The sequence below is a fragment of the Cornus florida genome, unplaced genomic scaffold, assembly GCF_030987335.1.
Source record: "Cornus florida cultivar Cherokee Brave unplaced genomic scaffold, ASM3098733v1 CherokeeBrave_3.0.0_Hap2_Chr10, whole genome shotgun sequence".
In the NCBI taxonomy this organism is placed as follows: domain Eukaryota; kingdom Viridiplantae; phylum Streptophyta; class Magnoliopsida; order Cornales; family Cornaceae; genus Cornus; species Cornus florida.
Window position 1 is genome coordinate 106072633 of NW_026775580.1, and position 144179 is coordinate 106216811.

Sequence of the window (144179 nt, forward strand, 5' to 3'; positions counted from 1 at the left end):
TAAGAAATAAGCAATAACAATTTATCTTACAATCAACAAATCATTAGCCAAACCATGTGAATCAGATTTTATATAACAACAATTAATAAGTATATGTAAGGATTACACTATTAAACTATGAAAGATAAAAGTTAAAATGTCCAGTATTAGCAGATTAGGGTTTTAGCAGAATAGTTTGAGAGATAGAAGGAGAGAGATAAAGTTAAATTAGGGTTTGATTTTGCATCTTTTTGGGTTGACCCAATAAGTATTCAATTTTTTTAATTTTCTATTTTATGAACACTTGTCACATTACTTTTGCGCCACATCATAGATAAGCATCAACTTCCTACTCACTAGTGAGTAAACAAGTATTGTCCTTTTTTAATTTAATATTAAATATCAAGGTCAAATTCGACATTTCACAGTCCAATTAATGGGTCGGATACGGATATTGGAGCAATGTGACCACTTTTTAAAGTGTAGGAGATTTTTTGAAACAGATTGGGAGTTTATGATCAAAATTTGAAGGTAGTACAATTTTTTTGAAATTAGCCCTATTTATTTTCTAAAAGTAGATGCATTTTTTAGACAAAACATTTTGATTGAACCATGTGAAACAATATAATCAATAAAACTAGGGAAAAAAAATATACTAACTAATAACTAATAATAATACTAATAAAATGAACAATGAGAGAAAAGTCAATAAATTAGTGAAATTACATCATACATTCTTCCAATACATAATGAAAACTCAATCAAAAAAAAAAAAAAAAAAAAAAAGCATGTAAATAATCATTTATAAATTTAAATCAATATACGAAGAATTATCAAAATGTAGAGTGTATATATATAGATTTTAAAAAAAAGTGAATTTAAATATATATGCATACATATAATGTACATAAAAAACAAAAAAGCTTACACTTTAGGAGAGTACAAATATAGATATAGATATAAATTCGGAGGAGAAAAGAAAAAATCTCGATAGATAGGAAACTATACTACAAGGTACAAATTTAGGCTGGCCGCCCCTCTCATGATGCCAAATTCTTGTTGGAAGAAGTCTGCAAGTTGACCACGGTCTAATACAATGGGTTGGGCTTGGTAATTATTATCTGGCCAACTCTGGGGTTGATTGGTCACTGGATGCCCCCCAAAGAGCACCAGAGGTGGGTTTGAGTCTGCAAGAGATATTTTGTGTCTTTCCCATAGATTTTTAACAAACTTACTCAGCAGGTTCGGCCTTTTTCATTAAAACTTGTACATCCCTTTCACCCAGCTGACCTATTTTTCGGCTTGGGCTGGGCTGTGTTGCTTTTTTTTCATTGACAAGAAACAGACACCACGCATGCACCCATTTTGACCCATTGAAATAATAAATAAAATTTGGATTAATGTTATTTGAAATAGTCAATTTAAATACAGTGAAATAGTCAATTTAAACACCAAAAAAATTTCCTAGATGTTGACCTGTTTGGGCATAATTAATGATCCAGTCCAATTTTGTAGCTTGTTTGGATTATAGTATTTTTGAATGGGCTAGAGAAAAAAAAAAAAAAAAAATCTTCATTGGTGAAATGCAGAGTACATGTGCACTATAGAGTATTTTAGTTCATTGGACTAACCACTAACGTTGAAGTTCTTCGTAAGGCCCGCTTAATTGGTTTTGTTCAAGTCCATTAACAAACAAAATTTAATTAGTGGCAACCATTCACCATTGGTGCATAATAGAACATATGATCTTGACACCTTTCCAAATCAAGTTGATATACATTGAAACAATGTTTGAAAGTATCGAATTGGGGTATTGAGATTGAAATCGGAAGAAATTTGATTTAAAATTTGAGCAATTTTAATTTCAATGCCTCTTCAATGCTCATAAGATAAAATTATAAAAGGTAGGAAGTTTGTTTTCTTTTCCTTATACTTGTTAAAAAATTCTACTAACACACATGGTGACCTTGTGATAATATTATAAGGCAGCAAATTACAAATCATCCAATCTTAAATATGAAATAAAAATGATTTAAATATGAATTTATGAAAAACTGTCTTGAACCATATTGAATTTGTGTAGAAATACTGTATAAATTGAACAGATAAATATTTTTTTAATTTCTTTTGTGCAAAGGTTAAACATGATTAAATCCAAATTTAATTCAACATGCGGTCAAATATTAGTCTATTAGAATTTATATTGGACCACATCCATGAATTATGTAATCTGCAAAAAATTTCCCTCACTTTCATGATTTTGGTTTTTTCTTTTTTTTAAAAAAATAAATTTAATTAAAGGCCCAAAAGGTCTTCTAAAAACATACTTGGTCCACTCACAACCCACATTAATCAAAGTGGGGACGTAGTGCCCTTGTCCGGTAAGTGTTTCGCACAAATTTCTCTATTTCTTAGCTGCAACGCGTTCAGAAACTCCATTTTCTCTCTCTATAGTCTATCCACAATAAGAGGGTATCTTTTGTTATCTTCCTTCTTTTTCTTTTTCTTTGTTTTTTTATTCCATTTTTTTCTTGTTTTTTTGGGAAGGTTTCTGGAAAATCTCAGCTCCTCCCCGTAGAAGTACAGATTTACATTTAAATTCATCACTCATCAAATTTCCCGGCCAAAATCAGCTACCTTTTATACAGAAACATAATACACACACATATATAAACTGTTAAATCATATAATATTTGGGCTTCCTGCTTAATACTCCACAATGTCTCAACTTGCAAAAGTTCGTTTCGTTCTTTGCCCAAATTGCAAAAAAGTTCTACCAGAGCATACCAATCACTCGGTTTATAAGTGTGGTGGATGTGATACTCTTCTTCAATGTACGCTTCGTTCCTTCTCTCCATATTTCACTCCTTTTTTCTCTCATACTTGCCGTTTGTTTCGCGAGAAAATATACTAAAATTGGAAATGATCACACAATGGTTTGATTTGATTTGTTTATCATATCCTAAATACTGAAAGAAACAATTTAAAATTTGTAGTTTCTTCTTATTTCCGGCATTTTCCTAGTAACCAAACAATGATGAAGATGCTTTAGTAATCTCTTTCCAAATATATATGGGCGGAGTTTTCATTTATTTATTTTTATTTTTCTGATTTACAGCAAAGAAAGGAGTTGCTGAGGCAGAAACATCACCAGACAAGTCTGATGAAGGAAAGATTGGAGGGGTTACAGCAAGTAAAAGAGTTACTGATTTATTTTTATTTTTCATTAGCTACAAAATTCGTTTGGTTGGTTGCCCAAAATGCCGAAACCTTCTACCAGAGCCTACCAACTACTCTGTTTTTAAGTGTGGTGGATGTGGTGCTGTTCTTCGAGGTAAGGTTCGCTGGCTCTCTCTGTATTTCACTCCCTTTTTCTCTCATACTTTGCGTTTGGTTCCCAAGAAAATATACGAAAAAGGAAATGGGAATCATCACAATATGGTTTTTGGTTCGTGTGTATGTTTTATGTTATAGGTTGACTTGTTTACTGGATCCTTTATACTGAAAAAAACAATTTCAAATTTATAGTTTCGGTTTATTTCCTACATTTTCGTAGTAACCAAACAAAGATGAAGATGCTGTCGGTTCTTTAGTAAATCCCTTTCCAAATATTTATGAGTGTAGCTTTTATTTTTCTAAATTACAGCAAAGAAAAGAGTTGCCGGGGCAGAAACATCCTCACACAAGTTTGATGAGGGAAAGATTGGAGGGATTTCAGAGAAATTTCTCAAAAAATCAGGAAAAATTAAATTTTCAGAGAAAGGAATGGTGAATTCGAGTGATGGGTCTGAACATGATGTCAAGTCAAATGGTAGTTGTTCAAGTAGAGCCGAAAATGGGGAGGTGGTTTTGAGTGATAGAGTTGAGGAATATAAAAATGGTTTGAATTTAGGGGAATTCACCAAAATGGGAAAAGAAGTAGACGAATTAAAACCCCCAAATTGGAATGTAAATGGGTTTCAAAGATTAGTTGGAACTTCTGATCCGAGGATTAGGGTGAGAGATGAGATGGAGGGGTTGTGGAGGAACCCAAGAATGGTGTTGGATTTTGATGGGGTGAGATATTCAACTTCAAAGTATACACAAGAGGGAGAGGGTCCATCTAGTTACCAATTTGGGGGCTCCAGCTCCAGTTCTGCTTATGGAGGAGAGCCAGTGAATGAAACGGATGGGATTCAAAAGGTCGTACAAGATCGAGCCGAGCTTCTTCTAAGGAAGTTGGATGAGCTTAAGGATCAATTCAGTGGATGTTGTGATGTGAATGACAAGCGTAAAGGAAAGCTTCCATTTGAACATTATATAGATGATGATATGGATCCATTTGAATCGTACTCACATAATATAAACCTTCACTTGCCTTCTTCTTCTTGTTTCCATTGCTACACCAAACGTCCACCCCCTGCTTTCTACAATAAGATGTACCCTGGCATTCCAAACAATCCAATGTTGTACCATCACGAAAATTCTAGACTCACCAATCCTCATAATCCACAATCCTCCTACACAAGATGGCCCAGAGAGCTTAACTCTGAAGTGAGTGGCTTTGTTCCAAGGGTGGTGCTGGCTACTGGTGCTCGCCATTGCCGCCCTATAGCTGCTGGTGCTCCTTTTATCACATGTTACAATTGTCTTGGATTGCTGCAACTGCCTGATCAAGTTTTGTTTGTGGAGAAGAATAAAATGAAAATACGATGTGGAGAATGCTCTACAGTCATCCTTTTTGCTCTAGTCAACAAGAAAGCTGAAGTCAACAAGAAACTACTTGTTTCTTTGAATGCAGAAACAAAGAGAAGTCCCACAACAAAAGTTGATGGTAGCACTGATGTGGCTGTGAATGAAGGTACTTCAAATTACCATGGCCATCTGAACCGTGCTACAATGAATTTTCTCTCTAATTCTCGGCATGGTTTTCAGTCGGGAATGGATAAAGAATCAACTTCTTCACCGTCAACAGATCATTGTTCGAGCTCAAACAAGACTGCGGACATGAGGAGCCTTCACTCTACATCTCCCTGTACTTTTGAGGATGAAGCTAGCACTGACAGCCCCATTGCTACAATAGACGGGAGCACTTCCTCGGAGCATGGACTGACTTTGACGTCTGCGTTTTGTTTATGAACATGACAAGCTTATTTCTATATTAAAAATGATACATATTCTGATTCTCTCTGAGTATCACTAACTACTCTGTTTTATATTGTCGAAGCTTAGTTGGAGAGTCTTTCACTCAGCTTTGTGCTCTCATATATAACATATTCTACTCTCTTATTTTATTTATTTATTATTATATTTTTTTCTGTAGTGATAGATATCCCAAGCTTGGATTAATCCACTGTATTCAACAAGCTCTATGCTATGTGGAAGAAGTAACAGATGTCTCTATTTTCTATATGTGATATTGCTAAAAGAATGGACTTGACTTGGGTTGGGTTGGGTTGGGCTGGGCTGCTTTATTTTCAGGGTGTGCAGGTGAAATCACCTGTCTATGGACTAACCTCTTTAACGCTGGAATTTTTGTAAGGCCCACTCAGTTGGTTTTGTTAAAAGTCTATTAACAAACGAAACTCTAATAATTCTCTCCAAAGTCCAATGTGATAGTAGTTTCTTTTTAAATGTGTTGTTAACATTTAACTAAATTTAATTACTTGAAATATTCGCTATAGGTGCATACTATATTCAAGGGTTTTTTTTATTTATTTTTTTTTTTTGCGGTAAGGAAAATTAAAGGTAGGAAAATTGATGTTTATATATAAATTGTATACTAATATAAAATGTATAAAAGGTAGGAAGTTTATTTTCTTTTGCTTATATTTATTAGTAAAATAATATACCAACACATAGTGACAATATTAGAAGTAGACAATATTAAAAGTAGCAAAATTACAAATCATGAAAGACACCAGCAGTAAGAGTTGAAATAAGTTGGTTCTGATATGACGTGTTGTTTTTGTACGTGAGATTTGTATATAATGAATTGTGACAGAATAACATACTAGTATTTCTTTAGTTCCCTCACCTGTATGTACATGGCATCAAAATGTTGCAGGAGTTAAAATTGACTCATCCCCCTTTCAGACCAAAAAAAAATGACTTTCTTTGAGGCTGACTTCTTCGTGAGGTTGACCTTGAAATTGCTGTTTAGGTGATCAGATTTTTATTTTTATTTATTTATTTATTGCCTAATTAATGAGATTCCATTACCATTGAATAATCATTATTATCGATACAAATTCAAGAAAAACAATAATTTTTTTTTTTTTTTGCCTAATTAATGAGATTCCACTACCATTGAATAATCATTATTATCAATATAAGTTCAAGAAAAACAATAATTTTTTTTTTTTTTTTTGTCTAATTAATGAGATTCCACTACCATTAAATAATCATTATTATCAATACAATTCAAAAAAACAATGATTTTTTTTTTTCCGCCTAATTAATAAGATTCCACTACCATTGAATAATCATTATTATCAATATAAGTTCAAGAAAAACAATGATTTTTTCTTTTTTTTTTTGAGATTCCACTACATTGAATAATCATTATTATCAATACAAGTTCAAGAAAAATAATGATATATATATATATAATGAGATTCCACTACCATTGAATAATTATTATTATCAATACAAGTTCAAGAAAAATAATGATTTTTTTTTTCTCTATTTCGGATCCTTAACCCGCACACAGGTGACATTGTAACTGTATATATAGTTAGTGGCTTGAAGAAGAGGAAAAAACAAAATTTTCTTTTTTTAGTCATTGAGACTTTTCATAAGCTGACTTTGCACTATATGTATATATAAAATACCCAGTAGCTCATATTATATCAAGCTTTTATACTTGTACTCTTCTAATTGGCATAAGTCAATTTCTTGTGCACAAATTCTTTGTAGCCCACCGAAATGCGTAATGTAATTGACATCTTAACAATCAAAGTTGATCTGCTATTTGTTTGAAGTAGTCATGGTATGAATAGACAGACGGTTTGATTTCTTCTCCAATCCCCCTTTTTTTTTTCTCTTCTTTTTTCTTAAAGTTTTACAATTAGAGGGCATATCTCTTCTCCATGTTTTGATGCGAAATTTAATTCAAAGTCCATTTTTTTCCAATTTAACTTTCACGATTTCAATTTTTATTTTTGCACAAAACTCCCTGTTACTATTTCAAAAGTATGTAGACGCCCTTGGTTACCAAAAAAGAAAATAAAAAATGAAGAGAGACATTTTATACCTGAAATCTCTCTAACATTCTTTTCTATCGATCAAAATGACCATGAATCAAATTTTTTTTATCCACAAATCCAAATTGTAATGTAGATGAGTTATTCATTTCTTGTATCATATATATATATATATAAAACCCTATAAAGTTCTTTTACCAATTACAATCAATGTTTTTCAAATCTTCACTCGTCGGGAGATAAAAAGATAAATTAGATGTATGTTAACCACACTTTAACGTGTTGGAGTTTGTCATAACCTTTAACAATTGAAAGAGTTAGTTGAATCGCAAGGAGTTATTTGCAAAAATTAGTAAAGTTGGAAGGAATTTTAAATTTTCTACCGGTTAACCATAAATCAGACTAGGATCGGTTATGAAAACTGGTCTGTTTTAAAAAACACCATATGAGATTGTGCAATTTATAATTTATCATGTATTTATTCATACCTGTCTTCGCCCCAATTAAGATTTCACATTCTTAGTAAAAAGTAATAAATTATGAATATTAGTAAATACAAAAAAAGATTTAGACCACGTTTGGTGTGAGTGAATGGAATCAAATGAAGTGAGAATGGAATACTTTTGTTTTCATTCTTTAGTTTGGTAAGTAACTTTAAAGTTGGAATAATAATTCTTCGCTATTCTCCGAAAATGGGGATTCCCATTAATTCATTCCATTTTCCAACTAAAAGAATGACCATTCCATTCCCACTTAAAAAAAAAAATTAAATAAATAAATAAATAAAAAAAACATTTAATTAAACATCAGCTACACACACATATATATATATATATGTTTTACAAAAATATGATTTTTTTTGTGTAATCAAATATGAGAACGAGATCATTCTATTTTCACTTTATTTCATTCATTGATTCATTCTATTTTCACTTTATTTCATTCAATCACAACAAATTAGTCCTTAATGTTGTAATTTTGTATATGAAAAAAAAAAATATATATATATATATAGGCAAGAAAGAGGAGGAGGGACAGGTAATAACAGGCTGGGCAATGGTAACAATGTGATGAACAGTCGGCAGAATAAATGTTAGTAGAGTGAGATAGAAAAGATAGGGAATAGGAATTGCCTCCTCGCAAACAGTGGAAGTGTACAACAACAAGAAGAGTAGGTGAATTTTGTCGTGCACTCTTGTTCTAGAAATGCTTGTCCCGTTGAATGGGCTGATGATGGACTGGCATTTGGCATTGGTGGACCTGGTGATGTGTGTGTGACTGTGTGAGAGAGAGAGTAGTAGTAGTTGTACGGGTATATATGTTATATATACGAAGGACCCACCTGGTTGGTTTGGGGTTGAGAATTGCTATTTATCCAATCATACATGTTAAAAGTCAAGAACCCCTCACAAAAAGAAGAATTGTCAGTATGACTTGACATTTCTCGCTTCTCTCTCACTTTCACTTCTTTCCACAACGGCCAAAACAGTGCTTTTCTTTTGGACGAGAATCACTGCATGTGATGCAAGGACCTAAGATATGGAGATCCATGGAAACACTGGTAAATTCCACAATTACATCAACAAACACTCTTTCATGAAATGGCCATATATATATATGTATGGGGATGCTTGATAGTTGATATATATAAATAGCGTATGCCTTAGCTTTAAGCTTAATTTGTTAAATTCATTTCTTGTACTTGTTTTGTTACTTTAATAAATTGTTAACGTGAGGTATTTATTCATACTAAATTATTTCTATGTGATGCCATCTTTTTGTATAGTAAAATTTTTGTAATTCGTTAATATAGTTATAGTTTTTTGACCGATTCACAGAAAATTGTGTATTTTTGTTTGTATGTTTCTTTTTGAAGTAAAACTCAGACTATGTCCGAAATTATGACTTTAAAAAATTACTCGCACACAAGAAGAATCGAATTTAAAACTTAAAACTTAATGAAGTTTCAACATCTAAACATTTTCCATTAGGCCAACCCCCAAGTTATTTTTGCCTATATGTTTGATCAATTTTCTATTAATTTTCCTAATATATTACCAACTGCCTTTGATTTTTGAAGTTAGAGACACTTTGCAATAAATTTTCTTTAATTTTAGTTTCAAAAACCTAATGGTTTTCAAACATTATTTTAATTTTATTCTTGAATTTATTTTTTTTCTTTGCTTCTAGGATGGGGAGAATATTATTAATTATATGTTGGCTAGCCAACCTAGAATAGATTCAATTTGATGACTTTTACCTATCATGTAGTGTTTTGGGGGCCGTTCTAAGTAATGTTTTTTAATTATTGATGTTTAATTACATTTACTTGTAAAGACGGAATTTATAGAATAGTTACTTATAAGTGCTTTAATTACTTTGCATTTAATTAGTAGATAAAGCAGGCCAAATGGCAAATTTACAAATATTGGTTCAAAAATTAATTTATACTTACTTTAATCAAAAGGAGTCGTTGGACTGTTTTAATTTATCATTTGCTTGTCTAAAAATGAACTATATGTATTATTATAAATCAGAAGAAGAAAAAGACAGGACCAATAAAAATCAAAATAATAGAAAGAAAAGAAGTGTTTTTCCTTTTACTTTTTCTTTTCTCTTTTGCTTTTTTCCTTCTGGCTTCTGCAAAGTGTGAAAGTTCAGAAACTCGGATTTTCTCAGAAAACTCTCTCTCTCTCTCTCTGTCTCTCTCTCTCCACAAATAGTGTTTTTTTGTTTTCTATTTTTCAGTATTTTATCAGAAAACTCGGAGGGTCTATGTTTCTTCCATAGATTTCAGAGGGGAATGTATTAGCTCCTCTCCATCAAAGCCCTTCTTTTATTTACATCTCAAAACATTCCTCATCAAATTTCCACCCAAAATCAGCTCCTTCTCATACCAAAACATATATATATATATATATAAATGATATAATATTTGGGTTTCTTCAGGCTTGCTTGATAGTTCTCTACAATGTCTGAAACTGCAAAAGTTCGTTTGGTTCGTTGCCCAAAGTGCGAAAACCTTCTACCAGAGCTTACCAATTACTCTGTTTATCAGTGTGGTGGATGTGGTGCTGTTCTTCGAGGTATGTTTCGTTCGCCCTCTCCGTATTTCACTCCCTTTTTCTCTCATACTTCCCGTTTGGTTCCCGAGAAACTATAGGAAAAAGAGGTAAAATGGGAATTATCACAATATGGTTTTTGATTCGTGTCTATGTTGTATGTTATACGATGATTTGTTGTTATTTTAGCTTGTTTATTGGACTTATCAAAAAAAATTTGAACTTGTTTATTGGATCCTTTATACTGAAAATAACAATTTAAAATTTGTATTTTCTTGTTATTTCCTGCATTTTCCTAGTAACCAAACGAAGATGAAGATGCCAATTTTCTTTAGTAATACTTTTCCAATATTTATGAGTGGACTTTTATTTATTTTAAATTACAGCAAATAAAAGAGTTGCCGAGGCAGAAACATCCTCAGACAAATCTGATGACGGAAAGATTGGAGGGGTTTCAGAGAAAATCTCCAAAAATCCAGAAAATTTCAATTATTCAGAGAAAGGAATGGTGAATTTTAGTGATGGGTCGGAGCATGATGCTAAGTCAAATGGTAGTTCTTCAAGTAGAGCCGAAAATAGGGAGGTTTTGAGTGATAGGGTTGAGAAATATAGAAATGGTTCCAAGATTAAAGCTGATACTTGGGTTGTTGAGAATGATATTGAGACGAATGAGAATTTTGAGAATGATATTGAGACGAATGAGAATTTAGATGATTTCAATCATTCGAAAATGGGAAGAGAAGTTGAGGACTTAAAACCCCCAAAGAGCAATGCAAATGGGTTTCAAAGATCAGTTAGAACTTCTGATCGGAGGATTAGGGAGAGAGATGAGATGGAGGGGTTCTGGAGGAACCCAAGAATGGATTATGAAGGTGTGAGATATTCAACTTCAAAGTATTCACAAGAGGGTCCATCTAATTACCAATTGGGCTCCGGTTATGGTTATGGAGAGCCAGTGAAGAACCGGAATGAAATGGATGGGAATAATAAGGTTGAGTATCTTGAACAAGATCGAGCTGAGCTTCTAAGGAAGTTGGATGAGCTTAAGGATCAACTTAGTCGATCTTGTGACGTGAATGACAAACCTAAAGAAAAGATTCCCCTTGATCGAAGAATGGTTCACCAGGATCCTTATGGTGCTTCTGAGGCTTGGTTTCCTGATGGCTCTTTGGGGGCAAATCGGGCTTCGATGCAATACCCCATACCTGACAGACATGTTGCAAGACGGACTCGTCATATCAGTAATTATCCTGAGCCATCTCCTTTTACAAATACGCATGAAATGGCCATGCATAGCTTTTATCCTCCTATGCATACTTCAAGTCAAGTTCAAGGAATGGATCCTGTTAGGTCCCAAATGCTGAGGAGAGCTCCGCACCAACCATCCATTCCACTCCAACAACATCCATCTCATCCATACTATTCTGGACATTACATGGATAATGATATGGATCCATTTGAACCATACCCACATAACATAAACCTTCACTTGCCTTCTTGTTCTTGTTTCCATTGCTACAACAAACGTCCACAAGTTCCAGCACCCATCCCACCCCCTGCTTTCTACAATAAAATGTACCCCGACATTCCAAACAATCCCATGTTCTACCATCACGAAAATCCTAATGTATTTGGTCCACGTGATTATAATCCTAGAACTACCAATCCTCAGATGCATTCTCATAATCCACAGTCCCACACAAGATGGCCCAGTGACCTTAACTCTGAAGTGGGTGGCTTTGTTCGTCGCCGCACTCCAAGGGTGGTGCTGGCTACTGGTGCACGCCATTGCTGCCCTATAGCTGGTGGTGCTCCATTTATCACATGTAACAATTGTTTTGAATTGCTGCAACTGCCTAAAAAAGTTTTGTTTGTGGAGAAGAATCAAAAGAAAATACGATGTGGAGCATGCTCTACAGTCATCCTTTTTGCTGTAGTCAACAAGAAACTTATTGTTTCTATTAATGCAGAAACAAAGAGAAGTCCAACAAAGGTTGATGATAGCACTGATGTGGCAGTGAATGGAGGTACTTCAAATTACCATGGCCATGTGAACCGTCCTAGCATGAATTTTTCCTCTGATGACTATGATAATTCCGGGTATGATTTTCAGTCAATGGATAGAGAACCAACATCACTGTCAACAGGCCAGGGTTTGAGCTCAAACAAGACAGTGGACATGAGGAGCCTTCACTCTACATCTCCCTGTACTTCTGAGGATGAGGCTAGCCCTGACAGCCTGATTGCTACAAGAGACAGGAGCAATTCTGCTGAGCTGCCCATGAAAGCCTATTTGTCTCCACCTCTGTCAGGTTCACCACTTCAGGATCATTTTGATTACTCTTCTAAGTATCGGGCAGTGGACCGAATTGGGAAGGGAAGCGTAAGTGGACGCTCTGAACGAGAGAAGATTATGCCAAAAAAGGTTGCCTCACGCCAAAATTCTGTGAAAGAGTCATCACTGGCAACTGAGATGGAGGTATCATTTAATGAGTACTCTAATACTGGGGTGTCCCAAGATTCAGGGGATGGAAGCAGAGAAGATCAACTGAGAGTAAACAAAGGGGCTGAATCATTCTTTGCTGGCATTATTAAGAAGAGTTTTAGAGACTTTTCGAGATCTAATCGAACTGTTGATATTAGCAAGTCGAACGTTACAATTAATGGGCATCCTATCCCAGACCGGTTGGTTAAGAAGGCTGAAAAGCTGGCGGGTTCAATTCATCCTGGACAATACTGGTAAGCAAATGTGCTCATCCACACGGATACAGCAAATGCATTGATTTTCTTTCTAAGCATGCATGCTTTAGATTCTCTCATACATACTGCATATCCATTTGTGCTGATTCATGGGTGAAAAAATATGCATGCATTGCAAAGAGGTAAAGTTTTGCATAACCGTATTGTTACCGGTACCTCAAAAGAAGTGAAGATCAAGGTTTTCTTGTGTGATGGGTACCATATTCAATCTGGGAAAAATGGGTTAACTTTGCACTAAAAATAGTAATTAATGACTTGCTATTCCTAATGATAGATGTTGTAATGGATTTGTTCATTAAGCAATTCCACCCGTAACAGATTCCATTTGGTTCTATGCTGCTTCAATCTTATTTGGATTTATATTATGCATGAGTGAGTTTATCTCCATGTTCACGATCCTTCATGATATTCCCCAAACCAAATCCCTTATATAATAATGCAAAAAGTGCCGCTTGGTGCAAATATCTGATGACAATGTAAACTAGGTTTTTGCTTTTGTTTCTAAAAACACTTGGTCAAATGATTGTATGATGACATTAACGTTATGATCATATAATTGGAATCACTTGGATTATTGAATTAGATTCAATTTGGATGATTGGATCCGATGTTCGGATCTGATCCAAATTCGTTCACATCACAGGGTTATTTATGAACTCTTAGGCATGGTCCGCATGGAAAGCTGATGGTTCCATTAAGAATTATATTCTTTGTGTAGCAGTTGTACTTCCCTCTGAGCTTTACATTCATTTTCTCTTACTTAAAATGTCTAATAGCTTCTTCTTTCTCTCCTTGCCTTTTCCAGGTATGATTCTCGAGCTGGATTCTGGGGTGTGATGGGTGGGCCTTGTATCGGCATTGTTCCTGTAAGATAGACTATTCTGATAAAACAAATTAGTCCATCTGTCTTTGGGGATGGAAATACCAATTTAATCAAAGTAATGTAACTATTTCTATTATATTCCATTTCATTTTTGACGAGTAAGAAGAAATGTCATTGTCTTGCAGCCGTTTATTGAAGAATTTAATTATCCAATGCCGGAGAATTGTGCCGGTGGAGATACTGCTGTTTTTGTGAATGGAAGGGAGCTTCACCAAAAGGATTTGCAGTTGCTTGGTAGTAGAGGGCTCCCAACTGCCAGAGATAGATCTTACATTATTGAGATTTCTGGGAGAGTATTGGATGAGGCCTCTGGTGAAGAGCTTGATAGCCTTGGAAAGCTTGCCCCAACGTAAGCCTCAACTTTCCGATGGATGATCTCCTTAGTACTTTTGAAGTTTTAATTGCTTGACTTATTAGACTGCTGCTATCAGCTGCATTACTAAGGTTAACAATCTGGCCCATTTATTTTAGTTTAATATTACAGGACATGTTCAGACCTCCAGAGTGCATGGAGGGTTCTCTGGGTTCAGATGGAAGACATGGCTTGGGTATATCTTTGGTTGTGAATTAGGAAATAGAATTAGATACTAGGGTCAAGGTTGAATGAGATGTGGAGCAGTAAAAGTAAGGTTGGCACTAGCCTAGATAGTAGGATGGCTTGAACATACTAACTCCAGTAAAAGAAAAGTTGATTCAGGTTTGAAATAGTAGGTTGAATGATTCTCTTACCACAGAAATTGATTCAGTGCTTCATAATTGAGTTGTGAAGAATTCATGTAATCAAAACACTGATTCTTCATGATAGGGCCTAGAAACTACACGTTTGGTTTGCCAAAAGTTAGAAAATGCTATGAAACGGATTAAAGTATTTAATTTGATAATTTGCTAGGAAACAACATATGCATAAATCGAATGTGTCGGAAATGCAAATGTTGAGATGGATGTGCCGTAAGACAAGAAATGATAGAATTAGAAATGAACACATTCGTGAGATGGTTCAAGTAGCACATAAAATACGAGAAAATCGATTAAGATGATTTGGACATGTGGACAGAAGACATTTAAGTGCGCCACTTATGATGATTGACATGACCCACATTGAGGGTTATGCTAGGAGAAGGGGAAGACCAAAGTTGACGTGGGTAGAGTTAGGCTTCTGACAATTCAACCTCCTACCATTCTGATAAGTGATAGATGTCTTCAATACTATTCATCACTGTTCATGGGGATGGAATATAATCCTATACCATGGGGTTCTGGGGGTAATATTCGTGGTAAGTTTTTTTTTTTTTTTTGGATAGAAATGCTTGTTTGCCCTTTTTTTTCCTTTGGCTGTTGTTGTGCTTTCCTAAATTTTCTTTTTGCAATACATCTTTATACTGGTGAACTCTTTTCATCTCTTCCTTGCATAACCATGTGTATATTGTTGTGTTTGTTAGACTATTTGTTTGATATGTTCAGTTTTATGTTTTAGCTTAAGAGGTTCAGTACATCACCAACTTGCTTCTTTTACGGATACCTTCTTCCCTACTTTTATTTGGGTGTTCTCTGTGGAAATGTGATGGCTTTTGGTGGTTCCAGTTGATTTCAATTATATAAATTACTAAGCAACTTTATGGCAGTTGCTTCTACATATGGAAATTTAACATTTCTGACATTATCACACATGATATCAAAACACACTTGACATCAAGTCAAAGCATTACTGACTTGTGAACTTTGTACAGAGTTGAAAGAGTAAAGCATGGGTTTGGCATGAAAGTTCCAAGACCAGCTGCTACTAGCTAATGAACTTGTAGGGACCAGAAGCTCTCCACCATTTCATCTGAAGCACGAAGTATCTCTAAGCCGTGCCCTCCAGAGTTCAAAAACATCCTCATGACAGATTTATAGAAAGAAAATCTGGTGATACAGAACTTTTCTTGATCAATGATGACAAATGATATTGGATGGTTGGTATGTCTTTGATGTCTCAAGCTTTTTCTTTATATGTTTGGTTGTCAAAATGCACATTCAAAGTGAATCTGTGCTATATTATACATTTGTTGTATATGTGACTGGATCTGACCTTTAGCTTTTTGTATAATTTGTGGTTTTCTTCTTATTAGTAGATGGGCTTTGTTTCTTTATTGATCCAAAATATGGTTTAAAGGATCATATGGTTGTCTTGGTCTATTGATGAAGTAATATTTTGATTGTTCATCTCTTGTTATGTAAAAAGCTTTCTTATTTTCCATATTCTTTATCAATTTTCAATTATAGAAGATTGGATGTCAAACATAAGAATCAGGGGTTACATGACTATAACGTAGTACTTGCGTAGACTGGACAAACGTTTAGTGATGATATTTTTCTGGACGAAGTTAATCTATAGTCAAAATCGGCCCCCCTTCTCTTTTTGGCCGTCAAACGCGCACCTCACTGCACACACTTTGTCTCTTTTAAAGACTCGAGTTTTCACCATTTACTTTGAAAAATATAAGAGATGTTATTGGATCACAAGATGCCAAAATCAGTCGTTTGAGTGCTCAAATAAGATTTATTTGAATTGAGTTTGAGTTTGAGTTTGAATTTAAGTTGATTTTTTATTTTATTTTATTTTATATTTTTTTTGGAGCTTTTGCAAGGTTGGTACAATGCGTGAACAATCAGAACAGTAACTATTATATGTTTTTTCATAAATCATTACCGTTTAAATTTATATTTAACTTTTTATTAATAAAGGGTCATGGATTAACTGTTTTATGTTACCCAATTGACTTTTCATAAATTGAATTGGAAACATAAATTTCATGTCCTGTCCTATTGTGATTAACCACCGTTATTAAGGCGATTGATAGCCGTTTCACATCTCTAAAGCTATATGAGCAACCATTTTTTCACGTTCTTTGGTTTTTATGGTTTCTGTGACAACAACAAATGAAAGCAATGAATTTTTTTGATTTCAGCCACAGCAATCGTGTTGTTGTGAAATTTTCTATGCGTTTTCTCTTGATGGGTCTTGCATTTCCTCTCATTTTCTCGAGTGCCATACAGTTTTCATCTGCTGTGGGCACTCGGAGAAAAATTCTTTTGGACCAAACGTTATCACCTGCTATGTCTCCTACACCTGCTATGTCTCCTTCAGGTCATTTTTTGGTGAAGCAGCACCAAACATCAAGTTCAGTAATTTTTCTTTGCACTTTTCTCTTTTTTTAAAAGGCCATGCACGAGAATATTCAAATCAAAATGGTTTTTTTTTTTTTTTTTTTTCCTTTTCTAAAACCATTAAACAATGTTCAGAAATGATGAACCAAACTGTTTCCTTTCCTTTTATAATTTTAAGAAAAGTAGAAAATTGTTATAAAACAACTGAAGCAAACAAGTTCATTAATTTTTAAATTTTTTTTTCCTTTTGGCCTTGAAAAAAATAAAGAAAAAAAATATATAAGGGACTAACCCTTTTTTTTTTTTTTCCTGTAATATTTCTACTGTGTGTGTGTGTGTGTTGGTAGGGGTAATATTGATTTGTTTCACAATGTTGTTGCAGGTAAATGTGATCTTTTTAAGGGGGATTGGGTTGTAGACCCTTCAGGCCCAGTTTACACCTACGTGAGCTGCCAATGGATCGAGAGTCATACTAATTGTATGAAAAATGGGCGGCCTGATACTGGGTATCTTCACTGGAGGTGGGCTCCACAAGGCTGTGATTTACCCAAGTTTGATCCATACGGATTCCTTGGTCTGATGAGGAACAAATCATGGGCCTTCATTGGTGATTCCATTATGGGTAATCAAGTACCCTCTTTGCTTTGCCTTCTCTCACAGGTGGAAAATCCAGTTATGGTCTACCATGACAAGCCATACCACAGCAGGACATGGAATTTTCCATGTCACAACTTCACTGTTGCAGAAATTTGGGCCCCTTACCTTGCAAAATCGGCTATTTTTGAAGACGACAATGGAGTTTCATCAGATTATAACCAGCTTCATCTCGATGAACTCGATCCAGCATGGACCGAACAGTACAACAAATTCGATTATGCAGTCATTTCTGGTGGAACCTGGTTCTTCAAAGGTGTAATCTACTACAAAAACAACACCATTATTGGCTGCCATAACTGCCCTGGGAAGAACATTACAGAATTAGGGTTCGACAGTGCATATCGTAAAATACTACAGCTAGCTTTCAACTTCATCACAAGTTCAGAGCACAAAGCCTATGTGTTCTTCAGAACCATCGCACCTGATCACTACGAGGGTGGAGAGTGGAACAAGGGGGGCTATTGCAACAGAACAGAACCATTCAAAGAAGGTGGAGTTAAGATGAATGACCTAGATATGATAATGCATAATATAGAGAGAGAAGAATTTGATAGCGCAAATGCCTTGAGATCGAAAAATGGGATGACTCTGAAACTGTTGGACACAACCCACCTTTCTTTACTGAGACCTGATGGACACCCAGGATTTTACAGACTTTTCCATCCATTTGCCAAGACCAGATATCCTAAATTTCAGATTGATTGCTTGCATTGGTGCCTACCTGGACCAATGGACACTTGGAATGATTTGATGATGGAAATTTTAGTAAATGGTTGACAATTAAAAGATAACCAGAACCAATATTTTGTTTGCCTTAATTGTAGGTGTTTCGGAAATTTTGGTTTACCATATAGTTCTAATGAATTAGACATAATATTCTTGTACTTGACTCGAGTCGTGTTATGGACTTGACCTAGCAAAGTTAAGATTTGGCTTTAAATTATTAATTTGAGTAAATCTCAGGGGGATGTCAGTGGACTTTATCCTTATTTGGAACATGTTTATCTTTTTCCTTGAAATTATATGGCTCAGTATCCCACATGGCCGAAAGACAGGGAAGAAATAGAAGAAGCTAGTTCATGTCAAATAACAAAAATGCTGGGAATATAACTTTATGGGATTGTTCACTGGGATGAAAGAAAAAATATAAGGGTAAAAAATAACTGCGAACCTGTTTCAATGCTAGCCAATCAAGTGATAAGACAAAACTTGTTGCAGAACAAAAACCCAGTAGCGAGAACTTCTACCGTCAACAATCCACCTGTCACAACTTTAACAGTTCTATCTAAAAAAATGTTCAATGAACCAAACACATTTGACACCTAAACACAAACAACATGTCAAACTAATATCTTGCATAAAAATACAGCAACCATGGTCATTGAAATATGCAGAGAAAATATGATATGCCAGTTACTCAACTGGCATTGCTGAACAAATTTAGAATATCAATTTATTGAACCAAATAATTATACTGCATATAACATCTTAAAACATAGATCTGCAAATGACAATCATAAAAGCTGAAAAGGCTTAAACCACATTCAAAATGCGTACATCATGCTTCCCTTGTCTACTTTGTTGAAGGTGGCGTAGTTTGCTTTTGTGGCCCTGGTGGTTTAAGGAAAGGATCCTGCATATGAAAATTGCGTGCATGTCCTATTAGACTGACAGAATGATTTACCAAGACATAAAAGAAATAGATAGAATGGAGAAGTGGATGCTATAGTTCTTTTTCACAATGCCACCATGCTGATGAAATATCCAATTAACTTTGTATGCTAACACTTTATTTGATTCTAAAAAAAGAACGGCGGGAAAAAAAAAAATTCTTAATGAAGAAAGCTGTATTTACTCAAATTTCTTGTCCTTTCTAGTATTGTTTCATAAACCAACAGCAACTAAAATGATAACTTGTAAATAATAAAGGGGGAAAAAACATTGGTCCTCATGACTGATAAATTGTGTTTTATCCTTATTTCTTAATAAAAAACCCCTAAAGATTAGTTCCCTAATTGTTCAGTGCCTGTTCCCTCAACATTAATTCTTTGTTCTTTCTGGTGTGCATCTTTTCATTTGGAAATATCAAATAGAAGAGATGATTATTCAGCATACTCCTTAACGGGGAACAACACTGGGTAATGATAAAAAGGAATACTAGTTAGTCTTTTCCTTCCTACCTTTTATGAAAATCGCTATGTAGCTTCCTTCCATAACCAAACAGACTTCTAAAAATTCCATCTTCCCTTCCCTTCCCTTCCCCCACTCCCATAAAAATATTTTCTTCTCGGTCCTCTTTACTTCTCCCAAGCCAAATGAAGTGTAATATATTCCTTAGTTTCATTCAATCTATTTCAGTTCAGGTGCCCACAAATGCCACTATACTGAAAGATACTTTAGGGGGGAAAATGAACCTCTTTGCTCGGGCAATTAAAAAGTTGAAGAGACACATTATATGGTTCAGTACCCCGCATGGCCGGCATTTAACACCATAAAGTTGAACAATCAACCCAACAAACAAATTGCATATGTTTAGTTTAAAAATTCGTAAAAAAAAAAAAAAAAAATCCACAAGCATGTACAAAACCATCAAACTGCATGGTGACAGGCACAAACAAAAGTCCACAGGCAAAATCCTTAAAATTCTGATGCTATCAACTTATTTTAGATACTTAGAATTGTCATATCCTTTTAAAAGAGTTCAAACTACGAGGGTCCATTTGGCTAAGAACAATTGTGATATCCATTTAAATATGTTCAAATTAAGATTCTTAAGCTAAGACAAAAATATCTTAATCAATCATCCATTTATAGCACTAAATTTTTGGACGGCTATAAATATTCAAAAACATCTGTGATGACACAACCCATTTGATAATTTTCGTTAACTCCAAAAGCTAAGCTTACAATTCATTACTGACTCAGAACTAATGCGCCCAAGCCAATATTAGCTAAAATAAATAAATAAAAAATCATATACCCAACATCAGATACACCTAATTACATAAATCTATTTACTTACTTTCAAGCTAAAACCCCAATATATACACACACATATAGATTGAATGAACAAATTTCATAAATTTAAAGAAAAACTAATTTTCTCAAAAGGCTCTACCAATTATAAAAGATCAATTATTTAGAGAAATACATAAACTGATTTCAAAAGATAAAATTGGATTAGACAAAAACTATAACATACAAATAGTTTGATGTAAAATCGAAATCTAGGGTTTTGATTAAAGAAGTTAACGTACGTTCTGGACGAAGATGTAGTTGGCGACAACTACAGTTGCCACAATAGCGCCCAGAATTGAAACTGGGCCGGTTAACAGACTCCATTTTCTGTGAATCATCTTCTCCTTTCTTCCTCCTCGTTCCTCGTTCCTCTGCCCCTCTCTCTCTCCCTCTCTCTTCGCTCCTAATCCGTCGCGTTTCCCCTGTTCTGATTACAAAACAAGGGAAATGAACCCCGACTGGGCTAGATTTTTATTGGGCTTATTTGATCCAGCCCAAGTTTAATGTCAGTGAGGTGGGTCTCACACTGGATATTTTTTAAGTCTAGTTTTCGGACCAAGGCATTATTGTTGTTACCTCATGCCCCATGTCACATAAACATGATCTGTGGCCGAAGACTGTAATCGTATTTATTTATATATTTTAGTTTACAATACTTTTTAAAGTAGAAATTTAAGGATTTAAGTGGTGGGTATGAATAAAAAGTAAAGTTATTAATATATATATTCGTTTGACTTTGTTATATATATATATATATATGGGCGACCAAAGATAGATCACAAGAAACTTGTTAAAGATCGATGACTGGTGGTTACATATATACTGCCAAACTAGCAGGAAAATAAAGGCATTCAAGTATTATCCGTTTGAGTGAGAACACAAGGCTGAGATACATATATCCTTGGATATATGAGAATCAATATATGCAATGGATGAGAAGATGAAGGTGTGTGTAACATAATTTACCCTTAATAAACTTTCAAAATAATAAACTTTCAAATAATAAACTTTCAAATTTCAAGAAAAATCAACATAATTTACCCTTAATTTTATATATCTAACAAAGAATACAAGACAGTTTCATTTTTAGTGCCAGACACCTAAAGATTTACATCTTACTTTCAAATTTTTTGGGGAGCCCTAAAAAAAGAATTATATAGAACTATATATATTATAGAAACTTAACCGTCCAAACCGATATGTTAACACTCAATCCCAATTAAAAAAACTAAGTAAAGACTCAAAATTAGTATGATAATATAAAAAAATTTGTCTTCTTTTTATTACAAATATAAGAGCTAGCATTCAACCGAGGTAATTAAGAATTATAATTCTTGGCCAGACGGAAAATAACCCCACAATACTCTGACGTTATTACTTTCTTAGTTGAATTAGTGGGATGCCCTGGGTTTTCGCAAGAAACAGAAGACCAAGTATATTATTTTATTATATTATCTTTTTGGGCCTTCCAATCACACTGTATCTTATCCCATTTTATCTTATCAGATTCAAATCAAATCTTGTTTAATAGTACATTTGGAATTACTTTTCAACCCCTTAAAAATACTTATTTTAAAAATTGGGTTTAGATGTTATTGATACTATTAATAACACCTTTAATCTTTTATCAAATTTAGTTTAGTAAATATTTTGGATGTTAAATCTTGATATATATTCTAGAATTTGAATCAAATCTTGTCTTGGAAAAAAAAAATCTAATTTTGTCTAATAGCATGTTTGGGATTACTTTACAACCACTTAAAAACATTTTTATTTCAAAGACTACAATACTTAGGTTTACTGGTTATAATGTACACTATCTTGACCTCTGATGGACGCGTTTTTTTTTAATTAACAAATCTATACATCCACTTACCAAATCATAGATAATTTAAAAAGACTTCTTGATTAAAAAGATCTCACCATTTTTTATTTGATAATTTAAAAGGACTTGTTGATTGATGGTTATCAAATTCTGTTTAGATATGTGGTAACCATTAAAAGTATCTTTAATGGTTACCAAATTTAACTCAATAAAACTTTTGGATGAAACTAAAATTCTTAACTTATAAAATTTCTTTTTGAATAGAGATTTCATATTTTTGGCATCTGTTTTTCAATAGATAATTTTATTTCTTTTTATACTTTATAAAGATAATTTCACCCTTTTTTTATTATTTATTTATGAAGGGGGGGTGTTATTATCAAATATAAAAACATCCTCTATTAAAAACATTATTGTAAAATTAGTAATATATGTTCCGGTGTCTAATTAATATTAGCTTCCTAAATTAATTGTGTTCATATATCCATATGCTGCAGTACAAATCTACTTCTGATGCTGCAGTGGCAGGAGTGAAGAGCATTGTAAGCTCTTGCTTAAGCTCAGGGACGGTGAAGAGAATCATCTATACGGCCTCCGTGGTGGCCGCATCACCATTGAAAGACGACGGAACCGGCTTCAAAGACTCCATGGACGAATCATGTTGGACTCCTCTAAATCTTTCGTTTGCTCAACACCATGATATGACGGCAGTATGTGTTACTTTTTGTTCTATCATTGTCACAATGAATAATGATAAATAGTTCGAAAATTAAATCTATCCGACTTTTATTCTTATTTATATATATGTGTGTGTGAATAGAGAATGACATCATATTGACAAAAAAAAATTATTGTATTGTTTTATATTGCAGGGATACGCGCAATCAAAGACAATGGCAGAGAAAGAAGTGTAGAGTTACAATGGTAGTAGCAGTAGTCTAGAGGTGGTGAGTCTTGTTTGTGGTCTTGTAGGAGGGGACACACTCTCTTCAATGGCTGAAAGCAATGGTGTGCTTATATCACAAGTCACAAGAAACAAGAGACAGTACCAAATTCTCAGATTTCTAGAGGAACTGCGGGGAAAAGTTCCGATTGTGCACATCGACGATGTTATGGAGGCCCACATCTTCTGCATGGAAAATTCATCCATCAATGGCAGATTCCTATGTGCCAGAGCATACCTAAGTTCAGCAGAGATCGCGAGCTATTGCCGGAGATATTACCCGGACATGGACATAGCTGAAGAGTAAGAAACTGAACTATCGATATATGTCCCTTTGTTCCATTATGAAATGCTAGTGATGATGGTAGGAATATTTACACGCATTTTTAAGAATAGTAGATGACACATATTAATAATGGTCTCTTTGGCTCATTTAGGGTTTGCATATTTTCTAATGTGGAAATTAAATTGACTTATTTTTCAGGTTTATTGAAAATATGATTAGAGGAACTTGTTGGGGTTCGACAAAGCTGAAGGAAATGGGGTTTGAGTATAAATAAGATATCAAGACCATAATAGATGACTGTCTCAAGTGTGCCCGGAAGATGGGTGACCTTATTTAATTTCTCTATGCTATGTTTGTTTATGTAAAATATTTTTTTGTGTTTGATTGTTGTAAAATATTTACAAAAAAAAAAATAAAAAAAATAAAAAAAAAAAATAAAATAAAACTAAATAAAATTTTCATCAATTTTTAGCTATTTTACACGTCCCTGATAGATTCAATCTTAACCTCGATCTAAACCTTTACCAAAAACTAAAAAATAATATATATATATATATATATATATATATATATATATATATATATTAGTCCAAACAAATGGATCTCTACTCTCTTACATTTTCCTAAATTCTTTCCTCTTCAGGATTGTCTTTTCTAGCCATTGGGGGTTATTGCTATATATCCTTCAAGGCATGTCCGTTTCCCTCTTGGGCCACTTTTAATTTTGGGCCACCCGTTTGGGCTTTGTACATTTTCCTTCTCTGCAACACAAATTTACCTTCGTTAACGAAACAAAAAAAAAAAAAAAAAAAAAACACAAATTTACCGTATGGTAAAAAAAAGAAAAGCAACCATAACTAATGGTGGTACCTAACATATATATATATATGTATATATATGTATTACAAAAGAATAAAAAAACAAATGTCACTATTGTAAGATTTCAAGCATACGGATCCAACTAATTTTCTAGAAAGAGTGATCAACCAAATTAAAGTTGATAAATTTGATAGACTGAATAAAAAAATTATTAGTTGGACAGGGAAAAATATATATATTATTATTAATAGCTTTGAGCTTAGCGATGTTGGACAGTTTTGACAAAAAAAATTTGGGGGTCATTTAATAGTTTTTAGTAAATAGGTTTGTTGTATATTTAACATGGCAATAAAGAAGTAAATTCTACACGAATATTAGTAATAAAAAATATAAAAAAAAACTTGATCCCTAAGAAACCTACAAACTTAAAGAAATTAATTCCATAAAGAAACTAAAAACATAAGGGAAACTAATTTTATAAAGAAACTAAAAACATGAGGCAATTAATATTATAAGTATATTAAAAATATAAAGAAACTACTTACTATTAGACATATTCTAAAAATTACGGAATAATAAAATAATAATTAACTACATCAAGAAGTTTTTAGTAAATAGGTTTGTTGTATATTTAACATGGCAATAAAGAAGTAAATTCTACACGCATGGTAATAAAAAAAAATAAAAATATAAAAAAAACTTGATCCCTAAGAAACCTACAAACTTAAAGAAATTAATTCCATAAAGAAACTAAAAACATAAGGGAAACTAATTTTATAAAGAAACTAAAAACATGAGGCAATTAATATTATAAAGATATTAAAAATATAAAGAAACTACTTAGTATTAGACATATTCTAAAAATTACGGAATAATAAAATAATAATTAACTACATCAAGAAGGTTAGTATTTGTCGGAAAGGAAGTTGAAGGTTTTCATAAAGCAAAACAAAAACCATGTTTATGAAAAATGTGCATTGCATACATGCATCATGTTTCACTCAAACATGAGCCTCTGCACTCTTCTTGCGGACCTTGTCTTCTTCCTTCATAGTGAAGTCATTTTTTTATGTTAAAAATATTGTAAATCTCGTCTTGAGTCTTCTCTGTAATCATATCTCTTACTATTGGACATGTCAGATCTAACAAGTTTTAAAATTTCAAATATTTTGTAGCCAAGATGAGATTGAAGAGGGTGTAATGATCAACTTTGATGAAGTCTGCATCAAAAGTTTTGAAGGCATTGCCGGAATTCCTCTCTTCAGACTTGGGGGTTTTGACGTGCTTCTTGCAATACTCGATAATCTTGGATAATATATTGCTAGTTACCTTCGGCAGATGAATGATGGAATTGACACAATTGTCTTCGATCATGTGCTTGATGATTTGTGACTCTAACGCTACAGCCTCTTCCACCTTGAAGGTCCCATTATCTGAACTTCTAAATACGAATGTCTTTGAAGTTGACATGGTTGTGTCCTTGGGACCTTGTCTTCTCCTTCTGGAGTGAAGTCATTATTTATGTTAAGAGTACTCTAGCAAATCTCCTCTTGAGTCTTCCCTTTGATCATGTGCCTGATGGTTTATTACGACCTCTTTTATTTTGAAGGTCTCACTATCTGAGCTTCAGCGGACCTTGTTTTTTTTTTTTCCGGAGTGAAGTCATTCTTAAAAATCTTGTGAATGTCTTTCTTTTAATCATATTCGCCACTATTGGACATATTATATCTAACAAGATAGCTTTTAATTTTCAAATAATTTGTAGCCAATATGAGATTGAAGGGGATGAAATGATTAACTCTAACGACGTCTATGTCAAAAGTTTTGAGAATATCGTCCGAATTATTGTTTTCGGACTTGGGGGTCTCAACTTACTTTTTGCAATACTTGATGATCTTGCCGGTTACGTTCGGTAGGGGAATGATGGATGTGCTTGATGGTCTGCGACTTCAACGTCGCAGTCTCTTTCACCTGAAGGTCTCACCATCCTAACTTCTCAACACAATTGTCTTTGAAATTAACATGGTTGTGTCTCTCAAAGTTTAAAGAGAAAATTACATAAAATTGATATAAATCAATAAGAAAACCAACATGTATTTATAATAATAATAATTAAAAAAAAACCTATAACTAACACAATAAGAAAACTTAATAATATAAGGAAACCTTTTAAAAGTAAGTCTCAATTCTCTAAAAGTTGCCAAAATATAAATATTTGTATACCTGAAAAATTTAGGTCGTTCTCTCTCTCTCTCTCTGTCACTTTGGATGGTTTCATGAATCAAACTGGCTAACTTAGAAATGATATTTGCAAAATTTTGATTCGTTCGAACCATCTGACTAAAACTAAACCAAAATACTAATATTCGTTTATACTTTGCGAATTTGGTTTTAGCGATCTTGTTAAATGGAGAGAATTAACTATCAAACACCCAATTTTGGTCCGTTTGGGCTTTGGTACATTTTTCATTCTCTGCAATATTACCTTCTCGTAAAATAAATAAAGAAAGAAAGAAAAGAAAAGCTTTCCTAAATTTTCGCACTAATTATATTGTTTAATGCAACTTTATTAGAATTGCCTTGGAGATTGATGAACCTGCTAGAGAATACACAAGTTTAGTTGCCAAAATCCTGATGAGGTCCTACAATTTCATTTGTAACATTAAATTCTGACGTGTTAATGACCATAACTAATGGTGGTAAAATATATTACAAAAAATACAAATAATGTCACTACTGTAAATCTATATTTTAGTTATTATTTGTTCAAGCATAAGTATCCAAATAATCTTCTAAAAAGAGTGATTAATCAAATTAAAATTGATAAAATTTGGTAGACTGAATAAGTGGAAACATCTTACAATACAGAACAGCTCAATTATATGTCCTAAAACACTTCAATTTTCTTCAGCTGAGCGAAATATCGATCTTTCTGAAAATCTAAGGAAGTGAAAAAAAAGGAAAACATAAACTACATTAATACAGTAACTACACATTATCTCCAAAAATCAACTACTCAGCAAGGAAAATTCTCCTAGCCAGCAATTCAGCAATTCAATGTTGGCTGGGATCGACAAGTTGCAGTCCACTAATCCGGTAGCACACAAATCGCTTTTCCATTTTTTTTTTTTTGGGGGGGGGGGGGGGGGTGGGTTGGTAGGGGAGGATGGGGGTGTTTGGATGTGAAGTTAAGTGAAGAATTCAGAAGTGTCAAATGGGAAATTGGGATCAAAAGCGACTTGATCAAGTGAGAAATCCAAATCCCCAATTGGGGAATTGGTGACTGAAGTTGGAGCTGAAATTATCTCAGTAAGATCAGAATCTGAACTTTGCAAATTATAGCCCATTCCAAAGTCACTCATGTGGCATGGCAAAAGGGAGAAAAAGTTAGACTCGGATGTTGCTGGTGATATAAAATTTGGGGAATAGGTACCCATGAAATCATTTGCCTTCATAGCCTCTCCAAATATATTGGTTTCCAGGTCTTCGGATTCAATTGGTGTGGAAGGAAAGGAAAAGGAAAGAAATGTATCTTCCCCTCTGCTCAACTCCTCATTTTTCACTTTAAGGCATGATCCAGAGTTCAAGATCATCTCTTGTGATTGTTCCTGCTTTTCTTGATGCAGTAGTTGCAGAGAGTGATGTTGGCTTGGTTTCCGCCCTTCTCTTTTGGATGTTGCCAATGCCTGATTCAAATGGGAGGACTGGATACAAGTGTGTCTTCCTCGATACGATATTTCAAAGACCGATGCGTCCTGATCCGATCGCTGAACTTGCTTCGTTGCCAAACAGCCTTGTGCATTACGATGAGTGCACCGGTAATATGCTCTGCAATACCAAAATTTCTTGTTAAAAGAAAGAAGTGTGCATGTTAATGATGTTACATCTTGTTAAATTTTAAACCAGTACGCATAAAAAATTATGTACGCTACATTTTTTTTGTCCCCAATCTGTAAAGATATATATCAACCAATATTGATATGAGCCTCCCCTTGAGAGACAATAAAAAAGTTCGGCTGGAAATGGTATTTTTTGGTCCAACTTTTGTAGCTACATGGAAGATAGAATTTTGGGACCACAGCTTGGCATTCAATGTCAAAAGGTGACTTGTTGTGGCTCTTTCAATAGGAGGGACCAAACAGTTGATTTGAAATCTCTGTGATTGGAACCATATGATCAAGTGGCTAGGACATTAACTCAAACACTTCATGTCAGTGGTTCCATCTGAACCCACTATTCTGGTGCAAGTGGCCTTACAATTGCTTCTAGATAAGTTATGAGTACAATGTTTTTATGACTAAATTAATCCCATATTTAAAGATAGATAGGTGAAAAACCATGGAAAGTCAAAAGAGATAAGCTATTGACATCTTCTCAACCTCGGAGAAATATGAATTGCTATGATCAGCAAACTGGTGCCAAAAACCAACTTTTTTGAATTTAATTTTTATAGGTTTGTGTGTCATGTATTAGTTTTAAAACACTTCTTACGAAAACAACAACAACAACAAAGCCAACGAGGCCTAAAGCTCATGTACCCTAATAACTAACAAGCTACGAGTATATGCCTGTTTTTTTTTTGCCTCTACACACATGTAAATCATCAAGACATGAATTTCTCACCTTGGAAAATTAGCTCCCAAGATTTCCTTCTGACCATATTTTCTCCAACTATAACCATCATCAAGAGAGCCTTCAAGTGCTGCCCCGGAGCAAACGCGAACTTGATCAGTCCATTGAGGCAATGTCTTCCTGCAAATTCAGAAATACCCAAAACAAATTTAGACCAAATTCAGTCCAAAATTGGCTTAATATCACACACACACAAAGAAGCAATGGAATGATTTAAAAGCCAAAATTCACCTCTTTTTAGAGACGTGTTTGTGATATTGATCTGCAGGGTCAGAGGCCTGACTTGTTGGACTAGCACAGGCAAAAGAATTTGGGGACTCTAACATGCCCAATGCAAGCCGAGGGTCACCCAATTTGAGGAGTGAAATAGCTTTGTCATAGGATGATATTATTTGGTCAACTAGAAGCTCGCAGGTGTCACGTGACCTGCAAGGAGGGTCGAGCTGGTTCTTGAGCTGGTTCACGAGCTCCTTCCCTTGGGTTAGCTCTGTGATCAGACTCTTCTGCTCACAATCCCTCACCATTTCCATTACAAATTAAGCTGAGCCACAAATATCACAAAAATCTCTTCAACAACAGCGATTTCGCTAGGTGAGGAGGTTAGGACAACTAGTTGGGAAAATCTAGACCGCAGATCATATAAATTAGACGTTCAGGGTTAGTAGTAGATATAGCAATGTGCCAATAGTTGGAGGCAAAGGAAGTAGTCGAAAAGGATACAACAGAGCATGAAAATGAACCAGAAGAAGAAACAAACATGAAATCAAATTGGGGCAGTGTTGAACAAATTCAATCGACTCAAATGCCAAATGGGTTACTGAGATCAGTAGCTCAAACAATGTAATTTGATGAAGAAAGATAGAATTGGATGGTGAAACTAATCAAAAACACCAAATTTTGAGTTGGGTTGATATGGGTATTTGCTAACACAGAGAGAGAGAGAGAGAGAGAGAGAGAGAGAGAGAGAGAGGGGCCTTGCTTAGTGAAGAAGTTGAGAAGGAAGAGATGGAGATATAAAGGGGCAAAAAGATGATAGCATTTTTTTGACTGGAGAAAAAGATAAAAAAAGGTAATTGTTTTTTTCTCAAATGGTCATGGGAATTAATGGATAGATATAGGTGGAAAAAGAAAATCCAATTGCTGACCGCTTCAATGGCCCAAGTCTCTCTCTCTCTCTCCCCCCCTCTTATCTCTCTTTTTTTAATATAATTATGTACGATACTAACGACTAATGAGTGAACCACAGAATTTTCCATGAAATTAAGAAAGGGGGGTTGGGTAGTCAGAGACGAAGGGTGAGAGGAATAGACCAAGAATTTTCAAAGCTCCTTCCGCGTTGCTACTCCACCAGTCCAATCTAGAGAGAGAAAGTTAGGAGAGAGAGAAAGTTATGACGTTAACAGGTAAGTGTCATGTGCAACCCTTTGCTTACGCTGCCGATTAAATGATATGTACTCGAAAGTTCATTTGTCAGGCACAACACATAAAGACATATAGAGAGCCACAGAGCCACTTCTCTTTTTCTCTTCAAACTTCAAAGTTCAACATAATAACAAAAAGCCACTCTGACATTAACCATTTTTATTGTTTATTGATTTCTTCGGGTTCTGTTTCAATTATGGGGGGTTATGGAATATCCTGTCAACGTAAGCTATATGATTCTTAAAACCAACAAGTGAACCATCAATTTTAAAGTAGCAATGCAAAAACTTATCCAAAATTTTAATATATTTAATTTTGGGTAAAAAATTATAGTTCGTTGTATCGGTGGGCTCGTAATCAATTTTTCAAGAGTTCGATATCGTTACACACTTTCATGATCGATTTACACCGATATTTATTCAAATCCATTACACCCCAATAACAAACCATAATAAAAATACTCTTTTTAATTTATCTCTATATTTGGCACGATAATCCGATGCAAAAACTACAAACTAATTCATTAAAAATTTACAAATTTTAGTGACATGATCTAAAAATAACTGATTTACAATGGTCACTATGTTATAATGATCTAAAAATCATTGCATTTTATTATTTTACAATTGTATAAAAAATATATAGATCTAGTTGCACTTAGTAAAGGAAAATTCTGTCTAAATGAAAATTCTAATATCAATACGAATAAAAGTGGCCATTGAATCTTAGAAATGACATCATATATTCTAAAAAATGAATAGGATTGTTTCTAAAAAAAATTAATAATAATAATAACACCCATCAAATTTAACGGTCATTTTTTATTCATTTGTTTGAACATATAAACTGGAATAGGAGAGTTGAGGATTGGTTAGTAGATCTAGAATTTTATAATTCTTAGTACCATCTACAAATATATTATTTTACACTTGACTTGTTAGAAAACAGAGATCCCCTTGTTTCAATCATGTTAGGAAAAGTCAAATTATGATGATAATCAATAGTTTAATTAAGGATGATTACAACATTGTGTTTATCTTATACGAAATATTTAAATTACACACATTCTTATTGTTACAATTATGTTTATCTTATATGAAATATTTAAGTTGTTCGTAATATTACAATTGTAAGTTAAGAATTAATCCACTGAGAGAAAATTAATCCTTGTCTTGGAACTAGTAAAATTTAGTATAAGAATTAGTTAAACTGTCATAATCACTAATTTCATTTTCTTCCGATCTCTCGTCCCATGCTAAATCTACATTAGAGTAAAAGTTGTTGATTAGGTCAAATAGACACACTCAACATACAATTTTAAAAATTCTATTTAATATAAAGTAATCTGTAATGTAAATTCAATCCCCACAAAAATGTTACACCACTCACTTATCAAAACTATGTCATCGTCATTTTTTATTTTAAATTTTATCTAAAGTTCCATCACTGAAAATTAATGAATTTTAACTATTAAAGTAGTGAAATTCATCATTTAAAGTGTTAAAATTTCAAATTAATTGTTGTAAAAAAAAAAAAAAAAAGGTATTGAAGAAGGTTTTGATTCCTCAACACTAGTGTCCAACATCATGGTGTGAATGGGAGCCTCAGAGTAAAGCCTCCACAAAGAGGGATGGGACATGCCTAGAATGTCCCACGAAAGTTTCTTGACATAATAGATGAGTTGATAGTAGACAGAACATGTATATCTAAATCTTCACTTCCCAGAAACTACAACGTATTGGTCTGGAACGACGAGTGTTTGCTGATTCATGATTGTAAGAATCAATTTTTGTCTTTTTACCAGGGAGGGAAGGGAAGGAGAGGAAAAGGAGTGTTGGGGTCATTTACTTCTAGATTGTGGGTCCCGTCTTTGAGCGCGTAAACGCGTAAGACTATATTCATACAGATGCTAGCGCGTGCTTATTTTTTTGTTTACATGGGCCAGGTCAAACAGAATCAAACCCACTTTAATTCCTGTGATTTCTTTGAATCCTCACATTCATTCATTTCAATTTTCAATAGATAATTCATCAGCTGATCACACATTTTAGTCACATATCAAATATATATAGAGTACTAAATGCCAAATTATATATACTTAATGCCAAATTATATATATATATATATAGTACTCTGCTTGAGTGCAACGATTCGGACCTGTGATCCTGACTAAACTCAACAAATTATGTAATAAAATGGGTAAATTTTATAATTTTTTTGTGATCTAAGAATGCACTCGCAAATATTTATTAATAGATATAGATATTATTAAAATACTCACGGATAACCTGATATTTTTTATATTTATTCATATTTTTAAAATATATTTTTAAATTTTTAATACATATTTAATACTTCTGAATCGTATTCCATTAGTTAACACAATTTTAATAAGTTTTGAATAATAAAATGTAACTTTTTTAACAAAAATAATATAGTATAATAGATTAGAAATGTTCAAATTTTATTAAGCAACGTGCAAGATGGTTATTTTATATATTGTGAAATTAACTCTTATTTTATATTAATGATTGCATTTAAATTCTTATATTTAAAAAAATTAATTATGTATATAAATCTAATTTATTACTTTTCTATTGCCGTACCAGTATCATATATATGTATCTATGATTCTTAGCTTGACTACTCAATAATTTTTCATCTCACATAATTATAAGTTCCACCACAATTAGTTGTAAGAGTTCTGAGACAACCAACTAGTTAATTGTTGTCTTCAAATTTAGAATTATCAATTTATTATATATATATAATTTTAACAGTGAGGTGCTCTCACCATGAACTAGATCTGAACTTGAGAGTACATAAATTACCCTCCATTGAAGGAACAAGTACACAAATTTCAATAACATGTTGTCTTGAAAATACTTTTCTAATTAAATGTTACAGATAACGACAGTTAGAATGAATTTTCAACTGCTTATGTATATATATTTTTTTTCTCGGAGAAAGCAAGAACAAAAAACCCTAACTAACGCGGTAGCAAACATTAATAATAAAAATTGTTTGGAGATCCGCGAATGACCTAAAAAATAAAAATGATTATAATGATTATATCATAGACATGGTTCGCTGTTGTAGTATCACGGTGTAATAGATTTGGACGAAAATAAGTGTAAGGGCGAATATCGGTGTAAATCGCAGTTGCGATGCGATGGACTCAAGTGAATATTATTATAAAACGACCACTTCATGAAAGTGTGTATCGATTTCGATCCTTGAAAACTGGTTACGAATCAATCGATACGTGGCGTAACGACAACGAACAATATATACACACACCATGTTGGGACAAAAATAGCAAAGAAAATCAAAAACGCGTCACAACTCTCTAATGTGTAAACTTATGCTTAGGTTGTTTACATCACCATTCATATTTATTTCACATAGATGGTTTTGCGGCCCCTGAGATCCTAATCTGTTCACATCAACACGCCTTGACTCTTGACCCGTGAGAAAAGGTTTGTACAAAAAATTAAAAAGCTGCTTAAACTCTTTTAAAGTGACTCAATTTATTATTTGATATATATATATATATATATATTTGGTAAACTTAACATAGTCGAATGATATGATCACAACAATGCCTTGCTGATGTGTTTTTCCTCTACCACCTCGTGTTTTAAGTTTCTTAAGCTTTGTTTAATTATCAGAGAAAATAGGGAAGCAAGTCAAAGGAAAGAAAGCAATGCATTTATTATGAATTGCTCTCCTCGTTTTTATAATAATTTTAATTTATTTTATTTTTACCTTGGCTAAAAACACACTTACACACTCACTTTTACCTAAATGCAACTCGACAAATAAATCCTTGCAGGGAATGCTTTAGGTTAAGCCATGGCAAAAGCTCTTCTTGAGCCCACCCCATTCACACTCCACAAATCATCCAAAAGGACCAAAACTAATTGATCAAATCAATAGATTAAAGAAAGTACACAAAGTCACAAACACACGAGTACATGCACGCTCACCATTTTGTATTATTAATCCTGGTTCTTTTGATTAGCCAATGGTATTAATAATCCTGGTTTTTTTTATTAGCCAATGGTATTAATAAGATGCAATCGCATTATAATACTCGAACAATCTTGCTACTTTAAAAATTCATACCTTTGAAGAAAATCATGCTTACTTCATTTGGGATAAAATAAATAAATAAATAAATAAAAAGGAATTAAACCTGTATAGCAACTTCTTGCGTGAACAGAATCCACCGTGCGAGCTTATAGAATCTTGGCAATCGTGAATATGCAGCAGAGTTGATCACAGCTATGGATCTAGTTTACCATCAAAGACACTGGTTAAAAAATGTGAAACTTTAAGAAGACCTCAGAGGATCAGCAACTCAGTTTTTGTCAATGTTACAAAACATTCAAGCTCCTAGCACAGATGCATAATAATATTCATGAAAAAGGAAGAGAAATGGTAGTAATTGAATTAAGACATGCACGCCATGTGCACTAATATGTATCTCGACTGATTTATAACCAAAAGAAATATGCCTCTTGACTGTCCACATTAACCGAAAAAGGATGAATCCATGAACCATCTGGAAAGGACACAAAAGGTGAATCATCCTCCAGGGCTTATCATTCTCCATTAGAACCATCTATCAAATGGTGAGGGCAGAGCATTATTGGAGTTCCGAGTCCTACTTATATGCCTCCCATCCCAAATGGTCCGGGATTTCCTAACGAGCTTCGAGGTTCACTTCTTACCTTTCGGGTATCTGTCACCATGGTTCAACAAACTCTAGTTAATTAGGAAAGAAACATTTCACGGTCTAAAAGAAGGGATATCCTTGGATCAAATCAAATATAGTAAAAGGAGGCAACAGTTTTGCAGAAAGAAAGAAACCCACACAGAAGTTTTAACATATTTATCTACTCTAAAAAGAATGAAATACTAAGATCCGCCCATGGCCAGTTCAAAAAACAGAACCAGTTTTCAGCAACACGTCCTCTTTTTTTAAGTAGATGACACATATTCAAGTTGATGCACATGGAAGATAACCTACTACAGACATCAGTTCCACAATCAACACTCATGAATTGTTGAATGACCCAGAACAGGCATAATGTTTTCATCTAAATTTCATAACTGAAAATCTACTAGGACATACAAGCAGACCACTAGGAAGCTATCCTTTTATCTGGGGATGATAAACGACTTATAGTTTACCACTTTTAATAACTGGAGCAATTTTTTTCAGGTATTTTACCACAAAAGCAAATATATTAATATTTTTCCCTATAACTATCGAGCTTGTCCAATTCATGTCTGATGTATTAGCTGCCCACTAGTCAAAGATGCTCAAAGATTCATCATCTTTGTAACCTTAATCATTGTTGGAAACAAAAAACAAGTTGGATGGGAAGGAGATGGAGACACTTTCTTTGTTAGTTAGGAAGGAAACTAGAAGTTAAAGAAAAGTGGAGAGAGAGTAAATCCTTCCTGGCTCACCAAAATCAATCATCACAAAATGGAGGCAAAGGAGGAATGAAAAAAAAGAGCCTTTTACTCCCCTCCCCACCCCATCCCTCCCTCCCTCCCTCCCTCCCTCCCTCCTAGTGACAAGTCTATATTATGCATATCCCCTACCAAACAAAAAATAAGAGATGAAGTCAATTTTCATTTAACATGTCAAATAAAATTTCAGGCTCCTGGAACTTTGCAAGTGAACTTCAAATCTGTCTAAAGCACCATGTAAGGTGTGACATTAATTACTCCCATAGATTTCTGCTCAAAGTTTACTTGAAATTACTTGTAAAAATTGACCAGTTTGTTTTCTACATCAAAATACTACTGGAATAAATTGATATATTTCAGGGTTGCAGCAAGTAATATATATAACAGATAAACAAATAACCAGTAAACTTCTAATAGCATGACTTACAATAATAGGTCACAATTAATTTTGTATATAAAGATTTCTGCAAGATAAAGTCAGCAGGAAAGGTGAATAAATTCTATAATTAGAATAAGTATCTAAGAGATTCCCTGAATCCAGGCAACAAAGCCATAGATCTGCTAAAGGTTTTACAACAATTGTAAATATAAATCATTTTCTTCTTTCCTAAAGAGTAATCCCTTATTTTTCTAATTTCATTAAACCCAAAAAAAAAGCTCCACAAAATCCACTTTAAACTTTATCAACTGTGGATTGCCTTAAATTGATTGGAATTTAGATCCACAAGATTACTACAAAGATTATACCTCTTTTTTTTTTTACATATCATTAGCTCAGTTAACCCTAACAACAGCACAACCATGAATTATTTGTTATGTCAGTTTGGTTGGGCATGGGAAAGTAAACTGCACCAAGTTAAACTTTCTTTTTCAAATTTAATGACATTTATTTACAATTTTACAAGCATTCTTATCCCTGTATCTATCTTTCTCATCATTCTTTAGATATTACTCTTAAACAAATTCATAAACTACAATATTGATGATTTAAAGTTGTTGAATCGTTCAATCCATCTTCTAATAAAACAAAACAAGCGTAAATAAAAACGAAAACTAAAAAATAGTAGGTGGATATATCAAGGAAACAAATTTAGTTATCAATCAATACATGTTTTCTTAAGATATCACCTTACCAATAAAAAAATACTGTAAATAAAATAAAAGATATCACTGCATCACTTAGAGACACAAAAAATTAAAGAGAATAATTTAAAAGAATTACCTGATGATTTGTCTTTTCCTCTTTATATAAACTGAACACCAATTTCACATAGAATCAAAGCTCCAGAGAATCGTTCCATTACTCAATAACAATGACAAACGCAAAACAGAAAACAAAGGAAATGCACATCAAGACACTGAAAATGCTGATTCCAAATATCATGGATAAACAGCACACTTGGAGATCATTCTAACAGAAGAGATACCAGCTTCCTTTAATAAATCACTTCACTATAGAATTGGTTTAAGTTAATAGGTTGAAAAACTCTCAAGAAAACATTATAGCGGTTCATATAACTATGTTCCTTCAAGCCTGTATTCTTTTAGCCAGACACACTGGAAGAGTGCTTTGGTTCCTACCCAAAGCCCGGATTTTCAAGAACACAATTTATTAAGCAACCAAGACCAACTTTCATTATTCCAACTACAATTGTATCGCGAAGATCATGTTTAGCTAAATCTTGATGCTTCAAATGAACCTACCGTCTCTCCAACCAAACAGTTTCTGGAAAGTAATTTCATCAACCATAAAATGCCACATGCACCAAATAAAAAATTCGGTAATAATAAATGGATTGGAGAATATTTAGATGATGAAGCCATATCTTGGACAAATGTCTACTGGGGCTAGTTGAATGATAGAATGATATTCTATGAACAACATGAAAATCCACGGAAACACCCTCAAAGAGTGGAAAAAACAAAATAACTAGACATTTTTAAATTTTCTGCTTGAAAAGATAAAAGAAGCAGTATCTAGCTTTAGAAGTGCAGCCACGGCTACAAATAATCATTCACTGAGTTACTTCTACCAAACCTCAGGTAGCCAACGAACACATACCAACATACATTGTTATTTAGAAAGGGGGATTGGGCTTGGAGTATTGTATAAACATCCAGTGATGACAACTCGATGTTAGTATTCTAAAAGGATGAACATATACTGCCATGCAAAAGCCATAGGGGAAAATTGTTGGGTTGTTAGGCTGTAGCCTTACTTACTAGAGAAGGCAAAGTTTAGAGAGCTTATAGCAGCCTCTTAAACCATTAGAACTAATATTAGGTTATACAACATATGTATGTATGCAACCAAATTAAGTCTGTGAAAAATATAAATGTATATAAGTAAGCCAATATTATGATATTTTACAACTGTATGAGCACCTAGAGAACTAATAGAACATTACTACATTGCTCATTCTGATTTTCATAAATATAACTGATATTTACTTTTGACAGGCAATAGGTAGTATTACAATCAAGAACAGTAATGAGATAAAACGCTTGATGAACAGAATACATAATAGCCTTGCATCTGTTGATTCTCCCATTTTTATTCTTCTAACCCTTTTTCTTGTTAATGTCTCTTCACGCTGTCATCTCCTCCAATAAATTTAACAAAAATGCACTATCATACATATTCTATTAAACAAACTCTCCTACTCCAAGACTTCATTTCCTCCGTCCAGTAACACTAGGCTCGTCATGTAACTAACAACACGAAAGGAACCTGGTAAACCGTAAATTTCAAGATCCTTAACTTGTTGGTCCCCAGGGTCATAGAAAACCAGCTTTCCATTGTACAATACAAATAGAAGTTCACCATTATTCAGAAAACACAAAGGGAATGAGATTTGAGCTTGCTCAATTATGAATTGTTTCGTCCATGACTCTACCACGCCATACTCGTTCATGAACCATATCTCCCACCAGTCACCAAGTCCACTTTCAAAATAGAGAATTAGAGCCAGTGACTCCCCAGAATCCGAAACAGCCAAATGGACTTTATTGTAGTTAAGACTGAGGTTATTGGGCATACCCATCTCCCAAAAAACCTCATCACTCATATCAAATGACATGATTGAGTCACAGACACCATCTTCCTTCGGTCTCTTATACGCCATCCAATGCACAGTTCCATTCACATACACATTATTAGTCCAACATTTCGGAATATAACATGGAGCCACAGCCCCAACTTTTCTCCAAAAATTACTCTTCATGGTATAAACCAACACATCAGGTATAGCTAAACGGTCCGAATCATACAAAATCTGTACTACCTTGTAATCATCAATCTTGGAAACAAACCCAAACCCAACAACCATATGAGAAAAAGAATCACGAAACCGATGAGAAAGGTGTGAATTGGGAATAAATTTAGACTTCCTAATTACAGGGTTCCACAGAATAATCCTACCAATATATGTGAAATAATTAGTATCGAACAAACAGATTAACCCTCGACTCGAACCCACAATTCTTATGTATCCATGAACACTCTTGAATGGGAATTCAAGATTCATGTGTTCATCGAATGTGTTTATGCAACGCAAAGAGTATGAATCTTTGGTGTAATCGCTGGATTCATAGTAAAGGAGGAAGTGACAACCCTGTGTAGGGTCGGAGGTGGATCGTGCGAGATGAAGCTTGATGAAGTGAGGATGAGCGATTAGAGGAGGCCATGATTTGGCTACGCACCTGAATTGCAGGAGAGATTTGATGGGTACTCTTGAGAGGATGTCGAACATCACATCGCGAGGAAGATTGGGGACTTCGCTTGACATCTCTGGAGCAAGTCAAAAGTCTGTTTCGTCTTCGCACGACCACTTTCTTGAACACAAAGAGAGCAGCAAACTGAGAGAACCGAGTCTTTACAGAGTGTGAATGTGTTGGGACTTGGAGAGCAAAACGGGTTGGTTTTGCCCAACTGGTGGTCAGCTGTTAACTAAGGTTCTGTTTGGATTGTGGATTTACACGCTGTTTGGTTCCTTCTACGAAGGGAAGAGAAGGAAAGGGAATAAAAGATTAAGACTAAGGGCATGTTGGTTTATTTTATTTTTCTAAAAATAGTTTTCAAAAATTCAAAAAATTATTTTTAGATTCGTCTTTTGACTAAAACCAAGAATTTCAGAAAAATAGTTAACCAAACAAATTTTTGAATAATTTTTTATTTTATTTTTTCATTGATAAAAAATGTACACACACTCGTCCATCCACTTTAACCATTTAGGAACTCAAACCCTTACCATCTACCATAGGTGGTGGCCACAGAGCCCTTAATAAATTTTTGTATAATTCTTATGTTCTCTAAAAAGAAAAAATTAAACCAAACCTCATTGAGCATAAAGAGAATAAATGGAGTGGCTAATAAATGACATTGAGCATTTTAGAATTAGAGTTGCTGAGGTCAAGGTGCTTAAATGACTTGCTTGATTAGCGTTTTAGAATACACACACTCACACCACAAATGACTAAGCGAACCAAACTTGACCATCCACTTTTTACTTTGAAGGCAAAAAAATACTACCAGACTACACCTTTTATTATTTTGATGAATTTTCAAGGCTATTGTGACATTTAACATGTCACATGTATGAAGTGAGGACCTTGTACCTACAAAGCACTAATACCATGATATAGATATTTTAACATGGAACACAAGAAGAGTGTCTTCACATCTGATCGTTCAGAAACTGAGACCTTTTTGTAAGGTAAAAGTGTTTGCTCATGTCATGATGTCAAGGCATTTTTGGAGCCTATTTGACGATGATTTGGTAACTGCGGATCAAGCAACTCAGTTGAATTGAGTTGGAATACTCACCCATAGCCTGTCGGTGACATCAAAGGAGATGTGAAGCGATGCTGGACTTTGTTGGTAACAAATCAAGTGTACCTGCCTAACAATTTAAGTGTACCGATGCAAAGCCCTCTACAAATGAAGTGGCAAAGCTCTACCTGCATATGCTCATCATGTTGCACACGAAGAAAAACGAATGCAAGAACTAATGCAAGAAATCTTCATCACAAAAACATTTCGAAAGAAATGCTTGATTGATATAGGATCCGTATGTATGATTATAGACATTGCTGTCGGTATCTATCACAACATTCTTCTAAGGGACATAACCTTCCAGTTGGTGAATAGGTTCTTTACAAGATCTGCTGACTTTAGGGAAGTTATTGTTCAGGGGATGGTATCTTCAGAATTGAGATTGTTAACTAATTGCTACTTCCAACTACCTAACATGTCAATTGCAACAAGAAGGTGACTGCTATGAGAGATCAACTCAAGTCCCATTTCCAAATTGGTTACAATCATTGATGATGCTATGGTGAATCGGGGAATGCACTCACCAAGGTTGCCCTTTCCCTCCAAGCCGACGTGCCAACTCCCAATCTTTTTTCACTGAAGAAAAGCAAATAAAACACTGAATCTCAATGCATTACAAGGACAAACTCACAAAATTGACAAGAGATCTAAAACAAACCAAATCCATACTGTGAGCCATAGCATGTAACAAACGAAAAATTAGAACAAATCACTTTTGGTCCAATATTAAGGTGCAAAAGAACTCTGTTCTATGCCATCATGATCTTTGCACCCCTCCCTCCCCAAAAAATTACCCACACAAAGAATAAAGAAAATAAAACAAAGACAAGGAAATATATAAATGTGGTCAAGATTGGCCACTAATTGAAAGAAATAATAGCAGCAGCCTTACTTTTTTTAAGCAAAGAACGACTGTTTTAAGAATTAATGATTTATACCTTAGAAGGGTTGAATCATCAGATGGCAAAATCTGAATAAATTTATTATTATTATTGGTATAGTCTTATATACTTTTAATTTTTGAGATAACCACACACAACTAATTAGGAATAATCAAAGCAATAATTCTAATGAACTTATTAGACATAAAATAAGTTGTTTATCATTAATGCAGATTGTACTGCATGAACTGCAACATGTCAACACCTGAAACATTTTAATGAGCCAAAATAATAGATAACCAAATTGAAAAATGAACTTTCAGAATCTACTATGAAAAAATATAGATATAGATGGTTTAATTGCATATAACCCAAAGTCAATAACATATATTATAGATATTGTATAAGCACTATATTGTTGCATTAAAAATATAATTAAAAAAAAAACACGTAAAAAATGTAAGTTTCATCAACATTCCAGTATCACTTAAATAGAGCATTCTTCAGAAAAAAATATATATAAATTAAATAGAGTATTTTTTATCACCTGTTGAACAAACATGGCACATGGATAATGAAAAACAAACAAAATCCAAAACAAGAAAAAGAAAATGATCAATACAGTAATCTAGTATCAATTTACTCTAACTTACTAAGTGTAACGCGCTTTCCATGAATTGCACATAGCATTGCATCTTCAAACAAATGAACCAAATAATCCTCTGCAGCCTACAAAAATGACCAACCATTTATTGAACATATATTTATGTCTACTTGTGATTCTTAAAGTCATAGCAGGAGCATATTCTCATTTACAAAATACTATAGACACCTTGGGATAAATTAACCAACAGCTCTAAGTAGTTTGAGAACAAAATTATGAAAATAATAAGGTACGCCACCCAAGTCTAGCACATTTGGATCTAAAACATGCGCATCATGACACGTATCTACGTGCATGTACTCAAACAAAAACCCAGACCTCCAGTCTAAAACGGAAAAAGCTAAACTACCTCCTGAAGCGCCACTAGAGCTTCAGCTGTCCACCGAGTGATTTGAGGAGCAAAACAGTTGCTAATTTCTTTCACCTGACACAGATGACAAGGACTGTAAGCATTATGTGAAGCAAACCTTATCATAATGCATAAAAATGAATACATAGCAGGTACTGAAAAGAGCAGTATTAACAAAGAACTGCACACAGTATTCTAGTGCAGTGGTAATGGGTGACTTGAAATGCACTTGTACACATCCCGAGAGATATTCTGCAATAATATGGTACTATACAAAAATTGCATTAATTAAGCACTCGGTTGCTGCTAAAAGTTTTGTGAAACCCTCACTTACGAATCCTGTTTGTTTCTTTAAGTCCGCTTAAAATAAATTGAAAGATGTGTAATAAAGTCATGCCAAATAGTGGAGTGTGTCATTCTAAATAAGATAAGAAATATGTAGCAGGATACTTGATCAAAAAGAAAATGCTTTCTGCATGATAAAAGGTGACCAACTCACATTTAAACTAACCAAATGAAAATAATAAAAAAGATGAACTCCTCAAACCAATTAAGTTAGTGGAGAACTACATGGGAAACAGCTGAACCAATTCATACAGTAATTGGCTTCTGGGGTAAAGTCGATTGTTCAACGTTTAATTCAATCAATCGAGCTGTTCGGCACAACAGTTTTCTATTTAGTTTTAAACTCCACTAAAAACCTATTCTCTTGCAACCTCTTGGCTGCCTATAAATACGTAACTTAGGGCAGACCTAAATAGACAATATTCATCTCTTATACACAGATAATACATATTTTTGAGAGAAGATCTTTGTGAATTTTTTGGGTGTTCGTCTTTCTTTTACATTAATTATATACATAAACAGTTCAATCCACACACTGTTGACACGTACTTTTGAAGATTAATTCAACACACCAGTTCAATTCACAAACAGATTGGCAAATAATATTTATTAACAAAATAGCAGTAAGACACTATAATTATATGTGGATAAGCAGCATAAAGTTGTATAGATCAGTTATGACTTTGTTGGGTTGGGTTGTAAGTACAATGTTCATCAAATCAATATACTGACAGCCTCAATTGTGCGCAGCATACTGTACTCAACTGAGTTACACAACTTAATATAGTCCTGTCCTGTTTCAATAATTCTATACCACAATCCCAGCATTCAGTTGATAATTTCAGGAAATTTATTCACAGTAAGTATATCATGTGAATGGAACCCATAAAATTGTCTTGAGAGAGCGAGAGAGATGACTAACAGTTCTAATGAAAGGAGCAGCTGGAATGAGAAGCTTCCAGGTCTTCTGAAAATGCCGTATCTCGCGAAGAGCCACCATTCCTGGCCTGTGACGGTACCGCTTCCTCTGCCTTTGCCCATCTCCGGAACCTGAACATCAAATGCTCCAATCATTTCTGAACCAAAATTCATCATCAACACACAAGAATGCACAAATGATATGAGTTTGGATTTGAAATTAGAAAAATTTAGGTAAACTTCGTATTAATTTTTTTACAATTCCAAATGCAAGGCCCCAAAGAAAATTTTAAAATTAAAGGAAAATATAATATAAAAACAAAACAAAAAACAAAACAAAACAAAACTCACTTGGTGGAGCAAGCCTCGAACTTCTTCTAGAAGGTGTCTGCAATTAAATTAGAGAGTAATAAAAAAAATAAAAAACATAATAATGATGACAATATGACATTCATGTGTGTGTGTGTGAGTGAGTGAGTGAGGGAGAGAGATTGGTACCGAACTCGGTCCGGGAGATGCTGGTGAAGTCACCCCTGCAGCAATGATTTTAGAGAGAGAGAAAGAGAGTAATTAGGGTTTGAGAATGGAGTAAATGAAAATTCTTAGAAATTTTGAGATAGAGATGAGGACCGGAGGGTTGTCGGCGATTTCGTTGCTTTTTAGCGACATGTTTTCTCCTCGCCATGTGTTTGTTGAAATGCCAAGTTGTTTGAACGGCTATGAAATTCCTTGTTGTGATGATTCTCAAAATTTTTATATCTTATTTTCGGTAGATGGTGAAATCCAAAAAGAGATTCATTCTTTTCCCGCTCAATCTCATTTTGATTTGGGAAGAGAGGATGTCGTTGCTACAGGGCTGGGAAGTGGGTGATCCACCGCTGCGACCCACTGTTTGGGTTCCGGTGCACGCGGATGATCGGGTCATTGGATTTGATTAGACATTTTTTTCTTTTTACTACTAATAATTTGCATTGCATTTTTTTACATTTACACTTTATTTTCGTAGAAAAGGTTACACAATTTTTCTTCAAATGTTCTCTCGTACTTCACGTTTATTTTTAATTTATTTTTTTACTTTTTTGAAATAATTATGTCATTTATTTTTAATAAAAAAAATCAAATAGAGAGTAAATATTTTTGTTCTTTTTGTTTCCTTTTATTGGAAAGGAAGAATCACACAGCATTGCTACGGAAATCTTCTCCTCTGTCACCAAAAGATTTTTTTGCCAATAGACCCTTTTTCAAATATCACTCAAGATGCAGGAGCTTGGAAATCTCTCACCTCATATTTGCTGACGACCTCCTCCTATTTTTCTATAGGGACCTTACATCTGTTTCTACCCTTAAAAGGGTTATTGATCACTTTAAGGCCCTTTCGGGACTCTGCATTAATTGCTCAAAGAGCAAATCTTCCCCTCTAGAGTGGACAGCTCACACACAAGTGGTTTTGATAACTTGTTTGGCTTTGAGTGTGGATCATTACCTATTATGTATTTGGGGGTGCCATTAGCCTCCACTAGGCTCAAGGCCTCAAGGCTGCAAATTGCAAAGGGCTAGTGGAAAGAATCACATGTAGAATCAATCACTGGTTTTCTACTTTCCTATCTTATGCGAGTAGGGTTCAACTGATCCAATCGGTGCTATACAGCATGGTTAACTATTGGTCCAGTTTTGTTGTCCTTCCTAAATCAGTTCTTGTTGAGGTTAATCAATTGATGAAGAACTTTCTATGGACGGACACGAAGGATAACACACTCTGGGGCTAAAATGGCTTGGTCTAGAGTTTGTCAACTTAAAGAATGTGAAGGCATTGGGTTTAGAAGTCTTAAAACTGCGAATGTGGCTACCTCCTTTAGGCATATTTAGACTTTCCTCTCAGATCGTAGAGAGGATCTTTGGACATCATGGGTGAGACTCAACTAGTTGAGGGAGATATTTATGGACTATTTGCATCCCATAGGCATGTTCCAGTAATTGGAAGAAAATTCTTCAGCTTAGGGGTTTGGCAAGATCCATGCTTCGAAAGAGGGTAGGTAATGAGGAGATGACCTTCTTCTGGGAAGACAATTGGTTGGATGGAGTGCCTCTATCTTTGAGGGTAGCTGATGGGTTCATAAGGGACTCGCCCATTTCACCGAATCAAAGGCTCTCTACACTCACCGTGAATGGAGTCTGGGCTTTCCCTGAGGAATTGGTTGATAGGTTTCCTGAGCTTGCCCATATTGATCCGCCGAGCACTTCCAATTATTCAGCTATATGGACACCATCACCTACAAGTTCTTTCTCACTTGGCCACACCATTGGTTGGATTGACACACCCTTTCTGGTAACTTAGCTCAACCTTCATCATAATTATTTCCTTTCATTTGCCTCACAGGAATGGTCTTCTAAGTTTATTTACAGTTAGTTCTGGAGTCGTGTTTGTTTTTCAGTGCTTTGTCCCCAAATTATATAATCGTTGGTTGGTTGGCATTGGTTTGGGTGGTGGGCCTGTGTACTCAAATTGGTTTCTAGAGTTTGTTCTTGTTCCTAATAGAGGCAAATGGATGGTCTTTTTTTCAATTTTCTGGGCAATTGGAACAATACTTAAGGCTTCACTTGCATGGGTTTGTCCAAAACTTCCTCAGTGATTCTAGTCATTTTTCAAGGGACTCTTTGAAGATCTCATTACATAAAACTAAAATAGAGTTTCATCTCTATATGGAGTTTCATCGTTTTGCTCTGCTACCTTTTAAATACCTGTTATATTTGCTCCAATTGCTGTGGTATCTCGGTTTATTTTTGGTGGTTTGAATGGTGTGGCTATTGTTTGGTTCATAGAACTAAGGCTTCTGTTGATATTCACTGGTGGGCTTGGAATTTCTGGGATTTTTTGTATAGCTGGGGATTGCCTCTTGATACATGTCTAGAGGCTTAAGCCTTTTTCTTATTAATACAATGACTGACTTATCCCAAAAAAACATAAAACTACCTAAAGGCCCGGATATAAACTCTCTCACTGAGTCATTAAATTCATCTAGAAGGTAATGATGTTACTCATAAAGACCATTGAATAAAAGAGACTAGGTCCCCAAAAACTGTATAATGCATCGGGATTTTCAGTGCAAGTGGAACTAAGAGAAATCAGGGAAAACTAAAAGGTCAACAGCAACCACTAACCCCTACTGCTTGGAATTCCAAGATGTACATCTTAAACGAAGGGGAACTTCTTGTTAACATGGAGAGGTAAACAACTTAGTGCGCAAATAACCACAGATTACACAAAATTAGGGGTGGCAAATGGGCGGGTTGAGCCAGTTTTGAGTTATGTTGAAAATGGATGGGTTAAGACTCATATTTAACCCGTTCAGAACGATTTGTGACCTCGATATTTTAAATGATTTATTAATTAAAATTTAAAGGAATTATTAATTAAAATTAATTACTTTTATTTTATTTTAAAAGATTTATTTGATTTAATTTAAATTAATTGTGATTATTTTAATTCTTAATTGATTTGTTTTATTGAGTGTTTAGATTAATTGTTTTATTTTATTTATATTTCGTGAATTATTGATGTGCTGATTGTAGTGTGTGTGCTTAATTATTGATTGAATTATGGCGTATTGATTTTTATTGGTATGGTATGACTTAGTTGTAAATTCTTGTTTATTTATGTGCTTTATATAATTAGTTATTTTAATTTAAGTGTTTATTTAATTATTTTATTTATTTAAATTAATTGGATTGGGCTTAAGAAAAGTTGGACCAAAAGATATGGTCTTGGGCTTGGATGAAGCCTTGTTAGGTTAATTAATAAAGACTCATGGTTATTTGATTATTTAAATGATCATTTTTGTATAATTATAAATATATATATTTAATTATATAAAAATATAATTAATTAATACATGTTATGGAAGATATATATATAGATATATATTTATGGATATATATAGGATATATGATTTAATTAACTAATAGTTAATTATGGAAGATATATATATATATATATATATATATATATATATATATATATATATATACATATACATGTAATATAATATATGTTTATTATTATATTATTTAAAGATAATTATTATTATTATTATTATTTAATTTGATAATCCTACTAGGAATAGGATTAGGGTAATTAATGTGTATAAATATACAGATAAGGTTTTATTGTTAAAAGCTTTTCACGTTAGAAAATAAGAGAGATAGAGAGAAGAAGAGAAGGCTGACAGAGAGGAGGCCGAATCTAAGAAAGAAGACGCCGAAATTGGAAGAGACAATCAAAACTTGAAGCATCGATTTCGTTTCGAAACCTTCAGGTGAATTATTCTCTAACTTTCCTTTTAGGACTCATAAGAATTTCAACTTGAGTATCAATATTTAGATTTAAATTTATTTGTTTAAAAATCATGGTTAGATCGTAATAATTAAAAGCATAAATTATTATATTTATTCTTTTCTAATTTTGGATTTTAAATTGATATATGTATAGGTGTTGTATGTATATTTTAAAATCAATTTATAGGTTGATCTTGAACCTATTAGGGTTTCTGGAATTTTTCTATAATTTCTGAAATTTTTCTGTATTTTTCTGGATTTGTTTTTTATTTTTCTGATATTTTTTGAATTATATATATACAATTATTTATGTGTATAAATATAATATATATACTGTATATATAAACGCCAATGTAGGGTTTAGTAATCAGCGCACTCAAAATTGGGTATGATTCGGTGCGGCACGACACACATCACTGTGGTGCGCGCGCATCACAAAGGGTTAGCTGATGATCAAAGGGGAAATCCAGTGCGGCGCGACATATTTTATTACGGTGCACACACAGATTCAGAGGCTAAGATGTGATGATGAAGGACGGATGGTCCAATGCTTTGCGGCGCATGGAGACATGGTTCGCGCTTGCCTCTGAACCGTAGATAGGGTCTAGTCAACATAGGAATGATGCGGTGTAGCGCATCTCAACAAACACATGGAGTACCAACCAACCAGAGGATACCACGTCATCTAGAGAGTAATCAGGCGCATGGGCAGTCGGTGAGAGCGCGTGTACGGGCGTGAAGCTACATGGCTGCTTGTAGTGGCGCGTGGAGGCACATGCAGAAGCTTTAGGCTTGTTTGGCAGCGCGTAGGGGCGCGTGAGCAGGTGTTTGGAGCCTCGAAAAGGTTTTGTGGGGTCTGGTGAATTTTTAGAAATGGTTTTAAGCGGTTAGGGTTGAAAACAACCACTAAATAAGTTGTTCTTGGTGTCCTGAAAGCCATAAAGTGTTACTACGAGGATTAGTAGCATTTATTTTGAGTAAATATAATAAATTATTATATTGTTATGGAATGAGGTGTGTATATGTGTGTGTGTGTATATATGTGTGTGTGTGTGTGTACACACATAGGTTTAATTAAATTATGATTCGTATAGAAGGATATATATATATATATATATATATATATATATATATATATATATATATATATTTGTATATAGTATTTAAATAATCGAGGATTATTAGGGAAGGATTGTACATATTTGATATGTCTGAATAGGCTGGTTGTTTAAATAAATAATATATTTATAATATGCATAAGATTGGTTATGTATGATTTAGCTTATTGATAAGTTTAAAAGTGGTACATGGCTAAATTGTACGCATGGATTAGTTGCTAAAGGCTTAAATAAATTGCTTAATTATTTGTATAAATACAATACATACATAAGAAGCTTCATTAGATTGCAAGTTTAAAAGTATAAATATATATATACTTGTGGAGGCATGGTTTAATTGCCATGTATAAATAAATATACTTGTGGAGGCATGGTTGAATTGCCAATGTATAAATAAATATATACTTAAAGGAGGCATGGTTGAATTGCCGATATATAAATAAATATATTTATAATGGCATGGTTGAATTGCCAAAGTTAAAAAGATAAAAAAAGAATTGGCAAAGCGTAATTAAATTGCTATGTGTTAGATGATTAAAATTTCATCTATGGTTATTGTATGTATAGGTTGGATTATAATTTGTTATTCTTAAATTGAAATAATCGAGTATTTACAAGTTAGTATATTATTATATATATATATTAATAAAATAATATTGGAGAAGGTATGGATGAACTGTCAAAGTATAAGCTTTATGATTTAAATAAATAAAATCATTCATTAGTGGTTATAGGGTTTTGGATTAAAGGAATTATTCCTTTAATTATGGTTTATTATTTAAATAATTAAATAATTATTTAAAACGAAATTAAGGTTAAAAGGTTTCTCTTTAAAAGAGAAGGAGATTGTGGATTAGTTTAGGTAGGATTATGTTTTAATCATGATTTAATGGTTTTGCAAATTAATGAACCTATTAATGGAAGTGACGGTTATAATGTATATAATTATTTATACATATGTGTATCTTTATTAAACTTAAAAACTTTATTAGGTTTGATTCTGATCAGAGATGATCTGCTTATTGGTTTTCAGAGGCTTGGTAGAGAGAGATTGATCGTAGAGTTTAACTCACGATTTATTTTTCAAGTTATTAGAAGTTTAAGTCTCAAGGTTGAAGATCCGCAGTTAGAGGACTTATCTATTCTTTTTATTTTATTTCAAAGTAGGATATTATTACTTCAGTAATTATTAATGGATTTATAGATAGTGGATTTTGGTTAAGGGGTTCTTCAGTTACAGGATTCCCGAATTGTAACCATTGTAGAGTTATTAATGAAAATATTTATTTATTAGTTTTCTTCAACGGTTTATTTATTCTTTATTATTCATCTTTGTATTATGTGCTTATTTAAATACTTTAATTGTTTTGATATTCCCTGATTTTGTGCGCGGACTTGATCAACCCGTGTTCCAAAATCAGGGGGTATCACAGTTTGAAAATGAACATATTGAAAATAGGCAGGGTCAATCCGTTATGACCCGTGAACCTATTAATTATTATTTTATTTTATTTTTTAATTTTTTTTATACTTTCAGAAAACTAATGAAAATTTAATAATGGAGAGATATGAATTATGAATACGAACCATCAACTAAAAATATAGGATTAGTTACCAAATGTTTACAGCTTTATTAATAATGAAATTTTAATAATAGAGAGATAGGATCTATAAATATGAACCATCAACTAATTATTGTATATGTGTATATTAATAAAAGAAATAAATTAAAGTATATATATCAAATAAAAAAAAATTGTTAAGAAATAGCTTACACTTTCATAAAAATAATGAAAATTTAGTAATGGAGAGATAAGAGTTATGAATACGAACCATCAACTAATTATTGTATGTGTATATATTAATATATGAAAGCAATAAATTAAAGTATATATATCAAATGAAAAAAAAAAAAACTAAAATGTTAAGAAATTCTCTATACTTTTAGAATAATATATATAAAATCGAAATTGAACTCAATGCATATGATTATAATTTAGACAACCCCATGTAATACAATGATATATTATGATTTCAATTCGTATAAACAATTAAAGTAAAAACAAAATAATAATAATAATAATAAATAAAAACATATGTATATTCAGTATTTTGGACCTGATTATAACTAACTTATTGAACCAGATTATGTAAAAGATTTGAACTTTGAATAACAAATGTAATGGGATTTAATCTGATTCACACCATGCACTAAAAAAATATTTTGTTTTACAAATACTAAAATCAAATTGAAACACACTTAAATCCTCAAAAACTACCATCATGAAATATTTGAACTGTAAGATCCAAAATGAACTCATTCTATTTGATCAAAATTTACTTGAACTATAAGATCCAAAATGAACTACTTTTAGAGTTAATTATAGCTAACTTCATGTTGATGGGTTGACCTGAATCCATTAGTTAGGACTAATCCATTTGAACATTATTCATATTTAATGTAAGAAGGGTTATATTCAACCATAAATGGAGAAATACCAAATGGAGCCTAACTTCCTGAAGGCTTACCGAGATAATTGAAGAATTAATTTATTCAGTTTTAAAAAAATTTAATCTGTAGCAAACAAGTATCACAAATTCGATAATGAATTGAAAAAGCAAACACCTTTCACTTGAATGACCAATATTTTTCCATAAATAGTATCGTTTATTTTTAAAAAGACATTATACTAATAAAAGAAAAAAATGAAGAGTTTTAATAAATAACATATATAAAGCCTTGATAAGAATTAAGGTTAAGGTTACCTAGTATTGCTGTGGGAGTTGGAGAGTAATATTTTTCCATAAACAATATCGTATATTTTTAAAAAGACATTATACTGATAAAAGAAAAAAACCGAAGAGTTTTAATAAATAACATATATAAAAAATGACTTGGTAAGAATTAAGGTTAAGGTTACCTAGTATTGCTGTAGGAGTGGGAGAGTCATAGTTGCCTTCAATTCCAAATATCTTCAAGAATTTACTGCAACCAATAAAATTGTACTTTCTTTATATAACAAAACTTCTATATATAATTAAATAAAGCAATTTTATTTGGTATGAACAACTTGATCAGAGATCCATACGAATCTCTATGCATTTTTTAAATCACATACGTACCCAGTTTGTTTTTTTTATGGAGGAAGAATATGTAGAGGAGCGCAAAAGGTAGCTTGTTTCAGCCAAAAGAGAAAGGAAAATAAATGAGATATTTTATTTTAGTACTAATATATGAAAATGTACAAATGTTATTGAGCTAATGAAAAACAAATATCTATATATATATATATATATATGTATATATGTGTATATATGTGTGTATATATATATATATATATATATATATATATATGAAAATTGTAGAACCGTAATATGAAAAATGGAAGAAGAATGAGAATGCCAAATGCATTACTTCCATTGCTAAAGAAGGTAGTAATGCATTATTTAATCCGAATTAAACAAAAAGATGAAGTTTCAGGTAAGTCACAAGACACATATTGTGATAATGAACCATCACATAATTTAAGAAGAATAAATGTTAAAAAACTTTGTGGACAATGAACCATCACATAATTTAAAAATACTATTAATAATATTTTTTTAATTTAAAATAATATAAAAATGTATAGAAATAATTAAATTTTTATACATACATTTTAAAAATAGTATAGATAGATAAGAATATTACATTGAAAATTTAAGTCACTATGAAACTGAAGTTGGTGAACGTCTGTTTTAAAAACAAAAATGATGCTATTTTATTTTTTTTCATTTTTGTTTTCTTTTTGTTGCTTGTATTTTATTTTATTTTTAAACAAAAATAATAAGTTTTTTTTTTTTTTTTTTTTTAACATCTTTTTGTTTCCTTTATTTCTTGTTTTAACCTTTCTGGAGGCATTAACCATTACATATAGTTGATATAAATGTTAATAAAATTTCTAAATTTAAAATAAGAAAAAATATTTGAAAATTGAGAAAATGCCTAAAGTTGGGTGGGCACGTGTTTTGAAAAACAAAAAATGGTACATTTTTTCCTTTCCCTTTTAGTTTTCTTTTTTTGTTTGTTGTGTGTGTGTGTGTGTTTTTTTTGGTACCAACTTTTTTTTTTTCCTTTTACAATATGTATATATTTTTTCTATTTGGAATAATGTGAATTAGGCTCTAGAAATTTTTGGGAAGGAACAGGTTAATTTGCTTTTAAATAATGGGAATATTATAATTTTTTTTTTATTTTAAAGTTTTTTTCCTTTTTTATACCAAAGAATCTGAAGAATAAAAACTATAATTAATTTGATTTAAAAATACTTTTAATATCCTTTTAATATAATATATAAAAAGAGTTGAAGAATCTGAACAATCAAATAGTGTAATTAATCGAATTAAAAACATGTTCTTTTGGCCACTCGACTTTTTTTCATAAATATTAGGTCATATATAATATATGCATTTATATATCCCTATCTATACCATTAATGAGGCATGAATTATTATGTTTTAATGAACTTTTTTATGTGAGAAAAAAAAAATGTTAATAAATCACGTATGGATTTATGATACGGTTTCTGTTTTCTTATAAATTTATAATGAATAGAAATGCATGATATATATTGGTTCATATATATGTATATATACACATATATTGATAAAGGGTTTAAACACACACACACACACTATATATATATATATATATATATATATATATATATATATATATATATATAGATGAAATTTCTTCTTGTTATAAAGGATTCAAACAGTTCTATTAACATCTGTCAATTTTCTATAGTCAACAAATTGATGTAGCTTGGATTAGCTTCCCATTATCATATTTCCAAGAAATAATATTTTCTAAAGTTATATATTGTATGAAAAATTAATCATTTTTTTTTTGTTCTCCTTTGAAGAATCATATTTCTCATAACTATATTTCCTAAAAGTTATATTGAATCTTATTTTCTAAAATTGGTAGTTTTCTAAATTACATTAAAATAATATTTCCTAAAATTAGTATTCATTTGCAAAATAATTAGTTGTCTAATATTATATACAATAAAAATAATTATTATTTCTAATTATTTTTAATTTTTAAAAATATAAATTAATTTTTAAAAATATTTTAATTTTTTAAATTTCTTTATTTATTTTTAATTTTTAATTTTTTTAAATTTTTTTTATTTATTTTGAAAAAAATTATTATTTATTTTTTTTAAAAAAAAATTAGTTATTTTTTATTTTAAATTATTTTTTTCAAAAGATTTTAAATTTTTTTAAAATTATTTAAAATTAATTTTAATTATTATTTAAAATTATTTTTTAATTTTTAAAATTATTTTTTAATTATTTATTTTTTTTAGAATAAATTTATAGGGAGAAATTTAGAGAGAGGGGATTGATGAGATACAAATTTAGAAAGAGATGATTGTGAGTGAGAGAATTTTAGAGAGAGAAATGAGTTGAGTGCAATATAGAATAGATATGTATTGTGTGTTTATTATGTGATAGGTGAAATATGGGTTGAATAGGGTTAATTATATTCAACCCATCTTGATCCTCAAATTAAGTAGTTAAAAATTACTTAACCCATTATGACCCTAAAATTAAATATTGTTCACCCATAACGTTAAAAAGTGGATGAATATGGATGGGTTAATAATTCTTGACACATTTTGCCACCCATATACAAAATGTAGCCTATATAAAATTGAATGATTACCTTCTCGTGTGGAATTGCTCCTTGCACTATCGTTTGTTGTAGATAAATTATTGGCATTGGCGATCCTTAGGAGAGGACGATCAAAAGGTAAATCCCAGCCTCAAATGCAGAGATTTTTTTATTTCAACTGTAGAAGAATATTATATTCATGGGTAAAGCACAGTCACACCCCCTGAGGTTTGGTAAAAGGACATTAAGAGAAAACTTATCTGTTTTTTGGACAAAGACACCCCCTGAAGGTTAAAAAATGGACAGACACCCCTTTGCATGAAAAATTGACCAAATTACCTTTTGACCGTTTATGAGACTTTTTTAACTTTACAATTTAATAAATTAGACTAGTCTACCCTCATGAATTATTTATGGATAAAAAAACTTCATATTGTTTTTTTTTTTTTTTTTTTAATTTACTTTATAAATGTCCCAACTTCTTAAAAATGTAGACGTCTAAAATGATTTTTTGATTCAATACATAAATTTTAAATAAATTATATTTTGTTATTACTTCTTTTCTTTTTATTTTTTATTTTTAAATTAAGATGCTTAATTATTTCATTTAAAAAAATTAAACCAATTTCTTTTCCTTAAAAATAAAAAATATGGTACCAGTATAACTTTATGCATCTTAAATTATATATCAAATATTATGCATTTCCCAACATAAAAGTAAATATGTACCATCTTAACTTCATGCATGCCTTTTTATTTTTATTTTTATTTTATATTATTTTTTTCCCTTTTATGTTGGGAAATGCATAATATTTGATATATAATTTAAGATACATAAAGTTTTACTGATACCATATTTTTTATTTTTAAGAAAAATAGATTGGTTTAATTTTTTTAGATGAAAGAATTAAGCATTTTAATTTAAAAATAAAAAAGAAAAAGAAAAGAAGTAATAACAAAATATAATTTATTTGAAATATATGTATTGGATCAAAAAATCATTTTGAACGTTTGCATTTTTAAGAAGTTTGGACATTTATAAAGTAAATAACAAAAAAAAAAAAAAGGTGAATAATATAAAGTTTTTTTTTTATACTTTTTTTTATGCATAAATTTTTCATGAGGGTAGATTGGTCCAAGTTATTAAATTGTAAAGTTAAAAAAGTCTATTAAACTGTTAAAGGGTAATTTGGTCAATTTGTCATATAAAAGTGGTGTTTTTATTCATTTTTGAACTTTTAAGGGATATTTTTATCTAAAAAATAAATAAATTTTTTTTGAATATTTTTTTACCACAAACTTTGAGAAGTGTCACTGTATTTACCCGATATTCATTTGTCAGAAGTTTCAAAAACTGTTATACAATATGGTTCAGAAAAATGTGAGTATGACCCGTGACATGGCAGCTGTCACAAAAGACACAATTGCAGTCTACAACTTTATTCTTGGAAAAAAGAAGATAGGCGCGTTTCAGTGGCTAAAGGAGACTGAGATGCCACTGTGGATAGCAACCCTCAAATTATAAATCCTTCATTCATTCAAAAGCAGAGCCAATTGAGCTCAAACACGAGTTATGGTGTCCTCCTCCTCATGGCTACACAATGGGTCTAAATCTGCTCCTCCTCATGGCTGTGTTGTCCACCAACATCGTCTCTCCACCACCATCCAACACCTCCACACCATCAACCACCTCACGCGCCTCCGCCCCACCACCAAGCCCACCATCCCATCTGACCTCCTCTGCACCGACATCTCCCCCATCGCCTCCTCTTGTTGAGATCAACCTGACGTCCTCCACCAGCACACGAACTACACTCCCTACTCTCTGTCCCCTCGCCGAAACCCTAATTCTTCGCGGCTGCCACCCTTTTCAGCAAAAGTGGGAATATTTTTACACCGTTGATCGAAAATTGGTACAATAAGGGGAAATGAGATGTCGGAGTAGTGGGAGTCGTCGGTGAACTGGAATGCCGGCAACGATTTGTGAGAAATGGTGGGTCGTTGCTGCAAGGGGTGGTGCAACACTGCAAATTTTATATATATATTAAAATAAGCAGCCAATAGGCTACTGACACGACGACTGTCCTTCTGCAGTTACCATTGCTCATAAGTTTTAATTTCAGCCATTAGATTTAAAAGCATCTCAACCGTTGGTTTGTAAAAGTTGAAACAAATGATAACCCTATAAGGTTAGATCTAGAAGCCTGCAGCAGGGCGTGTCAGATGTACTAATTCAGTACCACCACCACATGAAGAGCCCTCCGCATACGAGATACAACTCCCTGTCTCTCTCAAACAGGATTTTTATGGTGCGATTGCGAGTGCGAGGCATCTGCAGTGCGAATCTACCTTAAGATCTTGTAAGTTGTGCTTTCATCATGAAATTTGTACTCTTTTTCCTTCTTGTAGATCGGATTTCGTGATCGATCGATCACGTTAAAACTTAAAACTGTCTTATAGTTTTCTTAACAGATTGTTTTTTTTTTTTTTTTAGAACAAGTTGTCTTATATAGTTTTCTAAAAAATTTGTTTTTTATTTTTATAAAAAAAAAAAAAATTTTCTCGGAAGATGCTTTTAAAAAATTGAACCTATCAAGTTGTCTTAATCCTAATAAGACAAAGGAAACGTATTATTATTACTTTCTAGTAGAAACCCATTAGTACTTTCCAAGTTGGTACAATGGCTATAAAATTGGACCAGCCGTGCCAATTATTATTATTATTATTACTACTACGAAGTACAATAAGACTTGTATAAGAAATCCAACCTCTTTTTTTTTTGAATAGTGAAATTTTAATAGTTTTTTATTCTAATGATAAGGGTGAAGTTCTATGCCTTATTATAACATAAAATAGTGCTCGAAAATTAGTGTAATTTTTTAGTTAAAAGAAAAGTTTAGAAATATTATAAAAAATAGTAAGGACATATTTTTTATTTTTTTTTAAGACATCCCAATATGAATAATTAAGGAAGTATATTTTGAATAATTATTTTTGGATAATTTTTTTTGAGTATATTTTTTTATTTGAAAAAGGGTATCAAGTTGGCTTAATCCTAATAAGACACAGGAATCATATTATTATTACTTTCCAAGTTGATAGAAACCCAATTTAACATTACTTTTCAAGTTGGTGCAGACCCAAGTTATTATAAAATTGTTCTCTTTTCTTCTCCATCGAATAAAGCTAGCAAAAATTGGTGTTGTTTGTTTATACACAACAACAAAAAAAAAAAATTTGCTCTCTCTCTCTCTCTTGTTTGGGTTTTATATCTCTAATCGGCTCATCTTCTCCTCCTCCTGCTATTCTGCAAATTTTATATATTAAATTATGCAGAAAACGGTAAGTTCAAATCCCATGGAGAAAACCACCTCAACATGTTGTGCTCAAAACACAAGGTACTATCTCTTTTATATTTTTTATTCTTAAATAAATGAAGAAATTTTGTTACAAAAATTCAACACTACTATGGTGTTTATGTTATCTCACATTTTTTTTTAATTATTATTATTATTAATAAATTTTAATCTTTAATTGGAATAGTGAAAAGGATGATAAAGGAGGGTTGTGTTTGGAGGATTACATTAGTGGACTTCCTGATGTTATACTTGTTTCAATCTTGTCACTATTGACAATGAAAGAAGCTGGAAGAACAAGTCTGTTATCAAAGAGATGGAGATACACGTGGACATACATTGCTGGTTTGAACTTTGATTCCTTACCTATAAGATATGGGATTAAACTCAGAGAAAAGAAAGTTGAAGTAGAAAGGCCATTGTATTTGAGTTGGGTTAATCAAGTCTTGAAATCGCATAACGCGCCAACTATAGATGAATTCAGAGTTCAATTTGATCTTGATGAAACTTGTAGACTTGATATTGACAATTGGGTTAACTTTGCAATGGAAAAGAGAGTTAGAAGGCTTGAGTTAGACTTTAAAGAAACTTTGTTGTATAGGAGAGAGGAAGAGGATTACAATTTTCCTATTCCAGATGGTATTACAAATCACCTACATGGGTTTGCTAGCTGCAACTCCTTGACCAATCTCCTGCTGAGAAGAATCAATGTAACCGGACAAGTTCTCGAGTTCTTCTTAATGAACTGTCCATTTTTGGAACAATTGTCTGTGAAAGAATCTGATGGTCTCGTAAATCTAAAGGTACCTGATTTATCACTCAATTTGATGCGTTTGGAGATATCTCACTGCTTCAATGTGGAAAGTATTGAGATTTCTGCAATGAATCTCATGTCTTTTAAGTACTTCGGACCAAAAATAAGCTTGCCATTTAAGAATGTCCAGCCACCTATTGATTTGTTTATCGGGGGTGAGTATTGCGATTATCTAATATATAAGTTTTTGGAGATTTCAAGCTATCTTTCTCAGCTAGAAAGCCTTGAGCTGCAGATGACAAGCATGATAGAGGTTAGGAAGTTTAACTAATTCATTTGATCTCTTCCTCTTCATTTTTATTTTATTCTTTTTACTTTTTAGCCTAGCCGTGCTGATTTACTTTTTCTTTGGTTTATGTAGAATAGTCTTGAAGATGCGAAATTTCCTATATTAAATAAACTCAAGCGACTGGAGTTGATAATTAGTGCAGCTGATGATGAAGACCTTCTTGTTTTTGCTCCCCTGATAAAGGCATGTCCTTTCTTGTCTAAATTTGTGGTTCAGGTAATAAATTTTACTTGACAATCTCATTTCTAAGTTGCGAGGTTTATTGCGATTGAATTTTCAAATGGAAATTTTGATTATTTTGGACTTCAGCTTAAAGCTTTCAATTTTCCAATCAATTGCTCTTTATTGCTATTACAAAATTACAATATTACCATTCATAGGAAAAAGTTTAGCTTAGCTTGCTCTATTTTCGTGATTGTTCAAGTTTTTTTTTTTTAACAGAATGTTTATCATTATGTTGTTTCCTGTGTTGGTTTAATTTTTACTACCTTCATCTTTTAATATGTTACACGTTCTTAGATTGCTTTATTTTCATTGTTGTTTAAGAACTCCCGAATTAGGACCTCTTGAAGTCTCAAACCTTATCCGGTTAGATTCAGTCTTATTACTTTTAAGAACAGTGTGAATTCCTTTTTAACGCAGTCTTTTCTTATGTCTAACGCGATTGATTTTGCCAGGGGTGGTTATTCCATTTAGTCTGGCAATGTTGTGATTCTAACTTTGAACAGTTGGCAATGTTGTAATTCTAACTTGAACAGTTGTGATTTGATGTTTGATAATTTGGTTTTTTATGCCAATGGTCTTCAGTCATATGCATAACAGCCTTGGAGCTTGTGGTGGCTATTCCATTGATTCTAGCAATGTCGTGGTTTTAACTTGAACAATTATGATTTTATGCTTGGTAATTTGGTTTTGTATGCTAATAGTCTGCCCACCATATGACTCCATTCCTCCTTATTACAGCTGCATTGGTACGAGCCCCTTGGGAAAAGAAGAAAACATTTTGAGTTTACATCTTGGCCCCATCAGTATCTCAAGGTGGTGGAATTCAATGGTTTTGTTGGATGTACAAATGATGTTGAGCTTGCAATGTATTTAATTAAGAGTGCTGTCAATCTTGAGAAGATTACTTTTGATCCTCGTCACCCCCTTCTTATAGGAACTCCATGGGAGTTCATGGAGACCAAAAGGAAAAAAGCAGCAAGAAAGCGCGCCAAGAAGCTTGGAACCAAACTACCCATTGGAGCAGCTTTGGTAATTCTTTAATTATTTGTATAAAGCTATTTCTCCTAAATCCTTCCCTTTGTAAGCTTATTTGGTATTATATATTGAATAGTTGAACCTGGGGAAAAGGCATTAGTAGAGAGTTTTTTCATTAATTTTATTTTTACTATAATATCATAATTTTATTTAATTTTCCTTTTCATTTAGTGGCTTCCTTGTTAATCGTTTATTTTTCCTTTTCCCTAAGCTGAATCTAAAAGACGTTTTGAATTTTTTTTTTATCTGTTAGAAAAACAGAGTACTTCCTAGTGTTTCCTTAAATTCAATAGTAAATACAATATTCAATAACATAAATAAGAGAAAGGCTCGAATCAATTCTCCATTATACATTGTGGGAACAAAACTATTGGATGCATCCATATGTAAATATTTGGTACACTAATATTTTATAAGTTGGCACTTAAAACAACAAACACCGCGTATCCTTCTAATATGCAAATATCTAATAATTTGACAATAGATATGTAGAGTCAAACAAGCACAGAATAGAAGAAAATTAATACTACGTTGGCCGCTTCCAAGGTTTTTATATTGTACTTAGAATTATTATGCGACCAACAGATGAAACCTTAAAATTGCTTCTTATAAAGATTATTCAACTTACAACACAATACAAGTACAAGTAGTAGAGGCCCAAATCAAAATCTACATCATGCCAGGAAAACAGGATATGTTAATTATGTGATGAGTGTGTAGAATACCCACCGCATGAGGCTATCATTGGGTGCTCCGGATCCCTGGCTATCGATCTTGTACTTCCAGAACATTTCCCCAAGAAGCATCCTAATAGTTAAATCTTGGCAATTTACCAAATATATAAATCTCAGTATGATAGGCTTCACAACCAGGTCCAACAAATAATGGTCATGCTTCTTCAAGGTTTCAAACAAACTGATTTCGAATATTTTTTGGAAAAAAAAGAAAAAGAAAAATTGAATATGGCCTTCGATGAGTAGCAAAATCATTCCACGTGTGAAAACTCCATAAGCATTGTAAGAGTATAATGTGTGCAAAATATGACCAGCAATCAACAATGGGAAGCAAAAAAATCATAATAGACAAAATATGATCAGCTTAGAAGTACTACCTTACAAGTTGGGTTCCAGGAATAATGCATTTGTGTATGTGCAAATTCACATGGTGCTGACAATATTAATCATCCCAGACAAGTTGACAAACCTACCAATGAATTAATTTACTGTTAAGGTATTTGAGGATGTATTGGAAGTATTTGGGGGGCAAATCAACTACAAATAACCAAAATATAAACAAAGACTCCCCAATTTTATCATATTTTTTTATACCCTGTAAACATTTTGAAGTAGGGAATTGTTCTACATGTACACTTGTCAAAGCACAAAAAGTTGAAAGGAACTCATCAAGACATCAACAAAAGAATTCCAATCCAAGATGGAAAAGGTTAGAAAAAAAAAAAAATAAAGTACAAAAAATTGAAACCTTTCTGATTCTCAATAGATCCAAGCTTCTAACCTACCTAATACTTCAAGTCATATATATATATATATATATTCACCACACAGATCACATCATCAAAGATGAAACAGGACAGACAAAATTGTAGGAGTTTAAACAATAAGGATTTAGAGGGAGAGGACCTCCTTGTGATCTTCCAACACTCTTGTGGTAAATCATCCAAAAAAACAATAAGAAAAAGTTAAGGTTTTCACAAATACTACTTTCCCTTTAACAAATAAGCTCAAAACAAACCATATGGAAGAGTTCTGTGTTTGATTTTCCAAAAAAACTGAAAGAAGAATTAGGGTTTTAAAAGAAAATCAAATAAATTTTAAACGAACTCCAAAATCGAACAATATTAACATACCATTACTGGATTTCCAACCAAAAAACTGCAAAAAAAAAAAAAAAAAAAAAAAAAAAACAGTCCACATGTTGAACTTTAATCAAACAAAAATGGGTCAAACCCGGTTTCTTCAAAGACGAACCACTGTCAAACGAGTAAAGAATTTCAGATCGGTGGTGGTTTCCCAGGTTTATTCAAAGATGAACCATTGTCGAACTAGTAAAGAGCTTCAAATCGGTGGTGGTTTCCGGTAAAAAAGCTTGGATCGATCGTCGTTTTCAGGCCCGAGCCACTGTGCAGTCAAGTCGCCCTAATCGCCAGAGGAGAGCTTCGCGAGATACAACCCTAATTTGTTGCAACTTCTTCATTTTATACCTACCCTAATTTGTTGCAACTTCTTCATTTTATACCTGTCCTAATTTGTTGCAAGTTTGGCAACTTTGTTGCCTCCGCTACAGTATGTTTTGGGCTAATCAGCATTCAAAAAATGATAAAACACCTAAATGGTGTTTCACTTTTTGGGCCAAAAAAGCGATTTGCTTTGATACTGCTGGCAACAAAACAAGTCCATCCAAAAATGGTGTGGGCCCAAAAAAAAGGTTACTGTAGCAGGCCTGCAACAAAACAACCAAACACAATCTATATACCAAACAGGCCCTAAGGCGATTGCAATAGCATAGGTTGATTTTAAAAAACATAGTTACTACAATCCAATAATACCTACACATCATGCATCAAGTAAAATACATTTAATTTAATAAAAACAAAGATAAATTATTACACAACAAAACAACCCAACACAATCTATATACCAAACAGCCCCTCCTAAGGCATTTTATTGCAATAGCATATGTTGATTTTAAAAAACATAGTTAATACAATCCAATAATACCTTACACATCATGCATCAAGTAAAATAGATTTAATTTAATAAAAACAAAGATATATTATTGAAAAGTAAAGCAGATATAACTACCAAGCAATAGCTTGAGCGATATCTCCTCCACTTTCAATTCTCAAGAGGTCACCAGTCCAAGTCATTGGGACAAAGTGAATGTACAAGGTACACACTGTATCTCATGTAGAGGGGGAAATTGGAGAAAAAAAAAAAAGAAAAAAGAAAAAAGAAGAGCAGATACAGCAAATTAAGAACACAAAAAGCCTTTAAAAGCAAAAAACGAAAAAATAAATGCATGCCAAGCCTGGAACTAAGCTACTAGGGATAACAGCATTTCAAAACAATAATATATGTATAAAAAAATAATAATAATAATCGGCAGATAAAAAGAGCCCTTTAAAATTTTGGAACGTAAGGATCCCCCAAGTCAGATATCCATTTCCCTGTCAGTCAACAATAAATTCAAGCCAATCTAGGAAGTCCGATCAAATTTATTTGAAACAAAAGATGAATTTCATGAATAAATTGCGAAATTCAACGTATGCTTTGAAACCTTACTTTGCCTAACCAGCAACAATAAAATTTGCATTGGACAGACTGCTGGTAAAACCCAATAGGCTTAGCTTTTATCTGACCAAATAAAAGCGGAGCATCTCTTTTTCTAACAGCATTCTCCATCCGAAGTATGTAGAATTTAGTAAAAGGAACTGAAAATTTCACCAATCCCTTGTTTATTTGAACCAGCAAAAAAATGAACTACCATATGAAAGCAACTGTCATAATCTCCACGGTAATAAAATCTACTCCAACAATAAGATCCCTAGGAAACATGAAAGCCTGAAGTGTAAGTTACAGAGAAAGACTTCCATATACTCCTGTAAGGCGTAAAAGCGAACTGAAGGTGAAGTACTTAACCCCTTGATCGTTACTGTGATGAAAAGCTAGATAAAAAGCTAAGCATGAACTGAGAGTGGCATTTGGAGGAATTTTTACATAGACAATAAAATCATATGACTCAGGAAAGTTTCTAATGAACTAATCAAACTCAATTTATAAAATATACCATATAGACATATAGTCATCATAAACAGAAATAACAAATGAAATACAGTTAATACAATCAAATAATACCTTACACACCATGCCTCCGTTGTGCTCTTTGGATGCTTTTTTTTCTTTTTACATGCAGTGACTAGTCTTCCCCATTAATTAATATTTCATCTACATCTGGTGCTTCAATAGGAGGTACATCGCCAAAAACTTCTGTTTAAGCAAAATTCACATGCTTAGACCAATCAGAATTGAAATCCATAAAAAATTAAGTGTACAGGATATATATCTATAAACGACATGTCAATGCTCTTGCCTTTTGGCTTTTAATTTGCTCTTTTTCTTAGTTTTACTCTTCTTGCTTCAGCTGTTTTCTTTGGATGTCTTTTTTCTTTTTACAGGCAGAGATTCTTCCCCACTGATTAATATTCCATCTACATCTGGAGCTTCAATGGGAGGTAAACCGCCAAAAAAGATCAAGTTTACAGGATTCCTATATATTCAGCACAAGGAAAAAAAAAGGGCAAGCACAACAAAGAAGAGGCGGAAAACAGGAGCTAGCAGACTATCAAGCCAAGCAAGGGGAGAAGTCCAATCCAAACCTAACCCAAAGACAAGATCCGGAAAAGTCCATGATAGGACATGCAGCAGAAGTTTAACTCTTTAGACCAAGGCGGCGGAGCAAGGTTGCTCCCGGCGTGGTAGCGGTGAGGTTCATATTTAGACCAAGGCGGCGGAGACGGCAGGTTCAGCAGTGGCGAGGTCAGGCAATACGGGACAGAGGGGGAAAGAAAATTAGGTCACAGGGTGTTGAAATTACATTCCATCCACAGTTTTAATGATGTGGCAGGTTGTAATAAAGGTTTTTTTTATCCAAAAATAGGGGATGTGTGTATATATATATATACACACATATAGTTTTAATGATGTGTTTTTTTTATCCAGTATATATTGTATTATATATATATATACACACACACATATAGTTTTAATGATGTGTTTTTTTATCTAGTATATATTGTCTTATATATATATATATATAGATAGAGAGAGAGAGAGAGAGAGAAGCGTGCTTATAAGCCTGCCCTTATACAAAGAGATTCCCGTATAAGAAGTTTTTGGGGGGTGAATTAGAGAAAAATAAAGTGAGTAATTTTCAGCTTAAAAGCAAGGGTGGAAAAGTCTTTGCTATTATAGTAAGGGTAATTATGGTAATTCATGTTAAAAATGACTTATATCATTGGAAAACATTATTGATTGGGATTGACTATTATCAAAAGAAAAAAGTGTTACAACGAAGCTAATCTTGAAAGGGATTTTTGTAAATTTTGAAACATAAGAAATATGTTCTGTAATTACGCCTAATCTCAGAAGAGGTAAGTGAAATTATTCATTTATAAAATCACGCATCACTAAAATATCTTAAAGACAAAAACCTAGGGTTCATGATTTTCAAAATGTAAAATTATCACTACTGTCTACAGTGAGTAGTTAAATATATAATTATTTAATATCAAATTCACTATGTAGACATTAAAATGTCCAAATGCATATTTAAGATATATATATATATATATATATATATATATATATATATATATATATATATATATATATATAGTATATCCAAGTGAATCCCATTTGTTTTCAGAAAATAAAACCATTTTTTAAATTTGATTGCAATTTTTTGAAATTTTCTAAAATAAATATTATTTTAGAATATTGTAAAATCAAAAAGCTTTGTGGATGTTTCGGGACATAATAGAATTTCTGATTTTATAATCTGAGTGACGTAGACTCACATGGAGGGCCTTTTCAAAAATTATTTTAAGAAATACTTTAAAGATATATATTTTGCAAAAAATCTAATTTCAAAGGTGACCTATCAAACCTGAACTCAATGTTAGGTGGAGATTTTACTAATTTCCACACAAGGTCCCTACCACAAATTTTCATTTGTCACTCTAAATTTACATTTCAACGAGCATCATTCCATTTTAAACCCACAATTTTCGAATCACTTTTATTGGAATAATTGCGGTTCAAAATCCAAAAGTGACACATATTTTTACTAAAATTAAAGTACAGCTGAAAAACAAAGCCCTCTTATAAACATTACTGCATGATTGGTTACAATGAACTACTTTTACCATCACAGGTTTTTTCAATTTCAATCAAATAACTTCAATTTTTTGCTCAAACTTAATGTGTGTGATCTAATTGATAAGGGCACAAAAATCATTATTTTTATATACTCAATATTTATATTGTGTAAATCTGATTATATCTATCTTTTATGTTTTATATGTATTAATTAGAGATTGAGAAGGAATGACGCAAAAATGGAGAATAAGAATTAAAAGATGATATATAGTATTGGGGCCAACTTCGGTAGACTGTTTTCTGATACTAGAAGAGGTCTCTGTTTCGACTTGTTGCTCCAGCACTAATGCCTTGATTTTTTCGAATGAAAATTTCGAAGCTAGCATGTGCAACCAAGCCTATCTAAAAGAACGACCAAGGCCCCGGGGTTTTACCTAACCAATGGAACCCTTCTAGCCGAGTTGCTGTGTCATTTATTTGAGATACAGTTTTTTGATCTGATTAGTCAGAGTGGATAAATAACAACTCTAACTTTGGCCATAATAGGAAACTAGCATATAAAATAATAATTTTGGCGAGAAAATAGAATTTTTCTGTATTTTTTAGTAAATAATTTTTCGTTTTTTACAAGGTTTATTTATTTATTTTTTTCGTTTCTTACTCGATTACTGGATTAGGCAACATGCCATTTGAAAAGATTCCTGTAGGCCCACCATTACAAGGATGGAAGTTAAAGCCCGCTTCAACCCAATATAAGGCTAATTGAGGCCCGGTCCAATTTTTTTTCCACTTAAGGCTTATGGGAGTTGAGAGCTTCAATCTGGATTGGTTCGTTTATCTGATCCGAGCTTTTAACTATCTATTCATATGCCGCCCTAGTCGAGCTGAAGAGCACATGCCGATGTAGGCTTCTGGTTGTAGGGCTTATTCTTATCTCTTAACTTTACCAAATCAATGGTTGAGATGGATTAAAATCTAACGGCTGAGATGAAATCTTACTAATAAAAAGATATGAGTTGGACCAAAGTTGGGCCAAACTTGTACTCATATGGCTAAAACTTGTAACCTATAAGCTAACAAGCTTCTTCACTTTAAGCTTGAACCCAGCTTTTAATTTTAACTTTAAGCTTAAATTTAGAATACAAAGAAAAATAATTCAACTGAATTCCCAATTATGAAGAGCGCTTATTGTATGTTAGTAAATTAATATAAATATAAATTTAAATCAATCAAATTTTCTCAAAAAAAGAAAGGGCAAATTACAATGACCTCCCCTGAAGTTTGGCCTAATTGCAGCTAAACCTAAGATTTGCCATTTTGTTGTAATGTGTTCCCCTGATGTTTAACCAATTTTGCAAAGACCTCGCCTCTGTACAAAAAGTGACCAAAATGCCCATATTATTATTAAATAACAAATATATATATATATATATATATATATATATATAATAATGGACCAAAGTACCCTTGTATATAAAGAGAGATCAGACTCATCTCTCTCAAACTCCCCCTACCAGTGGACCATCTTTCTCTCTCTAACTCACCTACCTCTCACGACCAGAGGTTGAAGTTTACAGTAACACCACATGTTACGAATTGGTTCCAATTTTTATACATTGAAGAAATATAATTGTAAATTAAGTACACATATTCACACTTATATTCACAATTACCTTCAATTCACCAGCAACCCCTACCCATAATCAACAATATGATTTTTAATTATTGGTTGGGTTACTTTGTTGCCATCTCGCAATGGAGGAAGCATGTGGAAGGGAAGTATGGCTAGGTGGTGGATCTATTTGGTTCAATGATGGTGGGTACAACATATATATATATATATACTGTAACCACCCAAGAAATTGCAGACAAGCCGTCATATATATATATATATATATATAAAAGATTGGGTTGGAATTTCAGAGTTTGTTGTAGGGCATATATATGATATCGATCTTAGCTTGATTCATGATATCGATCTCTGATCCACACTACCAGTGAGATCTTCGGACATTTGGGTCGATGGATGAATGTGTTTACACTCGATTTTCTATTTTTTCTTAGGTTTGATTCAGATGATTTCGCAGAGGCCAAAACCAACCTAAACTCCCAACAATCGCTAGCACCACCACAATTGGCGGTGGTGGGGGCGTTTCTAATGGTGGCAGACTGGCAGTGAATTTAGCCATATTTTAGTGGCGGTGGTGGAGGTTTTGACGTCTGTGATCGGATTTTCGATGAGGGATATGGCGGTGCATGTGGAGATCAAGATCCTGTTGTTCACACCGAAGTAGTCGCGTTTTGTCGGAACCAGAATCCGGCGTCAGAAAGGGAGTCCAGGCGGTCGAATACGCAGGAGGCGATGAATTCCGGCCAGGGGCTCTCTTTCCGATGCCGGAAACCTGCATCATTGCGTCCTTGCCGCTAAACCAGAATCATCGTCGTCGTCATGTCGAGATCAACCTCGACATTAACCCCAAACCTCGGTGCCTTCTTCGTTGCAGACCCAGCCATCCTCACCGCCATGGTTTCATCTATTGTAATGTGCAGGTGTGTGTATATATGGTTGGTAGCAACGGAGATGAAAGAGGAATAGTGGGAAATATTAGTGGGCAAAATGGTCATTTTTTATTTGTAGATATTTTTGTTTATTTTTAACAATATAATAAAGGGGTAGATAAGTAAATTTATAGCAAAATTTGATATAGGGGTGTCTTTGCAAAAAAATGGCAAACCTCAGGTTAAGTTGCAATTAAGCCAAAGGGGAGGTCATTGTAGCTTGCCCAATAAGAAACAGAATAAAAAAATTGTTTGCCATATATATTGTCACATTTTTGGAAAATATTATAGTTTGAATCTGGAAGGCTACAATGACAGTGACCTTGGAAGAAAAGATGGTTTGGCTGTGTCTCATATGTGGCAGGCAGCAAGGTGATAATCCAGTACAACTAATCCTAAACAACATACACATGAACCACACAATATAAAATCAGATTATACCACGATTAATTTTATGGAAACTAAACTATAATTGTCAGTGAGCTTAGCTTAGAGTACCAGGTGGGGAACCGACATAGAGAGGTGCTCCATCCATCTCTTCCACGGAAGTATGTCAATAGAAATATTAAAAGACAGTTAACTGCTGCTACTTCTTATTCTTACAGTAAATCTTGTAATCATGCAGCTTTTGCAGGATTGTCCCCTCCAACCAATATGAAAGTTGTTCAGCCAGTTTCGCGCTACCGCGCCACCCGCGCATCTTCATATAGCCTAGCACATCCACTACAGCTTCTGATGCTACGACAAACATGGTTTCCGCCATGAGAGGTTCCCACATTTCTGAAGCTCTCTCCATTCTGAAAATTTGAAGTAGAACAGTATAACTAAATAAATAAAACACCACATTAAGGCTGCTTTTCCTCTACAAATTACAACACACGCCAACAGAAAAGTAATGTTGAAGCCAAGGATTTGGGAGGTTTTCAATCAAGCTCTCTTAGCTAAAGTGGCTTGGAGATTTGAGGTGGAAGAAACTCCTTTAAAATTTTCAAGAAATAATACTTCCCATACTGTGATTTCTTGGAAGCTCTACAAGATATTCCTGAACAGGGGTTGGTATATGAGAGCGTAACTAAGTCTGGAGTTTGGAACCCTCCTGATGGATTTTTAAAGCTAAATTTTAATTCGGCATTCCATTGCTCCTCAGGCTATGGTGGTGGGCGATTCATTTTAAAAGATTGTCATGGAAGGCCAATAAGAGTGGCATCTCATTTTAGAACTCGTGTTACATCAGCTTTCTTAGCTGAGACTCTTGTGCTGAGAGAAGGAATCAAGTTGTTATCGACTGGGGTGGAAATTGAACGAAAGGAGCTACGGCTGTAAATCCAATGACAGCCTATCTGGCGTGGTCCTTGAAGATGTCAAGTATCTGCTTAACAGCTACAAAGGCGATTTTGTTCTAAAATGTGCCTTTAGGATGTGTAATAAAGTGGCTCGCCACTTAAGCCAATGAATGGGATATGTGTGGCCTCAATGGTTACTTGACCTCATTGCTGCCCACTTTTCTATGATTCTGAAGGTTGCTTATGCAATATATATATGTGTTAGCACCAGAAATTTAGAATTATCATGGTGACAGTAACATGTTAGATAAGGTTATTATTGAAAAGCAAAAAAAGTGGGAAAACACCGAATTAGAATGAGAGGTCACCCATGACACCCAATTTGTCGCTCAAAGGGGGCTTTAGGGAGATCATCTTCTTAAAGACGAACCCTAATTGTTCTGTATCAGAATGATTAAATAAACACCTATTTCAAATAATCCACAAAAATTAATCCCTAATTTTTTATACCTAAACTCTAACTTTAACATCTAAACACGAAGTATAGAAAGAAATACACATACACGCCTGTTTCGAAGCAAAAGCCGAACTGATGACTTCACGATGAACAGACGACGATGAAACCCCTTTGAAGAGAACCCTAATACAATGATGAATTAATCAGTAAAATAGCAGAGAGATCGAGGAAGATTATGTATATATGAGCGTATATACATTACATATATAGAGAGAGAGATTAGGGAAATGTCGTCATCAGATGAGCATAATACGAGTAGGTATATATGTAGAAGACATAGAAACAATATACATAAATAGAAATTCACAGAGAATAAATCCACAGACACAATCAATATGCACAAAAAAGAAGATGATAAAATGGAGTAGATGAAACTACAACAATGAATCGATAATGTGTGCGCGCGAGAACAGAGAAATTACCTATGAGCAACATGTATACACAGAGAGAAAATTTGGAAAACAGAGACATTCACAGACGAGAAATCCACACATGTCAATATGCACAAAAATACAGATAAAATGAAGTAATAAAAGCAACAAAAAAGATCCGACTCGCCGACTGTGTGTTTGTGTGTGTGAAAATACCTAATACATCTATAAACACAGCCATTCAATATACATTTGCCAAAGAATATACATAGCACAAACAACAAGAGAAAATGGAGAAGAAGAGCACAGAAACGAACCGATTAATTATGTATACATTATATACATATGTATATATGTTTGGAGATAGAGAGAAATTAGGTAAAATAAACGCCATAGTTGATCTCCACTGAAATAAAGAAAAAGCAGTAGTACCTGCCGGAGAGGAGAGAATTTCCGTCGATTTTAGACAGAGAGTACTTAGTGAGGAAGCAAAAAGCACGCTGCTGCTGTTATATAATGGAGGTCCGGACTTGAAATGTCTATTCAATTTAATTGAAGAGAGAGAGAGAGAGAGAGAGAGAGAGTGAGTTTATTAGAAGAGTCAGGACGTCAACTGTTTATAATACTTGATTTAATAAATAGGGTGTCGTGCAAAATATGATCTAAATATACCTATATTATAATATTATTTATGTTAAAATATGATGTTTATATATATATATATATATATATATATTATAATATATAATTTAATATAATAAAAGAAGAACTATAAAATAAATGAACTTGAGTAAAAGTTGATGCTAGAATTTGATTCTATGTCCTTAAGACAGATTCGCTCCGCTGTGGTGTTAATCGACTCAATGTCGTCTATCTCCCAAGATACAATGACTTGTCTTCCTTTGGTAGTAGCATTGAAAAACCAAAAGAATAGGCGAACCGGCTCGGTGTAGTACTCTCTGACCCGAACTTGGACTTGGAGTCACTGACTAAGGCTCTGTAGGTGCAAAATTTCTCTCTATAAAAGAAATTAAAGAAATAATACAACTCAATTAAAATAAGCAATAAGAATACTCAGAGAAAAGCGTATATTACTCGATAATCTTTATTGGAGGACTAAACCTTTATTTATATACAAAAATGTGGTAGAATTATGGTAGGACTCGCCTTACTTGCCCTCCAATTAATTCTATATACAATTCTTACTAATTAAATTACTGCCTTTTACAGTTATCTCCATGTCAAATTCTTCCTTTTGTAGAACTTTCCTTTCATGTAGGATCCTTCGCTTAGTAGGAGTCCTTCATTCTTCAAATAGTTTGGACTGGATACATTTTGGGCCAACTGAGCTTGATTAATGGGCTAAAAGGCTAGTTTGGTCTAAAGGACAACTCAATTTGGGTTCGACCCGAATTGGGTTTCTGCAATTTGGGCTCGCCCCGGATTGGGCTCTCACAATATACCAATGGATCGAAAGTATAAATTTGTGTTGTGATGACATGGATGGCTCTTATTGGAGGGGGATTTTTCCCTCCACACTTTGCCCCTAATTCTCTCTTTAATTGGATTACGGCTCCTAATTAGGAGGGAATTGAAGTTGTACGGTTGCCAATTTTGTAAGAGGCGGTTTCTAGGAGCAACCATTGACATTCTGACCAAAGGGCTTCTTTGCAACTTGCTTTTGGCTTCACTGCGTTTATTGTACTTATTGCTTCAACGCGATTCCAGGTTAGTCCCTCATTCACTTTTCTGATTTCCTTCGTATCATGAGTTTTTCACCCACCCACAATAATATAAAATTATGGATTCTGAATCTACACCCTCGTCGTCCCCCACTCTTCTTAGAATTCCTCCTCCTAGGGTTTCTAAACTCCTCGAATCTGCAAATGACTCGATCATTCAGATGGATGATTTTTCACCCCAAGCGGAAGTATCTACTTCAGGGTCAGATAGTGTTTTCATAAAAGAAGAAAGATAAATGGTTTTGTTTATCCGATGTATCAAGTTCACCATTAACTCTGTAATGGAGTAATTTGAGATTCCAGAGAGGGTAGAAATTGTCGAATACCCAAAGGGTGCTGATTTTAGTTCTGGTGAGGGCGTCGGAGAAAACGAATTGCTCTTATCGGTTGGGCACCTTAATGCTCTTCAATTTCCTCTGTATCTCTTCTATCACTTAGTTTTTAATAAGTTAGGTCTTTCCCCTCTTCAGGTAAACCCTAACTTTCTTCGGATAGTCTCGGCGCTTTTGGTCCACCGAAGGCTAGAGAGTCTTGGCATGACTCTTACTGACCTGTTGATTACCTACACCATATCCAGGTATGGGACCGAGCCTGGCCGTTTTTATTTTATTTCTTCTTTTCAACAGAGGATATGCATGGACTTTCCCAATTCTGAGAAGAAATGAAAGAGATGATGATAATTGTTAAAGGGAACTGGGCTGTGTCTCAATTAAGCAAACTCCCAATCCCACGTAAATTTGGGAAGTTAGGTATAGAATGTTTTCCCTCCCTTCATGATAAGTGTTCTGGTTGCTTCCTATGTCAAGTCTTATTCTTTCGTCTCACTTATGAATTTCTTGGTGTTTTTTCAGCGACGTTCCCCTCCTCTATAGCTAGAAAGAGGCTCGATTTCCTTGAAGAGCAAGTTTGGAGTAATCCCCCTTAGGTTGAGGATTTACTCTCTTCATCCAATCTTAAGGAAATTGCTTCTAGTGCTTTAGTTGCTAAGCTCATGGATTTGGCAGTTCCTTCTTTCAACAGCTTTCCTCTAATTGAGGAAGAGAAATAGAGAGCCGAAGCGCTGAAGAAGAAAGCCGATGAACCTTTTGCAGTTGTGCGCTCGACTGAGCGTGAGAAAGAGGTTGATGAACCTCCTCTTAAGAAAACTAAGAAAAACCCTCGTTCTTTTTCCAAAGTCAAATGTGTTGACCTTGGGAAGAAAAAAGGAAACAATGATAAGGAGGTGGCACCTGAAGAGGAGGTTCAGGCCTTTATCTTGGCGGATAAAGGAGAAGCTTGGAAACCAACCTTCTCTAGAGCTGACAAATCGGTGCTCCATTCAGGAGATTCGATAGTCATTGATCCATCTGCTGTACTGGCAGTTGCACGTGGGATGTGGCTACCTAAGGATGAGAAGATTATAAGCAACATGGGGCTAGAGCAGCTGCTCCCTTCTGCCCCCGTTCGAGCTATGGAGGTTTGTCTTTTTCCCTTATTTATTTTTTCCTCAGCTTTCTTTCCACTCCATTTACACTGTTATTGTTATTGTTGACTATTTAGAGCTTGTACCACACTATGGCTTTATGTGCCACTGCTGAGGCTCAATCAATTTTTATCCGAAAATTGGAGAAGGATCTTGCTTCTGCTGAGAAGAAACTAGTCCATAAGACTGCAGATGCTAAGATGGCTTCTGATGCGAGAGACGCCTACAATAGTCATCTTGCAGCTACTGAGGCTAAGATAAAGGAATTGGAGGCTGAGAATTTGTATTGGAGGGATGCAGTCAACATTTGCACAACTACTGGGAAGCAGATGCATAAGCGCTATTCAGTATTGGTGCGCCTGTCTAGTGCAAAAGCCTTTCGGTATGGCTTCGCTCAAGGTTCAGGCAATAAAACAAAGGATCCAGATGCTTTTGATGTGGACATGGAGGTGTCCTTCCCTTATGCTGAGGGTCCGAAGGCCCAAGAAGCTGAGGTATTGTTCGCTAAGATGGTGAAGTCTCATCAAGAAGATCCCCTAGTTTTGAGCTCCTCAGTTCTACCAACTCCAAACTCTTCAACCCTTCCAGACACAGCTTCCAACCCAAATGTGGTTGATGCTTTTGAATCCACTCATTTTGATCCAAAAAGGAAGTGAATTTGTGTAATATTTGTTATGAAACAATTTATTTTTGCTTATAGACAGTAGCTGTTATAATTTTCTATATATTTTTTTTTGAAAATTTGTATGTCTACAAATGTTTCTGAGCTGCATATGCTTGCTGAACAATTTGCATGTCCATGAATGTTTCTGAGCTGCATATGTTTGCTGAGCAATTTGCATGTTTATGAGAAATATTCACTTTCTTTAGAGAGTTTGGACTCCTTACGATCAGAAGCAAAAGCAGGAAAATGGTAAGAAGGCAGTTCCTATGACATTTCGATCGCTACCTGAGGAATGTTCCACCCTTCAGTGATCTAACCGTCAAGGGAACCCTTCTTGCTCTTAGCTTACATGGAGTAGGTATATCAATACTCATTTTTCTTATATTATTTCGATGTGGGACAAACTTATGATGGGCCTACAACTATCGGGCCACACACTGGGGCCTGAAAGTGTGACCTCCATGAAGAATATTTGCCCCCATTCGGGTTCAGACCCACTGGTGTTCCTTCTCCGAAGTGTTAAATTCTATATGCCTTAGAGGAATGCGTTGGCGACTTCGGATTTTTGGGATCCGAAGCATAAAGTTCCTTGGCTATGAGCCTGAGAGGAATTATATTGTATAGGACACTTAGGGTCTGAGGTATGTGGCTCCTCAGCTATGAATGTGATAGGAGTTGTATTGTGTCGGACTTTTTAGGTTCGAGACATAGAGTTCCTCAGCTATGAGCCTGAGAGGAATTGTATTATATAAGACACTTGGGGTCTGAGGCATAGAATTCCTCGGCAATGAGCCAGAGAGGAATTGTGTTGTATCGGACTCTTAAGGTCCGACGCGATATATTCCTCGGCTATGAGCCTGAGAGGAATTGTATTGTGCAGGACTCTTGAGGTCCGAGGTGACATATTCCTCGACTATGTCTGAGAGGAATTGTGTTGTATTGGATTCTTGAGGTCCGATGCGATATATTCCTTGGGTATGAGCCTGAGAGGAATTGTATTGTGTCAAACTCTTAAGGCCTGAGGCAATATATTTCTCGGCTATGTCTGAGGGGAATTGTATTGTGCCGGACTCTTGAGGTCTGAGGCGATATATTCCTTGGCTATGCATGAGAGAAATTGTGCTGTATCAGATTCTTAAGATCCGATGCGATATATTCCTCGGCTATGAGCCTGAGAGGAATTGTATTGTGTCGGACTTTTGAGGTTTGATGCTATATATTCCTCGGCTATGAGCCTGAGAGGAATTGTATTGTGTCGGACTCTTAAGATCCGAGGCAATATATTCCTCGACTATGGTGTGCGGCTTATAGGAATATTGCTGATGTCTTTGGACACTTGAGGTCTGAAGCTTCTAAAAGGGAAAGAGGCCATGAGAAAGAGTCACTGAGACTATGTAACTTTCAATACTTGTGATTGGGAGTCTATTTGTCTCAGAGACTCGTTCTATTACATCTACTTACAACATCATAAAGTTATATTAATTATGCACTCTTTCTATTTTTAGTCGATATGAAACAAAAAATAGAGTTTGCATTTAGGGCCAAGAATTCTGTGCTTTAAAAGAAGATTATTGCAAAGAATGCCCGTTGGTACTATTAATTACTAGCGGGCCCTCTTTGTAATGCACCTGAATACTTTCACTGTTCTTTATATAAAGGAAAGTTCAAAGCTGTGGGACCACAATGAAATATATGATTTGGGCCAAATACATTTGAGCTTTGCATTCAAACATAAGGGAAAATACTACAAAGACTGTCCTTTGGATATATGACCTCAGTTCATGCCTTAACTTCCATTGGGCAATCGTTGCAATACATGTTCATGCTCAAGTATGCCCCTATGTAAATATAGTAATTTTTTTTGTCATAATATCAATAATAGGGTATATGTGTAATATATATGTTGCCCCCTATGACGGAAAAGAAAATAGTATTATCCCACATGAATTTATTGACCAGTCGTGCATCCACTAATCTGAAAGTTGATGTGAGAAAATATATTTGGAACATTTTGTTTCCTCTAGTTTCCTCGCTTGACTCGAGGTCCTTGGGTTTTTTAGGCTGGAGAGCTTTGCGATCCTTTCATGTTACTTTTCAGTTGGGTTGTTTTGGGTTTCCTCCGTGTGGTAAATTTGCGCTACTCTCTGTTTTTTCGCAGGGTGGGTTTCTCGGTTTGACGTTACTGGGCGATTTCCCTACACCTTTGTTTCTTTTTTGTTTCTCTTCGTTGTTGGACTCGTTTTTTCTGATCTGGGGTGTGGAGTGCGCGGTGGATTGTTATTTTTCCGGTGGCCGGCGTTTTCTATGGTCTCAGTTCTCTTGGTGGGCTGGGCCGAGTTCTTTTGCAACCGAGTTTATACTTTTGTTTTTTGGGGCAGGTATGAACCTTCAATTTTTAGGCCTAGGCCATACGACTTCAGCTCACTGGGTAATACGACTTTTTGGTTGGACGAGACTTCAGTCTATCGGTTGACGTCGTTGGGACTTTGTCCGTTCCAGCAAGTTTTCTCTTCAAATCCGGTTTGTCTTTCTACTTCTTCAAATTCTTTACCTTCATCCGTTGTTGAACGAAATCTAATACAGTTGGATACGTTTCGGGATGCCAATCCCTCTCCTCACTCTATTGATTTTCCAACCATTTTGGTTTGGAATTGTCAAGGTTTGGGCTCCTTTTCAACGATTCAACAACTTCAACGGCTAAAAGATAAGTTTTCGCCTGATATTGTTGGTCTTCGTGAAACAAAAAACTGTAGAAAACGTCTTGTTTCTATGCAAAATTTGTTGGGTTTTTCTAATAGTTGTGTTGTGGATCTTGTTGGGTTGGCAGGGGGTTTAATTCTTTGGTGGAAGGCTCATATTCACTTCCAGGTTTTGGAACACACGGGGTTTTTCATTACCGCTATTATTTCTTCCCCTAGTAGAGCTCCCTGGGTTTTGTCTCTTATTTATGCGAATACTGTGGATAGGTTGCGGGCATCTCAATGGCGATATTTAGAGTATCGAGCTCAGTCATGGCCTGGGAGTTAAGTGCTCATTAGGGATTTTAATGACATTCTTTATGCTTCTGAAAAATCTAGTGGCCAACTTAAACAGGGTTGGTAACTCAAATCATTCAGATCACTATTGGATCGCTCTGCTTTAGGGTTGGCAACTCAAATCGCTGTTCTTTTGGCTGGGGGTTTGTAGGCTTTCCTTTCACTTGGTCTAATCAACGGGATGGCCAAGCTCATATTCAAGAGCGGCTTGATCCGACGGTGGCTACGAAGGACTGGCTTTTGGCTTTTCCTACAACTAAATTATCTCATCTCATAGCGTTGGGTTCTGATCATGCTGCTTTACTGTTGGAACTTTAACCTGCGCTTCAGCCATGTGATATCCCCTAATTTTGGAACACGGGTTGATCAAGTCCGCACACAAAATTAGGGGATATGAAAACAATTAAAGTATTTAAAGAAACATAGAATACAAAGATGAATAATAAAGAAGAAATAAATCGCTGAAGAAACTAATAAATAAATATTACATTAATTAATAATTCTTCAATAATTACAATTAGGGAATCTCGTAACTCAATGACCCCTTAAAACATTATTCAATAATCCAATACTACTTAAAAATATACAAGATGAATAGATGAATGACAGTCTCCCAGCTGCGGATCATCAACCTCGAGACTGGAACTTCTAATAACCTGAAAAATAAATTGTGGGTTAAACCCTATGAGCAAGTTCTTTCTACCAGACCTCTGAAAACCAATAAGTAGATTATCTCTGATCAAAACCAAACCTAATAAAGTTTTAAGTTTAATAAACACTGATACGCATATGTATAAATAATTATATACAGTATAACCTTCACATCTATTAATAGTTTTATTAATTTTCAAAACCATTAAACCATTATTGAAACATAATCATACCTAAACCAATTCAAAACTCATTCCTCTTAAAGAGAAATCCTTTAACCTTAACTCCATTTTAAATAATTATTTAATCATTTAAATAATAAAATATAATTCAAGAAAAATTATATTTAATCCAAAAGCCAATAATGAATTTAATTATTTAAATCATACAGCCAATACTTAGGCTTTGACAAATCATGCATGTCTACCAGTATTATTTTATTAATATATCTAAAATAATACACTAACATGTAACTACTAGATTATTCTAATTTAGGAATATCTAATCCTAATCCAACTTATACATACAATATCCATAAATGAATTTTAACCATCTAATACACATAGCAATTTAATTATACTTTAGCAATTCAACCATGCCATTATTAATATATTTATTTATATATTGGCAACTCAATCATGCATCCTTAAGTTTATTTATATCAATCATGCATCCTTAAGTTTATTTATTTATATATTGGCAAATCAACCATGCCATTAAAAATATATTTATTTATATATTGGCAACTCAACCAAGCCTCCTTAAGTATATTTATTTATACATTGACAAATCAACCATACCTCCTTAAGTATATATATATTTTACCTTTAAATTAGCAACTCATCCATTGCTTCCTCTATATGTATTTTATTCATACAAATACTAAGGCATTATATTTAAACCTTTGGCAACTCATCCATGCTTACAATTCAACCATATACTGATTTTAAACTTAACGATGAACTAAATCACACATAGACATCTCATGCATATCATATGCATAACATTAATTTAAAAACCAACCTATCCAAATATACCGATTAAATAAGAATAATTAATATTAATTATCTTAAATAATATATACATATACACATATATTATATAATATATATGTGTATAATACCTTCCATAATATATATATATATATATATATATATATATATATATATATATATACTCCCTTCAATACTAATCACAAATTAAATAAACCATATATACACATATATAATTAAATATATATATATACACTTCATTCCATAATAAACCATTAATTTATTATATTTACGCAAATTAAAGGCTACTAAATATCTTAGTAACACTCTATAGCTCTTAGAATACCAAGAACACTTCCTCTAAAGGTTGATTTCAACCCTAACAAGCTTGAAATAAATTCTGGAATGTCATCGGACCCCACAGAACCTTACCGGACCCAAACAACTCTCCACGCACCACCACGTGCCACCAAAAGCTCCCAAACATTCCTCACGCGCTTCCACGCGCCACTACATGCTAACAGATGGTTTCACGCGTAGCCACGTGCTAGCTTCTTCTTCTAGCTGATGTGGCACCTTCTGATTAGTTGTACTCCTCTCTACCGCATGAGTGCACCTGCACCGGATCAACCACTACCCATCAATGAATCTCAGCCCTCTAAAGCTTGTGCGTACCCTACTACTGTGATCCGCAACACACCGGATCGTTTTTATTGATCAACCAACATCCAATGGCCTCTGACCTGCTGCGCACTGAAGCTCCATGTGCCGCACCATATTGAATCATTCTACTATTGTTTATAGCTCACACACACACCAAGTTACAGTAGGCTACGCTACACTGAACCAATACCCCTTTTTTAATGCGCCGATTAACATACCTCCAGTATATATATATATATATATATATATATATATATATATATATCTCCAAACAAATATATAAAAATATATATCTAATAAAATTCCTAAAAAAATATAAAAATAATACCAAAAAAATTCAAAAAAATTCTAGAAATTCTATTAATCTTCTTGGGTCATAGATCAACCTAGATATTGATTTTTAAATATAATTACAACACCTATATACCTCAATTAACTTCGATAATCCAAAAAAGAAACAAATATAATAATTTATACTTTTAATTATTTCGATCTAACCATGATTTTAAACAAATCAAATTAATTTAAACATTGATACTCAAGATAAAATTCTTATGAGTTATAAGAGGAAAGTTAAAGAAAAATGCGCCTGAAGGTTTCAAAACGAAACCGACGCTTCAAGCTTTAATTGTCTCTTCTAATTCCGGCATCTTCTTTTTCTGATTCGGCCTCCTCTTTGTCGGCCTCCTCTTCTTCTCTCTTTCTACCTCTCTTATTTTTCTAACGTGAAAAAAACCTCTTAAACCTAAAGCCTTGTGTGTATATTTATACACATTAAAATCCAAATCTTATTCCTACTAGGACTACCAAATAAAATAATAAAATAATAATCTTCAAATAATATAATATATATATAAACATATATTAAATTACATGTATATATATATATATATATATATATATATATATATAGGGATTATATATATATATAGGGATTATATATATATATATCCTTCCATAACACGTATTTATTAATTATATTTATATATAATTAAATATATATATTTATAATTATACAAAAATGATCATTTAAATAATCACAAAACTATGGGCTTTATTAATTAACTCAATAAGGCTTCATTTAAGCCCAAGACCATATCATTTGGTCTAACTTTTCTTAAGCTCAATCCAATTAATTTAAATAAATAAAATAATTAAATAAACACTTAAATTAAAATAACTAATTACATGAAGCATATAAACAAACAAGAATTTACAACTAAGTCACACCATACCAATAAAATCAACACGCTAATAATTCAATTAATAATTAAGTACACAAACAATCAATCATCATACATAATCATGAAATATAACTTAATTAAAACAATGCAATTAATCTAGCACTCAATTAAATAAAACAAATCATTAAAAAATAAAATAAAAGCAATTAATTCTAATTAAATCAAACAAATCATTTAAAAATAAAATAAAAGTAATTAATCCCAATTAATAAATCATTTAAAATATTGGGGTATTACAAGCCATGCAAACGTCAGTTCCATTTTGATGCTCATTGGACGTTGCAGGATGATTGTGCTCGTATTATTAATGGTGCTTGGTCTACTCCGGTTTCCGGTTCAGCACAGTTTCAGTGGGCTAAAAAATTGCGCCAAAATAAAGCTGATCTCAAACACTGGGCTAAACTGAAAAATTTTCATTCCCGTGACCAAATTGCTTGTGCGGAGCGCCGTCTTCGAGAATTTAAAAATCAAGTTGTTGATTATAATCATTCTGATGTTGTCCGGGCTGAACAATTATTAAGTTCTTGCTGGTTGAAGGAAGAACTCTTTTGGAAACAGAAGTCTAGAATTCAGTGGTTGCACGAAGGAAATCGGAATACCAAATTTTTCCATGCCACCACATGAAGGAGACGAGCCCGGAATATGATATCAAGCGTTTATAATGATTGGAATAGGTGGGTGGTTGAGGAAGCTACGGTTCATGAAATGTTTCTCAGTACTTTTCAGAAATTATCACAATCTCAACAGCCCACTAATATTGAGTAATTTTTACGTTATATTCCGGTTCGAATTTCGGCAGACATGAATGCTACTTTATTAGCAAAACTTTCAGAAAATGGAAGTGAAACAAACGGTATTTTCTATGCACCAATGAAGGCCCCGGGTCCTGATGGTATGACACCCCTCTTTTATCAGAAATATTGGGAAGTACTTAAAATTGATATATTACATGCTATATTGAGGGGTTTTTTTTTTTTTTTTGATACTGGGCATTTGCTTTCAGCCCTTAACCATACCAATATTGTGTTGATTCCTAAAATACAGTCTCTTACGCTTGTATCACATTATAGGCCTATTTCCTTGTGTAATGTTTCTTATAGAATTATTGCTAAGGTTTTGACTAACCGTTTGAAAGGGATCATTAGATCTCTTATCAGCGAGTCCCAGAGTGCATTTGTTGCAGGTAGACATATTACGGATAATATTCTAGTTACTCATGAGCTATTGCACTATCTTAAGAACAAACGGAAAGGGTGACAATCTTTTATGGCGCCAAAGCTTGACATGAGTAAGCCTATGATCGGGTTGAATGGCCATTTCTTGTCCAAATGTTACATAGAATGGGGTTGCATTCTCATTGGATTAAGTTGATTTCGGTTTGTATTTCTATAGTGTCGTGCTATTTGAAAATTAATGGGCAGCGGGCTTTTTTTGTCTGTCTCGGGGTCTGCAACAGGGTGACCCACTATCCCTGTATCTATTTATTATTTCTGCTGAAGCCCTATCTCTGGCCCTTCTTCGTGCACAGCAAGCTCAGTTGTTGTTCGAATATAAAAATTTGTCAGGATGCTCCGTCAGTCTCTCATCTTTTCTTTACGGATGATTATATTATCTTTTGTGCTACTGTGGAATCGGAGGTTCATCTCGTGAAACGAATTTTGGTTGATAATGAGCGGGCATCGGGGCAATAAGTCAATTTTACTAAATCTTCAATTTTTTCCTCCAACAATACTTCAGTTTCCTTGCGTTGTTCTATTGAGAATTTTTTGGGTTTGCAGCTGAAAGGTTTGAATAGCAGGTACCTCTATGTGCTAGCTCTTATGGGTTGTTCTAAGCGTGATGTGTTTCAGTTCTTATTATCTCGGGTGAAAGACCATTTGTCTTTGTGGAAGGCTTGCACTTTATATGCTGGGGGGAAAGAGGTCCTTATTAAGTCGGTGTTGAGTACTTTGTCCACGTATGTTATGTCTTCCTTCAAGCTCCCTCGTACTATGTGTCTTGAGTTAATGCAATATATCCATTCTTTTTGGTGGTGTAATAAAGGAAAATATCGCATTATCTATTGGGTTCATTGGGATTTTTTATGTCAGAGGAAGCAATGAAGTGGTCTTGGGTTTCGGGATTTTGAGGCGGTTAATCTAGCTCTTTTGGCAAAACATGCGTGGAATTTCCAAGTTCGACAACATGGTTTGGCTTTTGCTTTTCTTAAAGCTAAGTATTTTCCTTCATGTTCGTTTTTGGATGCTCCATTGGGCTCTAGTATTTGGTCTTCTCAACCTCTTTTGTATCAAGGCCTGTGTGATACCCCTCGGATCCGAGACACGGGTTGATCAAGCCCAAACCCAAACCCGATGGAATATCAAACAATTAATATTTTAAAACGAACACAGAATATAAAAAGATTTAAGAATTTAAATAATGAAGTTGAAAGAAATAATAAATATAAAATCCTCCAAACTTAAAGATTTATAAAATCCAACTCTCCAAAACCTCCAAAAGTACAACTTGGGAATCCAACTAGTGGACCCCTAAATAAAATCCCAACTGAACAAAAAATAACTAGAAATAAAATCAAATCTAAAACATGGAATGAAATCCTACGTCGTCGGTAGAGTGAATGATAGTCTCTACTCAGCACGATCAAGTCTAAGAATGGAACCGTTCGATACCTGAAAAATATAAGAGTGGGTTAGGCCCACGAACAAGTTCTAATCTAACTGCAATCTATACAGTGACCCGTTACGCAGATACATCCTAGATATCTCACAATATCTTTCTAGTCCATAAATATATATATATATATATATATCCACACTAAGGGACATTCACTGGACTACAAAGAGGTCTTAATCTGAATAGAATGCAACATGCTAAAACGCACCCAAAAGTGGGCATGAATACCTAGACCTAACAGGGTACACCTCAACCTATCATAGTCAGCTACGCATCCACTGCATATACGCACACTGACCAACGAGCCTGAGACTCAAGCTCATCTCATGGTACAATAACCATATATCTAAAGTCCGTCCAAAACCAGAGTATGTCATTCAATTATTCATTGATCTGACATACGATTTATAATCCAGATAGTCACTCAACTTATTCAGTTGATATGACTTAACTACAAACAACTAATCCAGGAAGTCATTCAACTTAGTCAGTTGATTTGACTTAAACATAATTAGGATTAAATATTTTACAATCCATTCCTTTATTTCGATAGGTTAGGTCTTAGCGTTTTGAGCTAAACCATCCCTAGTATGCCACCGTCCCATACCGATGCATACAATTCACAACATCTACAATAATTACAGAACCCAAATAACAGTTCAGCAATTAAAGTCCAAAACCATAATCCAGGAAATTGCAGAATAGTGTATAATATTTCAGCAATTTAAGTTCGAAACTAAAATCTAGTTAATCGCAGAATAATGTATAATTATTTCAACAATTAAAATCCAACCATAATCCAGTTCAAAACCATAATCCAATTAATTGCAGAATAGTGTGTATTATTTCAGTAATTAAATCCAGTCCTTAACTCATGTAATTTCAGAGGAGGACTAATATTTCAGCAATTTAAAATCTAAAGCATGCACAGGTCCAATTTGTTAAATAAAAGACCCTACAGTGCATCTAAAACAAGATTTAGAATCATGCTATAACTCATTAAATCGCCGAATTAAAACTAGGGAATTTATTTCCTTTCAATCGTTAACAGCATGCAAAGTTGTTAAATTGTGCACTGTTAATTCCATTAATATAACGGGGTAACTTATGCAATTAGAGACCTTGGTAACCCCTAAAGTTAATTATTAAACCCCCCAGTAAAGTCCTAAAATTAATTGGAACGATCCAAACATCCAAACAGTTCTGAAAAAAAAAAATTCCAGAACGCGCAAACGGAGAGAGCCTGCTCTCTGGACTTGGGAGCAGGTTCCCTAATGCATGGAGCTGGCTCCATGCCTCTTAGAGCCGGCTCCCACTTCCATGTAGCCGGCTTTCTCCCTTTCTGAGAGCCTCCGGTCCAGTTTTGCTCCATTTCAGCCCATCTGTTTCATCTCCGGCCATTCCAACTCTTCTGTTCCTCTTTAATACTGAACCTAAGAGTCTTATTTATACCCAGTAGCATCCCAATGATTTGTTTACAATGGTTGGAATTAATTACAGTGATTAAAACTGCTACCGATTTAACATGCTTAAAGAACAAGTTGAAGCCCAGACATGCACGAACTATAACAGAATTGATTCAACGCATACAGATCATCAATATAACATATAATAAACATGTAAGTTTTAGTTAATGATCAATTAAACCCTAGAGACTATCTAGGTGCATAGAACACAGGCCAACGGGAGAGAGAAAGAAAAGAACTTGTCTGTGATTTCAGTTATGAAATCTCGGCGTCGTCTCTAAGTTTCCGGCAATACTAAATACCGTCAAGTCTCCTACCACTCCAGCTCTAATCCATAATCAACCTCCTTGGTCCTCTCTGTTTTCCTCTCAAGCCGCTCTCTGTTTCTCTCTGCCTCCAGTACGTAAATAAGATTCTTAACAAAACCCTTGGCAGACATATAGTGTTCTATATATAAAAGCTCAATGAAAGCCCTAGTCCATGTATAATTAGAGACAGAACCCTAATTAAATCCTAGTCGGCCACAACGTGAATTCTAAAAGAAAAATAAAACAAAACCCTAACTTACAATTAACACATTTAACTTATTCAAATAATTACGTCCAGGAAATAAAATACGAATAATACAATTAATATAATTACAGAAACATAAAATATAATTAAACAATTAATTAATTCACATAAACACCACTTAGTAAAATAATTCATTTAAATCACATAATTCACAATTAAATCAAATAATAAGCAAATAAACAATTAAAGTATTAAAAATTTAATTAAATAATTAATTAAAATACCAGGACTATCCTTTTAAAATTAGGGGTATTACAGCCTGTGCTGGTTAATGGGTAATGGTAAATCAATTAATATTTGGAATGATCATTGGGTTCCATCTCTTCTTTACAAGCTTTCTTATCCGCAGTTTGATGTGTCTTACCGATTTGTGGCAAATTTGATTCATCCGCATTTCCAGACATGGAATGTGGGTGTTTTGTGTTATCTTTTTTCCCCTTTGGTGGTCCGAGAAATTTTGTGGTTGCGTATTAGTCGGTGGGATAAACCGGACTCTTAAATCTGGGCGCCTGAGCGTACGGGTATTTTATCCGTTAGGTCTGCATATTCTTTTGCTATATCTCTGACTGACTCGTATCTAGTTGTTTCGGGGACCTTTTAGATGGAATTCGATTTGGCGCTGCCTTACTTTTTCCAAGGTGCAACATTTTCTTTGGCAGTGTTGTCATTACGCTCTACCTACTGGTCCAACGTTGTTGTTGAGGGGTTGTGTTGCTTCTCCTTTGTGTCCTCGCTGTGGTTTGGACGAGGAGTCTATTATGCACATTTTATTTGTTTGTTCTCATTCTTTGCAGGTTTGGAAGCTATCTCTGCTTAGTTTTGATTTTGAGGGACGCTAGCGACAGTCATCTAAGGCAACTGCCAGCGAAATCTCTTCTCTTCGTTGGCCATTGCCAACAGTCGAGTGACGTGTCCGCAGTCTATTGGCTGCTGACTTTTAGTTACTTTTTTACTTTTAGTTTTTTGAGCTAGGTTTTTTTTAATTACTTTTTTATTATTTGTTTGTGTTTGTGTTGGTTCTTTCACTTACTATTCTCTCTCTTTTATGTCCAAGTCACCGGCGGCGAAGATCGAGCCGGTCTCCTTTTCTCTCTTTAACTAATCAAAGACAAACAACTTCAATATTAATCACCGCTCTGATCGACCATCACAGACCCGATCATACCCAAAGATGGTGAGGCCGATATAGTTGAGGAAGGAGCGGTTCAGCGGCGTAATAAAGCCACGACACAGGTGTAGGACTCAAGCAACTGTTGGGGCTTCGATGAGGGCGGGGTTTTTGGGTCTGCATATATGGATCTGCAAATAGGAAAAAGGGGAAGAATAGGAATTTGAACCGGCCATCCAAGCCGCCGACCCTCTCCTCACTTCCGACGCCAAGCTCCGATATTCCGGATTCGCCCACCATCACCTGAATCAACAACGGCATCTTCGGTAACCTAAAATTTGGGTTGGACGGGGTTGTTTGCCGCCGGTGAATGTAGAAAGAGAGAGTCTGTGAAAGAGAGAAAAATGGGTTTACAGGCACTAAAGGTTTGATATATTAGTGTTCGCGCGGTTTTTGTTCCCTACGCCGGTCGATGGACTCTTCGCGGGCGTGCCAGAGTATTTGTACAAAATACCCAAAATATGTAATTGAACACCAGCCTATCCCTTTTTCCGATGGTTGACTATCAGGCGATTGTGTGGGAGAGAGACTAGTAAGAACTCCCAGCAAGGTTCTTTTATGCCTTGTTTGTAGCAAGGACTTTTCAGAGTGTCTAAAGAAATGCAACGGCTGATGAATGTTTGAATGGATGGAATGGCCGAGTGAAGACAGGCGGCAAGAACTTAATCGATCGCCGGCCGAACGTGATGGCGAGAACTTAATTAATCGCCATCAGCCAAACACAATGGCAAGAATTTAATCGATCGCCACCAGCCAAACACAATGGCAAGAATTTAATCGATCGCCACTGAAACGTGATAGCAAGAATTTAATCAATTGCCATCAGCCAAGTAATGACAAGAATTTAATCAATTGTCACTACGATTCAATGGCAAGAATTTAATCAATTGCCATCGAATTGAAAGCCTAACTAAAATTGCGTAATTAAAATTGGCATAATTGAAATTGAAAGAAAGTAAATGGCTGAATCGAAATAATTGATGAGGATCTAATCAATTGCCATTAAATTGAAATAAAGAAATTGATAGGAAAATGACGTAGAGTCAATTGAAAACATTTTTAGTTGAAATGCATGTTTTGTGGTGGTGCTGGACAAGTTAGAAATGGAATACAATACTTCTATTTATAGAAGTTCTATCTCAACTTATTTTCCTAAGTTATTGCTAGAAAATCTCTCCTTCTTTGATTCTTTTTCTTCACAATTTGAACTCAGTCAAATCCTATTGTTATTCCGCTTCCTTTCTTATTTTGTTTCAGTAGGAAATCTCTGTAAAAACAACCTTCCTCGATTTAATCACATGTAAGTTGCCGAGATATTGCTAAAACGTTGCTAGAAAGTTGCTGAAAAGTTGCTAATTTTTAGCAACTCCCCTCCTTAAGTTTAGCAGCCCGTTTCATTCCCTTAAATTGCCCAAATGCCATTTATAGCTTTTATATTCATGACACGGCTGCCTGTTGTATTTTTTCCTTGTTCCATCCAACTAGAATTCCTATAAAATAGGAATTCAGTTGTCTGATTTCCTTAAAACTTTAGTCTTTCCTTTCCTGTTGATAACCCAACTTGAATAAAGTCAAATGTTTGTTGCTATATTTTAACAACTGCCTTGTTAATGAAGTGGCTGAGTAACTTTCTCCAATACTTGCTCCTGATATTTCTTAACTGGCTGATTCCCTTGACGCCATGTTAAAAATACTTATCAGCTTTTCATTGGTCCACGTCATCGCTGAGATGGCTGCCAAGTTTTGGTGCCAACAAATGCCCCCCAAATTTCAAATGTTTTATCGGCCACTCGGGCCGATTAGATTTTTGGAATTTTTATAACATGAAAGAAACTGGCAGCCAGCGAGCTTCTAGACTTTATTTCTTCCGAACCACCTCTATGTTGGTCTTTATTTTGCGTCGGCCAGAGCCAGGGCTGGCCGATCCTGGTTCTTCTATTATTCCCACAAAGCTGGCTGATACCTCTTAAAACATTGGCCATTTATAAATACATGATAGACCTCACCATTGAAGTTTCCTAACTCTACTAGTAAGGTATGATCATAATCGGCCGGGATCAAGTTGTTATGTAATATTATTTGGGCCGATCTAACTGGCTTCTCCATTAAAGGAACAACATTCTGCCAGTATAGAGCTTTTCTGATGGCTGATCCTCTTGAATTTTTAAACTTTCTTCCGCGAATTTCTCTTTTTAGTTTCCATCCCCGCTTTCTTTTCTTGAAATTCGGTTGAGGATGACGAGCTAAAAGAATTCTCTCAGCCAATGATGGTTCTGGCTGAGGATTATATACCACTCTCGGCCAAGCATTCTGGTAATCTGGCCGATTTGATCCTGAAATTCTTTTACTTCGTTGAGAAGTGAATCTCTCTTGAACACTTTTGTTAGAAAAACCGAGTTTGGACTTTTATTTTATGAAAAATTTGAATTTTACCTCGGTTAATAACCTTCCGTTGAAGGCAACAACTATGTTGAATTAGAGCAGATTGTGTTTCCTTCAATTATTCTTCTAATTCTTCCACCGCTTTAGCACTTGGAGTGGCTGACGGTTTACTCTCAGCAGCCTTAGGCTGATTCCCTTTATCAAACTTTTCCTTGGGAGCCTGGCCAATCACATTACTACCTGCTATGAAAAGATCATTGTTGACCCCCATGACTTTATCATTAGCTCCTTTTTTGGCCGATACAGTAAATGTTCGAGTGCCGGATGTGGCTGGTTTTGGCTTTTTGTACATTGGTCGGCTTATTCCCCTAAGGTTATTACCATATTCTTGCTTAATAATATTGGCCACCTGAACATTATCGACTATTGTTGGCTGATTAGGATGATCAACGACCATTAGCGGCTTATTTACCATTTGTGGCTGATTGGCCATCGACTGCCCCCCAAGTACCAAAGGTTTTGGCTGATATGCCACTGGCGGCTGATTTTTAGCTAGTGGCTGATTATAATTCTGCCAGCTTTGTGGCTGATTAGCCATCGACTGCCCCCTGAATATCGAAGGATGTGGTGTGGAAGCAACAGGCTGATATTTTGGCCATTCTTGTTACGATTGATTTACCATTAGCGGCTGATTTTCCGCTAGTGGCTGATTATAATTCGACCAATCTTATGGCTGATTAGCCAAATATTTCCCTTCAAGTCCTGGCTGTGGTAATTCCTGAGCATAAAGTGGATTCGGAGCTCTCCACCATACCTGATTGCCTCCCAGGTTAAAAGATTTTGGCAGATGTATCACTTCCGGCTGATTTACCGCAGGTGGTTGATTGTAAATCAACCAACCTTGCTGTGATTGATTTACCACTGGTGGCTGATTTTCCACTTTGCAAGCCTTGGCCTCAACCCATTTAGTAAAATAATCTGTGGCAACAATCACCCAGTGATGGCCTTCGCTTGATGGTGGATTAATTTTACCAATAAGGTCAAGGCCCCAACCTCTGAATGGCCAAAGTTTGATTATTGGCTGTAATTCTTTTGCTGGTACATTTTGAATCGGCCCGTGTCTTTGACAAGCTTGACAACCTTTTGAGTAATCTATGCAATCTTTCCTCATCCTCGGCCAATAATATCCATACCTGCGAATCAGCCATCTCATTTTAATCCTAGCTTGGTGAGCCCCACAGCTGCCCTCATGTACCTCGGCCATAACCTGAAATGATTCCTCCTTGCTTATGCATTGTAGTAGGAGCCCATCTTCTAACCCTTTTCTGTATAGATCCCCATCTAGAAGCACAAAGTTGATCGCTTTTCTTTTAATACTTCTATCAGCCTTGATGTTTGGATTTCGAAGAAACATTATAAATGGTATCCTCCAGTCATCGTAGGCCAAATCTTCTACATCAATTGTCCAAGTATCAAACAACATAGTATTTCTCAATTCGGCCGATGGCAAAGATCTTCGTGTTATCTTTATCAACTGATCTTCTATTCCGGCTGGTACTTTTATTCCAGAGGCTGCTTGGGCCATGCTGTTGGCCTCCTTATTCTGCCCTCTCGGCCAGAACTTAAGTTGAACATTATCAAATTGATTAATTAATGAAGTGGCCGGAGAATGAAACGGCCTTAATTGCCAACTTAGGCACTTAAAATCTTCAGAAATTTGGCTAAGGATTAAGTTTGAATCTCCCAAAATCTTTACATCTCTAACAGCCATTTCAATTAAAATCTCCAGGCCGATTATAAGCGCTTCATATTCGGCCTGATTATTTGAACATTTAAAATCTAAAAAGAAAGAGAATGAAGCCTTTCTGCCAGCTGGCGAAATAATAACAATACCTGCTCCTGCTCCATCAGCCGTGCTTGATCCATCAAACATCAAGATCCAAGGAGTTAAGAATATAGCTGATGACTCCAATTCATCATAAACCCATGGATCAATATCAGTTGAAGGATGATCGGCCAAAAAATCAGCCAGAACCCTTCCTTTTACTGATTTTTGTGGGACGTAGATAAAATTGAATTCCATCAAAGCCAAAGCCCACTTACCTATTCGGCCAGTGATCAATGGCCTTGATAGCATATACTTGATCACGTTAGTTTGACAAAGAATGTAAACATCAACAGGCCGCATGTATACTGTCAACTTCATGGCCGAATAGTACAAAGATAAACAAAGCTTCTCAATTGAGGAATATCTGCATTCTACATCAGTTAGTACTATACTCAGGTAGTAGACAGCTTGCTCCTTTCCATGTTCATTGTCTTGTGCGAGCATACTACCAATTGATTCTTCTGCGGCCAATAAATAAAGCTTTAACGGCCACTTCTTTCTTGGAGGCATTATAACCGGGGGGTTTGCCAAATACTCTTTTATTTTGTCAAAGGCCTTCTGATGGGATTCGTCCCAATGAAATTTCTCATGTGACTTTAATTTCACTAAAGTCGAAAAGACATGTACTCGGCCAGCATGGTTAGAAATAAATCTTCTAAGAAAACCTACCTGGCCGAGGAACCTTTGCACTTGTTTTTTGTTGGCTGGGGCCCTAGCATTTATAATAGCTTTGACCTTGTTCTGATCAACTTCAATACCTCGTTTGTGTACCAAGAACCCCAAGAAATTCCCGGCTGAAACTCCAAATGCACACTTCAATGGATTCATTTTCAATTTGTGAATCCTCATCCTTTCAAAGGCCCTTTTCAAGTGTTCCAAATGCTGTCTCTTGGCCGATGATTTCACAACTACATCATCTATATAAATTTCCATGAATCGGCCAATCATATCATGAAAGATAGAATTCATTGCCCTTTGATAAGTAGCCCCAGCATTTTTTAGGCTAAATGGCATCACAATCCACTCAAAAGTACCAATTGACCCAGGACATCTAAAAGCCGTTTTATGAACATCTTCCTCGGCTAAATAGATTTGATTATAACCTGAATGGCCGTCCATAAAAGACAATATTTCATGCTTAGCGGCCGAATCAATAAGTTGATCGACCACAGGCATTGGATATTCATCTTTTGGAGTGACATTATTTAAATTGCGAAAATCCACACAAACTCTAAGTTTGCCATTCTTCTTCATTACCGGAACAACATTAGACAGCCATTCAACATACCTAACTGTTCGAATAAATCCTGCCTTAAGAAGTCTCTCAATTTCTTCTTTAATTTTGAGCATTACTTCCGAAGACATCCTTCTTGGTGGTTGTTTATATGGCTGAAAATCTTTCTTGATCGGTAATCTATGTTCTACCAATTTTCTAGACAGGCCAGGCATCTCTTCATAACTCCAAGCAAAGCAATCCTTATATTCATTTAATAATTTAATCAAATCGGCCTAGAATTTAGGCTCAAGCAAAGCACTAACAAATAATGGCCGATTATCTTTTTTAGTACCAACATTTATTTCCAATAAAGGATCTTGCACCTCTGCTTTATTATCTTCCATCCTGGAAGGGGCTGACTCAAAATCTTCAAGTTGGATTGCATCCAGCTTTTCGAAACCTTCTTCAATTATATCGGTCATGCTGGCCGATACCTCTTCATATAGCTGTTCTTCTCTGGCCAGTCTCTTCTCAGCCAGATATACTTTCAGTCTTATGCAAGCGGCCCTGAAAGCTTGCCGCTTCTTTTCTTCATTGGTTTTGTGATCCATCAGTAACATCTTCAATGTCCTTGATGGTCGACCTGAAAATATCAATTTTCGGCCGAGCTGCTTCTGACAATAATTCTTTAATATCAGCATTAATTAAATTCTTCTTCATTGTTGCCGCTGCTGGTCGTCCCATCCTGTTAATGCCAACAAATTTGATAGGTACAACAGTTTCATCATAAAGTGCAGCCTCAGCCGAATACACCCTAGCTATAAAGGGTTTGTTATCGGCCTCAACAATTTTTACCTCATTTCCATCCCAAAAAATCAACATTTGATGCAAGGTTGATGGGATGCACATGTTAGGATGAATCCAATCTCGGCCTAAAAGGAGATTATAGGCCGCGGTTGAATCAATGATAAAGAAAGCCGTAAAGGATGTCTTACCGCCAATAGTAATTTCCAAAGGTAGAATACCTTTGGTGTTACTAGATCCTCCATTAAAACCACTGATGGCCACGTCGGTTGGAACTACATCGTCCATGGTTTTACCCAATTTCTTCAAAGTAGTTGCTGGAATGACATTCACCACCGAACCATTGTCAACCAAAACCCTATTGATTGGCTGACCCTCAACCCATACTTTAACATACAACGGCCTCAACTGCTGTGTCATGGACAAAGGTGGTTTTTCGAAAATGATTTTATCGGCCTTAGATGGCTGATCCTGAGAGATCAATCCTATCCCGGCCGATGAACTTGTCGAATCGTTCTTAATTTTTGAAGATTCAGCCTTTTCTTCCTGCTTGGCTGACTCAACATCCCTGTTCATCGTTGGTTCTATCCTTGCTTCAAATACAGAAGGCAAAACAAATACCATGTTACAATTTACCTTATCCGGGAGAGAACCAAAACGAATTCTGTACTTGGCTGCATGCTTTGGATCCTGGTTGGGCTGATTATCTTTTTCTTCATAAAAGCATGCCTTATTCTCAAAGGATGTAGCGACCTCCATGTCTTCAGCCACCACTGGTTCATTTTTTCTTTCTAGTTGATCAAGGTCGATCTTGTCTTCTTTCCTTTTGAGTTCTGCATTTTTCCTTTGCATCCTCCTTTTTTGGGTACGTGTAGGAGGCTGCTTAGGAAACTTTGGGTGACTTACTCGAGTCCATCTGCCATGGTCAACCAAAGGAGGTCTAACCGTTCTTACACGGCTAGATTCTTCTCCTTTTTGAACCCATATTTCTGACTGAATTGTTGGTTTCCTTTTGAAACTAGGATAAAAATGTTGTTCTGGCAGGACTCTATCGGCCACCGATGACCGAATGATTCTCACTGCCCTCGGCCCATTTTCTCTAAATATTGATCGATTGATTTCTTCGTGATTCTGTCTAGGCTAATGGCCTAACCTTTCATGGACACTGCGCTTTCTGGTTGATTGGAAATAGCCCCTCTTGTTTGAGTCATTCCTTCGGCCTTTGCAATTTGGACAACAACCATGGTTGATGAGGGCAATTTGAGCTTCTCTTAACTGAATTTCCAAGTCCTTAACATTCTGCTCATCATTACTGGCCGATGAACTACCTAGAACTTTTGGTAATCTTTCCTGTCTACCATTATCAGCGGCTTTTTCAGTTGCCAGGCTGATTACATTGGTACTGACAATATTAGGAAATGGATCGCCATCGACCCCCATTACATCTGGCTTCTTTTCAGGGAATTTCAATACACCTTCATCGATAGATTTCTGCAATACATTTCTAAATACATAACAATTGTTAGTAGTATGATTCCATGAATTATGAAATTTGCAGAACTCTCTTCCTTTTAAATCATTGGTTGATGGTATATTGTGTCCTTTTGGCAAAACGATTTGTTTGTCGGCCAACAAATGATCAAAAATTTGTTCTGTTTTGGCCAGATCAAACGTATAAACCTTACCAGTATCAGCCGTACCCTTCCTGGCCGATGAAGTCGATGGCTGAGTACCACTGGTGGATACATTTGGTTTTGTTAAAGCGTCACATACATAAGGCTTCTTTAGAATGACTTTAGCTAAATTAGCTTCAAAATCTTCCTCTTCAACCACATCAGTTGAATAAACTTCATAGTTGGGGTCCCTATAATACATACCTTTAGAGGAATTTTTTCGTTCTTTCTCCTCTTTGAGAACCAACTCATACCTGGTAGCTTTCTCGGCCAGGTCATACATGTCACGAAATGGAACTCCTTCAAACCTCTTCCGAAGTTCAAAATCAAGGCCGTTCAAAGCCAAACGAATGTACTCCTGTTCTGGAAGAGGTACACGACATCTTAATCTTGCTCTCCTGAATCTTGCAATGAACGTCTCGACCGATTCACTAGGCAATTGACTTAGCCTGGATAAATCGGCCAGAGTAGCTTCTGTCTCCGTACGGTAGAACTGATTGTGGAATAATTCCTCCATCTGTGGCCAATTAAAAACTGAGTTAGGAGGTAGACGAATATACCATGAAAAAGCTGCCCCTGTCAAAGAGTTAGGAAAAAGTCTTAATTTCAACCACGGGCTAACACTGGCCTCTCCACATTGAACCGTGAATCGGCCAATGTGTTCCACGGTCGATTGATTCCCCTCTCCACTAAAGGTTACAAAGTCAGGGACTTTATATCCTCTAGGGAACTCAACTTGGTCTACCACTTCTGGATAAGGAGTTCTATAAATTGGTCGGCCGGCACCTCTAAGTTCCAGGCCATATTCTTCTGTGAGTAAATCAGCTAATTGTCTTCTATCTAACATGACTTGAGGTGGCTGATTTAATATTGGTGGTACCTGATTAAAAACTGGCGGCTGATTAGCCGCTGGTTGATAGCAATTCGGCCAATCATGTGGCTGATTAGCCATATTCTGCCCCCCGAGCCCTACCTGTGGCGGCACATGAGTATACAGTGGGTTCGGTGGCCTCCACCTGATCTGATTGCCCCCCGAGTTCAAAGGCATCCGAGGAGGGTTTGGTGGAATTACCTGTGGCCGCGAACCTGCTACTGGTGGCTGATTAGAACCTGCCAACGTAGGCTGAGGATAGCTTTCTGCCCAGGTGAGTAGCGTATGAACCGGCTGACTTGATGTTGCACCTGGTTGGAGTGTCACTACTGGCGGCCATGGCTGTGATGTTTCAACGGCCCTCTCTGGCCGAGCAGCTTATGATAGATTCGGCTGAGAAGCCGATTCCTGATTGTTGGAGCTGCTAGCTTGAGTCGGCTTGTTCAAAATAAAGGCTGAGAGTTGGGACATATTTTCATGCAAGTCGTTGTAGCGTGCTCCCATCCTTCCAATTGCATCTACCAAGAAGCTAACCTGTGCTTGAAGTACGGCTAACTCATCAGTAGGACCTGCTGCAGAGTTCTCAGCCTGTACTAGCTGATCGCCTTCCTCCAAATCTTCATCAGTAGCCACGACCTTAGAATTTTTTGTGGGCCGCGGCATATTTGCCTCTTTTATAACACTCTAGTAGTGGTCCCACCGGGCATGCCAAAACGTGTTCGCGCGGTTTTTGTTCCCTACGCCGGTCGATGGACTCTTCGCGGGCGTGCCAGAGTATTTGTACAAAATACCCAAAATATGTAATTGAACACCAGCCTATCCCTTTTTTCGATGGCTGACTATCAGGCGATTGTGTGGGAGAGAGACTAGTAAGAACTCCCAGCAAGGTTCTTTTATGCCTTGTTTGTAGCAAGGACTTTTCAGAGTGTCTAAAGAAATGCAACGGCTGATGAATGTTTGAATGGATGGAATGGCCGAGTGAAGACAGGCGGCAAGAACTTAATCGATCGCCGGCCGAACGTGATGGCGAGAACTTAATCAATCGCCATCAGCCAAACACAATGGCAAGAATTTAATCGATCGCCACCAGCCAAACACAATGGCAAGAATTTAATTGATCGCCACTGAAACGTGATAGCAAGAATTTAATCAATTGCCATCAGCCAAGTAATGACAAGAATTTAATCAATTGTCACTACGATTCAATGGCAAGAATTTAATCAATTGCCATCGAATTGAAAGTCTAACTAAAATTGCGTAATTAAAATTGGCATAATTGAAATTAAAAGAAAGTAAATGGCTGAATTGAAATAGTTGACGAGGATCTAATCAATTGCCATTAAATTGAAATAAAGAAATTGATAGGAAAATGGCGTAGAGTCAATTGAAAACATTTTTAGTTGAAATGCATGTTTTGTGGTGGTGCTGGACAAGTTAGAAATGGAATACAATACTTCTATTTATAGAAGTTCTATCTCAACTTATTTTCCTAAGTTATTGCTAGAAAATCTCTCCTTCTTTGATTCTTTTTCTTCACAATTTGAACTCAGTCAAATCCTATTGTTATTCCGCTTCCTTTCTTATTTTGTTTCAGTAGGAAATCTCTGTAAAAACAACCTTCCTCGATTTAATCACATGTAAGTTGCCGAGATATTGCTAAAACGTTGCTAGAAAGTTGCTGAAAAGTTGCTAATTTTTAGCAATTCCCCTCCTTAAGTTTAGCAGCCCGTTTCATTCCCTTAAATTGCCCAAAAGCCATTTATCGCTTTTATATTCATGACGCGGCTGCCTTTTGTATTTTTTCCTTGTTCCATCCAACTAGAATTCCTATAAAATAGGAATTCAGTTGTCTGATTTCCTTAAAACTTTAGTCTTTCCTTTCCTGTTGATAACCCAACTTGAATAAAGTCAAATGTTTGTTGCTATATTTTAGCAACTGCCTTGTTAATGAAGTGGCTGAGTAACTTTCTCCAATACTTGCTCCTGATATTTCTTAACTGGCTGATTCCCTTGACGCCATGTTAAAAATACTTATCAGCTTTTCATTGGTCCACGTCATCGCTGAGATGGCTGCCAAGTTTTGGTGCCAACAATTAGTGTCACGATTGGGCATAGATGAGTATAGAGAGAATTTTTTTTGGGTTTGCAAATATGGGTTTGCAAGTAGGAAGAAGGGGAATAATATGAATTTTGGATTTACAAATATGGGGTTTTCTACCACTGTTTTGACACCATCATCGATGCCTCTGTAATTTTGGGTCTGCAAATATGGATCTCTTCCACTATTTTGTCACCGTCGTCAGCGACGAAGTAAATTGATGATCGGTTCTCTCTGCAATTTTGGGTCTGCAGATTGTTTGACTCCGGTGACTTGGACGTAGAGAGAGAAAGAGAGTAGAGGGAGAGAGAAGAAGAACCGACAAAGAAACAACAAAAACAATAAATAAATAAATAAATAATTAAAATGAGTGCGGCTCAACAAACGAAAAATATAGAGTAATAAAGGTCAGCAGACTATTGGCTGCTGGCGACTGCCGCTAGCATCCCTCTTTGATTTTTCTTCTTCTTCCTTTCAGTCCTTTATAGATGGTTAGCGTTTTTTGCTGCATCGAGCGGGTTTGGCATCGGATCCTCCAGTTGCTCTGGGTTTGATTTCATTTTGTGCGTGGTATATTTGGAAAGCCAGGAATCATTTGGTGTTTGAAGGTGTTTTATGGTGGCCGGAGAAGGTGGTGAAACGTGCTCTTGCTAGTTTTTAGGAATTTCAGGAAACAAAGTCCCAATCCCACAAATTAACTGTTGTTGGACCATCGTCTTCTTTAGCTTCTTGGTTTTCGCCTGCTCGGGGGGTCATTAAATGCAATTTTGATGCTTGTTTTTCTTTGTTGATGCTTCGTGGGAGTGGGGGTGCAGTGTTTCGTGATTTTCAGGGCTCTATCCTCAAAGCTGTGGTGTTTTGCCTATTCTTTGCTTCGTTGGCAATGATGACTGAGGTGATTGTTTGTCTTCGTGCTTTGTTTTGGGCCTCTTTCTTTGGGTTTCGTGGCTTATGTTTCGAATCGGATGCTAAGGTGGTTGTTGCAGCCGTGGAGGATGCTTCTATTTGCCCTACTGAAATCGTTTCCTTTTGTTTTGATATCCAAATGGAGCTTCGGTCCTTCTCTGCGGCGTCTTTGACTTTTGAAATCCACTCTGCTAATCGGGTGGTTCATGTTTTAGCTGTGTTGTCGCGGTCTGATGTGGCGATGGATCGTGTTCTAGATCCTTGTTCGTCTTCGATTCTTGAGCTTGCTCGGCTGGATGTGATGGGTGCTAGGATAGATGTCACTGGTTGTGTTTCTTAGTTGAAATTACCGGTATTTTATGTATTTGCAGTAGGCCATTAGAAATCACCATAATTGAAATTACAAGTTATTCTTCTTCCTTCAAATTACACAGATTCATGCATTCCAAAAAAATAATTTTGATATATGTTGACCATGTTATATCAAGTTGATGATCCAATTTCTTTGGATATTTTTTTAATATTATATCAAGTTGGTTTAATTATTATTATTATTGTATTTTTTTTATTATATATATATTTTTTTGTAGTTTGAGATATTAATTTTTATTGTAATTGATTTTATACTAAAATTTGAATTATTAATTGATTTTCATTGTAATTGATCTTAAACTATCTATTGACCTGATACTTAATGCCGCGGGACCATTAGCCTTAGCCAATTAAGATCCAATACCTAAATAATTAGGTTGAGCTTATGTCCTATGATGATAGTTCTAGAATTATGTATAATCTCTTTCCGATGCTTATAAGCTTGGATCTTAATGGCAATAGAGAACTATTTACAATAAATATATATATATAAAATGAGAACCGTCGCAGGTTACGAGCCGGGAATGGGTTTAATAAAAACCCGCATCGCCTTGTTTTTATTAAAGTAACATAACCTAACTTGCTCACTAGTTGCCTCTTACTTTCTTTTTTTATTTTGTTATCCAAATAATTATTGAGTTTAGTTCTACAATTTTTTTTTATAAAAAAATTGTATAAAAGGAGCCGGAGACAGTCCGTTTCGAATATGAAATTCTTATTAATTAAATAGGAAGAATAAAAATTTAAACGCCGGTTGTCATCCCTAAACACACACAATTCAACTTCTTTTTATTTATTTTTTATTATTATTATTATTATTATTATTATTATTATTCTTTTCACACATATCAATCTATAAAACACACGTACCACAAGTGAACACATCTTTCTTCTTCTTTAATTTTATTTTATTTTATTTATTATTTATTTATTTATTTATTTTTTAATTTTGTATATCTTTTACACACACTCATGCAAACAACTAAACAGTTGTACCCACATAAAGAGTAATACTAGCATCCTACACAGGGAGTATGGACTTCATCCTCCCTGCTGACGTGGCCTCCTCTCTTGTTGACACCTGTTTAAAATAAAAAATAATAAAATATGGGCAATGCCCATTTATCCGGGTTAAACCCGTTCCTCTAAATTAGTATGTTCTCTCTCTCAATAACTCATATCCAGGCTATGTTTGGTATGGTGGGTTTGAAGGAAGAGGATAACATTAGTTATGAGGGAAAGGAAATGAAAGGGAATGGAAGGATAATTTTAATTTCCTTTCGTGTTTGGTTAATTATTGAATGGAAAAGAAAAGGAAGGATAATTATCATGTTTGGGGAAAGAAATGGAAGGATAGGAAGGAGAATTATTTTAATTAATTTACTATTATGCCCTTTTATATTTTAAAATATATATATATATATATATATATATATAAAGGCCCATGGATCGGCCACCAGAAAATGAAATTTTTTTTAGGGCAAATCATTTCAGCCTCCATCTCCATTCTCGTTCTCAACTCTGAACTTGCCATTTCTCTCTCTCTCTCCGCAACTACAAACTATTACAAGAATCAGAAGTTCAAAACCCATATATTTCAATTTATATATTTGTCTGCAAGAATCAAAAGTTCAAAACCCATATCGGCATCATTTCAGATTGTTCAAAAAAACAAAACCCAATTTTAAATTGTTCAAAAAAATCAAAACCCATATCGATCTTTCAGTTTCCATCGCCCGCTGTTCCAATTCGGCTTCGCCGTTCGCAAGCTTCAGCCGCAAGCCCTCTTTCTCTCAACTCTCAAGCTTGCCCCCCTCTTTCTCTCTCCAACTGCTAAATTAACTAATCAAGATCTGTAATTCTTGTTTTACAAACTAAATTCACATGTAATCAAGGGCAAATTTGGCATCAAAAATCACCCACTAAGCCTCTCCTTCCCTTTCCTTTCCTTTCATTTCCTCCCATTTTTGGGAGGTTAAGAAATTTACAGTTGAAGCCTTGTGTTAACCCTCCAAACCCTTCCTTTTCCTTTCCTTCCAACAATTTTTGCCAAACACAAATTTTTAATCCCCCTCCATCACCTTCCTTTCCCTTTCCTTCCTTTTCCATTGTACCAAACTGACCCTCAACCACCACACCACCACCGTCAAATCCTCCTCCCCAGCCCCCGCCGCCCTCAAAATCAAATGGGCTCAAATGGACACCACTAACGACGACTCCAGTACCACCACCAATATTGGTGGCTGTGCTCCAGTACCATCATCCGAAGGTAAGCTCGCCATTGCCATCACGCCACAAACCACCCCATTACGGCTAAGTCTTCTCTACAGCCCGTCACCCACTGCTGCGAAAGCTCTGTCGCCGTCTCGCTCCCATCCGAGCAATGCCGAAGTTCATCCACAGCCCATCTTGCTCGTTGTTCTGTTAATCGCCGGCGTGCACAAGCCACAGTCGCCAACGCCGGATCCGTCGCAGCGAACCACCCCATCATGGCTGAGTCCTCTCCACATCCCGTCGCCTACCACTGCCAAAGCTCGCCGTCGCCGTCTCGCCCCCATCCGAGCACTGCCGAAGGTCGTTGTCATACTGGGTTTGGCAAATCACCATTGTCCATCGACCTCGCCACCCGATTCTTCCCCTCCGAGGTCATCAACTCCGATAAAATCCTAGTCTACCGTGGACTCGACATCACCACAAACAAGATCCCAATGCGCCAACGACTTGGAGTCCCACACCACCTGCTTGGCGAGTTCGACCTGGATGAACCCGAGTTGACCCCCTCCGAGTTCCGCTCACTCGCCGCCTCCACCATCTTCGACATAGCCTCGCGCCGAAATTTACCCCTCATCGTAGGTAGGTCCAATTCCTTCATCTACGCACTCATCTCGATGATTCGGATGTTTTCGACAATTCACGAAGAACAGATTCAATCTATACGGACCTCCGTTACTATTGTTGCTTTTTATGGGTGGATGTCTCTTTGTCGGTGCTGAATTTGGATGGGTATGTTTTAAAACATACCATTTCCGTTGCGATTGTTGCTTTCGGCGGGGGAGGAGGATTTGACGGTGGTGGTGTGGTCGTTAAGAGAGATGAACTTCAAATTTTTAAAATGTGTTCATCATTTAAAATGTGTTCATCATTTAATCGAATCTTTTCAAATTTTTATCTTTTTCTAAAATTCAGGCATCACTAAAATATCTGAAAATCAATAACTTAATGTTCATGATTTTTAAAATCTAAAACTATACTAGTTAAATATCTAATTATTTAATGTCAAATTCACTATGTACAATGAAATGTCCAAGTGCATATTTAGGAAGAATATATATATATATATATATATCCAAGTGCATCGCATTTGTTTTCAAAAAACAAAACATTTTTCAAATTTGATTGCAATTTATTGAAAAATTTCAAAATACATATATATATAGGTGTGTGCATACATATTGCTTTAACTTCAAATCTACCTCCACCGAAGTTCAAACCCTTGACCTCTCTAAAGAATGATGTCGTTAAGCCTTTTGGTCTCAATCTTCTAACAAGCATCCATCAAGATAATAAAATTAGTTATATCACAATTCAAACTAAATAAGTTAGATAAAACTATAAACAATATTACAAGTCCGAACTAAAAATAATAATTTCAAATCTATGTACACATCAAAATAATCAAACTATTATAAATTCTCCAAGTCAATATTAGCATACTTTCAAAGCAAATAAAAAGACCCATTGCCCAAGGGTGCACACATACCAAGGCACAAATCGCACACCAGTAACATGGTCAAATACTGTATAAAATAAATAAATAAATAACCTTTATGTACCAAATTTAGATTGATCAGTAACCCCCAAAATTTTTTATAGCTTGTGATGTTTCTTTCTTCTTCATTCAAATGAAACAGTAATTAGACATCAGTGACATTAATTTAATTAAGCTCATTTACTCAAAATAAATTCAAATGAATAAATATAATTCTAAATTTATTAAGTACTCAACATTGGTTCGATATCACTAGGCCACTGGTAGTTGATAAATGAATGAGTATTATTTTATAATATAGTAAAATTATAAAGTTTTGTGAATATTTTAAGAATGCCTGTCACCTTATCCTGACATAATAGAATTCTGGATTTTATAAATCTCGATGATGTAGACTCACATCGAGAGCCTTTTCAAAAATTATTTTAAAAAATACTTAAAAAATTATATTTTGTGAAAAATTTATTTTAAAGGTGACAATTCATAAATTTTTACACAAGGTCCCTACCACAAATTTTCATCTTTCAGTTAAGTTTACATTTAATTGAGTATGGTTACATTTTAAACTCATACTTTCTAAATTATTTTATTAAAATAAATATAGTTTAAAATCCAAAAGATACATATTTTTACTAAATTTAAAGTACAATTGAAAAACAAAACCCTTTTATAAGCACAATTAAAGGCATTTATTAGACTGTATTTTTAATTTAAATCAAATAACTTTAAATGTTTGCTGAAACTTAATCTGTGTGATCTAATTTTATTTAAGAATAATGATATAGCAATCGAAGTTAATCAACCGAAGAACCGAATTTGACGTGTACAAAGCCGTGTCAATCACTTAAACATGCTGGATTGGAAAACAATCGTTCAACCATTGTACAAGATCTATTTTACCCTCAAAAGCTCATCTTATCTACATTTCAAACCCTTTCCATTTTTTCTGTCTAAAATTTATCCAACTGTGAAATCTCTTTTCCATCTCTATCTAATATTTGGGTGGAATCTCTTCTCCGTCTCTGTTCACTGTCCTACCCACTGTCATCATCCCTTTACTTCACATCTCTCTGTACAAAAAACCTTTCTCCATGACACATTCATTTTTCCGTTGTCTGAGTTACTCATCAAAGAAGACCCAAGTCAACAGATTCCATGGCATGCACCAATAGATTCGTTTTCCTTCACAAAATCGTAAAAGAAGTTTAGAGATTAGGCATATATATAACATATGCAAAATTGAAAAGTGAGGGAGAGAAGAGAGAAGAAGAATTGGGTTTTCTTCGCTGGTTTTGAAAAAAAAACACTCTGATCCCGTCACACAGTAAAACTGAAAAAAAAAATAATAAATAAAAGAACAGTGCCGCCGTCGTCCATTCAAGAGGGGCTTATCCCTTAAATTTCTCTCTCTCTCTCTCTATATATATATATATATAGTATTTTGGGCATAACTTTTTACCTGAAACTCATAATTGAGGAAACTATACACAGTGATGACAAAAGCGGCGACGTTTATCTTTCACGCATTATCTGACCTTTTATTATTATTATTATTTTTATAGTGTAATCACTGTCGCACCAGATCAAGGATAAAGTTCGAACTATTGGGTAATACTGCATACCCAATCACTTTTTCATCCGATTTTGATATGGGATAAATAATCCTTGTTACATTTGGCCACCTCACGACGATGAAAGTTTTGGAAATAAATTTGGATGATTCTATCATTTTTCTTTATTTAATAATCATTTAAGTAATGTTATCACCAAAATCTCTCACGAGTTCTCATTATGTGACCAATGAATTAAAAAACTATTTTTATCATTGATTAAATAAAGAGAGTTTAGGACTTTGACACGAGAGTATCTCATAATAATATTACTCTAATCATATTATTTGTATAAAAAGTATTGCTTTCAGAATTTAGCATTTTACCATCCTAATTATTTTACCCTTACAATAATGCTATCAAGAGAATAAAGGAACTCTTTATATTTAATTATTAAATTAAAATTGATTTGTAAAAAGTTAAATAAATCATTGAATGCATATTTTTTAACTGTTATTTGTGTCAATGCTTATGGTATTAGCATTGGCAACACTACAATTAGACTCGAATGAATATATTTGCTCCGCTGCAACAGCTTGTAGCAGAGAGGGAGGAGGGAAACTTGGGGGGTTGTTTGCTTGACAAGTTAAAACAATGAAATTAGAGTGTCAAGCAAACAACCCCCAGGTTTCTATATTGGAAGTTATATATATATATATATATATATATATATATATATATTGGAAGTTAAATTAATTAACGTATACATTCTACCTCCACCACCTATGTTTGAACTCCCAATCTTTCCGAAGAATAATACTCATTTGGTCTTAATCATCTAACAAGTACCTATTAGAATAATAAAATTAATCATATCACAATTCAAACTAAATAAATAAAATAAAAATAAAAATTTCAAATTCATGTCCACATCAAAATAATCGAACTACCATTAATTCTCCAAGCCAATATTAGCCGACTTTCAAAGCAAATAAAAGGACCCATTGACCAAGGGTGCATACATACCGAAGCACAAACCTCACACCAACAACATGGCCAATATACCGAATAAAATAAATAAATAAATAATTTAACCTTTATGTACCAAATTTAGATTTGATTAGTAACCCTCAAAATTTTTCTAGCTGGTGATGTTTTTTTCTACTTCATTCAAATGAGACACTAATCCTACACCAGTGACACTAATTTAATTATGCTCATTTCCTCAAAATAAATTCAAATAAAATAATTATAATTTCAAATTTATAAAGTACTCAACATTAGCCCTGATATCGCTAGGTTACTGAATGAGTATTTTTTATTTTTTTTGATAAGTAAAAGTTATTTTACTGAATGAGTATTATTTTATAATATGATAAAATCATAAAATTTAGTGGATGTTTAAGGGGTGGCTAACACCTTATCCTGACATAATAGAATCCCTGATTTTATAAATCTCGGCGACGTTGACTCACATCGAGAGCCTTTTCAAAAATTATTTTAAAAAAGACTTAAAAAATTATATTTTGTGAAAAATCTAATTTAAAGGTGACAACTTCGTGACTTTTTACACAAGTCCCTACTTCAAATTTTCATTTTTCACTTTAAGTTTACATTTCATTGAGTTTCGTTCCATTTTAAACTCACACTTTCTAAATCGCTTTATTGAAATAAATGCAGTTCAAAATCCAAAAGATGCATATTTTTACTAAATTTAGAGTACAGTTGAGAAACAAAACCCTTTTATAAACATAATATGGTTGGTTATAATTTACGACATTTACCATAATGTAATTTCAGTTTAAATCATATAATTTTAATTTTTTGCTGAAACTTAATCAGTCTGATCTAATCTTTTTTAATAATCATTTAACTAATGTTATCATAAGAATCTCTGACGAGCTCTCATTATGTAGCCAATGAATTAAAAATATATTTTTTATCATTGACTAAATAAAGAGAGTTTAGGACTTTGACACGAGAGGAATCTCATAATAATATTACCCTGATCATTTCAGTTTGGCTAGTTAATAGCCATGGTCGAAAAGTTAAACTACCTGATTCAGTAGTTCTTAAGTATAAATAGAATAAGCGAATTTAGTAACTATTTTAAAAACAAAGATGTATTAAATATTCCACCTAACTTTTCGCAAATCTTAAAATAAAAAAAAAAAAAAATCTAATGCCACAAAATAGCATGATTAGCATTAGTGTCAGACATTATACCCCCTATGTTCAGGCGTGGAAGCCAATCACAAACATAATAATTAAGGATGGCAATATGTTCCGTAGGGATGGACGGGTACCTGTCTCGTTTATAGTAATTTTGGAGGACCGTTTAGCTTATTTGGTTAGGGAGCTGAATTTGGGGCAGGGACGGGAGAGGTCACCCTGCCTTGTCCCGTCTAGATAGGTAAATTATCAAATTACCCTTATTTTCACATTCACTTACTTTCTCAACCGTTTTAGTGAGTAATTGAGCCCTACGAGTTAAGAAAATACTCGTACCCTTAAATTTTATTTTAAATTATTAATTACCTTTTTTTTTTTAATGATTTTTTTAATAGTTATATAATTGTATTTAAGGAAAAAAAAAAAAAAAAAATGAGAAGAAATTATAGAACTAAACGGGACGAAGCGGGTGTCCGCGGAGTAAAAAAATTAAATGGGGTAGGAATTCTCCCGTTGAGGTGGTTTTGGGCGGGAACAAGGTAGGAATTTCTAAACGATTGTAGGTGCGGAGGATGGCACCCCTGCCCAACCGCCTCCGCTACCGTATGTAATAATAATTCAATCGCAAAACAACAATAACACAATATTTAACATGGTTTCGCTCCACCCAGCCTACCTCCATGGAAAGAAAAATCCACCATCATTAATGAAGTTCTTAACTATAAACCATTACAAATCAAAGCCCAACCCAATAAGAATTTAGAACATGCATAACAATAACACCTCTAGATATGTGTGTCATATTTAGTTCCTGAAAATGCTAAAAAGCAAAAACACATGCCCAAGAGTTTACCAGATAACTATGATTTGGCGATTACTAATCATGAAAATGGCCTTAAATGAATCTTAACCCAAAGAGTTCAAATACTCAAAGCTCAAATATTTAAAATGCTACAATCATCATTTGAGAAAGTTATGGTACAAAAATTGTGGACTATTCTTGTTGGTATAGTACTGACACGATTGTATTCCATTTTTGGAATATGAAACAAAACTTCGCTAACAGGCCAAGCAACGCACAAAAGCAGAACCTTGAGATCACAATAACAAAATCAACCACCTCTCGAACTTGCCAATCTACAACCTGTTGTTTCTCCATACACATGCATCAATAACTTGGATGCGAAACACGTATATGAACACTTCAACTGTCATTTGCTCAGTTCATTCCGCCTTTTCGAGTGTGTGAATGCCAAGGTTAATATGTCTAGACCCGTCCAGTATCCCCTTATCAAATAGGCAATGGAATGGAAAAAACAGTGTCCGGATCACGACACATCAATGCTCTTGCCTTTCTATATTTTTGCTGCTCTTCTTGGTTTTACCTTTTTGGATGCTTTTTTTCTTTTTACAGAACGTGATTCTTCCCCATTAATTAATATTTCATCTACATCCGCTGCTTCAATGGGAGGTACATCGCCAAAAACTTTTGTTTAAGCAAAATTCACATGCTTAGACCAATCAGAATTGAAATCCATAAAAAATAAAGTATGCAGTATATCTATAAAGGACATGTAAATGCTCTTTCCTTTTGCCTTTTTGCTCTTTTTCTTGGTTTTACTCTTCTTGCTTCCGCTGTTTTCTTTGGATGCCTTTTTTCTTTTTACAGGCAGAGATTCTTCCCGGCCGATTAATATTCCATCTACATCTGGAGCTTCAATGGGAGGTAAACCGCCAAAAACTTCTGTTTAAGCAGAATTGACACACAGTACACTTGGACCAATCAGAATTAAACACCACAAAAGATCAAGTTTACAGGATTCCTAAATATTCAGTACCATAAATAAAAAATAAAAAATAAAAAATAAAAGGGGGCAAGAACAACAAAGAAGAGGCGGGAAAGAGGAGCTAGCAGACCATCAAGCCAAGCAAGTGGATAAGTCCAATCCAAACCTAACCCAAAGACAAGATCCGGAAAAGTTCATGATAGGACATGCAGCAGAAGTTTAACTCTTTGCATTGCAACTGAAAACCAACAAATGTGATTGGTTCCGAATGTGACAAAAAAACCCCAGAACCTAGCAATTCTTTGCTATAGTTAACCAACAGGTCACCAAATGGATCTGGTCATGTGATTTTGAGAGAAACTTTACAAGGCCTGCAGAAGAATATTGGAAAACTATTTCCCTATTTTTCCTTTTTGCAATGCAATATCGAAGATATGTATTCAGAATAATGGGATAATACGATTGTAGGGAAAAGGACAGAACATAAACACAAATAGAATATAGGCGGTTCAATGTTCTTTTATGGTGGCAAGCAAAATGTGAGAGAACTGAGTATGATAGTTTTGGTCATATGCAGCTACAACCAATAATCTCACACAAGTCAGGAAACATGACGTGGTCCTTATTAAGGGTAATGCTAAAAGAAGGTGAAAACCAAAACTAAGATTAAGATAGTTAAGAAATATATGATAGCAGTAGTTTCATGTAGTTGACCACTAATAGTTGGAAAAAGGCTTTGCTGACATTCAGTTGAATTAATGTTCATTTATGGTAATATCATATACAAAATTTCCTTCGGGGAGACCTTTGTTGATGACTCCCAAGTTTTGCAAGCGACTCCATTTTCATTTTGTTAGATAGGACTATCTCAAGGCATCATGGAAGGATGCAGTTCTTTCACAGTTGCTGATGCTAAATCCACCTCTCTATTGATACCTATTTTTCTGGTATTAGAAAACATAAAAAGAACACATATACAATGAGCTTACCTAAATGCTATTTAGGATAAGCCAAAGAGAGACTAACCTTCATTGCTAAAATTTGAATCAAAAACAACATTTGTGAGATGCTGCTTCAAGAAAACCTGCGTCCAAATTTGTAAAAAAATTAAAATGATGTGAAGAGCACAAACTCAGAAATGTAATTATTGACCCAAAAAAATACTTAGAAATGTCATTTCACTAGGTTCATCCCAGAATACAGATTTTTTTAATAAAAAATGACTTGCGCTTACTCCAAGACAAATAGAACTCTAAGCACCACACTGAATATATAACTCTAGTCGTTACAGGTACAGTATAAACAGCCATCACTGCAAATGCAAGAGCAGATAGCAGCCAAATGAACTGCTTTTGGACAAACTAGAAAAAGCCATGAAGATGCATTTTTCTCCAACCAAGCTTAAATCTCCCACCAAGGCCATCATCACATTTAGGGCCCTCATGCTTTTCCACTCCCAAGCCCAAAAAAGGAGGGGATTAAGCATACAGCCAGAAACATCTAAGGCTCTTCCCTACCCAGACACCATGAATGCTAACATTTGAGCTTGGCGAAGGGAATCCACTAGTATCTTTTTTTCTTTTTTCTTTTTTCTTTTTTTTTTTGATAAGTAAAGGGAATCCCCTAGTATTGATAACTCTCCCCACATTACCAACATGAATGCTATTTTTATTTATTTTTATATAATTATCCTGCAAAATTCATGACCTAAACTTGTTAAGAATTCCTACAGAATGAACGGAGTCCATAGGTAATTTTAGGTCATAAAAAGAAGGCTTTGTAATATAACAATTCAATATTATCAGAAGAACAAGGAAATTATATAATCAGTACAACTTACACATACGTTGTTCTTGACCACAAATTCAAGTAAATTCATATTTTGATTGGTCAGGCCATAGTATAAATTTATAATAAGACTTTATATCATTACAAAACCATAACCATATGCTCAGACAACCCCCAACCACCACCCCCCACCCACCCACACACACACCAAATAAAAGAAAATAATAACAACAACAACTTCCGGACAAACTGGAAGCTTTCAGCATTGACAATAGATATGTCGAATAATAGTTTGATAACATACCGCAGAAAGAAGTTGTCTCGACTTTATACCCCAAAGTCGCAAATAGTTATCCAGTCCTGGATAAACAAGCAAGTTTTTCACTTCAGTGGTTGCAAGAGAAATTTATTATAATTTTTTAAAATAAACAAAAAATATATGCTTCTAATTTGTAAAAGAAATTATGCAGATATCTAATAATTTGACAATAGATGTGTCGAGGTAGTAAGCCTCAAGTCAATTAACCCTCAAACTATCTGTTTTCAAACAAGAATAGAATAGAAGAAAGTTAATAGGTGACACAAGGTTATATATTGTACTTAGAAATATTATGCAACTGTTTGGACCAACAGATGAAAAGATGTCTCCTTAAATTTGCTCCACAAGGATTCTTCAACTTACAACACAATACAAGCACCAGAGGCCAAAATCAAAATCCACATCATGTCCCTAAACAGGGAAAACAGAATCTGTTAATTATGTGATGAGTGTGTAGAATACCCACCGCATGAGGCTATCACTGGGTGTTCCGGATGCCTGGCTATGGCTCTTATACTTCCAGAACATTTCCCCAAAAAGCATCCTAATAGTTTCCCTGCAACACCCATAGATAAGAGTCACGAACAGTAAATCTTGGCAATTTACCAAATATATAAATCTCAGTATGATAGGCTTCACAACCAGGTCCAACAAATAATGGTCATGCTTCAAGGTTTCAAACAAACTGATTTCGAATATCTTTTCGGGAAAAAAGAAATGAAAAATTGAATATGGTCTTCTATGAGTATCAAAATCATTCCACGTCATTGGAAGAATTCAATCAATCAACGCAACCAGAAGTGATGTGAAAACTCCATAAGCATTGTAAGAGTATAATGTGTGTAAAATATGACCAGCAATCAACAATGGGAAGCAAAAAAATCATAATAGACACAATATGATCAGCTTAGAAGTACTACCTCACAGGTTGGGTTCTAGGCATAATGCATATGTGTATGAGCAAATTCACACGGTGAAGACAATATTAATCATCCCAGACAAGTTGACAAACCTACGAATGAGTTACTTTACTGATAAGGTATTTGAGGATGTATTGGAAGTATTTGGGAACAAATCAACTACAAATAGCCAGGAAAAACCCGGATGGAGCACGACCCACCCAACTACTTCTGTAAACAATGGGGAGGTTTTGTGCTATGCAGCATCCGCGGCTATGGCAACGCTTCATTATCCAAAACTTTGAACCAAATAATAATAGAAATAACAATATGCCCAACAGTAAGATCATTTTTGAGATTTGAAATCATCATCTTAAACTTTATTTCTCAATTAATAACTTACAACAAAGGTGAATCTTACCATTATGCATTTTATATCAAACCTTCTTCCAAGCAGGCTTCTTCAAACAGTTTGCTTATAAAATTTATGGAAGTCCAAGAGAAACCTGCTTCTACCATGAAGCAATAATATTTCAAATTCTAAAAGCAAGGTGCGCTTATTAATTCAATACAAAATGAACAGCGAGAGAAGCTGTTTGCCTTCAGGAGATTAAGATGGATGTGACATCTATGGAGGTGAGAAAATCTAGGATCGAGGTATGTTGAAGAGGTTGTCAACAATGGGTACTCTTTCTTTGTGGGACAATAGGGTGGATCAGAAAACTGATGAATGGAGAAGGTTCTATTTGTTTCAGATCATATTACAAATTACAAACTCAAAGGATGTTCATTTGGTCCTTCATGGGTGTATATGGACCCGTTGAGGATGCCCACATGGGTGAGCTTTGGGATGATCTTATGAAAGTAAAAAAAGCGATGGGAGAAGCCTCGGTGTATGGGGATACTTCAACATTATCCCCCAAAGCACTGGCATCACCAAATATGGAGTCCACTTTCTGTCCTGAGATGCAAAATTACACTCTGGCTGGCTGTGCACGGCAGGCTCTCTACCATGGATCGAAGCAGAATGAGGAATGTTAATGGATCGAGGGTTTGCCACCTCTGTAACTTGGTCAACGAGACCCATGATCATCTCTTCTTTGCTTGCACCTTCACAATACCAATCTGGATCCATCTTCAATACATAGCTGGATTCTACGCCCCACCCTCATCATGGTATGATTTCGTCCTTTGGGCCTCTCACCATTGGGCAAGACGGGATCAGAGAATGTCGGTGAGAAGCTCGTGCTCTCCACCGCCGTCAATAAAATCTGGATGGAGCAAAACAGCAGGGTGTTCACGAATCAGAGAAACGGTGATCTTAAGGCAAATCACAGACATGGTCAGGCAAAAATTACTATCTATTAGCATTAAAGACTCACCTTATGCAAGGAAACTGGCGTGAGATTGGGAGCTACCGGCGTATATCCTGAGGCCACCGGCGGAGCCTCCAGATCAAGCAGCTTAGGGCTATAGCTTCGGCTAGAGAAAGCCCTTCAATTTACACCGGATTGATTATAAGCTTTGACAGGGATAGTCTTTGATTTTGCCCTAGACTAAACATTGTCAATGCTTCTGTTCGGCTAGGCCCAGTGATAGGACTTCATTGTTGGTTTTTTGTTGGGCTCAGTCCACTAATCGTGGGCTGGCCTTTATACATTACTAACTTACCTTCCCAAAAAAATTGGATATTTTTATAAAGACTATAGTACCCTCGTATTTCCACATATATACACCCAAATCCCTAAGACGAAGATGATAATGAAAGAAATCACAGAAATATCTTCAGAAAGGGGTTTTTTTCAGATAAACCCTATTTCACCTTGAGCTTCCACAACCCTCTCCATCTCCATATTCATCTTCCGACCCTCAGTCTGGATAATATCAGGTGAGTCCTCATCTTCATCAATTGTTATATACATGAATATATTTGCATTTATTACAATTTTCATTATCTAGTGTCACCTGTAGTGTAATTTATTCCGTCTTTCTCTTAGATAATCCTACAAAGAAACTGATGATGGAACCCAATTTCTTGTTTTCTTCCCCAAGGACTTTGCCATACACTACCTCTTTGCCCTCCTTCTTCTCTTACAGAACTTCTTTGCTTCAAAAACCAAATTCTTTTGTAAAAACACATCTCTCAATCTCTTCAACACAATCAGAAAAGACACCATTTCTGGGAAAAAGTTTGGTTTTAAAGGAGAAAAAAGCTGATTCGAGTAACCTAAGAAAAACCCATGTTCCATTTGGTCCAATCAGAGCGATTGTTAAGAGAAGGAAAGAGCTTCCCTTTGATAATGTAATCCAAAGGGACAAGAAGCTCAAGTTGGTTATGAAAATTCGGAAGATTCTAGCGAGCCAACCCAATCGAACAATGGCGCTTCGCGAGTTGGGTAAATTTAGAAGAGAATTGGGTCTCGATAAGAAGAGGCGATTTATTGCTTTGTTGAGAAAATTTCCAGCAATATTTGAGATAGTGGAAGAAGGGGCTTATTCGCTTCAGTTCAAATTGACACCTGAGGCGGAGAGGCTTTACTTGGAGGAGCTGAAGATTAGGAATGAGATGGAGGACTTGCTGGTTGTCAAATTGAGAAAATTATTGATGATGTCTATAGATAAGCGAATTCTTCTGGAGAAGATTGCCCATCTGAAGACTGATCTCGGGCTTCCTTTAGAATTTCGTGACACAATTTGTCACCGATACCCACAGTATTTTAAGGTTGTTGCAACTGGACGAGGCCCTGCACTAGAACTAACTCACTGGGATCCTGAACTTGCTGTTTCGGCTGCTGAGCTTGCGGAGGAAGAAAATCGAGTTAGAGAGCTGGAAGAGAAAGATCTAATTATAGATAGACCACTGAAGTTCAACAGAGTGAAGCTGCCAAAGGGTCTTAATCTTTCGAAAGGTGAGATAAGAAGGATTTCTCAGTTTAGAGACATGCCTTATATCTCACCTTATTCTGATTTCTCTGCATTGAGGTCTGGTACACTGGAAAAAGAAAAGCATGCTTGTGGGGTTGTTCATGAAATCCTGAGCCTCACTGTTGAGAAGAGAACTCTTGTGGATCACTTCACTCATTTCCGAGAAGAGTTTAGATTCTCTCAGCAGCTAAGGGGAATGTTGATAAGGCATCCAGATATGTTCTATGTCTCCCTAAAAGGGGATAGGGATTCAGTTTTCCTCAGGGAAGCATATCGCGATTCTCAATTGGTGGAAAAGGACCGGTTGTTGCTCATCAAGGAGAAGCTTCGGTCGCTTGTTGCTGTTCCGCGATTTCCAAGGAGGGGAGTTCCAAGAACTGATACTGATGGTACAGAGGGAACTGATGGGCCAGAAGAAGGAAGTGGGAAGGAGGATGGAGAAGAATGGTCTGATGTTGATAATATGAATGATGAATTTGATGATGGTGAGGATGATTATGAAGACGATGAGGATGACTGGAGTGACGATGATGATATGCCCCCAGACTTCGAAGAAGATGGTGGAAATGTGAATGCTGAACTGAGCAAACCAACTAAACAGGTAGATAAGTTGACAAAGAATGAAGAGAAGGAGCTTGTTCCCGCGTTTCCAGATGGTCGGCCAAGAGAACGCTGGTAAATGTAGTAGAAATTGACATATATTTTAAAGGCTCCGATCTGGGAATATTCATCCAAAGGTCTCTAAAGTTTTTCCCTTGGACCTAGTTTTAAGATATCTTCCCTCATTCTAGGAGGAGAAGAATTTACTCCTGTGGTGGTTCTGTGGCTCTTTGCAAATGTAACTCCTGGATCACCTTCCCCACTTTTGAGGTCCAAGAAAGTGCTAGAGAAAAGAGTTTTACAGTTTTCAATTATTTTCTTCTCTTTTTTCTGTGTAACATAATTGTTCGCACTTGCATATTTATGAGAGCACTAAACATTTAACTTTTGTACCTGCTAAATCTACTAGGTTTGCTTTTTACAAGTACAGTACATGTGACATTTTTGTTAATATTTGTTAGAATGTTTATATCCTCCATAATATTGGGTCCTTATGTAATTACCCATAATAATTAGGCTTATTGTGTAATTAAGCAATATTGTGTAATTAGGGTGTATAACCCTTGTTCTGTATATAAGCCTCACAAGAGAAGGCTGAATACAACACACAGAACATACATTACTCTCTCTCTCTCTCTCAATCTCTCATGAATCTGAACATGGTATCAGAGCAATATAGATTCATGGGTGTGGGAAACGACAAGTGTGTTGCCCTTGTATGAGATTGGACTCGCGATTGGAATCGTGAGTGTGTTGTTGGCGTCTTTGCCGGAAGTTATTGTCGCCGGTACGCTGAGAAGATCACTCGGAGTCATCATCGTCCTTCGTCGCCGTCAGATTTGAAGCCCGTAATCGTCGTCGTCAGATCTGCAGCCTTCTTCGTCGCCGTCAAATCTGAAGCCCCTTGGCCGTTTGTGTTGTGCTGTGTTGATCATAAGCAAGCTCGCCGACATCCACCGTTGTTGTTTGCAGAGGTCAGGCTTCATCGATTCGTCCTTTTTTCTCGGTCGGAAGTTGCGGAGGTTCTGATTCGGTATGGTGTCGCCGCTGTGTGCTTGCCGGAGTCTGTTGGTGGTTGTGAAGAAGAATAGCCCTGTTTGGCTACGCGGCTATGTTATTCCAACCCTGGTTTACTAAAATCGGGGTAGCAGAGACCTGGTTTAGATCCGACCTGGTTGCCCAGATCCGACCTGGTTGCCAAATCCGACCCGGTTGCCGATTTTGCATTTTTTTTTTTCCCCAGGTTCGTCTGGTTTTTTTTTTTTTTTTTTTTTTACCTTTTCCATGGCTTGCAGTTCAGACCTGTTATCTTCTAGTTCCTTCAATCCTCCCATGATTTCAGTCAAGCTTAATGGAAAAAATTACATCTTATGGGCCAAGTCAGTGGCCATTTTCCTGAAAGCCAAAGGCTTTGGTGCTCATTTGGTTCAGGACAAACCCAAAAGCAGTGATGCTGATTTCAGTTCATGGGAACAAAGGGATGGTCAAATCATCTCCTTAATGCTGAATTATATTGAATCTCATATTAGCTCCAACTTATTATATCTGGACACTGCCAAGGAGATATAGACCCGACTCCAACAGTTATATTCCGGTGCTGGTAATATAACTAGAATTTATGAGGTGTGTAGACAATTTTTTGATCTCCAGCAAAGGACTCACAGTTTAGAGGAATACCTCTCACGGGCAATGGGACTTTGTGAAGAAATGAATATATATCAACCCATCACCTCTAATGTGAAAAACATGCAGCAGCAACGTGAGGATTTTAATGTTTTTCGGGTTCTTACAGGATTGTCACAAGAGTATGAACCTATTCGTGCACAGATTTTGGGGAGCCCTGCACTTCCCTCTCTACCTGATATGTTATCTAGACTCCAGCGTGCCACTTTATCTAGTGGCGCTTCAGGAGGTGCTTCCAGTGGTGTCACTGCTCCTCCTAGCAGTGAACGTTCTGTTTTAGTTGTGAACCAGGGTGGCTTTCAGTCTTCTCGTGGTGGTGGTGGTCGTTTTACTCGTGCCGTGGCCGTGGTCGAGGCAGAGGTCGAGACTCAAAACTTTGCACTCACTACGGTCTTATTAATCACACTGTCAATTACTGTTGGGATCTTCATGGGAAACCACCACCTTCTTCCTATACACATCAGGTGACTTCTAATGATGGAGATTCTTCTCACTCTGCCACACCCACTGCTTCACATGTGGCTGTTGAGACTGCTATGGTCACGATTCCCCGCGATGAGTATGCTCAGTTTCTATCTCAACAATGGCCTTTCGCCTCATCTTCCATGAGGTCCTTGGCCAATCAGGTAGTGCCCCTGCATGTCTTTTGTTCTCTAGTCAGTGTCATTGGATTCTTGACTCTGGCGCATTCGATCACATGACTGGTAGTTCTCATCTCTTATCTGATTTTCAATATGTTCCTTCCTCTCAAAATGTTACTCTTACTAATGGATCATCAACTAAAGTTTTGGGTTTGGAAACTATTCATCTTACCTCTTCTATGTCCCTTTCCTCTGTGTTATATGTTCCTCAATTCCCTTTTAATTTGTTGTCCATTAGCAAAATTACTAAATCTCTTCACTGTTCTGTTACATTTTATCCCACATGTTGTCTTTTTCAGGATCTCAAGACGAAGAAGAGGATTGGTATGGGACATGAAGTTGGTGGCTTGTATTACTTCGATCTTGCACCATCTCCCACGGCTCTTTAATCATCTTTGTCTTCTTTCTAGTGGCACTGTCATCTCGGCCACCCATCACTATCAGTTCTACAGCGTCAAGTCCCCGATCTTAGTCGTGTTGAGTCCATGTCTTGTGAAACATGTCAACTTAGTAAGCATTGTCGTGTATCTTTCAAGCCAAGGGCTAATAATCGTGTTACTAGTCCTTTTCAATTAGTTCATTCAGATGTATGGGGACCAATAAAACATATTTATATTAATGGATTTCGTTATTTTATGACCTTTGTGGATGATCATTCTTGGATGACTTGGTTGTTTTTAATAAAAAATCGTTCTGAGTTTTTTTCTATTTTCAAAATATTTCGCAAAGAAATAAAAACTCAATTTGGGTGTTCCATTAAAGTTTTACGTTCTGACAATGCCAAAGAATATTTCTCGGACCCATTCGAGACTTATTTTCATCTTAAAGGCATCATTCATCAATCCTCTTGTACTTATACTCTGCAACAAAATGGAGTAGCTGAACGTAAAAATCGTCATCTTCTTGATGTCTGTCGTGCCCTTTTATTTCATATGCATGTTCCCAAACGATTTTGGAGTGATGCCGTTCTTACGGCATGTCATCTTATTAATCGAATGCCCTCATCCGTGTTAAAAGGTAAATCTCCTCATTCTGTTCTATTTCTCGACTTCGTATCGTTTAATTTGACTCTGCGAGTCTTTGGCTGTGTGTGTTATGTCCATAACCTTGGACCCGGTCTTGATAAACTCGACCCTCGTGCCACTAATTGTGTTTTTCTTGGGTAGTCTCGCACTTAGAAGGGCTATCGTTGTTACAGTCCTCATTTTCAACGCTATTTCACTAATGCTGATGTAACATTTTCTGAGTCTCTCTCTCATATTTTTCTGATTCTACTACTCCTCTCGATATTACTTCTGAGCCACCTATGCCAACGGTTCCATCTCAGTTTCCTACTTCCGCACCTCCTCGCTTTGTTGTCCCTTTGCAGGTTTATACTCGACGACCTCGATCGCTAACTTCGCTCCTTCTATCTCCTTCAGAGTCTTTAGATCCGACACCTTTACCTGATGTTTTGCCTATTGCTCTCCGTAAAAGTATTCGGTCGTGTTACTGCACATCCCATTTCTAACTTTGTCTCCTGCCGTCATGTTTCATCATCTTTATCTTGTTTTTTATCCAAAGTATCTGCTACTTTTGTTCCCAAGACTTTGCTGGATGCTCTCTCTGATTTGGGTTGGCGACAAGCCATGGTGGATGAAATGGATGCCTTTTACCGTAATGGAACATGGGATCTTGTTCCCTTACCTCTACGCTCCAAAACGGTTGGTTGTAAGTGGGTTTACACAGTTAAATACCTTCACAATGGGTCTATTGAGCGGTTGAAGGCTCGTCTAGTGGCAAAGGGATACACTTAGACTTATGGTGTTGATTATGATGAGACTTTTTCCCCTGTTGCTAAGATTTCTTCTATTCGGGTTCTTATTTCCATTGCTGCCAATTGTAACTGGCCGTTCTTTCAATTAGATGTCAAAAATGCCTTCTTACATGGTGACCTGGTTGAAGAGGTTTATATGGAGCAACCACCTGGGTTTGTTGCTCAGGGGGAGTATCGTCACATTGTTTGTCGCCTTAAAAAGGCCTTGTATGGATTAAAACAATCTCCACAGGCTTGGTTTGGAAAATTCTCTGAGGCGGCATTAGAATTTGGTCTTAACAGATGCCAGACAGATCATTCGATATTTCACCTGTGCATTAAAGCTGGCTTCATTTTTCTTGTGGTGTATGTAGATGATATTGTGATCACAAGTGATGATTCTGCAGGCATTGCTAAGTTGAAGTTGTTTCTGCAAAATCGATTCCAACTTGGGTAAACTTAGGTATTTCTTGGGTATTGAAGTTGTTAGATCCAAGGAAGGTATAAGTTTATCTCAACAAAAATATGTGTTGGACTTGCTAGAAGAAACGGGTATGTTAGGTGGTCGTCCGGTTGATGCTCCTATGGATTCAAATACAAAACTTGTATCTGATGAGGGTGATCTATTTAATGACTCGAGTAGATTTCGTCGCCTTATTAGGAAATTAATTTTTCTTACTATCACTCAGCCTGATATTTCATATGCAGTTAGTGTTGTAAGTCAGTTCATGGGAGCTCCTAGAATGCCACATTGGATTGCTGTTATTCGGATTATCCGATATCTCAAGCAAGCTCCAGGTTTTGGGTTACTATACAAATCAAATGGTCATCTTAGGTTGGAAGGTTTTACAGATGCTGACTGGGCTGGTTCTCCTTCAGATAGGAGATCTACTACAGGCTACTATACATTTGTAGGAGGAAATCTTGTTACGTGGAAAAGTAAAAAGTAAACGGTGGTAGTTCGATCTAGTGTTGAATCTGAGTACAGGGCAATGGCCCATACCACTAGTGAGTTGACATGGGTACAATATTTTCTAAAAGAACTTGGGTTGACAGTTGAAGTTCCTACTCCATTGTTCTGTGATAATCAAGCAGCTGTTCACATTGCATCGAATCCTGTATTTCATGAGAGGACCAAACATATTGAGGTTGATTGTTACTTTGTTCGGGAAAAACTATTAAGTGGGACCATCTCTACTCCATTTGTGAAGTCTGAAGATCAACTAGCTGATATGTTTACCAAAGCACTGGGTCATAACCGGTTAAGGACTATCTATTCCAAGCTGGGATTATTTGATATATATTCTCCAGGTTGAGGGGGAGTGTTAAAATGTTTATATCCTCCATAATATTGGGTCCTTATGTAATTACCCATAGTAGTTAGGCTTATTGTGTAATTAAGCAATATTGTGTAATTAGGGTGTATAACCCTTGTTCTTTATATAAGCCTCACAAGAGAAGGCTGAATACAACACACAGAACATACATTACTCTCTCTCTCTCTCTCTCTCTCTCTCTCTATCTCTCATGAATCTGAACAATATTACATATTTCCAGTCATATTTTGAAAGCACTAAAGTAGTTTGTGTTTTTGAATTAGCTTGTTTCGAATATTTATTTCCTGGTTACATGCTTCGGTAGGAATTTGTGTTATTAAGTTGTCAAACATGCGTTGTTGACTTGTTGTGACAAAGGTGTTCAGTTCAATTAACTTGCAGTATGACCTTCATGGTTGACAGTTCAGACATTGAGATAGAATCGATTTTTATACTGTAAAAATGTCAATAATCTTCTTCTAGTTGGCGTGTTTAACATTTTTCTTAGTCTCTCCAAGTTATTATTTCAAATTGTTGTGCTTATCTTTATGGGGTGTTTCCAGAGAAATCATAAGCCGGATTGTTATTATGTACAATTAGTTTCTAATTCATTCGTATCAATTATATATCAACCTAAGAATGTAGGTTTATGTGACTGTTATACTTTGTGTGTCCAAACGGCGAAGGAGATGCCAAGACCTAAAAGGAAAGTAGTTAGTTATAATTGTGCCAATAAAACAAACATGTTTCTCCTCTGCTTTTCTGGTGTTTGAACAGCTTCCAAGTTGTATCTTATATCATGCCCTATATTCTTGAGCTTCCAAAATTCTGAAGTCCAACTTCCAATCAGAATTGACCAATTCTGTAGACTAAACTAGTCAGTAAAAACCCTACACTTGGCGGCATGCAGCGATGGCTTGCCATATACAGGAGTTACCCTAACTGTGATACAACTGAAACCACTGCAAGAACACTACCACACATGTATGATCCCTTCTGCAGGCCCCTTTGGAGAGTTGAATGCCCTACAATCCCTCCAGTTAAGATTGTTTACATTATGAGTATTTTTGCTCAATGTGAGACTTCCTGACCCCTTCACACTATTATTTAGTGAGCTAAGCGTCAGGCTCCGCCAATGGAGGTTACGCCAGCAAATGGAGGTTACGCCAGCAAGTGACGCGAAAATCCAGAGTAACAATGATGATATGCCCGGAGACTTCGAACAGGATGGTGGAAATGTGAATGCTGAACTGAGCAAAGCAACTAAACGGGTAGATAAGTTGACATAGAATGAAGAGGAGGAGCTTAATTGTTCCCGCGTTTCCAAAGATGGTCGGCCAAGAGAACGCTGGTAAAAGTTGTAGAAATTGACATATATATTATCTGGGGATACTCATCCAAAGGTGTCTAAAGTTTTGAGGTCCAAGAAAGTGCTTGAGAAAGAGACTTACAGTTTACAATTATTTTCTTCTCTTTTTCTATGTAAACTATTAGGTTTGCCTTTTACAAATTACACCCTATGTTGGTTTGCGGGACAGTAATTTGATCCATTTTTTTTTTTTGACAATAACACCCTCTCATTTATTCTGTTTGATGAGCACTCTGAGAGATGATAAAGTGACTAAAATATTCTTTGATTTATGAATTGAACTATTTAAATGATGATTACAAATTTAACTTTATAAACACTTTACATGGACAAAAGTACCCTTCAATTTTTAATGATCTCCCTCACTAACAACCTGAACCCATTTTTCTCTCTTATTCCTCTCATCCATTTTATATACTATGTATCTCATCTCAATTCCACACCTGTTCACTCCTAGCCAACACATATACACCCACCTCTTCTCTTAATCTGGCTTGCTCTGTGTGTGTGTGTGTGTGTAACATTTATGTTTATAGATGTAAAAGCATACATACACTGGACCACCATTTTGCATTCCTAGAAAAAGTGATTGGAAGGCAATCGTCAATTGCCTTCTCCTTTGTTGTTCGTTGATCAACCTGTGGTTCATCATATAACGTTTCTTTCCTCGGGATTCAGTACAGAGAAAAGGATACAATTTTTCAACGGAAGAAACAAGAAAGATTGATAAATGAAAACAAAGGAATCAAATAAGAATAGAATTAACATATAGGGTATTAAAGTAAGAAATATTGTATTGTGAAACTGACCATATGATAAAGTTTAAAAGTCGGTTGCATAAAATTAAAACATGCATTCTTCTGATTTTTTACCCTTAATACCAAAATTCTACACTTTCCAATCAATATAAGAGAACAATTAATCTAAACTTTAAACTAACACCATCCACAATTTGAGAAAACTATAACCCAAGAAGTGGTACTTCATTACTCTCCTTTCATACTTGAATGTTATTCTAATTCCAAAACATGTATTCCACGCCGCAAACGCAAGGTTAAAATTACAATTATTATTTCCAAATTACAAGGTCAAAACTTTGCTCACTTTTCTAAATTTTGGGACTTATCAACCAATCAACTGCTGTTTGACATAACACATGAAATGGACCATAATCAGGTCTAGTATGATCATTGCAATAGCTATTATAATTAGAAATAAATTAACAAAGAAATAAAAAGCGTTTTGCAATTTGGGACGACTTTGGCCCAGAATTTTTTTTCCTAAATGAAATAATCATTTAAATTAGATGGAGTGTATAAATATAAATTCTGAATACTTGATTTAATTTTGGTGTGAATGTGTAACAAGTTTTCCATTCAATTGATTTGGAAGTCTCTTGGAGGAAAGCAGCAGATATTAATGCATCAAGGGTAATTTTGTCATTTAAGTCGCCAGTTATTTTACATTAAAAAATTAAATCTTGACTTTTAGATCCAATATCTGATGCAGTGGGAGATTGACATTGTCAACGGACTAAATTGTGCGTGATTGTTAATAAGGCAAATATGTCAGTATAATTTACCTTATTACATATTTTCAATAATCTTTTGAAAGTACTAAAGTAATGTGAATTAGTATAAAATCTATGTTAATCACGCCAGGAAGATAAACATTATACGAAGGAATTAGTTTCAATTCACACTTCATCTGCTTTTGTCGAGATTACAAATCCATGATCCTACTAACAACAACAGTAAAAAAAAAAAAAGGAGTTCGAATTTTTTGTTATGACAAAAAAAATAATAAATAAATAAATAAATTGGGAGAAGTACATTTCTGTGATGTTAGAGAACATTCAGAATTGAATCACAGTGCACACAATTTATGTTTATACAAAGGAATTAGTTTGAAATCACATGGACTCCATTACAAATATGGGATCCTCCTAACAATAACAGTAAAAACAAAATAAAGAATTGAATTTTTTTTTTTTTGACACTTGAAACATTTCAACCACTGTGATAACAAAATAAAATCAAGAAAAAAAGGAACCAAAAAAAAAAAAAAAGGTACTACGCATTATTCAATTCACAAAATATATGTTAATCATATCAAGAAGAAAAATAATATACTAAGGAATTAGTTTGAATTCGCACCTCACCCTCGTCTGTCGAGATCATTACAAATCGTTGATCCTCCTAAAGAAAAAAATAATAATTGAATTTTTTTGACACTTGAAACATCAACGACGATGTTAACAAAATACAATAAAGAAAGAATATCTCGAAGAAAAAAAAAAGGCACTACTCATATTCAACGAACACAATAAATATTTAGCAGCGCCACCATATCTGATCTGTTTGGAATGTTATTTCAGAAAGAAAAGAAAAGAAAAAATAAAATAAATAAGTGGGTGGGTAGATGTAAACACCCGGTCAGTTACCGTTTCCTCAAACAAATATATGGTTTTATTACTGTAGGTGCATAAAATTTAGGCGGAATCTAATGATTTGAACCGAAGGATTAAACACTAAATAAAAATAGAAGATTGCGAATGATATCAAGGAAGAACAAAAGCAAATGGCAACTAGAATCAGATGATCTTTATTAGGTCTTTACCCTTTTATATACTCAGTAATCTTTGTTGGGTTTGCTGGGAGGGTTTTTGCCCCTCGGGTCAATTCAGTGCTGGACTCACTTCTGTTGGGCCTTCGGCTCATAGGGTGTGTTATGAGTTTTTCTTTTTCTCTAGCCCAGCATGCATGTTTTGGTCTGGTTACTTACTTGGCTTGTTGACATGTAACATCCTGTGAGCAGTGGAAAATTTTCCCTCCACACTTAAAAAAATCAACCTTAATAAATATTAGGGGTGAGTAAATAATCCGTCAATCCAGTCCGAACCAATCCGATCTGTGTGGTTCTGTTCGGTTTTCAGATCTCATGGTTCGGTGATGGTTTGAAAAATCTGTAATCTGGTATCCGCGGTTCGGTTAACGGATTGGGCCCTGAAAAATTCGATCCGAACCGTTAACCGATCTGAACTGAACCGTTGCCAATCCGAACCGTTCGACAAATCGAACCGAACCGTTACTGAATAATATATTGTATATATATATACAATATATTGGTATATTGTATTTTTTTTTCTCTTTATTCATTATTCTTTTTAACTTAACCTAACCCTAACTCTGCCTCTTCATTACGACATTTCTCCAATCTTATTTCAGCCGTGCCTCTCCCTCACTAACTCAGCCTCTTCTCTTCACCCTCTTCAGTCTTTTCCTCTCGCCTCTGTGAGTCTGTAACACTCTTCGCCTCTCCCAATCTCTTGCCTCCCAATGTCTTGTCTCTCAATCCAACTCCTCTCAACTATTGTTCAACAGATTCGAAGCAACGACGACCTCTTCGACTGGATCTACTTCTTTTCCGGTGAGTTCACAAGTTTTTGAATGGATCTTCTTATTCTTCTCTTCTCTGAAATCTTGCAAATCTCCATCACTCAACATAAGGTACACAATCCCTCTATACTTTGTCTCTCCATCACTCATCCCTTCCTAGGCCCCAATCTCTCTCTACTTTCTCTCTCTTCAAAATTTCAGCTTAAAAAAATGATACGGGTACACAATAAAATAAAAACAGAGAAAGAATTGCAAACCCTAGAACTAGAAATTACCAGAACCAGAGGAAAGGGTTTTGCAGATAAAAAAATGAAGACTCTTTGATACATATTTTATGTATTTTTCTTGTTTCTCCATAATCTTTTGAGCTGATAAAGGTTTGAATTTTTTGCTTATTTATTTTTTCAATATTGTAATTTGCTGTAATCTGATCTGAGTTCTATGATTCAAATAAATGAGCTTTCATTGTGTATCTGTTGTAATTTGAAGTGGATGGGAGGGGCAAAATGGAAAGAATGTTTGGGATTTGTTTCTGAACTGAAATGTGATGCGATGACCATTCATTTGGCTTTTGTAGTTGAATGCTTAGATCTGATTTACTTCTATTGCATGTTCGAATTGGTGTGTATGACCAATTTCTATGTTTTTTTGTGTTTTGTTCTTTGTTGTTCTTATTCGCTTCATGATGCATTGTGTGACTGTTTTTTATAAGCCCAATCCGTGAAACCAAACCAAACCAATCCATTATTCTACGGATCAGTTTAGTTCGGATTGAGAGTTACCACGGATCGGTTCGGTTTCAAATTTAGCCAATCTGTGAGGACCAGATTGGTTTGAATTTTACCCCAAACCAAACTGATCCGAACCGTGATCAGCCCTAATAAATATTACAAGAATAAAATTTTGTGATGACTTGTTAGGGTCGTGATTAGAGGGAGAAGGAGGATAAAAGAGATCTGTAATGGACTCGATTTACCCCAATTTCTAGGGTTTTTGTTTTTTTTTCTTTCTTCTCTCTACCCGTCCAGAAATCTCTCTCTACCCATCTCGAAAACTTGAAGCTTGGGAGCTAGGGTTTTAATAAATAAAAATATTTCTAGGTTTTAATATAGTACATTTTGTGAATACGAAGATGCAGCTAACGTTTGACTTTCTTTTTTTTTAGAACGTAACTAACATTCGACTTTCACTGAGGATAGAAATGAGTCAGTGACGAGAGAGAGAGAGAGGAGCATAAATTACGGTGAAGTATAAAAAGATCCTCAATTATGTCTAATTTCCAAACCCGAACTATCATATTTTGTTACAAAAATGCCCTTATAAATGGGCTATTTTTTATTAAATAACCATAATGCATTTCTTATTAAATTATATTTAATTTATTTTTCTTATTAAAAATATTTGATAACATATTTTCCATCAAATTTGTATAGATTTTATCCTTAATGTTATGTTTGACTGGAGGGAAGGATTAAAGATGGATTGATAGAAAGGGGATAAAAGAATGTTTTCATGTTTGGTTGGAGGTAAAATAAAAAATGATAATAATAATAAAAAGGAGGAAGCCTATTTGTTTTTCTATCCGCCCAAATTTGGGAGAAGAATGGAGACGGGTATTTTGTAAGTAGAAAATTTAAAACAACTTAAGTCATTTTTTAAGATTTTAATGAATATGCTACATAAAAATAAAAAAATAAAAAAAAAAAGAAAAGAAAAGAAAAAAAAAAAAGAAAAAAGATCTTTTATTATTAAGAGGTTTAGACGGGGAATAATAAGTTTTAGAGTAAATTACACGAACTTTTTTGTGGTTTGCCATAATTATAAGGATCTCTCCTATAATTATCAAAATGACACGAACTTTTCCTTAAAACAAAACTTGATTACACAGATATCCTTTTTTAACCATCAAAGTTGTTCAACGACGAAAATTGCTAATGCCATGCATTAAATTTATTAAAATACCAATATTGCCGTTTGTTTAAGTGAAAGACCTTTTGAACCTTCTAAAGTAAATTGCAATTACAAAGAAGTTCTCATCTTTTCCAACTATTGCACTTTCTTCACACCCCATTTTCAGTCCAAGGCACTTGGTTGATTCTCTCAAGTCCAATGCTATATGTATACACACACACGTAAATACATGCATATATATACATATATATATGAAAACTAAGTGTGAAATCAACAAGGTTTTGTTAGGAATTTAGTAATTCTAATATTGAAATTGGCAAATTTCGTAGTACAAAACTCACTCTTGCAATTTAATGATTAAATGCTTAGTGAGTGAGATAAAAATATAATAGGTTAAATAATGAGTGAGATAAAAATATAAAAGGTTAGATGATTTAAGTGTGAACACAAATTTGCTTGGAGAAAGTTACATCAAAAGGACAATAAGGTCCAAGACTTCCAACAAAGAGCAAATTAGTCAAAGAACTACTACAAAGGACATTCCAATCAAAATTCTTCTTCAAATGGTAAAATAATCCAAGAATTATTACAAGGGCAAAATAGCCCAAGGTTCTCCCTCAAAGGGCAAAATAGTCCAAGAATCATCACAAGGGCAAAATAGTCCATAGTTCTACTACAAGGAGCATAATAGTCCGAATATCTACTTCCAAGGGTAATGTTGTAATTTTTTCAAATATGACATTCACGTGCTATAGTGACCAGAAACAAAACAACTGTTAAGAGAATAGTCAATAAGCGCAATACCTATGTAATATTTCTGAATTTTTCCATTTTCTTTTTTTTTCTGGAATTTTTCGTTCATGCAAAGGCATTTTTGTCTTTTCACGTTGTGCGAACTAACATCGTGGAGTGTGCCGGTTATATCCGAGAGTTGATTGGGGCATTTCATTGAGTCTAGGACTCTTTGAAATGCAAGGATGATCATTTTTGTTTTTTTCAGTTTTTCGGGCCGGACGGTTCCGTGTAGGACCGCTACCGAAATTATTGCATACGGGTATTTTGATTTGGTCCATTTGCACCATATCTATTTTTATTTATTGTGTTTTGAGTAATTGCAAATTACATGTGTAATTATGTGTGTGTGTGTGGTGTAAATTAAAAACAAAAAGGAAAAAGAAAAATAAAATAAAAATGCTGGGACCCACCAATATCTAACTTAATGCCATGAGACCATGTTTGGTCTCCATTCTCTCTTCTCCCCGCTGGTTTTCGCTCTCTCTGCTCTTTACTTTGCTTTTTCTTTTTCTTTTTCAATCAAAGCTTTAGAGCTTGATTTCTCCACCAATCCTTGGAATTTCTAGAAGCCGTTTGCGGCAAATTGAGGCCCATGACGAGATCTTTAAGTTGATCGGAGCAATTTTGTGTTTGGTGCACTCTAGGAGAGTTGGGATCTAGGGCACAAATTGGGGCTTTTGGCTTAGTTGAGGTAGGGGTCTCTAATTCCCATTTTTTTTTGCACCTTTGTGAATTTTCTACTATAATCCATGTCAAGTATGTTTAATTTGAGTTGATTTTTTTTTTTAAATTGATTTACTTGGATATGTGAAGCATGTTATTGGGTGTATTGTTGGATTTGTATAGAAAGTATGTTTAAATGTTAATTTTTCATACTTATTATGTTGTTGAATTGGTTAGAATTATATATGGAAGGTTAGGGAAATTTCCTTAGAATTACTTGTCATGCTTCATTATTGATTTTTATATGTTATTGTATTGACAAAATTGCTAGAAATGATACATGGAAGCTTATGAAAATTTTCTAAGAATTATTGTAAAGTATGTTTAATATGTTATTTTTTTCATGCCTATGATGCTTAATAAATTATTGAAAATTTTATGTGGAAGTAGGTTAATTGTGTGATAATAATTCTCTCCATTTCCATAGTATTAAAAAGACATGTGATATGCATTTATAGCATGGGCATGAAAAAGGGTACAATGATTTGATAAAAATGAAAAATGAGATTTTTGGGGAGAATTTGATGAAACGGTTTTGAGAAAATCCGGTCACCACGGAGTCACCAAAGGGGCGGTGTGTTAATATAGCTTAGAGGGAATTAGGGAGATTGTCTTAGCGTGGTTGAGCTATCTAGGCCCCATATGACGCTGAGGAGGTACCAAAGGTCAGGGACAGTAGCCAATCCTTCTCTCGTGTCGTTACGGAGTCACCAAAGGGCGGATTATATTAACAGTTTGTGAAATGATGAAAGTTTTCTGAAAAATGGGGAGTGACATGCATGACATTGCATTCGTGGCACGACATTCTTTTGTTTTGGACTTGAAAATGTATATTGTATTTTTTCCCGGCTTTGTATGACCCCGTTCCTTATTATCCTATTCATTGTTTAGATTCACGGGGCGACAAGAGGTGGGTCTTAGGCGCTACCTACTGAGCAATTTGCTCACCCCATTACATTTAACATTTTTTAGGACACGAATGGCAAGTGGCGAATGACGCTCCTCCACAGGGTTTGATGGGTTAGTAGACCGTTTTGACATACTTTGTAGTTATAATCTCATTTATTTATTATTACTTTTTTTTAAAAAAAATCAGAATGATACGTATAATATGTATTGACGTAGGAAAGAATAGTGTTGTCTCTAGTTGATCTCGAGTTCGGTTAAGGACCTGGCTAACGGTTCGGACTTACGGGTTTGGGTCGTTATTTTATGTGGAAGTAGGTTAATTGTGTGATAATAATTCTCTTCATTTCTGTAGTATTAAAAAGACATGTTATTTGCATTCATAGCATGGGTATGAAAAAGGGTACAATGATTTGATAAGAATGAAAAAAGGAATTTTTGGGGAGAATTTGATGAAATGGTTTTGAGAAAACCAGGTCGCCGCGGAGTCACCAAAGGTCCGGTATGTTAATATAGCCTAGAGGGAATTAGGGAGATTGCCCTAGCGTGGTTGAACTATTTGGGCCCTTTCTCTCGTGTCGTTGCGGAGTCACCAAATGGCGGGTTATATTAACAGTTTGTGAAATGATGGAAGTTTTCTGAAAAATGGGGAATGACATGCATAACATTGCATTCATTGCACGACATTTTTTTGTTTTGGACTTGAAAATGTATATTGTATTTTTTCCCGGCTTTGTATGACCCCATTCCTTATTGTCCTATTCATTGTTTGGATTCACGGGATTACAAGAGGTGGGTCTTAGGTGCTACCTATTGAGCAATTTCTCACCCAATTACATTTAACATTTTTCAGGACACGGATGACAAGTGGCGGACGACGCTCCTCCACAAGATTTGATGGGTTTTTTTTCTTTTTTTTTTTTTTTTTTTTTTATAAATCCGGAATGACAAACATAATATATATTGACATAGGAAAGAATGGTGCTGTCTCTAATTGACCACGGGTTCAGTTAAGGATCCGACTAACGATTCGGATCTACGAATTCGGGTCGTTACAACCTATTATGGGGTGAGAGGCATCAAACCAATCTCTTCTTTAATAACAATCATACAATTTCCTATTTTTGGTTTCTTCAATTTGCTTTTATTATTATTATTATTATTATTTTATCATCATTATTGGCTTAGTGGATAACTAATATTACTTTCTAAAACTTCAAAAAGTGATATGTAAAGTGGAAAGGACAAAATAATAATAATAATAATAATAATAATAATAATAATAAAAATCACTTGTTGCATTAAGAGAGACTTGTTTTGGACTATTTTTTAAAAAATCAATTGATTATTTTTTTATATTTCTTGTCAAATTATTATTATTATTATTGTTATTATTATTATTATTGGTATAAAAATAATTGGACCATTTAATAGTCACTCAAATAAGAATTTTAATTTTCATTCAAAAATACTTTTAGAAGTCAAGACACCTAAAATATTTTCAAAATCTTTGCCAAACATAAAAAATAAATAAATAAAATAAACTAAAATTGCATAGAAATTATTTTAGAAGAAAAATATTTTACGATTGTATTAATGGAGCAAATAACCTCCAATATCGTGGGAGCCTATAGGTTTAACGACCAAAGAGTACGAAGAAATGGCATTGTTTATATCTGTAACACTTGTAAGAAAGTTAATGGGTGATATGGCAACCTTTGCAACTTGTTTCTGTGATTTGGCAGCTTTTTTGAAAGGCATTGACAATGACAGTTACCTGAACCGTCAGCTTGTTTTGGACCAGTTTGGTCAGTTTTCAATTATTTTTATTTTGTCCTCGTGGAACCGCAAAAGAGAATATACTACTCCCAGTAATTTACAAATTCATTTATATGATAAAATTTGAAATACTTTTTCAAAAAATTAAATGACAACCATTATTAGAAAAGAACTAAACCAAACCGTAATTTTTGATTGCTTGGTCGCCCCTCTAATTCGTTGGAAAATGAAATTACTACACACAAATACAAATCCGTTCAAATCAATAAACTGGCCAAAATGCTGAGCCCCCCATGAACATAGGCCTAAGGCACCATATCGCTGTAAAGCTACAATCGAGGCTCAAGTATTTTAATGCATTGTGAACACAAGGAATGTTATACCATAATAAATAACTTTAAAGCCCTACCGTTGAATCATAAGCCATATAGAGAGATGTTATCTTGGTGACATTAATATACAAGGCTCTTTGTTATCTCTCAGTTTCCTTCACCATAAGTTGAACTTATGAATACTTTCATGTCTAGGCTCGATCTTTGGCCCAATTATATAACCTCCCCATCTTTAAAGAAGAGGGGAGGAGTTCGAGTCCCGATGTAGGCAAAAAAGTGTTTGTGTGTTTGCTTTACCGTCCAAAGGAAAAAAATGTTTAGGCTCGAAGAATGCATGTGGTTCTTTCACCAGTCTTGTCGAGATTCACAGGAAAGAAACACAGCTTCTCAAAGTTGAATCTCCTGAATGCGTCAAGCTAGAAGCTACACACCTATGACATGAAGATCTGATCGATAGAGACAAACACTCTTTACATGTATATTTACAAATTTATGATGCATATATAACACTCAGGAACATAACAGTGGAAGAGAATCCGGCTCTCTTCTCATTCATGAACTCCTCAGCCTACAAACAAAAGGTGTACCACAGTATCACTTTGAAGGAAAGGAAACAAACGAGTAAGATCAAATAACAAGGAGAGTGAAAGTGGTAAAGCTACAAGTGAGACTGTATAGAGAATTTCTAAGATCCGCCTCAACCAATCATGTTGCAAAGTCCAACAACATCCGTTGCCTTAACCCACCAGGGCAACCCACCGACTCAGACTCGGTTGAAGGGTTCAGTCCGATTCTGCATGCCCATCCTCTCTGAGACTTCAGCCAAGGATTTGAGATTGCAATTGATCAAGGCCTTAACGAAATAACAAGTCTCATCTTTAGTGTTCCCTTCAGGCACATCCACCACAAATGACTCGATCACTAGTGTCCCTGGCCTCCCATCAATCATCTCCGGATGGACAGTGATGATTGAAGAGTAGTTCTGCAAAATTAAGTAACAAAATGGAACAAGGTTGGAATGTTTCTGATGTTCTGCAAACTTGGAAGGATGGGATTTTTATAGAAAAGGTAACAATAATAATGATGATGATTATGGTTATAACAATAACAATAATAAGAAAACCAAACAGAAAAATCACTTAATTATTCTTCCCGTCAAATAATCAAAATGCACAAAGTCATGGAAGATAGATAAAGCTTTATTATTCAATGGCATCCAAGCAAGGTGTATCATAGACAGTTGCCATATCCATTCCCATGATAAAAAATAAAAAAAAAATTTATCGTACAACCATAGTACCCTCCAATAGCAGCAAGCAATAAGCGCAGGTGCCATCCAGCTTGCTGCTATTCCTAGAGTGTACAGGTGACGGTAAAAATTCTCTAACCAAACAGTAACAAGAAGTTTTTTTCATACCTATTCACCAAGCAGCTGAAGCATAATATACCATTTTGGAACAATGTTCATTTTCAGAGTTTTTAGGAATTTAGCTACTGTTGTTGATTTTCTTTTAATCAATAAGTGAGAAACAAAATTAATCTTTTATTATAATTATTATTCTTTTTGATCACGACAATTCATGTTTGAGTTGAAAACTGTAATTTAAGGATTGAAGGGTGGCAACACTTCACTTCCAATTCGTTACAGACGAGGGCAGTGGGGCTATAGATTTTGGTCTAAAGTAGTCCTCAACAAAAGCAGAAACAAAATATACTCAAGTTGGGCAGAAGCAGCTGCCTTCCAACAAGAAAGATTAGAAGCAAGGAATACAAGAATCCAAGATCTACACCCTTTTTGAAGACGACATTCATGGCTATCCAGATTTCTGTAAACAATAAACATGAAAAGAAATTCCATGGATCTATAAACGGCAAGGATTCAGACCAGAGATTTGATCTCCCTAGGTACTACGAGTGATCAACATGTCATGATAAGATAGTTTCTCAAAAGATACGACCTGGAAAATCCCGGTCATCATCCTCAGATATCAGCCACATTTTTTGTTTTTTTTTCAATGGAAAGAAACACACACACACCACTCACGCACGCACTTTGTTCCTTTGGAGACTCGAACCCTCACCATCCACTTTGGAAGGTAGAGGAGATACAACTAGGACACAAGGCCCTTGGTAGGCCACAAACAAATTTTGAAGTTGCAAACAACTGGTACAGCAACTCTCCTTTGGATGGCTACGACAGAGAAAAGAGTGAATCTTTCATTCCAGACAAGAAAAAACAATAGCATATTTACACTGTCAAAGCCTAACAAGTAACAACTTGCAGCTAGTGCAATTCAAATCTCTTAAGCTTATAATGCAACTGAGTTGTGATCAGTGCAGATGAACTTTAAACACAAAAATTAACCAGCCCGATTTTCAATTAAAAAAGAAACAAGAAGAATTAGTTACTTGTATTATGGATCCGAAAAAATCTACAGTAAGTTCAGGACGAGAAAAGTTAACTGACTACTTAAAGATCACAAATACATCTTCTTAAACACATTTCTCCTACAGTAGCCATTAACATGCAAGTGGTTTTGCCTAGCGCCCTACAAGACAAGGTGTTTTACTTATCAAAAGATTACACTAATGCATAACAGCGCATGTACAATTACATACATATACTTGAAAGGACAAAAACACAAATTTTTGCCAATTTACAAAGACAAGGTACTTCAAGAATATCATTTTTCTTCTTTTGGTAGATAGCAACAAAATCATGGTCCCCTTCTATAATCATGCTATACTAGTTTCAAATACAACATATTTTTCCCATAACAAAGTAAATAAGGAAGAAGAGGCAAAGAAAATAATACCTTTAGCCTGTGGTCACCGCCTAGTATCCTGATTCCAAGGATGTGCTCCTGATCATCAAGTTGTTCCAACCTCTCCGTGCTCCTTGTCGCCGGAAGACCTGACTTAACATTCACCTCTCTAACACTTCCAATATTGAGGTCACCCTGCACAATACACCTGCTGATGAAAGGCTTGTACTTCTGGGGCTGATCAAATCTCCTCACCAATGACCAAACCTGATGAAAGCACATTACAGCAGCTGTAACTTTTATCAAGCTCGAGACCACACAACTCGTGCAAAAGAACACAGCATAATATTATCATAACCAGATTTCTATAAGTAAATGATTTACCCTCCATTTGGTTGGTGAGAAAATCAATTATAAGTAAATAAAATAGTAATTTCAACCTTAAGTTTTATAAAGTTTGGTTCTTTTAAGTGAAAAACTCAACGCAACTAAGCAAAACAGTCAAATAGAACTACAAAACTGATGATACAAAATTTACTTCGTTTAACTTCCCCATACTTTCTTGGCAACCAAAATCAACTCAATTTTCAACAAATTTTATCATTGTCCTGAATATCCATTAAAGAAGGAGCACATCACTAGAGACGTGCTCCAACTCTGAGATCACCTAACCCTCAGGACTCGAATTTTACAAAATATCATAAAAAAATCAAACAAGAAAACTTAAAATCGAACACAGTTACTAAGATCTGCATAAGAAACTGAGTCACCACAAGAAGGAAAAAAGCAAAAACAACGACAATCCGTTCAATTGCCCACAAAATAAATAAAATTAATCAAATTTAGTAACTAAATCTTCAAAAAAAAATTCCATCACTTCCCTGCATTACCTAAGCAACAAAACAGAACATAAACTCGGAAAAAAGTCAAATACATCGATATATATATATATATGCATATCACACACACAAAAACACACACATATATATAGAGAGAGAGAGAGGTGGTTTACGAGATTGATCGGGGCTTTGATGTGCTTGAAGATGAAGGAAGTGCACTGGTTGTCATTGGGGTCGTGCTTGTGGTGTCTCCGAACGTACTGAGCCTCCATTATTTCTCTCTGCAACAATCAAAACCACTCTCGAAATCGAATCTCCTCCAGCAAAACACAAGTATTTCTAAAGAGAGAGAGAGTATTTTATCTATTATTTTTTATTTTTAAATTATCTTTGCTTCAGAGTCTCAGCTTCGCACACTCAAAAAGATCTATTTATCTGTAAACACTAATATTATTATTATATGATTCATATTCCTTGGATAACGCCACTTTCTTTCACGAAGAGCCCAAAACTTAACCTGCCCAATGGGCCAACATATATGGGCTTATATATTTTAATAGTATAAACATTGTACTTATCTTAACGTTGAATATTATATTGAGTTTTTAAATGGATAATGAGATAACGTCACTTGAGGGTGACATTTTTAGTGGTGACCGTCCCATTATTCACCGGAAATATTAAGCGGGGTTGGTGGTTGTTAAAAGTGGGGCCTACCTTATATGACCTGCACCGACCTTCTGCTTTGTTTATCTTTATAATCAAGTCAAATAGTCAACCATGATGAAGTGGGGCTGATGCTAAGATGACTAAAATAGCAGGAGTTACTGTAACTTGCTATATAGTTTCCCTGGATATATATATATTTTTGAGTGTTTTATACAATAGAAAATTAATAATAATAATGTATAGTGTAATAATAAAAAAATTTCAAATGATAACAAATCATCAAGAAATCATAGATAAAATTACCAAAACAGTCATTCTTTATATATCAAAACTCCCTGTAATTTGTTCAAATCATGGATAAAATTATCAAAATAGCCATTCTTTATATAAATAAATTTAAGCGCTAAATTCACGAAACATATAGTTTATTAATTATCCAATTATCATAAATTATTGTTTATTTTTAATATAATAGATTATATCGTTTGCAATGTTATATGTGTTATTTATAAAACTATTATATACATATTAGGTAATAATAACAAAGTTAATTTTATATATATATATAAATATATATTATATTCTAATTGTCATTATGATTGTCTCTACTTTGTATTTTATATGGTCGTCTTATTACGTTATAAAATAAAAATATTATATATAATATATATTATTAAATATTAGACTATTCTTTCATCTTATATAATTTATATTATATATTTATTGTATAACATATTATGAATGTTCCTACAATATTTTATTAAAATCATATTATGTGTTTTATATTAGATATAAAAAATAATTAATTATAAAATATATTTCTTATATAACTACCGTACATAATACTTAGCAAATGATATTTTTGTTCTTTAATTGGCAGTGGGTTGTTGATAAAGGACATTTTAATCATTGATAAACCAAAATGTAGAGCACGGGCAATTAATCGAGAACTAATACATTTTACTTTTAACCGAGAACTAATAGGAAGAGGTAATTTGATTGCCTTTGTAGCATATGGATTGGATAAAGCGACAAAAAGTTTAGTATAAAGGGGTTTTATGAATTAAATTCAAAAAAAAATTATATATATATATATATACAAAAAAATAAAAATAAAAAACATATATTAAGAAAAATTAGTATACACGTATCAATTCGGCAAAGCAACTTCTTTCCAGTGTTAAAGTGACAGTAACACGCCTATAGAGTTCAATATATAATAAGTTAGATTCTAACAAAAAAAGGAAAAGAATTAAGTTAAAAGAAAGATTCTTCTTTTTCAAGTGTGTGTCAATCAAAGGATGCTCTTGTATTTATTTTATTTGGGTCGTATTCAATTCCTTAATTTAAAAAATACATATTTTTAATCAATCAATATACAAAAATTTCTAGAACACGTGATTCCTCATGACCACTTTAGTACACAAATTATTTATACCTAGCTAGTAGCTACAGATGCCATAATCCCATAGGTGATAGGCCCCCCCTCCCACAAGTAAATTCTTGCAACTCAATTTAGAAAAATACAAGTGTGTGTGTGTATTTTTTGACACCGAAAAATACAAACATAATTCAGGCGAAAGAAAAACAGAAGGAAAAACAACAAAGCCTAGAAATTGATAAGAACCAAGTTTTTTTTTTTTTAAATCATAATAAGAGCCAAGTTGGATAAGGATTAAAGAGTGAAACACCACCACGTGGTGCACATGTTTCTGTGTAAGAAGCCAAACCACTAGTTCAGATCTTGACCCTATTAACACTGTGCAACCTGAAAAAAAAATTTTGGTCCCCAACCCCATACGGCCTTAATTTTGTCCCATATTATGTCTTGGCATGGAGGCTCAATGTATATCAATATTTGGATTCTTGACGTAGATGTTGCATAGTTGGTTTTCGTTTTTTAGAGACCACGAATGTAACAGGAGAGTGTCGGTCCAAAAAAAAATTCATTCTAAGGTGATCATGCTGTATTTAGAAGTACCAAATTGACGCTTTGATTTTGATTGAAATTAAAGAAAACTCAATTCAAAATTTAAACTAAATTTTGTTTAATTTTAAATTTAAGACGCCAATTTGATGTTCCTAAATACAATTATCCACTGTGATTGTTTTTCTTCATATGAATTTGGTAGTATAAATTTGAATATATTCTAACCAAGATGTAAAAGCATTTGAAAGAGTAATCTAAAACTGGACCAGCAGATAATTACTTTCTTGTTACAACTTTTATTATGCAATTTTAACAAGTTGTGTGGAATAATATGAACCCCATCTAGATGCCAAACCAATGGAGATGGATTTGACAAGCAATTTTGTTTGACAAGACAAATTAAGTTGGAAGGAAATAAAAGTATCCTATTTCAAACATGTTACCATCATCAGATATTCCTTCCAATCCCAAGTGAAAAACACAGGATTTATAATGTCTTTGTCACGGTAAATTTAAATTCAACTTCATGTGCCATGTTCGTTGTTCCTGCCACTTTTGTTTCCAAAGTAACTTCACCATGTCAAAAGTGAGAACCTAACGAATAAAAAGATAAGAAATTTTGATGGTATAAAATTGTCCTTGTTGGTATAAATTATTTTAAAGGAATAAAGTTTTGTTGGTATAAATTATTTGAAGAAAAGGTCAATCCCTCAAGTGCTTTGGGATACGGTTGATGTGATTCAGATTTTGATATGGGATTGATCTATTCCTAATTCGGTAATTCCTTATTATTCATTCATCTTCCTTCCTATTTTTGTACCCCTTTGTTATTGGCATATTTCCCTTGCCAAAATTCTTACCCCAAGTCACATATAGCGGCACAAAATTTAAGTCACGCAATGTGAGAATGAGAGCGAGGGTGTATGTAGAGTAGAAACATATTCAGAGTGTAAACAGGACACCCGCTGAGAAAGATTGTGTGACTTAGTTCTTGCCCCCTTTTATTTATTTATTTTTTTATAAAAAAATAATCAAATAGTATTACATACATTGGGAAAAAAGATCCTCATGAAATACATTCAACAATCACAAATACTGCACTTGCCACTGCAATTCACCAATTCTTTAACTAAAAACCCATTTACCGGCCATCTCATGTTCAATTTTGTTACATAATCTTGGACACCAATCTAACTTAAATCTTGAATTTTGATGAATCAAGTGTTGGGAAACGTGCAAGTTTTAAAAACTTTTCGAGGGATTTTAATTCATAGATCTTGATTCATCACATAGAGATAAGTTTTATGCAAAAATAAAAATATGATGTATCATTCAATTAATGGATTGAATACTTACATCAAAGGTCTGAGTAAACCTTTAAAACTTTCCTCTAAAGTGAATGTTCTCACTTATTGTAGATCCCTTAGCAAGATGCCTTCTCCTTAGATCTCCATCTTCTTGGTAATTATTTTGTCTTTAATAATCACTCATAAGCCTCTATGAATTACCTTGGAAAACTAGGCTTGTGGGAACCTCCATTAGATGAGAACATAAACCCTAATTTTCTAGAGAGAGAAAATTTATTCCCTTTTTCCTTCTCATAAAAATTACCCCCTAAAATATACATAGACCATGTATATTTATAGGCAACATAAAAATAAAGAAAAGGAAACAACAAATCCTTCTCCATCTCTAATTCACATGTCTCAAATCTAATATGATTCCAATATCAAGTTGGGCTATGAGTGAGAATCCATTGGGCCTATTATTTTATTGGCTACAATGAATTAATAATTGGCCCGGTCCATATACCCAATTCAATTAATTCATAAATTAATTTCTACTCCACTAAAAAAAATTAATTGAACTCCAATTAAATAATAAATAACCTCTAAGTCAATATTGCACTTTGACCCCTCTATGCATAATTAGTTATCGGATAAATATAGCCATCAATCCGACTACTTAATTAATATATTTATTTTGGTACCTTTGATTATTTCTAACTCGATCACAATAAAACATTTGTTTGACAAAAATAATAATTTAAATAAATAAATATATAATAAATCATTTTGTCTAAAAACACACGAAGGCCTTCGAATTTACTTTGTGATCAACCATAATCAATACAAAATAAATACAAGTAACAATGATGCAAATATTAAAAATATAACCCTCTAACTATTAATTACATAACTATCCAAAGTGTCGGTCTAAGGATCCCGAAAAATCCGCCGAACAAATCAAAGTAATTATTAATTAATTAAAGAGTCTATACTTTTCTCATACTTAAGAGTCAAATGCCATGACGGTGATAGGGAGTAATTGCATACGACGGCTCTCGCAATATATCTCAACCTAACGCGGATCCAGTTCAAGTCTTAATTAATTATGAGTCTATCCATAATTACCGACTATGAACAATTTATAATTACTATTTATATATCATGCATTGATTGCCATCACATACATATATATAAATATTTCTTGTAATTACATAGACACTATCAATTTCATAGTGAATCGAAACATAATACATTGAATTCACCAATTATATAAATCATAAATATTTCAGATATGTCAGAAACATATGTCACTATAATCCAGATAGGAATTTGCTATGCCAGAGCATATAAATCCCAACAACTCCCACTTGCCCTTATAGCCAATTCAAATTGCACCTAACTCCAATGTTATCCAGATGATGATCAAAATTATTGATCAATGACACCTTTGATAATGGATCAACAAAATTGTGTTCCAATGCAATGTTCTAACTACAAGTGCATTTTCTTGCCGGACAATATCATGTAGAACATGATACTTCCTCTCAGTGTATCTTGTTCCTCTATGGAACCTTGGGTCATTGGTTTGGACTACTTCTGCACTATTGTCATAACCTAGCTCAATAGGCAGGCTAGTATACTCCACAACCTCTAAATCAGTGAGATCAAACTAATAGGCTTCCTTTGCCGCCTTTAAGGCTGCAATATATTCTACCTACAGGTTTGAGTCAGCAGTTGAAATCTACTTAACAATCTACCAACTGATTTCCCTTCCACTAAGTGAACATACACTAAGTCATGAACCTCATATTATTTACTTCTGATTGAAAATCAGAACTAGCATACCTGACTAGGACCATATCATCACATCCATAAATGAGTATGATATCATTGATTCTCCTTAGGTACTTAATGATATTTTTCACAACAGACCAGTTGTCAAGTCCAGTATTGGACTGATCTTTACTGACTATCCCTACTATGTAGCGGACGTCCTGTTTGGTATAGACCATGGCATATATGAGACTCTCATATGCCAAAGCATATAGTTACAGTCTCATTTGCTCAATCTCCTCTGCTAGTCTTGGAAACCTACTTAATAGAGAGAGCAATCCATATCAATTAAGCAAGAACTTATCCTTTAAGTTATGCATACCAAACCTGGTCAAAACTTTATCAATGTAGGATTATTAAGATAAGCATATTTTCCTTTTAACCCGATCTTGCAAAAGCTTGATCCTAGGAATATAGCTTACATCTTGAAAATCCTTCATTTAAAAGTAATTGAACAACTACCTTTTTATTGATGACAAAACTTCCACGTCATTATAAATGAGTAGAATGTCATCAATATATAGAATTAAGAAAAATAATGACATTCCCTTGTACACTCATGATTTATTCACTAAAAAATCTTCTGGTATCTTTTTGTAGATTAACTTACCTTCCATAGGTATCACCCTATTAGAAAGTTCTACAAGATCCCAGAATTTATTAGAATACATAGATTCCAACTCTGATTTCATAGTAACTCGCCAAAACGATCTGTATCCATATCGGTTCACGCTTCCGTGTAGCTTTCTGGGTCCAACTCATGTTTAACAGGGATGTCCATAATGGTCTCACCTAAAAATATGATTATATCGGATTGGATGATAATCCTCCCACTACATCAATGTACCGATGCAGAAATCGATGATGCTAACGCATTAATAGGGAATTCATATATTATTCTCAATCTCTATTATAATAAGTGTGTTCATATGTGGTACATCCGGTACTCATACCATATTCTCTAACACTATGCTACTAGGTATATGATTCATAATATGATTCTCCTATAGATAAACAGTGAGTGTAAACAATCAACTTTTATCATTGAGATCATAAAATAATCCATCCTAGTGACCTTTAGAGTAGCTATCAAATCTATCATGCGTATGATCTGTTTCCAACTTACTTGTCCATATCAAGCGCACATGTGCAAGACTACCCCATATGTGCATGTGATTCAAACTAAGATTTAGTTAAAAACATAGCTCAACGGTATCCTTGAGACAGACTAAGATGGAATGCAGTTCATAATGCGCATCGATGTCATTAATGCTAAACTCTTAAATGAAAGAGATAATATAGCATAACTAATCATAGATCTAACCATTTTAAGTGGAATTCTGTTATTCCTATTTGACACCTAAATGCATTTAGCGTCAATTGCGGAAAACTGGTACACAACACCCTCATTGACCATATAGTCTTTGCAGTATCCCAAGAAATACTCATATCCTCGATCAGATCAAAGTGTCTTGATAAGTTTTCCTAATCTGTGCTCCACATCAGTCTTGACCCTCTCGGAATATACCAAAAGTATAAGACTTGTGTCGTAACAGGTAAATTTATCCAAAACGTGAGTAATCTTGCTTGGATGTTCACAAGACCACACGTGTCCGTGTGTACCGACTCCCATTGTCCTTTATGTCTATTTCATCTGGCTGATTAAGCCCTTAGAGTTATCTATCCTTCAAAACACGGTTCACAAGTTTGGTTTAGGCTCCTCTGCCTCACTAGGTAATAAACCTTATTTGACCAATCTTTGAATCTCATTTTGATTGATAACAACCCAAAAATAGACATTAAAAATACAATGAGTCAGGAATAACAAATTTTCTCTTAACATTCAATCTAGAAGATGCAACATTAGTTTCTACATCCTGCAAATCTTAAGAGTTTGTGATTATAGTATATTAACCATCTTTCAATGCACCAGAAGCAATCGCATATCTATTCAATTTTATAAAACCAGTTTTAGAAAATAACAACACAGTTTTTATAAACCACAAGTGAAACAAAAATTAGATAGCGTCTAACCTCTGTGCATAAAGATAATTCTCTAATACTAATATCCTTATACTCTCTAATTTCAGATGTAATACTCCCACTAACTTAGCTACAACCTTGCCATCAGGTCAAGTTCAAATATATTCCATATCATCGAAGCTTCTGGATTCTTGAAATCCTTGCAATGAATTGCAAACATGTTTAGTGGCTCCAGAATCTATTCATCAGGAATTAATAGATACAACCATATAACATGGCTCAATGATTAAATATATATTTTCCTATGCCACGTCA

General features: G+C 34.7%; 12 protein-coding genes and 1 pseudogene across 17 annotated transcripts; 6 read left to right on the forward strand and 7 right to left on the reverse strand.

Moving 5' to 3' along the window:
• The first annotated feature begins 2353 nt into the window (after nt 1–2353).
• On the forward strand, nt 2354–5256 carry LOC132276754 (uncharacterized). Of its 2 annotated transcripts, XM_059778342.1 has the most exons (4): nt 2356–2813; nt 3098–3313; nt 3626–4819; nt 4894–5040. In XM_059778342.1, exons 1-4 carry the CDS (start codon nt 2699–2701, stop codon nt 4905–4907), a joined length of 1539 nt encoding a protein of 512 aa, XP_059634325.1. In that variant the 5' UTR covers nt 2356–2698; the 3' UTR covers nt 4908–5040. The 2 variants fall into 2 exon arrangements, with proteins under 2 accessions (XP_059634324.1, XP_059634325.1); XM_059778341.1 differs by having other exon boundaries at nt 2354–2813; nt 3626–5256.
• Nucleotides 5257–9773: 4517 nt separating this feature from the next.
• Nucleotides 9774–15993, forward strand: LOC132276755 (protein ENHANCED DISEASE RESISTANCE 4-like). The gene is made up of 5 exons (XM_059778343.1): nt 9774–10249; nt 10612–12964; nt 13791–13851; nt 13994–14217; nt 15596–15993. Exons 1-5 carry the CDS (start codon nt 10135–10137, stop codon nt 15654–15656), a joined length of 2814 nt encoding a protein of 937 aa, XP_059634326.1. The 5' UTR covers nt 9774–10134; the 3' UTR covers nt 15657–15993.
• An 803-nt stretch (nt 15994–16796) lies between these two features.
• Nucleotides 16797–18663, forward strand: LOC132278333 (protein trichome birefringence-like 26). The gene is made up of 2 exons (XM_059780125.1): nt 16797–16995; nt 17332–18663. Exons 1-2 carry the CDS (start codon nt 16797–16799, stop codon nt 18447–18449), a joined length of 1317 nt encoding a protein of 438 aa, XP_059636108.1. The 3' UTR covers nt 18450–18663.
• A 2955-nt stretch (nt 18664–21618) lies between these two features.
• Nucleotides 21619–24081, forward strand: LOC132278334 (NADPH HC-toxin reductase 2-like; annotated as a pseudogene).
• A 1634-nt stretch (nt 24082–25715) lies between these two features.
• LOC132278335 (SKP1-like protein 1A) lies at nt 25716–26033 on the reverse strand. Its single transcript, XM_059780127.1, has one exon. It carries the CDS (start codon nt 26031–26033, stop codon nt 25716–25718), a length of 318 nt encoding a protein of 105 aa, XP_059636110.1.
• Nucleotides 26034–27368: 1335 nt separating this feature from the next.
• On the reverse strand, nt 27369–30316 carry LOC132276756 (probable WRKY transcription factor 53). The gene is made up of 3 exons (XM_059778344.1): nt 29427–30316; nt 29187–29315; nt 27369–28391 (listed from the first exon to the last, which is right to left on the reverse strand). The coding sequence occupies exons 1-3, from the start codon at nt 29723–29725 to the stop codon at nt 27752–27754; spliced, it is 1068 nt and encodes a 355-aa protein (XP_059634327.1). The 5' UTR covers nt 29726–30316; the 3' UTR covers nt 27369–27751.
• Nucleotides 30317–38419: 8103 nt separating this feature from the next.
• Nucleotides 38420–40015, reverse strand: LOC132276757 (F-box protein At3g07870-like). The gene has a single exon (XM_059778345.1). The coding sequence runs from the start codon at nt 39890–39892 to the stop codon at nt 38765–38767; it is 1128 nt and encodes a 375-aa protein (XP_059634328.1). The 5' UTR covers nt 39893–40015; the 3' UTR covers nt 38420–38764.
• Nucleotides 40016–41159: 1144 nt separating this feature from the next.
• Nucleotides 41160–45255, reverse strand: LOC132279705 (histone H3-like centromeric protein CENH3). The gene is made up of 7 exons (XM_059781734.1): nt 44726–45255; nt 44594–44628; nt 44447–44483; nt 44100–44227; nt 42833–42907; nt 42473–42548; nt 41160–41514 (listed from the first exon to the last, which is right to left on the reverse strand). Exons 1-7 carry the CDS (start codon nt 44778–44780, stop codon nt 41459–41461), a joined length of 462 nt encoding a protein of 153 aa, XP_059637717.1. The 5' UTR covers nt 44781–45255; the 3' UTR covers nt 41160–41458.
• Nucleotides 45256–56791: 11536 nt separating this feature from the next.
• LOC132276758 (F-box/FBD/LRR-repeat protein At1g13570-like) lies at nt 56792–65592 on the forward strand. 3 transcript variants are annotated; one of them, XM_059778348.1, is made up of 6 exons: nt 56792–57570; nt 58547–58608; nt 58754–59633; nt 59742–59885; nt 60633–60923; nt 65125–65592. In XM_059778348.1, exons 2-6 carry the CDS (start codon nt 58568–58570, stop codon nt 65143–65145), a joined length of 1377 nt encoding a protein of 458 aa, XP_059634331.1. In that variant the 5' UTR covers nt 56792–57570; nt 58547–58567; the 3' UTR covers nt 65146–65592. The 3 variants fall into 3 exon arrangements, with proteins under 3 accessions (XP_059634331.1, XP_059634329.1, XP_059634330.1); XM_059778346.1 differs by lacking the exon at nt 56792–57570 and having other exon boundaries at nt 57579–58608; XM_059778347.1 differs by lacking the exons at nt 56792–57570; nt 65125–65592 and having other exon boundaries at nt 57579–58608; nt 60633–61095.
• A 25406-nt stretch (nt 65593–90998) lies between these two features.
• LOC132278336 (uncharacterized) lies at nt 90999–93608 on the reverse strand. The gene is made up of 2 exons (XM_059780128.1): nt 92037–93608; nt 90999–91892 (listed from the first exon to the last, which is right to left on the reverse strand). Exons 1-2 carry the CDS (start codon nt 93606–93608, stop codon nt 90999–91001), a joined length of 2466 nt encoding a protein of 821 aa, XP_059636111.1.
• A 14597-nt stretch (nt 93609–108205) lies between these two features.
• Nucleotides 108206–113927, reverse strand: LOC132276760 (uncharacterized). Of its 3 annotated transcripts, none has more exons than XR_009470924.1 (6): nt 113766–113923; nt 112805–113654; nt 111951–112040; nt 111470–111525; nt 110404–110461; nt 108206–110303 (listed from the first exon to the last, which is right to left on the reverse strand). XR_009470924.1 is itself a non-coding variant. In XM_059778353.1 (6 exons), exons 2-6 carry the CDS (start codon nt 112812–112814, stop codon nt 109084–109086), a joined length of 465 nt encoding a protein of 154 aa, XP_059634336.1. In that variant the 5' UTR covers nt 112815–113654; nt 113766–113923; the 3' UTR covers nt 108239–109083. The 3 variants fall into 3 exon arrangements, 2 of the variants coding, with proteins under 2 accessions (XP_059634335.1, XP_059634336.1); XM_059778353.1 differs by having other exon boundaries at nt 108239–109334; XM_059778352.1 differs by having other exon boundaries at nt 108238–109334; nt 111951–113654; nt 113766–113927.
• A 219-nt stretch (nt 113928–114146) lies between these two features.
• On the forward strand, nt 114147–116332 carry LOC132276761 (protein WHAT'S THIS FACTOR 1 homolog, chloroplastic). The gene is made up of 2 exons (XM_059778354.1): nt 114147–114271; nt 114381–116332. The coding sequence occupies exon 2, from the start codon at nt 114401–114403 to the stop codon at nt 115985–115987; it is 1587 nt and encodes a 528-aa protein (XP_059634337.1). The 5' UTR covers nt 114147–114271; nt 114381–114400; the 3' UTR covers nt 115988–116332.
• A 16658-nt stretch (nt 116333–132990) lies between these two features.
• LOC132276763 (abscisic acid receptor PYL3-like) lies at nt 132991–136597 on the reverse strand. Its single transcript, XM_059778357.1, has 3 exons — nt 136334–136597; nt 135373–135588; nt 132991–133538 (listed from the first exon to the last, which is right to left on the reverse strand). The coding sequence occupies exons 1-3, from the start codon at nt 136430–136432 to the stop codon at nt 133320–133322; spliced, it is 534 nt and encodes a 177-aa protein (XP_059634340.1). The 5' UTR covers nt 136433–136597; the 3' UTR covers nt 132991–133319.
• Between the last annotated feature and the right edge of the window lie 7582 nt (nt 136598–144179).

Bases quoted from the DNA above. Each gene is read 5' to 3' on its own strand.
- LOC132276758 (XM_059778346.1), top strand. From the start codon at position 58,541: ATGCAGAAAACGGTAAGTTCAAATCCCATGGAGAAAACCACCTCAACA. The intron at 59,886-60,632 runs GTAATAAATTTT...TCCTTATTACAG, and splicing joins TGTCTAAATTTGTGGTTCAG to CTGCATTGGTACGAGCCCCT. The intron at 60,924-65,124 runs GTAATTCTTTAA...TTCTTTTTACAG, and splicing joins TACCCATTGGAGCAGCTTTG to GCAGAGATTCTTCCCCACTG.
- LOC132276755 (XM_059778343.1), top strand. From the start codon at position 10,135: ATGTCTGAAACTGCAAAAGTTCGTTTGGTTCGTTGCCCAAAGTGCGAA. The intron at 12,965-13,790 runs GTAAGCAAATGT...TGCCTTTTCCAG, and splicing joins ATTCATCCTGGACAATACTG to GTATGATTCTCGAGCTGGAT. The intron at 14,218-15,595 runs GTAAGCCTCAAC...AACTTTGTACAG, and splicing joins CTTGGAAAGCTTGCCCCAAC to AGTTGAAAGAGTAAAGCATG.
- LOC132276763 (XM_059778357.1), bottom strand. From the start codon at position 136,432: ATGGAGGCTCAGTACGTTCGGAGACACCACAAGCACGACCCCAATGAC. The intron at 135,589-136,333 runs GTAAACCACCTC...TGCTTTCATCAG, and splicing joins TCAAAGCCCCGATCAATCTC to GTTTGGTCATTGGTGAGGAG. The intron at 133,539-135,372 runs GTATTATTTTCT...TTAATTTTGCAG, and splicing joins GCGGTGACCACAGGCTAAAG to AACTACTCTTCAATCATCAC.
- LOC132276757 (XM_059778345.1), bottom strand. From the start codon at position 39,892: ATGTCAAGCGAAGTCCCCAATCTTCCTCGCGATGTGATGTTCGACATC.
- LOC132278335 (XM_059780127.1), bottom strand. From the start codon at position 26,033: ATGTCAACTTCAAAGACATTCGTATTTAGAAGTTCAGATAATGGGACC.
- LOC132276756 (XM_059778344.1), bottom strand. From the start codon at position 29,725: ATGGAAATGGTGAGGGATTGTGAGCAGAAGAGTCTGATCACAGAGCTA. The intron at 29,316-29,426 runs GTGAATTTTGGC...CTGAATTTGCAG, and splicing joins AAACACGTCTCTAAAAAGAG to GAAGACATTGCCTCAATGGA. The intron at 28,392-29,186 runs GTGAGAAATTCA...TTGGTATTGCAG, and splicing joins TTGGGAGCTAATTTTCCAAG to AGCATATTACCGGTGCACTC.
- LOC132279705 (XM_059781734.1), bottom strand. From the start codon at position 44,780: ATGGCGAGGAGAAAACATGTCGCTAAAAAGCAACGAAATCGCCGACAA. The intron at 44,484-44,593 runs GTACCAATCTCT...ATTTAATTGCAG, and splicing joins CATCTCCCGGACCGAGTTCG to ACACCTTCTAGAAGAAGTTC. The intron at 42,908-44,099 runs GTTAGTCATCTC...CATCTGTGTCAG, and splicing joins CTGCTCCTTTCATTAGAACT to GTGAAAGAAATTAGCAACTG.
- LOC132276760 (XM_059778352.1), bottom strand. From the start codon at position 112,053: ATGGGTGTTGCAGGGAAACTATTAGGATGCTTTTTGGGGAAATGTTCT. The intron at 110,462-111,469 runs GTATGTTATCAA...ATTTGGACGCAG, and splicing joins CGAGACAACTTCTTTCTGCG to GTTTTCTTGAAGCAGCATCT. The intron at 109,335-110,403 runs GTTAGTCTCTCT...CTGCTTAAACAG, and splicing joins TTCAAATTTTAGCAATGAAG to AAGTTTTTGGCGGTTTACCT.
- LOC132278333 (XM_059780125.1), top strand. From the start codon at position 16,797: ATGAATTTTTTTGATTTCAGCCACAGCAATCGTGTTGTTGTGAAATTT. The intron at 16,996-17,331 runs GTCATTTTTTGG...TTTTCCTGTAAT, and splicing joins ACCTGCTATGTCTCCTTCAG to ATTTCTACTGTGTGTGTGTG.
- LOC132278336 (XM_059780128.1), bottom strand. From the start codon at position 93,608: ATGCCTGGCCTGTCTAGAAAATTGGTAGAACATAGATTACCGATCAAG. The intron at 91,893-92,036 runs GTTAGAGATGTA...GTTCAACTTAAG, and splicing joins AGATTTTAATTGAAATGGCT to TTCTGGCCGAGAGGGCAGAA.
- LOC132276754 (XM_059778341.1), top strand. From the start codon at position 2,699: ATGTCTCAACTTGCAAAAGTTCGTTTCGTTCTTTGCCCAAATTGCAAA. The intron at 2,814-3,097 runs GTACGCTTCGTT...TCTGATTTACAG, and splicing joins ATGTGATACTCTTCTTCAAT to CAAAGAAAGGAGTTGCTGAG. The intron at 3,314-3,625 runs GTAAGGTTCGCT...TCTAAATTACAG, and splicing joins ATGTGGTGCTGTTCTTCGAG to CAAAGAAAAGAGTTGCCGGG.
- LOC132276761 (XM_059778354.1), top strand. From the start codon at position 114,401: ATGATGGAACCCAATTTCTTGTTTTCTTCCCCAAGGACTTTGCCATAC.